Here is a 144179-nt window from a genome sequence, read left to right as displayed (position 1 = left end):
CCTATGAAAGGCTCAGCCTGTGCTCCCAGCCACACTGGCACTACTCCACTCGGGTATTGTGCTGAGGCCAGGCTAGTTCAGGTGCTCCCGAGCTGTTGTTCATGAATACAACCCAGGCAGCTGAATGCTTCCCTCTATATATGCATACAGCTGAACGCCTACAGCCAGCAGCAGAAATGGTGGTAAATGGGTAAAGTGAGCTTTGGGAACATTAGCTGGGTTGAAATGAGATTATAATTCCTTTAATTTCTTCAGAGGGGAGAAAGGAAACATTGGTGCCTTGCACAATCGCAGCTGTATGGCACATTCCTAATTTTGCTTGCTTTAATTACCCAGGCTTTTTCTCTTTAAATTAAAGGTGTTTCCTGGAAAAGGAAGAACTGCAGACACGAGATTTGTCTGCAGATTTCAGGATGATGTTTATGACAGTCATAGCCAACCTAGTGAAACAGGTCAGACATAAAGCTCTCAGCTTGTTTGGACAACCGTACCTTTGAGATAGTGTAGATTTGTGTGTAACTGATGGAGAATCCAGGTCCTCCAGAGACTCTGATCAGCCCATCTGGAACAGCATAACTCTACATTCTCACATGAGAAACTTTCCAGATACAAGTAATTTTTGCTCAACAGACATGTGGAAGCCCAGCCAGCAATGTGGATGGTTTTCTGTATGGAAGAAGAAAGAGCAAATTCTTTGCTTAGCTCCATGAAACACTCAAGGGAACCACATCACTCTGTCCGTTGAAGTCTGGAATACTGCCTGAAAAGCCCAAATTCACACATCAGTGAAAGTTATTTGAAACTGATTCTAAATTCATTAATTTAAATGAGAAAGACTGCATTAAAGAAAATCATTTTGGACCAAAACCGATTCCCTTTCTTTGGTTTGGGTTTTCATGGTTTAATCAAAACAATGTCCTATTGCAGTCAACGTCGGCCTCTTTGGGAGATGTTAAGACCCTTCACGAGATAGATACAGCACACGTTCCCTTAGCCAATAGTATAAGAGACTTGTTTCTTCACTAACACATGAAGACTTATCGTGTACAATATGTTACTGGTCAAGAGAAACTATCACAGTAATCTAGCAGTGCATCTATACACCATCCCACTTGGCATTCAGGGCTAATGGCCTCCAGCTTAGCTCAGCCCTGGGTCTTCAGTCCCTGCTTGGACTGCACTGGAGGAGAACCTGTCCCCAGCACTCTCACACTACTTGTAACTTACTTCTAGTTTCAAATTTAACAACTCTTGCAATGCTCTATGTGATAAATGTTTTTCCCCGGCCATTATAATACCTATGCTGTGTAAGGCCGGAAAGTGTTTTTATCTGAAAACCACTCAAAGCAAAACTATCCCCATCAGTTTTATCCACTCTGTGTTTTATAGAAAGACAGAATACAAAGCCTGTATTGCTTTGGCAATTCTTATTTCTCCCTTGCTAGCTTGAAGAAAATTGATTGTTGCCATTACACAGAACTTTGTGGGCAGGGCATGGTTATAATACCTTTGTTGTATGGAAGAGATAACCCATAACTGAATGTAATAATCTTATCATTAGTATTCACCCTTTGATCATGCACTATTGGCTTTTATGCTTGTTGATTCATGCCCCAAATAAGTAACAATAAAGAGGGCTTACTTCAACATGCTGCCTTTATGAAGGCTTTGCAGCCATAGTGGCTATTTGTTCATTGTTACCCAGGACTGGTGTCACTGGGAACATGTGGTAGATGTTTCAACCTTCTCCCCTGCTGTTGAAACCTGTTGCCTCCAAGAAATGCCAGCTGAAGCAGTTTCAGGTGCACTGTTTTGATTACTCATGAAGGGTATTTCTGACCATCCCCTATGAGTGGTGCTTGAAACAACCACAAAGGGGGTAAGATCTCCCTGGTGTGCTCAATCCTTGTGTTTTACTGCACTGCTCAAGTGAAAATGAATTAGAGATGTTACTGACGGTCCACTTGTGTTTTTCTAACTATTTCAATTGCTGTTAACCTGATCCTGTCGTTCCTTCACACAGGTAACAAAAGTTCCCCGGACAAAATGAAACAGGAAGGGCTCAGAGGTGTCTGATCACTAGCACAGACCCAGCCATGCCAGCATAAGCTCCTTCCCATAACAAGCTGGTGGAGATGGGAAAGCTTCAGAGCTTTCCAAGTTTGCTGAACAAGGCTGTCACTCAGCAGCCCCATCAGATTTCAGGTACGGACACCAGACCCACAGCTACAGGCTTGAGGAAGCGTGCAGTCACTTCTAACATGGTCTGCAGTCCTGAACATGACAAAGCTGTGTGTCCCATCGCCAGTCCCCCAAGCTCTGTCTCTGCCTTTTTTTATACTTTGAAGCTTTCAGCTATACTTCAAAGGCTTTGACCCCACAATCCTTGATCAAGGAAATCAAAAGGAATTTCACTAGATTAAATCAAAAGCAGATTTACAAGATTAAAGACTGTAGGATCAGGAATTCAGGTTGAAAAGGAGAAACTCTGAAGTGCTCGGCGTACAGTAAAGAAATATGGTTTTCCTTGTGTCTGGGATGGGGATTTCCAAGTAGGTGTGATGCAGGAAGGAACCCAGATCCCACTGAAATTCCTGGGAGCCTGACACCTAATTCCATTAGGGCACTTTAAAAAAACAGTCATGCTTATTAATTGTCTGTGATAAAATTTAAGTGATATATTTGCCCTTCTGTTTTACAAGGCAATAACCCAATTAATGTGTGGATAAACTAGGAGGCCAAAGGGAATTGGATTATGTCTGAGGAAAACAGAGGAGCAATTAGAGTATCGCTATTATAGGAGAGATTGAATTAACATAGTAATGAAAACATTCCTCCCTGTTTGGAGAATGGGGGCTAGGTCTCCAGTTTTGTGTCAGGGGATTGTAAGCAGCAAGAGCCCTTTGTGATACTCAGTTGACATCCCAGGCATTATTTCATTGCACATGAGGTGGCTGCACGAGGAGACTGAACAAGCAGGGATTAAAAGAGTAAAGGTTTCTGTACCTCTTTCTGTTCCAAAGCTCCACCTTCCAGCCAACCTCAGCCTCCCCCTCACATCCACACCCAGGGGCTGCTCTCCTGCTTCCAAACAGTACTTCAAATCTGAATCCAAGTGAATGTTTTAATTAACAGAGAACAACTTCTACCTGGAGCGATCTCATTAAACAGATGAATCCAACATTGGTCATGATTTGCCCTCAAAATTAAAATGCTGCCTCCAGGAAAACATAAGACTGTCTTACAAACCCACAGAAAACGATAACCATAAACCAAAATGCCTTAGAGTAACAGAACAGCCTGATTTTGCCTAGACTGCCAAGCCTATGGCAGGACTATAATACTAGTCCATGTAATTCTTAGTCCACGGGCCTATTTCACTTTACTAAGTATAAAAGTCACAAGTGGAAAAGTATACACAATGGTTACTGCTGGTTGATGGCTTCTCTTCCCCTGTTCTGCAAGTGCCAGGGTCTAGTTTATAGGTCACACAGTAATACTGGTGTGCACAATAGTGGAAAATGAATTATCACTTCGTGTAACAGACTGGCTCCTGAAATCATGATGATAATGCTTAATCATGCACTTTGCAGACTACGTTCCCCAGAGTCATAAGGATGCAAAACAGTCCTGGAAATACATTAGCAAGAGAAAGAACTTCTCCCCTTCATAGGGCTTTGTTAAAGCTGCATTTTATATTGTCCTTTCTGGGGATGTGAGTTTAGTCCTGGGAATATTTAACAAACTGACAAGATAACGAGTTTTGCTAATGAATAGGCTTTCAAATTTAAAGCTAGGGGTGGGTTTGTGTTAATTGAGAATTTTGATAAAGCCATTTACAATCGCCTGCTAAAAGTACTTGCTTGCACACCAACGTGGATTATTTTATTGCTCAACCGGAAAAGCAGTAGCAGAAAATTACTACTCCTAATCCACATGCTTGTGTTAGCAACACTATAGCAACCATACAGACTAGGTGAGATCACATGTAAGCAAGCTGGCAGTATGATGTTTTGGGGTGTTTTTTTAAGGTGAAGAACACATATTATAGTGACAAGAAGCCAAGTTTCAGGCCAGTGCACCCACATGCCCTACTTGGGCAATCCAGCTTCTCGGTGTCCACGCTCAGTTTAACAGGTTAGGCTGCACATCAAAGCCAATTTTATGGACTTGCCAAGGAGATTGAGAAGTATCAGCACCAATACAGGCACTTTAAAGGCTAAGGACAATTTGCAGGTGAACAGCTTGTTCGGGGGATACGACATTGGTTCTTATATCTAAAAGATATTTTATGTCAGAATGTAAGGCAGGAAGACTCTATGATGTTACACAAGTCAGGCTGAGTGATTTAAATGGCTTAATTCAGTCCTTAAAATATGCAACTATGATCTTCAGAGCCAGCAATACTGATTCATACAAGGCTATTGTTTAATTCTCTGGATTTCTGGAAATCTGCCTATCGAGGTGCATGTCAGCCAAGCAACCAGGGTTTTAGAGTTCAGTTAAGAGTTCAGGGTATCTTCATTTGAGAGTCTGGATTCAAGGTCATTACCAAACACCCCTTCTGACTACCTGGGTGTGACAGGGTCGTAGCAGTGGGCCACCCCAGCACAGTTTGGTGCATCCATAGGTGGTATATTCACACCAGCTGGGATGGGATAGGAGCTCAGTTCATTCAATCCCTGTGCTTCTGCATCCCCACGTCCTGTGCAAGACTTCAGTGGCATTAGCTCAGTCTTTGCTAGTAGAAACAAACCTTGAAATGCAAACAAGAGTAGAATTGAGGCAAATTTCTTGCTTAAAATCCAAGCTAAATCTGAATAATACTTAAAGTCCAAGGCAAATATTCCCACTAAGTCCCTTCCACAGAACATGATGCATTTGTAAACAGATTTTCCCCATCTCTATGCTGTTGTGAAATGAAACATGTGCTTCTCAGGGTCCCAGAGGCTTACAGCTGAATGAATGGCCAAATCTGGAGTCCACAAGTATTTTTACGTCCCTTTCAGTGTTAAACTCTTAAACCTGTGCTCCTCCTTTTGTGAGGGTGGTGAGGCACTGGAGTGGGTTGCCCAGGGAAGCTGTGAATGCTCCATCCCTGGCAGTGTGCAAGGCCAGGTTGGACAGAGCCTTGGCTGACACGGTTTAGTGTGAGGTGCCCCTGCCCATGGCACACAGGTTGGAACTGGATGATCTTAAGGTCCTTTCCAACTGAAACCAGTCTGGGATTCTATGTGGCATGGACTCACCCTCTACCCAAGCCAGTAAGCACCATGACAAAGATACTGCTTTTGCTTTAAAGGTAGATGGCATTGCCCTTATATAAAGCTGATTTGATCCCATAGGTTACAGCATTTGAGAACACTGCAGGGGGTGCATGTTATTAAAAAGCAGAAGGACAAGGAGAAGCCATTCCTGAAGATGCTTGACCACAGCTGAGCAATGGCTATTGAGCAATATATACACAAGTTAATTATTCAGGAAAGAGAAGCCTTTATTGATGCAAGATGTCCTTATCAAAATTGGATGAAATACCAGCTGCAAACTAGCTATGTGACCACTTTATCCAGGGTTTAGCCAATCCCAATTCCTATGAACGCATTCCTTATTCCTAAATATCCATCAAATTTTGGATCCAGTTGCTGCAGTGAGACCATTACCAGCGCAATTAGGCCGGACACGTGCAACAGCAGGTCTGGTGTCCCAAAGCAGACATAAAAGACCGATGCTTACAGAGGCAGCCAAACAAATTTTCTGGCTCATTTGATTTTAAAGCGTGTAACAGGAAGATCTGAAGAACATTTATTTTTCCTCAAATTGAAAAGCTTTTAATCTTCCTTGGAAAGGAAGTTTCTTCAGATTCTTTCCTTACTTCCTTCTTTGCCTCCCCTCAAACAGCAACCCCTCTGCAGTTCTAACAAGCTCTCAGTCTCTTAACACTTCATTGCATCCAAATATTTCTTAACAAGTGCCTAGAGACGAAACAGGAAGAAGGAAAATTATTTTCAATCCATTCTCTAGTCAAACTCTTACACTTGAACTGCACTTAGGCTGAAATTCATTAGCAAAGTACAGGTAAAGGACTTGGAGTGAGAGTCAAAGCAGCTCTCTGAGAGATGATTCCCTGCAGTCTGGTTCTTGAATGGCTAAGGAAAAAAAAATCCACATGAATATAAGCATTTGTCCTTTGAAAACACTTTTTTTAAAGCTATTCCTCTAAAATGGTGACATTTTTCTTTAAATGGTTCATATTAATAATTCACTAGCACTGCAGTGATTCCAGCATTTTATGTTTGAGCTAGAGCTTTGCTTTTATTTTCAGAGGTTTAAGTCAGGCAGCATATAACTGAGATTATGTCAGCATAAAAAGACAAAGATCATTCTGTGGTTAAGGCCTTACAAATATTTAGGAGCTGTAAGTTCAATTCAGCTTCTGCTCTGGAGTACATGTGGGACCCTGGGGAAGTCATTTAAACCATTTGCTCTCAAATGCGTATTTCCAGCATCCTTTCTTACACAATAAATACAGCTCAATAGTAAACCGAACTGTTTTCAGAATAAAAGATGAAATTTCCAGGATAATTTCTGACCAAGATCTGCATCCTTTTCATGGAGGTGAAACCCAACATTATTTGTTCAAATTGCATGGGATTTTAGAAAGGCCGGGGCTTCTAGGGAAGTAGGAAACAATGGCCATTCAGAAATGCATATGCTCAGTCTAAAGACAGGTCACTTCCATAAAGCCAATCAGATTTGACAACTAGAAAATTCCCATTCAAGAAGTTGCCCATGAGCCTTGCACACCAGCTCCAACTGTAAGTTCTTCATGACAGAGATGAACTCTAATCACCCAGTATAGATATATGTAGATATTAGCTATGGGGGATACCTGCTACTGATCGATACCTCCACATGCTAAGCAATAGCCTGTGCCTAATGGGGGATGACTTCTTTAACATACAATATTTGCGTTATGGATTTAGGAGGCAGCTTTTGACAACATCCGCTTCTGAAAGTCTCATTTACACTGTAAAAGCTGCTGCTTCCTGTAATAATTGGGGGGGAAGAAGGGAAACCACAGGTAAGCTGATCCGCTCCCCCAGGTGCCTGTGTACACAGCTCCTGCCAGATCAAAGCAGAGCCACTCATGGGGGCTGAGGGGAGAACTTGGCCCCTGGCACTTCACAGGGAAATACGCTGGAGCATGCCTTGCGTTAGTCAGGACCTGACATGTATCTTTGATGTGTGATAACAGTGAGGCAGGTAAAGCATAAGGGGAGATGTAACAAGTTATAGCATAGATGGGAAAGGCGGTTACAAGCCCAGGGTAAGATGGATTGAAACAACATTTGTGCTTTTCCGGGAGAGCCCAGACATGTGTCTTAGCCATGAAGTGATATAGGTGAAGGTAGAAAAGCACAAGATCGAGAAACCTGTGGGCAGTTAATAAACTTGGAAGTAAGATGAATGACCTGAGAACTGATACAGCTGCAGTTGGTGCAGGGGATCAGGAGGAGGTGGCTGAACTACAGGCAGAAAAGCCCATTTCATGTATACAGAGGAACAGCCCTAAGGGCAGCAGCTCCTCCCTGCCAAGATAGTAGGACCACATTCAGATGAGTGTAACTCATCACTGATCAGGCTTTGTAGACCTCAAGACACCAGATTGTTTTCAGTTCCACTGATGTTTGAAGACGCAAACTGGATGTGAGCAATTTGTTATGAATTTAGTGCATTTGCATCATATTAAGCTTTCTCTCTGATGACAGAGGTCTGGTAAACCACTTGGACCCTGGAGGTGGTTTCTTCTTGAAATGGTGACAGAAAACATACAGGCTGAGCCGAACCATTGTCAACATTGCCGATGATGTCTGAACTGCAGAGGTTTCAAGCGGTCCTGTGTAACCCATCTTTTCTCTCCTTAATTTCATTCATCTTTGTCCTGTTCAGGAATTAGGAAAGACAAGAAAATTCCTGCTACCAAAACTGTAAGATACCATTGGAATAACCTTTGATGAAGGGAACCTTTCTGCCTGGTTACACATATTTGAAATCTACCATACTGTGATACGTAACATTCACACTTATTTTCCTCTTACAGGCCCATAACACAAAGATTTCAGAAAGGAATAAAATCACTGAGTAAATGAAATCAGTTTTCTACTCTGCATTTATTGCTTTTTAAGGAAAACACATCCTCACTGGATATTCTAAAACAAGGTTAAAATAACCAGAGTACAATTGTCCAGGGGGGTCATGTTTGTGCATGCTGCATGTGTTTGAATGGCAAAAATAAGCTACGATGTAGAAACCATGATGTTGTTAGGCATCATAGCAAAACCAGCAGAAAGACTGGAAGATAGTCCTTTGAACCTCTTCTGTGTAAGGGAAAGAGGGCATTTAAAATGATGAAAAAAATAAACAATGAAAAACCAAAAGATGGGGAAAACCTGTTTATGCTGCTTGCAGAGATTCTTATTTCCTAAATGATTTTTTTCTGCTTCTTTTAAAGATGTGATTGATTTAATTGGTCAGAGAGAATATGCCAGCTGAATGCACTCGTGAACAGCTACAAATCATCAGCCTTCAGTGAGTGACCAAGTGTTGGTTTAACCTTCTTAATTCTACAAACACCACCAGCAGGTCCAATGAATTGGCCATCAGCATCACGCCTAGGAGAGGAGGGAGGAAGGCGGCTTGACAAAGTGTATGGTAAATAATAGTGCCAGATCATCTCAGCCTTAGATACTGAAAGCTCCCTGGTACAACTGGAACTGTAACTTAGAGCAGATGGCAGTTATTTTCCTTCATTTTTCCTTTTTTAAATGGTGACATTCTGACAAACTCCAATTTCAGGCGCAGGGTCCTTACACAGAATAGTCCGAGGAGACTATTTTGCATGAGTATAAAACTAATTATATCCTTGGCCCTGTCCAATTAGCTTGTAAAACTCAGCTTTTAAACCACAGAATGCATTTGTCTGGAAGGAAAAGGATTTTTTTGAACTAACAAGATGTCTATCATACAATTTTAACAAACTTCACACGAGATCATGCCAACACTTCTCTAAGCCATATGTGGATTTCTGTTGTCAGTTAAAAATCTTGAATACCCCCATGCAGAAACTACCGAATAAAGCTGTTTATACTATAGAAGTAAACAGAAACATTTTGGACGATTCTTTGCATTTCATCATTGTTACCAACCTAAGGCACTTTCAAACACATTAAAGTGTGTATTGTTCAAAAAACCCATCAAGTTTTATGAATAGAAACAGACATTGTGTTTAATATGACCTCTCAAGCCAGAACAGCTGTAGCTGACTACAGAGCTAGTGCTCTTCAAGCCAAGAGCCATCTTTCCGTGTTGCGATTATACAGTGCCTCACACCAGAAGTTTGTCCTGAAACCAGTAACTCCTCTGATGGAGGTTTACCCTTTAGGAACAACCTAGCATAGGATTGAACAGCCCCATTTTCCGTCAAAGCAAGCTCTTGCGCCATAGGAAGGCTGAGGATTCAAACTTGCTACCGCAGACAAATCCCCAAAGCAAGAAACTTGACGGTGTCAACTCCCTGATCTATCTCCATCATCAGAAAAACAGAAGAACATCACAGCTCGCTCGCACTGAGAGCTGAAAGCCCCGATCCAGCTGCTTTGGCTGCTGCATCCTTTAATATCTCTGGAATTCCCCAGGCACTGCTCTCGCTTTGCAGCAGGATGAGCCTGAGCAGCTTGTTTGTACTCATCCCAACACTCAGCACACAGCATCCTCAGCACGGATAGAGCCATCTCAGCTGTGATTAAAAGCCATCAAGAACAGCAAACTGAAGGAATACGATTTTCTTTCCACAGTTCATCATCTGTGCTTGTTCCCCTGGGACAGCTCAGCTAATGTACAGGCCAGAGTGCTGCTGCAGAAGGCACTGTTAGCTGCAGCAGTGGACCATTATGTCAGAATCCTGGCACAATTACTGACAACTGCCCCTACACTTACCAAACACGAGAGGTTTTACAGCTACACCACCTACAGGTGGGTTTTTAGAAGTAGCCACTGCTCTGCACCAGTGCTCACCTCAGATGTAGCAGCATAGTTCTGGAGCAGACAGCTCTGAGGTTAAGCAGAGCTGTTAAAGATGTCAGCCCGTGCTTTGTGAAACTAGAGTACTGGGATAGCATCCTGGTTGATACCTGGCTCTGTTCACTAGTGCTTTCCTCTTACCTGTTCTAACTATGCCCTGTGGTTTGTGGGGATGTGAATGGGCCTTTCCTGTGCTGGGTAGTAGTTATTGTCTGAGCTCTGGTCAAAGCTACAAAAAGGACCACTCCTAGTTACCTTCTTGGGCTTGGCCTGCTGTCATGAATGCAGATGCCTTCACCACAGAAGCACCTGAGGCCACTTGCAGGTCTCCCATTGATATTTCTTGACATTCTTGGTCACATAACCTTCTCTGCCTGCCACAGACCTCCAGGGCACAGCGCAGTGCTTTGCCAAGACTGCCCTCCCTCACTTCCCCACCATGTCTTCCCCTCCATCCTCAGAAACATGGCTACTATGAACTTCCAGCTTTGTGCTGACTGCATGCACCCTAACCATGTTTTAAATGCTAGCAGCACACCAAGGGGTCGACACTATACGACGGATGCTGCGGTAGAAAGTTGAGTCACTGTTTCAAATTCCTCTCCAACTATTAAAATCAGTCTGGATTTATCTTTTTTAGACTCTGTGCTGACAACAACCTCCTTCGTTTAAAAAAAGGAATAGAATTTTTCATCAAAACCCACCAAAATGCAAATCATCGAATCTTTGCTATTTTGGAGAATGATAGTTATGAGTTGACAAACAGTCTACTCACCATCTGAGAGCGCTTGTCACAACACACATAAATTAACCCTCCCCCATGCACAAAGTACGGTAATCTAAAAAAGAAGAAAAAATGGATTTTCTTTTCTTCTACAGCTCATGGAGAATTCTTGTCTTTGCAGAGCTGCTTGTGATGTATTTCTGCTCAATCATGCATGCACCTTTGAAACAGCATCACAAGTTCTTCCTGACAGAAAGGAATGTGTTCCCACTCCAAGGTTACCTTTGTTCCAAATATACAATAGAAAGTAGATGCTAATGAGAAAATAAATGCACAGCACAGCCTTTGGAAATGGCACTGCTGAAGCTGTCACCTTGCCTGGAGCAATACATTCCAAGCGAGCACAGACTGTATTTTTAAGATTTATCACCTCACAGACTAACAAGCATTGATTATGTTTTTCTTTGAGTAATTGCCAGTATCATTAATATGTTCAAAATTACACTTAAAAAGCAAACAGATTCTGAGCCCTTCTACAAATGGGAATATGTATGAAGAACAAAGACTAAAATTCTCTGCCAGAGGAGAATCCTAGTAAGTCCCCAACTTCAGTTAATGCGGACAAGCTCAGTAAGGAAATATGACTGGTACTGAGGTTAAAAGCAGTACAGATGAGGGAGAAGTCATTATGGGACAGCCACCAGCATCACCATCACCCTCACATGGAACTCAAGCCCCTTTCAGTGGTCCCAGCCAGCATCCACTGTCCAGAGCCTCACGAGGAGCCAGAGTTCAGAAGCTCTGCAAGTGCTTCAAAGCAGGAGACAGTTTGGCTTCCACTGTTCCTCTATTTCCCAGTTGAAGAGAGTTGTGTTTTCCTATGGCAACCTAATTTAGATTGAGTTAGCTTAACCAAAAATGATTTTTGGGGCACCCTTCTGCTTCATTTGGTACAGAAAAGTCAGAGTAAAATCTTCCTTCAGAACTGTACCTGCAAGTTAATATCAGTCCTTGACCATGAGCATTTAGCACTTAAATAGGCGCAGCCTTCCATTGAAAGAGAAGCCAAGGGCAGGGCATAGCAGTGGCTCCCAGTTGCTACCAGGAACACCACAGAAAACAGTGAGTAAGGAGAAGAAAGCACCTTATTTTCTTCACCGCAGTTTAGTCCTGTTTCCTGGTCTCTGCTATACTGAGGCATACCTGTAACCTGACAGCCGCGTGCTTAATTCTGGCCGTCAAAGAACTGATGCTTACATAGTATGGAAGATACTGGCTAAAATACTAGATCCAGAAGGCTCCTCACCTCTGGGAGAATGGAATTAACAGCATTCCCCATGGGAAGAGCTTGCCCTGCCTTCTTTAGGAGGTTCTGGAGGTGCCCTTGGGTTGGTGAAGCAAGCATACAAGTGGAGAGAGTCTGTGGAAGCCCAACTCCATAACTCTCCCTTCCACTCTAATCGGAGGGGCCATTTCATCTGTCTTCCTGCCCCTGCCCCTCTTCACCAGAGCTTTTCAGACCTGGATTAACATTTGTTGCATCTACCTATGCCGTATTTCTCACACCGCCACTGTATGTTTCAGCCAAGATGCTGAAATCCTATCTCAAAGAGGCAGCAAGAACAGAAAAGCTCTGAATAAGGAATGACATGTTTTCCCCTACACAACAGTATAGATAAGAAATGAGCAGCTCATTTATCGATTGTCACCACTGTAACAATGCTAAAACTCTTTCATTTCTGAATATCACCCTTAAACATGCCCTGAACAATTAACTAGTGTAAAAAGAGCAAAATAAGCAGAACCCAGTGCAGATAAAAGAAATATCTTTGTGGAAGAGGAGCCTTAAGGAATGTAGTGAGCATTACATATCTATCATACACATTCTAAATTTAAGATCCAGAGTAATTATTACAATGTGGAACTTTCAATCACTTCTCACCCTACAGAGCTTCCCCACAGATCTGAGTTTGAGTAATGTAGTAATGACAGCATTACCACTTGTAATAGAAAGGATCATTACAGTATCATTATCAAGGAATTACTCTTGCAATTAGTAATAATTCCCACATTCACAGTCAAGTAAGTAACACTTCCCCATTAATTTCATTTCCCCTGCAAGGCTAGAGTAAGCAACTATTCCTATCTTTGTGTCTTAATATACCTGTCTGCTTCTTTGTCTAAATGGTTCCTAATCCTCTGCTCTTGAAGAGCACTGTGTCTAGTCAGATAATTTCACAAGGATCAAACTACATGATCTGTCAGGTTACCAGGCAGGTAAAAAACGAATTCCTCATGTTTGACCTGGTTCTATAATGTACTCTAAATGGAAATCATGCCCTTCAGATGCATTTACAACAGGAGAAGAATGATAACTGAGGACAGTGTAAAACATAACCCTGTGTTCATCCAGTTGCTTGCAATAGCTCCCTGACTACTACTTGTAAGCAGTAGCTCACAGGAGTATTGCTGTTTAATTACTGGGAATACATTCCCATTCACACAGGTTGATCCAAGCTATCAAAAGAGCAGCACAAATTCAGAGTTCAGGCCCAGGCAGTGCATAGGAAGGGGTTATTTTCTGTTTGCTCTTGTGAGCACACATACTCCTCTTGGGAGGCTCAGGTAGTGAGATCTTCCATCCTATTTTATCAGCCCCTCCATCATGGCCTGCCCCTTCAAGGATTTCAAGGAAGAATTTGGACCTGCAGTTTTATTATATGCGCATTAAGTTTTTTGTATTGCAATGAACCATATATATTGAGGCTCTGGGGTATAGCCTTTATTAAGGCAAGAAACCTCCCTCTTACCAATACAAGAGCAAGGATGCAGTGCATGAGGGTTTTTCCAGGTACTTCCAGTGGTGCTACTGATAGAGGTTAACTAACAGAGCTATTCTAATGTTTTTTGGTTGTTTATCCTGGGCAAAAGTTTGGCAGCTCAACTTTTCCATGCATATTTGTCACGCACAATGACATTCCACATCCCGCCCTACTGAAGAAACTGCTGCAGAACTCAAAACATTGCACTGCTTGAGTACTGCAACTAACCAAAATGCCTGCAGCTAGTCACACTCGCACTGCAAGCACTGGGGATCGAGGAAGGCCACAGCACTCCCCTGTGCTCTTTTCCTCTTGGCTGACTATGAGGAACAGCTTTTCTCCGTGGCGGAACTGAGCACAGCACTCCATTGTAGACCCTGGCTCCATTATATAGGACCTAAGTGGGAGCCAAAATCTCACCTTGGGTATGGACACTGCATTTCTGAAATCCTTGTAAGCACACAAAGAGGACAAAACAACCGACCTGATGGAATCCATCTGCGGGTCCTGAAGGAGCTGGCAAATGAAGTTGCTAAGCCACTGGCCATTGTATTTGAAAAATCATGGCAGTCAGGCGAAGTTCCCGACTACTGGGAAAAGGGAAATATAACCCCCATTTTCAAGAAGGGGAAAATGGAAGACCCGGGGAATTACAGACCAGTCAGTCTCACCTCTGTGCCTGGTAAAATCTTGGAGCACATTCTCCTGGACAGCATGCTAAGGCACATGAAAAACAACAAGGTGCTTGGTGACAGCCAGCATGGCTTCACTAAGGGGAAATCCTGCCTGACCAATTTGGTGGCCTTCTATGATGGGGCTACAGAATTGATGGATAAGGGTAAAGCAGTTGATGTCATCTACCTGGACTTGTGCAAAGTGTTTGACACTGTCCCACACGACATCCTTCTCTCTAAATTGGAGAGATATCAATTTGATGGATGGACCACTCGGTGGATAAAGAGCTGGCTGGACGGCCGCACACAAAGAGTTGTGGTCGGTGTCTCAGTGTCTGGCTGGAGACCGGTAACGAGTGGTGTCCCTCAGGGATCGGTGTTGGGACCGGTCTTGTTTAACATCTTCATCGCTGACATGGACAGTGGGATTGAGTGCGCCCTCAGCAAGTTTGCCAATGACACCAAGCTGTGTGGTCCGGTTGATACACTGGAGGGAAGGGATGCCATCCAGAGGGACCTTGACACGCTTGTGAGGTGGGCTGATGCCAACCTTATGAAGTTCAACCGTGACAAGTGCAAGGTCCTACACCTGGGTCGGAGCAACCCCAGGCACAGCTACAGACTGGGCAAAGAAGAGATTCAGAGCGGCCCTGCAGAGAAGGACTTGGGAGTGCTGGTCGATGAGAAAATGAACATGAGCCGGCTGCAGTGTGCGCTCGCAGCCCAGAAACCAACCGTATCCTGGGCTGCATCAAAAGGAGCGTGACCAGCAGGGCGAAGGAGGTGATCCTGCCCCTCTACTCTGCTCTTGTGAGACCTCACCTGGAGCATTGTGTGCAGTTCTGGTGTCCTCAACATAAAAAGGACATGGAACTGTTGGAACAAGTCCAGAGGAGGCCACGAGGATGATCAGGGGCTGGAGCACCTCCCGTATGAAGACAGGCTGAGGAAGTTGGGGCTGTTCAGCCTGGAGAAGAGAAGGCTGCGTGGAGACCTCAGAGCAGCCTTCCAGTACCTGAAGGGGGCCTATAGGGATGCTGGGGAGGGACTCTTCATCAGGGACTGTAGTGACAGGACAAGGGGTAACGGGTTAAAACTTAAACAGGGGAAGTTTAGATTGGATCTAAGGAGGAAATTCTTTCCTGCTAGGGTGGTGAGGCACTGGAATGGGTTGCCCAGGGAGGTTGTGAGTGCTCCATCCCTGGCAGTGTTCAAGGCCAGGTTGGATGAAGCCTTGGGTGGGATGGTTCAGTGTGAGGTGTCCCTGCCCATGGCAGGGGGGTTAGAACTGGATGATCTTGAGGTCCTTTCCAACCCTAGCTATTCTATGATTCTGTGATTCTATGACCTTATGACACAGCGTACATTAGGTGGATGTGCCAATCTTATGTATAATTCTGTGATGTTTCCCTTCATCCGCCAGCAGCATCTCTTAGCAGAAGCCCTCCTCAGTGAGAGCTTACAGCTGCTTTATATGAAAGCTGATAAATACATTCATTGTTCTTACACAACTCCAAGGCATACAGTTTCTTAGTAAATCAGACATTCAATACACAGAGGAAGACACTGTAAAATAGTACAAGATACAGTAAGCAGTACTTGGATTACTATCAATAATTAAATAGAAACCATCAGATAGTAAATCTGCTGGTGTTCCTCATGCAGATTTTTCCCACTTCACTGATGTGACAGTCTCTTTATTTCAACTCATGTTCCCTTAGGACTTAAGAGAATCTCTCAAGCCATCTCAAGAATTATTCTATCACATGCTTCCACGTCATGTAATCCTTCAGATACTAATAAAATGCCAATTTATGGCTACTTCAGGTGCCTTGCTGCATAATACTTATTGTGAGCCTTTTCCAGATCCCTGCAGCTCTCATACCTTGAAATCTCCTCACACTCAGACTAAATTTAATCTCAACTAGATTGTAAGCATTCGACTCTAGTGCCAAACACAGAAGTACTATGGCTGTTATGGTCTAAGACTAGAAGAAAAGCAAAGTCTGCAGAGAGAAATAGTATCTTTCATTAACTCAGCCTATACAATAAGAAAACACTGGGCAAGCTTAACAGATGCAGAGGCCAGCTACAGAGCTCTTCTCCTTCCTGGAATCTACTCCTCTCTCATTTATAGCCAGCATCACATCCCCTCCTTAGTTTTCATTTCATGAAGCAGCACAAGCCAAGCTGTTTCTCCTAAGAGAGCCTCAACCTCCTGTTTTAGGATCAGAGATTCCTTGTTCTTTATAGCAGGACCATCATCCATAGCATCCCTCTCCCAGCCTGGGATGGCAGTCTGCCACTCTGCCCTTTCAAACATTGTCTGGGAGGCAGCCTAGGGCCCACCAGCAGAATTCTGCCTGGAGGAACAAGAATTTCAAGCATCCTCTGAAATGATTTTTTGTTTCATTTCGTTTTATTTGCACGCTCTTATCACAAAGGAAAACGATGACATATTTACATTAACAATTCTAATATCCGTAACAGATGCGTGTTGTCTGAGCCTGAGTAATGATTTCCATTGTTTGATACTTAAAACAACCCTGGGTGCTTTGCTTCTGCTCCCTAATAGCATTCATAATTAGAGATCCACTTCTTGCCTCTCTCGTTGTGAGAGACAATGCTTCCCAGCTATAGCACTGAAGGGAAATTGTGGTGAAGAGACTATCACAAAAATGATTAATGCCACAAGTAGAAATTGTGTCACCTTATCACTTGTATGTAGTTTGCTTCTTAGGATGGTCTCGTTCTTGGAGGGTTCTAACTCATTGTGCTTTGTAAAGCCCTGAGGTCAGATAAGTTTTTTGCTACAAGTGAATGGAAATAACTTGGCATTCCTCCAACCATAGTAAAATGAAAAACATCGAGACCTCTCAGAGCAATTTGTTCTAGCAGAGTGCTCAGGCTATGGGACTTGAGCACGATCCTGCAAATCAAAGCCCTTCAAACAAAGCCCTGTACTTATAGCAGATCTCCTCCTCCCAATGTTGTTGGGATTTCAGTGCTATACAAGGACCAACTTCTCTATTCTATTGGGATTTCAGTGCTATACAAGGACCAACTTCTCTATTCTATGAGATGCCCTTATTTTCTGCTCCTGTGCAGGGCAGTACTGTTCATGGTAACACTCTACCCAGAATCCTGGAGCACACGTAGAAGGAAGAAGATGGATGCTGTGCTTTGGATCAGGTTTCTCTCCTTAAAAACAGGGAAAGGAAGTCCACACCCGAGGGAGTGGGAAACAGTGGCCTCTATGGCCTTTGATTTCAACTCCAGAACTAGAAGCTGAACTTTACTGACCCTAAGCCCAAGCTAATAAATCCCATTACAAAGCAGCTACGTGGTTTGCGGTCATAAGAAACCATCACTGCTCTGTGATTGCTTTGTACAGCACCTAGCACTATGGGGGGTGAAGAGGGCAGGAAGGGCTTGAGTCTGTTGTCTTATTTGCGTTGCAAGTATTTTGTTTACAGAGGCAATCACTACGCTCAGCAGGCCGAGTGCTTCGTAAAGATCGTAAAAGGAATTTGCCATGAATTAAAAATGAACAATCCTTAAAAATCCCATTTTCCTATTCTGCCAGCAGCATGCAGCACAGCAAGGTAATGTTTCCAAACAAGCCTCATCAGTTCTGACACTACATAAAATGCAGAGCCTGACCTCTTCAGCATTTACATAGCTCACTGATCAATTAGGATGCAGCACCAAACAGCAGTGCTCAGGACACAAGTATTTCTCTACCTTGGCCTTCTTTGACCTCCCTACACAGTAATGAATTTCTTCCTGCTTGCCCTGCAGAATGGATCAACCTTAATTATCCCACAAAAGACCAGCATTGACCCAAATTTATTAGAAAATTGAGGGACTCTCATACTAAACTAAATGCCTGATGTCACATCAAAGTGAACTCATAGCACTGTTACATATCCCTGCAGCCAGGACTGCAGCACAAGTCAGCTCTCTCAGGCTGAAATGCACAGCAGCCTCCCAGGGAATCAACAGTCCAACACTGTCAGAAGTATTCCAGCTCTCCTCTGCCTGTTGTGGGGTCCCAGCATCCTCCAGAGTCAGATCCAAGCTATTGCTACAGATTGGAAAATACTGGGAACTGCCCTAATGGAACTCATAGACGGAATGCAGCAATGCAGATGTATAGCCCAACAGCTCTGAAATGCTGACACCTTTAGAGCAACAGTATGTATCAGCAATCCTTGCAGACCTGTGAACCATCAGATCTACCCTTCTAGCCAAAGCATCAGTTTGAGTCAAACTGCTTAAGATTCTAATTCATAATCTTCATTAGTGATTCTAATTCATAATTTTCATTAGTGATTCTAATTCATAATCTTCATTAGTGATTGTTTTACAGTGGAAGTAATAGAGCAGGAAAATGATGTACTCAGTGCACCAAGTAGCTAACTTAAAGCAGTTATTTAAATTAATGTACTGCTCAGCTCCAGCTCCATTGAAAGTCATTGTTTTATTTTTGTCAGCTTCTTTGCTGGTGTGTACCAGCGAGCGACACCAGTGCAGGGAGTGATCCCCACCTCCATCAGATAAGAACACTTAATGATATTATCTGCCTGCCTGGAGGAGCTGGCTCAAAATCTGACTCCCATGGGTCATTCCAGTCTGGAGAAATAATTAATGGTGGAGTCTGCTACCTTTGACACAATCCTGTGTGCTTTCAAATGATGTACAAAGCCTCGCTTCCCTTCACACACCAGGGCTGAAGCAGCAGGAGAGAACTCCAAGTCCCTTTTTAGCCAGCAAAAAGCTGCATTCAGCAGTTTCTCAAGACTGAGCTGCCGTTGCTTTTCCGTTGCTCCTTACAGAGATGATCTGATGCTGTTCTGCCAGGGCCACAGAACAGCCTCTTGTAAAGCCCCTACAACTCCTCTGACTGCTAACTTCAGCTTGTGGTTTTGGTGGCCGCTTTGACACATGAAGGGGGACATCAACCCCAGACTGGATCCCAGCTGCTTCTGCAGCTTCTCCGGGAGTTTCACTGCAGCCCTTTTAGCTAAAAGGCCAATACTTTGGCACACAGATTGAAGGCACCCAGCTGCTTGGCACCAATATACAGGCAACTCACAAGCACGACATGGCATGTTTTACTTCTTTGTGCTCAGTTTTGCTCTTCTCTTGAAATTAAATGCTTCAAGGTTGAAACCTCATCGCTAGCTTTATTTATATATATATATATTTTTATTGTCATTCTATATCGTCACCATCCAAGTTCCATTTTAGCCCACATGCTGAGGCAGCATCCCACTGTTTTACTACTTGTTCCTGAGCTATGGACTGCATCTCCAAAACATGCACACACAAAAGCCAGCCCTGCACAAGCCTGCGCTGCCTCTTGCGAGTTTGTTCGGGGTGTTCTATTCCCCACCACCCCACTCTGCTGTATTTTGCACATGGAAGACATTCGCATTCAGACAAGTCTTTAAAAGCCCTTTTGCATTTGTTACAGGAGCCATTATCAGAAAGGTGATGTAAATCCATGTGCTAAGGGTGAGAAATATTGATTTCCTTCTGAGGTGCGTTTGTAGTTTGGCTGAAAGACCTAATATTAAGAAACAACAAATCAAGCCATCTCACTGCTCAGGGGCAGTTTGGAGAGGGTTATGTGGGTGCAGGGGAAGAGCAACAAAACAGGCACTGCCTTACCCTGTGGCCAGGTTCACCCACATCATTCTCCTCAGCTCTGAGGATGTCTTCTGCCAATTCAAGACCCTTTCTAAGCATGGCAGCTCAGCCTGCTTGTGCAACAGAAGGATGCCCACCAACAAGATAGGAATACCTGAACTCCCTCATGGGCCAGTATTAGGACTGGTGGCAAAACCATCTCCTAGCCCTTTAGATGGGGTAGTCCTGCTTCTTGTACAACCCTGCTTTCTAAAGAGAATATGGGATTATGGGGATCTTTCCATAAGGGAAGAGTTTGCAGGGAACATCTCACTCTGTGCTAAGATGGATGTGCCATGGCCTTTCAGTGAGCCACAAAAGCAAAGGGCACCAGCTCCGAGACTGGCACAGGGGAAACACTTCAGCTGCTTGCAGGCCACGAGGGAGGCAGAAACGCTGCCAGGGGCTGAAATGTATTAGGTTGTACAGGCAGGGGCTTTATTCTGCTACTTCAGGAAATTAATTTCTATGGAGTTTTTCAGTTCCCCCTGCTGCTCCATGGGCCCCGAGATGGTCATTTGTCACTGCTGCTCAGAAGAAGGGTGATTTTCAGGAGGGCAATGAGGCATTTGACAAGCTTTCCAGTTAAATGTGGAAACATCACACACTGTCATATAATAGCACTGGAAGCAGTAATGCCTCTGGGATAAGTTGTACAGTTACATCTCTAGGTAGTGATGAAAGCTCCTTTTGTTAGGTTAAAGAAAAAGCTTGGGGAGGATATGCTCCAGAGCAGGGGAAAAACATGAATAAGCAGGAGATGATTGGACACTCGGTCGCACAGACATCATGCGAATAAATTGGTATGGAAATCAGAAACCCCTTAATAAAGTGAGTCAAATCTTACAGCCCTCCCTCAGCCCAAACTCCCTGCCATGGTTCAGCCTTAGGTCACTTGCTGGTAATAATATTACTTTGCCAGTTTGATGAGCCTCCTCCACACATACTGTGATTTACATGGGTGTATAGACAAACCCCATCAATGACATTTGCTACAAACTTTCCCAAAGCCTAGACTGAATTAGCTTTTTCCCCTGGGCAACCCAGGCCCCTGTGTTGAAATCCTACAGTGTTTCCTCGCAGAGCAGCTGAGTCCTGCCTGACATAACCTTCAGGTATTTGTTTAATGCAAGAAACAGGCTGCAGAGGAAACAGCACCCTTTAGACCTTGTTGAGTAAAGGGATCACAAAGACCTTAAGTATGCTTTATTACAGGAGCCATTAATTGAGTAGTGACCAGTCTCCTTGCCAGTTAAAAAGAGTAGGACTCAGCAGCATGGAAATGTGCCCTTCTCGTCCTGTCAACCTCCTAACCTTCTGGAGTCTGCTGCTTTCCCATTTTCCCAGCTAAACTCCTCCATCACAAACCATATTTAATTCATAGCCTGGATAGCATGCAGAGGTCAGTGGGAAGACACAAAGTGGTGTATGTTATAGTAGGGGTGAATGAGCTTAACACCTTGGCTCCAGTGGAGAGTGAAACCTAAAAGGAGGTGCAGCCTATCTCAGTCAACACTTCCTTATCACCACTTCTTGTCTTTCCAGATGCAGCTTGCTCTTCTGGCTCTTCACACAGAAAATACTGGTGCTCAGGCAGAGTGAGCCAGTTCTGTGGTTATGTGTGAGCAATTGCATTGTATGCAGGTGTCAACCAAAGGGCAGCAAAACGGGTTTAGCCAGCATGCTAAGGACTCTGGCAGAAGGTACAATGACACCAGTTTTGGCTTAGTTCTGAATTACGGTTGTCGTCATCACCGTTTACTAAGAAATGCATATGTTTTTACTCTATCTGGCCAACTCTTTCCAATTCTAAGTGGATAAAATATGGGGCTTATTTCCATGTTCCCCTGTGCAGTTCATGATCTCATTTTGAAAAGCTCACAAATTACAGCCATTTTCCTTTCACATTTACCTGTGCTTTCACATGCATTGCACTAATGAAAGGCTAAAGTCCAAGGCAAAGTTTGTGATGAGCAGTGAAGTGCCGACCTCAGACATTAGAATTGTTTTCTCCAAGAGCTAAAGAAATCACAAACTTCCCTATCTCCTAACCAAAGTACCAGCTGTGTATTCCTGCAGGCTGATTTTAGAGCATCCAAAGCAAATCTTGTTTGTGGAACAGATGAGAAGAGATGCAGGGAGAAACAATGAGTCTCTCATGCTGGATGCTAGACAATTCACTTACAGTTACAAGAGCCTTTGACACTGTTATTGGAGGTTTTGTAAGAGCCTGCACAGATGAACATAGAAAAAAGGGGGATTCAGAGTGTTCATAATAACGTGACCACTTTTTGCTGATATCTCTGCTTAATTTGGCCTGGTCCAGTTTGTTCCCCAAACATCCACTGACTCAAAGGTGGCTCTGCAGTACACTCATGTATTGTACATTCAGGGTTTCAGTTTTTATTCTGCATCCTTACAAGAAATAAGAACCTGAAACAATGAAAGGCAGGAATAGAATGTGTTGGACTTGATCCTATTCCCATTTATAGCAATTTAGTCTAGCTCCATTCATTTCAGCAACAGCTGGATAAGGTTCAGAAACACCAGTTCAAACTGGGACAATGCATAAGCGTGTACTAACTTCATGGAGTTGATACAGCAGAAGCATCAGGTACAGCAGAAGCATCAGGCTTCCAGCTGAACACCTCCATAAGTGTGGTTGAAAGGTGGATAGTATTATGGAACTCATGAGAAAGGAATCGGTCTCTCTGATCTCAGACATGTGTAGAAGTGGCACCTTTTTGCCCAGGGCTATGAGTTGTCTCAATTTTTAGCTGCCTGCACTCCATGTGAGATTTGTCACGTTTCCAGCTGTTTAGAGCATCACATCTCGCACCGAAATGGCCAGGAAACAAGACCATGTCTGTAATAATATAAAAGTCACTTACTCCTGAGCAAGTCATTTATCTCAGGCCAGAACACGAGGGTAATAAGTGGGATTAAAGATAGAGCAGTCAAGACAAAAGGTAAATCAATCACTACATTAGGATATTTGAAGAATCATTTGCATGTACTCAAACTATGATGCTTGCTATTAAGCAAAGCTGTAGCAGAGTCCCAAATTCATAAATATTCATAAAATAACCTTTTAGCAAAACTCAGTGACTATGATGGTGGCCAAGCTACTGAATTCAATCTAATTGAAAACCTGAGAAGTAATGAAATGATTGCATGTCTGTCTCTTCATTAAATCAGTGTGCAAATTTGCATAGATTAATTTGCATAAAATTAATAGCTCCACTCTTGGCTTATAGCCAAGAGAACTTATGATCAATCTATAGTTTTAATTCAATTCTGCACTCCTAAAACGCTGGGGGGGGGGGGGGGTTTGCTGGTTTAGAGACAGAAAAATCAGAGCTGAATAAGATTTCCACCACTTCTGTCATTTGTCCCATTTCTTATGTTATGATGACTAATTACAATAAAATGTGCACACAATTAAAAAAGGAAGAAAGAATCATGAAGTGTCAGCAATGGAGACTTGAGCTCTGGTTTACTTCTCAGGAAATAAAGGCACATGGAAAGGTTTAAATCCTCAACTACATTGAGTTCACAGTGTGGTGTGTGTCGGGCATTGAATAGATAACTTTCAGGTCTGTTTTATGGCCCGGAGCATCTCCCAGTAGCAATGGAGCCCTGTGTGTTTTAGCTTTGCCTGTCATACATCAGGTTCCCAACCCATCATGCTCAACCTTTCTAGAGGACGCAGCATTTGCTGTACCTATGCAACTGCTTGATCCCCACAGTGTTTAAAGTGTATTTAAACACTCTAATGTTCCATGTGCTGAGCTCTGTCGGAAAACAATGATCCCTTCAGCCTTCAATTATTTGAAGTTAATAATAGGCACAGACAGGGCACTCATTTACATTGTCAGCTTGCTTTTATTTTTAACCTACTTTTTTTTAAACAATCAGGCTTTAATTCAGGACATTTGATTAATCAAACTCAGACCATCTGCTGCAGTCCTGTCTCCTGCTGATCTGCATTGCCTGAAGTCAGTGACATGTTTCAGGGCTGCAGTCTCACACTGTCTCTTCCTCTGTCAGCTGTTTGACTGCAAATCTGCTCCTTTCACCCAGCGTGCAGCAACTGGGCTTTGTTTACTGTGATGGCCATTTACAAGAGCCGTGGTGCTAGACACTTTCTATCAGAACACAGGACATGTGCAAAAGCCAGTTCTACAACAAACTGTTGTATCAGCGTGAAAATACCTGTGAACCAAGGAAATCACTGCAACCCAAAACCTCTTCACTAAAAGGACTCTTCACAACTTGAGTAATTCTAGTGACGACGAGTGGTTTAAGCTTTCTCATAGTTTACGCTTTCTAGCAATAATGGCTATTCTGCCTTTGTGTGTTTTTTCCCTCTCGTGTTCACAGATATACTCAAACTCCGAGCTAAGAGCTAAGCAGAATGAACTTGCACAGCTTTGGGGTTTTAAAGGAATTTTAATGGAGTTAGACCAGTTTCAGTCTAGCAGAGTTTTTTCGCTTAGCAGAGCATGCGCTAGCACTGGATGTAGCATGAGCTGTTACTGCCTCATGCTTTTGTGTGTGTAAATACTGCACTAGTCCTCTAGATTTGGAAGGAGAGAGGGAATATGGCCCTTCATCAACTCTACCGCCCAGCAGATCCATAGCAGCTTTCACTCGTGGGGTTAAGGAGCATGGTTAGATGGCAATAAAGGACAGGATAAGGTTCAGTAACCATACAAGGCCTTGTTCTTGGTGATGTACAGACCACTTGCAGATGGATGGACATCATCTCTGTCAATGTCATGTTAGAGTCAATCTCAGAAGTAGGAACAGTACCTTGGGAGAATCAGCCCTCACTTAGTCATCAAAACCAGTGGGTAGATTATCAGAAAACATCAGTATATTAGATACCGAGATCATGGTTGTCTAGTTTCTAGTGGTAATTGCTGAATCAAAACACTAGTTTCCAAAAAGCTAGCCTGGTTTTCATTCTTGTCTTGCTGGTTACCTCTGAGAAACTTGCTGGGTTCCTGAGTTTCTGAAGATGGGACTCAGCACATGTAATTGTCAAGTCAGGAAACTCTCCAAGAGATTTATTTCTACATTACCAAAGGATCAGGGCTCTACTGTGCTGAACACAGCGTGGAAGAACAGAGCCATGCCCTGCCCTAAGAACACATAGGCTAAATAAACAAGTTGGGGGAGGAAAATAGAAGCCTAGAAAGGTGAAGGTTTCAAGGGGGTGGTAACATTCATGTCTTCCGAGACAGGGACTGGTGTCCCAAAACATGATACTCACTTGTTTCCTTATAAGCTGTTTTACTGGCACTATCTGCAGGAAAAAAACAGACCGAAACGTAGATCTCGCAGACTAAATGAGGAAAGCATGGAAAGGGCCTATCACCCTACCCAAGTTGTAAAGGAGCCAAAAATACCCCCAAATCAACCATAGTGATATTTGCCACAATACTCATCAGCAGAGAATATGGGTTCCTCTGTAGCATTTTGCCAGCCAGAAGACTAAAGAGACAAACAAAGTGCAGGATTTCCAAACAGGAAGTCAGTTTAAATGGGCAAGTACTTTTGGCTTTGAATCTGAAGACTCAAACAAAACCATCCAGATAAACTAACTTCTATCAATGGCCAGCTACTGCCATGGGTAAGGCACAGCTCTGCACATCCCTGGGTTTGAGCCAGTCCTTGCTGGTACCTGTAGAGTTCCATAAGGAACAGAACACACTTCTCTTTGCAGGAATGGGACGACAGCTATCCAAATGCCTTTGATAACAAGCATCCTTCAGCTACTGAGACTAATGCAATAAAGAGAATTGAATTTTGGCATAAAAAACCCAGAGGAATGACATGATGTATTGGCAAAATTTTAATTATATGATGCCAAAGAGGCAGCTTAAAAGAGTTAGGCCTTTATTAATCGGGTCACAGTGATGCTGCACTTCAAAACAGGCTTAACACCTGCTAATTTCATTTCAGCGCTGCTGAAGCTGAGTCAGCTCACAAAGCCTCTTCTCCATCAGGCACGTTCAGAGCACCAAAGATATTCCCTGCCTTCCTGAAAATGTTTTCCTCTTTAGTAAGGACACTAGGGAGGAAGGGGGGAGAAAGAATGACCCCCTCCCTCCTTTAAGCCTGTAAATACCCTGTGCAAATAGAGCTGTCTGAGGGGAAAGAGGATAAGAAACATCACAGTATTCAAGGAAATCCCTTAGATAAGGGCTATTATATTCATGGCACTGGTGGAAGTAAAGGAGTATTTTCCTTCCCCTTACAAATGGGGATTTGAGGCAGACTGAGCGAGTTTCCCAGAGTCAGAGAAGGTCAGGGAGAATCAGAATAGATCCAGTCCCTGGTTTCTGCTGCTGCAGCAGACCACAAACTCATCCTCTCATTGCCCTCTACCCCCTGTTAACCGGTTAACTCCTCCTTGTTTCTCCGTATACCTTTGCCCTGACCTTTACTTTGGGGAGGACAAAACTGATCTCTGGATTGCTGCAGTGAAAGCAGGCTACTGCTATCAAAGAGGCTTTACTAGAAACAGGGTAAAAGCTAGCATGTAAACTAAGCAGTGCTGAAACATCCCTACCAGTTGTTCCCCTACACAAAATTATCTCAGCAAGGCAACCTTTCCAGTGGGACTGGACAGCCCTGTGCAACAAAGTCAATTCCTTTCTCTCTTGCGAATAAATTGGTGAATGGGAATTGGAAGTTCCATTCATTAATCTCTGATTTTGCAGGAAATCCAAGCAGTTTGTTTTCCTACCCATTTTGCATGTATATACTTCTCAATCGCATGTCTCTTTCATGTTCTTAACACAGTATGTGCTACTGTACATGCGTTCCATACAACACTGTCAGTGCTCTTATCCTAGGACGCATTATGTGACTTGCAGAACAACTGTGGCCCAGATGCAGAACCAGCCTGGAGCTGCCTGGGCTCATTAGCAGAGGCACAGCATTGCTGGAACCTGACTCTATAGTTGGCTTCACAAGACCATCCTGGCTCTGAAAGCAGCTCAATAGCTCCTGCTCACTACTGAGAAGCCATTCTACATTAGCTCCGCTGCTTGCAGAGCTCCAGTTATCCATGTTCATGAAAAGTTTAGATGTCAGTACCTTGACAAAGGACTTGAGGCAGATTCTACATTAGAAAGACTGTGGCAGACCAAATTCTTTATTTTCTTATTACTTTCATTCTGTTTGGAGACAATTTCCATCTAATGATGAGAACACAGTCACATTTTCATAATATAAGCCATTTTGCATCCCAATGACAACATTTGCTATCAGTGGAAATTATAATGCTGAACCTGTGCAATAGCTCAATGGTTAATAACACAGCATACACCTCATTCTCCATGATAAAAAGGTGTACTAATAGCAAGAAGCACTACAAACCAACCATAATATACTGAAACAGGACTTATTTTTCCAGGATTGGCACTTACTGCAGGCTTATATGGTTCATTTCCATGGTACAAGAGACAACTATGAAATGACTGGAAATGTAATATGGAAGAACATAATTGGGTTTGCTGGGTATAAACAGGTGGTAATTTATGAAAAGTAACAGTAAGAAACAAAGCTTGGATTGTCTTCTCAGTGTCACCAAGGTAAAGCAGTGTGATTGTGAGAGCAAAGAACACACTAGATATTTACTGTCCAAAGGGCTGACTTAAAGCACGTGTGTCAAGAGATAATGTTTTGGGATCCTGCCACAATTCTTTGCCAGGCAGGTGGAATTTTAGCAGTCTCATGTCTAACTGAGGTCCAGAGTTTTCACAAAGTACCTGATTCTGATTAATTTCTTGTTTTTCTCCAGCCAGTACCTTTGGTGCCTATCAGACATTGCTTTGTTCTTCAGAAACAGATCTTTCTTCTGCCCTAAGTAGAGGAACTGACTGAACTTCTCCCATCAGCACCATTTCAAGCATCAAACCAAGAAAGAAACGTTTATGTTCTAGGCAAAGACCTCCACTTTTTCTTTCTGATGCCATCCCATTCAAATGAATTAAGTGACCGTTCTCCACCCCTGCATCAATCCCCAGTTTACACCTCTGTAAGGCACAGAGCCCAAGGCAGTCTGCCTGGCTGCCAAGCACCTGGAGTATGCGGAGGAGACACACTGGGAATAAAGTCATTTCTATGCAGTGAGACATTGAGTCCTTTGTCCTAGGGCTTGCAGATGCTCTTCTATCAGCCAGAGGCCCTAAACTAGGGAAGGGCACTTACAGCAAATATTCAGGGCATCTGGAAGACACCAGCTACTGCAGACCAAGCAACACTTCACTGCCAATTGCTCCCTACAAGAAACACTTCTGCAATCACAGCAAATCTGGGGAAAGGTTTACTTCTTCTCCCCAGTGTTTTCCCCACCCCAAAGTCCTGCTCTTACACCAGCATAAACCACCACAAATTACTATGAACTCTACCAAGAGAAAACTACCATAAAGAAAAGAAAAACCTCAATATCTTAGAAGTGCAGAGTACTGGGAAAGATGCCACAAGAAATCCCTCTCTTATTTCAGGTGTAAAGCAAGTCCTTCATAAATGTGTCTCACTGCAGTGAAAGACAGCTTACAGTGACAAGGGGATGCAGCAGACACAAAAGGCCAAGCACTTTCATACCTCAGGATCAAACATCTCTCATTCTCCATTCAACATTTATTTTGAGCACTCTCAGCTCAAGAGGTGTTGAACTCTTCCGAAACTCACTAGGTACCTGTCCACCAAGAGCTGCTAAGCACTGTTATAAGCTCACTCACTTCCAGAGCAATCACTATTTCATAAGCAGTGTATCAAAGTTCAAGAAGAATAATCATGGCAAAAAGCCAGTAGAAGCACAACAAAAAATTTCCAGTAACAAATGAATCATCTTGATCGTTAAATATACATATATACATCACCATAAAGCACTGAACTCCTTCATATGCCCAAAACAACCCACAAACACCAAGTTTTACAGAGAATGATATGCAATCATAACAAAAAATAAGCATACAGGTCTGATATTTTTAGCAATCCATAAAGAACAAGAGAGCCTCAGCCCACATTTACCTTTCCAAGGACACAGATTTGCTTCTCAGGGTGCTCACAGGAGCATAGGAGCAAACAATGGGAAAAGAACCCCACTTGATCTCATCCACTTCGAAATCCACACTGCCAGTGAAAACACTCGGCACCAAATTAGCCCCAAGACTGCTGCTTACCTGTGACTGAGAAACCACTCACTTTGCAGAAGAGCATCAAAAACCCACATAATGCAGTAATAAGATAGGAAAACCCCCTCAAACACACATTAAACTACAGCCCCTTAACTAATAGCTCACTAGAGCACAGCTATAAAGCATCTGGAGGGGGTGCATTGCAGGATGGAGGGGGCATTATACAGCTGGCAGTGATTCAGGGCTCTTCATCAGCTAAAAGGCTGCTCCCCATGTACCACCAGCAGCTGTGGAGGGAGATGGATCAACCCAGGTGAGGGGCTATTTACAACTGGAGCAGCTTACCAAATTAACAGCTCTAAGAGGCAAAACATAACCCCTCTTTAGATCCAGCAACGTGGAGAGGGGGTTTTGCTCCACAGGTGATGCTTCTGGGGTCTCTGTGTGTGTCTTGCTGTGCTATAGAGTAATTAGACAAGCTAAAACTGCGGCACAGCAGCTGACCTGATTTCCACCACCAGCTTGATCTTTGGTGCCTTATGAACAGCAGTGCGCCAGCCTGAGCTGCAGGACAGCACGGGCGAGGTGCAGAGATAAAGCACAAGCGCTATAGAAGCCGCATACATTCCTTTGGGAGATTTTCCTTTAGTCTCTCTAAGAAAAGATGAGATGTGAATGAGTCTCCCTTCAATGCTGTGGATCTGCCTGGGAGGAGAGGATCTCTGGAAGAAGAATGCTGATCTCTCTAGGGAAAGATTCCTATTTTCAAGTGACATTTAAAGACCACATGGCCCCTTTGTATTCTAGATACAATAGCTAAGCAATAATATTAATGCTTCGAATTTGCACTTCCCACCAGCCGTCTTAGCATGCTTGGCAAACATTTCAAGTGGGATTTTCCAGAGCATCTGTAGGAATTGGAAGTGTAAATCGCAGGATCTGTAATGCTTTAAAAGAAATTGCACTCTTAACATTAACTTCCTCCTTGTGGTGCTTCTGTGCCTTTGGTGTTATCAGGGCCAGCGTTCTCCACGGTGGTAAAAATGTGTGCCTAAAATTAGGAACCAGATTTAGGCACCTAAATCTATATCTAACTCAATAAAAGTGACTTGCTTGTTGAGGATTTTTTCATAGCATTGTTGTGTTCCAAGAGAAAATCCTTTTCTTTACAAGGTGATTTAAAGTCTGCACCTTTTCAAGCCTGAGGGTGAACTTTATCCGTCAGCCGTAAGAAGGAACATCCCTAAATAAATTTGCTTTTTTGTTTTTGGAGCTACTCAAGGACACTTCGTGCCTCCATCAGCCCCTTTGCACTGACCATGACAGCTCTAAAATTAAAAGCACAAGTGGGGAAGCAAAGCTTGGTGCAGAAACCTGGAGCAAACCCAGCTAGGACTGAGTGTGTGTACAGAGCAGCAGGATGCATTTTAAGAAGGTGGCTGTGCATCGAAAACTGAATCTATGGTTTAGACTAGACAGTAGGGAAACAAATCTTCATTATGAGGGTGCTGAGGCGCTGGCACAGGGTGCCCACAGAAGCTGTGGCTGCCCCATCCCTGGCAGTGCTCAAGTTGGACACAGGGGCTTGGAGCAACCTGCTCGAGTGGAAGGTGTCCCTGCCTGTGGCAGGGGTTGGAGCTGGATGAGCTTTGAGGTCCCTTCCAAACCAATCTGTGATTCTATGAAGAGGTGAGAGCCTGAGCCCCAGCTCTTGCAGGCTGCTGTGTTTGGGAAATGGCTACACGAGCACCACGTGATGCTGCAGCTTGCCCCAGGTTGTCTCCCTTACCCACTGGATCCTGAACACTGAATGACTGCTCAAGAGGAAACTGCTGGTACAGGGACATGAGATTTGGTGCTCAGGTCTCCCTCTTAGAAAGTGCTGTCAGTGCTACCACCTTGAGGGGTGTTCTCTTCTGTCTCTTCCCACTGTTACGATAGCTAAGGTCACTGTGGACATCTCTCAACCACCACTGTGGCAGCCAGGCACACCGCGATGCTAATTCATCACTGAATTCAGAGGCAGTGAGCTGCTGGCTTCCTGCAGTCCTCACTGTGATGACCACAGGTACAATCTTTGCTGGAGAAATGCTGATTCACCATGTATCAGAAGCAGCGGCTGCTCTGCTGGATGTGAGCTCTGCAGATCTCAGCTCATCAGAGCTGGGAGCTCTGGTGAGAGCCAGACCTTTGTCAGGCTAATTCATATATTTTGTCAGCATGCTGGAAGGGAGCCGTTGGATGTATTTTCAGCTCATGTCAAAACACCACACGTTATTCTGATCCCAGCACTTACGTTCTAAAACGCTTTAAATCTGCTTTCAGATTTGATATTTTTAAATAAGAACTGTTTACATATACAGCACCATGGTGACAGCAACATAGAAATACAGACCAGAGGAAAAAAACCCACCAGCGCATCAAACTCTGTGTAGAATACACCCACCATTAACATAGCTGAATTAATCAGAAGAGTCTGGATGTCTTGTGACTACCATTTCAGTCTATAACAGAAGACATGATGATATATTCCCATGACAAACACCTTACCCATTTTAAGTTCTCTGCCTGCTTCATCGACATCCACCATATAATTAACCCCAGAGAATGTGAATCAGTCTCTTCCTCCAGCACCAGCTCTCCAACATCATCCCCACGTGATGAGCACATCTCTGACCACTGGTGTTACAACCCAAACTAGAGCCCAAATGAGGGGATAATGCTTTCTCATGAGCTGCTGTTGAGACCATCAAGGCACCCCAACTTGCTGGCTGGTCCCACTTTGCTGGCTGTTCCCATTGCTCTTTACTGAGGTCTCGGCCCTCAGGCAGAAGTAGGCCCTGGTCCAGATAAACCATTCCATCAACCCTGGTCCTCTTTCTTGAAGGACTGTTGACCATGCTTTCACATGAGCGGAGCTCTCTGTACTCTAGTAACACAAACAACACAAGTACATCCATTTTATAGCATGAACATTTGCAAAACATAAATAAATATCCTCCATGTTTTCCCAGGCATCAAAGCAAAAATTTACTTTCAGGAGAGTTCTATTTTAAAAGACGAGAAACCCAGGAAAAAAGTAAAGCAGAAAAGCATTGCTCCACACAGACAATTTTTATTGAGCTCTGAAAGCAAATTGGCTGCTCTAGTACACTGCAATACTTTAATATTAAAGTCTGGTAAGAGGATCAAGAATGCAACATCCGTCTTTCTTCCACTGCCATTTATTACCTCCGGGGTTGCAGACTACAGTTCTACTACTTGGATCTTAGCTATTGAAGTCACAACCCCTGAGGGCTGTAAAAAGTTGCCGCTGTCAAATGTGAATCAGTCTTCTTCATAAAAATGACATGGTTCGACATGCAGGGATAATACTGTAAGGTAACTACCGTGGAGGTTTCATGCTTGGATATGTTCAAAAAGATGTTTCTCTTTATCCCTGACCACAAATACTTGTTGATGGTTTCTTGTCAGCTGTTTGAAAGCCTTAAAGAACTGCTATTTCTGCTGGGGTCTGCTCCTTGGCTGAACTTTTCATTAACCTTTGATCATTCTCTGGAGCATTTTTTACTGAGAACTGAAGAGTTTCAAGTGCTACAATGCATTTGTATGTGGAGGGGGAAGAAGAGGCGGTGGAGATTTTTATAGACATACATTGCGTCTTGTACAAATATAGACCCGAGTCTTATAGAACACAAATGAGTTCTTCTATTTTTAAGATTTTGCAGATTCAGATGTGGGAATAAAGAGGATTTATTGCCCCCAGTTAAATGAGCTCTCATACAGCCTGCTCAGGGAAAACAACAGAAATAGTTTAAAAGGATTTGACATCCCTGTACTGGGGGCAGTGTGGACATATCCTGTGCAGGCACCCTGGAGACAGCGCGGCTTCCCCTTGTGGTGCACAGTGGGGCTTGAATAGAGCCTGGTATGAGAAGGTGGAGGTTCTAGATGACTTCAAGCGCTGCTGCAGTCTATGGGGACATTGGTGATCCAGCAGTCTGCTGGTTAGTTTGAAAGGGCATGGAGATACCAAAGGGGGGTCCCCTGCCCTCTTTGGCTCCAAGATGGTTTCTCCTCTCTCACCATGGTGAGATGTTTTTCTTTCCCATGTCTTGCCTTGCTCTGCCTCCATGATCTCACCTCCAGCAAAAGCCTGTCCTGTCCATGCTGGGCTTGCAGATAGAGAAGCTCAGGAAACAGTAGATTTGGTGCTGCTGCTTTCCAGCCCTAGCTGAACTTTGCAGCTGCGACTGGTAATGCAGGTATAACTTCCCTAGGCTCTTGCTCTCTGCTGAGGTGCTGAGCACCAGCAAGGCTTTGTTCCTTCACAAAACCACGTTTGCAAACAGCTAAAGTTGCATACACACCTAAATAGCCACCAACATGTGGACTGGAAATGATGGGCGAGATGCACTTGCTGTGCCCCGTGGTTGGTAAGACCAACCACGAGCTTCCCAGCGACCCTGTCTGACAGCAGCAGCATAAAACAGTGTCACAGACCTGCAGCTCTTTGCCATTAACCCCGGAACACTGGATATGGGTTCATTTGTTGGGTGTAACAGCTCGTCAGAGCACTGTGGATGCAAATACCCGTTGTGATAAGTGTTACCTTTTGTTCTGCTCCTTTGTAAGTTCCACTTAAAGCATTCTCTCCAAAGCAAACACACCCCACTAGCATTTGTTCAGAGGTGGGTTTATGCATTTAATTCTTTTCCTGTGATATCCCAGTCTTCACCAAGCCCTCCACAAGTCGTTTTTAGCATCCCTCCTCCTTCCAACAGCCATCCTGTCTAACAGCTTGCACATGTTCACTGGTTTAAAGGGAATGGTAAATTTGCAAGCTGGCAGCTGCACCAAATTTTCAGGAATGCAGAGCAGCTGTGGTCCTGATTCTTCCCACTCCCTCCTGTTTTGCCAAGGCAGGTTAATTGCTTCTTCATGCAAGCTGTCACCCTGCTTCCAGAAATACTATGGCTTCAGTGGATGCTGGGAGCTGTAGTCTTTAGGGAGGTTTGTGTTTGCAAGGAGGATGCGAGGCTGCAGCTCAGCTTTGAAGGCTCCCCCGGATTTGTATTTTAGATGCTCGTGTTTTGTTTCACTCAATGGGTTTCTCTGCACCAAGGATATAAATCTGTATATGTAGCTATGAGTACAGGAGCGTAATGAATTTAAAATGCCTGAAAATAAACATGGCTCTTCTGTTCACAGCAGCTCTGCTGTTTCCAAAGAGGATTAAATAAATACCAGCATGTTACTTAATCATAGCAAAACGTGGAAGCTGAATTGATTTGGGGATTTAAGGATGTTAATTTTGTTTGGGGAAATGCCTAAAGAGCACTGTTAAAGACGAATAAATGGCTCTGGTTTCTAGCTGGCTGCTTGAGAAATGAATAAAGGTTTCAGGTCAGGTTTTTCTCTGCTTGCTGTCTTTGATTTGGGCAGAGTCAGTATTCAGCAGAAATGGCCATTAACTGCGTCTGAAGATGCGGTTACAAGGACACATTCCCCGTCTCTGTGCTGGGGGTTGATGCTCCCCTCTGCAATGCTGAGGCATTTGATTTTAGAGTGCTGGTTTTAATCTACATGGGTCAAATTCATGGGGCAGCCCCACACACAGGTACATGTGTGGGGCTGGGGGGATGGAAACTGTAGATATGGGAAGAAACAAGTCAGGAAAGTGGGAATGTCTTAGAGAGGCTTGGATGCTAGAGAAAATGCTTGAGTAACTGCACCCAAAGATTATTTTTGATGGGAAAAGGGATCTATTTTAATGATGTATTTGATATGAAAGGGCATGGTGCTTCAGTGCGTGGCTTGCAATAAGAGGAAAGCAGAAATGACAGCTGAGGCTTCGCAATGTTAGAAATAGGCTTTCAGACTCTAAGACAAGAAAAACCAACACCGAAGGACAAATTCATGGCTAGAATAATAGACGTGTGGGTTTGGGGGGACATGCTTGAAATAAGCTTCTCTTGACAGCTTCTATATTTGTCTCCTGCTGCCTACTTTTTATGCAGCATCCCCACCCCCACAAACTCCTCTGCTCAAGGTAGAGCTGGAGGTTTAACTAACTCCTCAAAGCACAGCTAAATTGTCTCGGGAATTATCATTGCAAGTGCACACACCGTGCTGCAGAGCAGGAGACAGCCACTGCGGTACAACTTGGGCTCGTTGCAGTAGGAAGAAGAGATTGTGGGGTGCTAAGGATGTCAAGAACTAAAATGCAAAGAGTTGTTCACAAGAGGTACAAAAGTTTTTTTGGTCATTGACAAAAAAAAAGCCAACTTGAACTGGGGGAAGGAATCACAGAAATGAGAAACCAGTTTCAGAATCTGAGCTGGCTCTATCAGAACACTGTTACCTATATTTATATATGGGAGGGAGAGGAAGACATATAATATATATGTGTATATTTGGAGTTGCTTGGTTACTCAGGCAGTCTGACAGCCAGGCACAACTTGGCATCTTGTGCCTTTGGGAGGTAGGTAGGACGTGGAAAACAGGACAAGCATTTAGTGGCCATGGAAGAGGAGAATTTCTTCCCTGACAGGCACTCTTCCACAGGTTCCCCCAAACATATGTCATGCTGCTCTGTGTCACCATGAACCCCAGAAATTAAATGCTGGTAGCCCTTAGTAGTACACTCAATCTCCTATTTTCTTTGGTTATGCTTCTCTCTTCGCTTTATCCCATCGCACCCTGGGGACATTGTTAGTGCTCAAAGCCACTTAACCTTCCCTGTTTTAGAAGTGACCTATCTGAGCTCTCTTTTCTTTACACCTTGGCCAGTCTTGCCCATTTAACTCTCCCCTTAAATACATTAGAAGAAATTGCACCAGCATGGATTTCTTTCATTAAGCTTTCAGTTTCTTCGCAGTGTATTTTCTCTCCAATGACTGTCCATCTACCTTTACTTGCTGAACCCTTAGGTTCAGGTAACTGACTTTCTAGACGCATCTCCTTCATGAACTAAATGATTTCTACAATTACGTAGCATACATTTCCAGATTTAAACATACCAACAAGTTCCTCGCGTGTTGTGGCCTTTTTAAGGAATGAAGAGTTTAATTCCGTATAACCACACAAAGCTTTGTCAAGAAACTGCCATTTCCTACAATTTCACAAAGTTGAAGGGGTAGAAAAACTACCAGGATGACTGCTGAATAAATGACTGTACAAATAAAACAACTCAAGCGTAAGACACACTCGACTTTCATCTTCCTCTGGAATGTGATAGACAGATTTCCATTTATATTTCTTCACTATCTGCACTCACTATAATATTTGCATACCTGTGTGCAAGATTTTCAGACTACCATATTGCTTCTCTTGCAAAGACTCACATTTATTTCAGATACTGTGAGACCTTTAGCTAATTCAGGATTAGGGACTAAGTATTTCAAGCTGCTTCTTTTGTCTAACATATGGATCAGAATACAAGAGAAAAACTCTAAAAATGCAAGGAATTCCACCATAGTTGGAATTACTGGAGGTTTGCTTTCCTTTCCGACACATCTCAGGAACACAAAGCCAGTGAACCCAATGCAAATGCACTGTTTCTAACAAAAGGCTCTACTGTAGCAGTGGCTATTTGCAGCCAGGAGAATACATTTGGCTGCTCTTTCTGCTACCCCCTCTGGTTTCCTATGACTCCAAGGAGTCTGTCCACATTGTGCTGTCAAAGCAGAGACAGTGTTTGTACACAGGCAGCCAAACTACTTAAGGTTCATTTTGGTCTTCCCACTCTCTAGGATTACCCATATGCTTGTGATGAGTTTTTATGTCAGACAAAAGTGAACATGATGCTGCAGCCTGTGGCAGGAAGGAGAAGCCCAGAAACTGCCTGAAACACCAGTGTCCTTTAAGGACAGCACACTAGCAGGGAGCTGGGCACGCTGTGGTATCTTCCCAAGCAAAGAACTGTATGTGCAAGAGAACACTTTGCTTTCATAGTATTTAATTTGGGGTTTAGCTCTTCCTGTGTATGCTGCTCCATTTTCATGTTAGAGGAGATGAGTTAGTGCAACAGGCTCTGCTTGCAGAGCTGAGAACAAGGAGATCTAAGTTGATGCTTCATTCCTGGGGGACACAACCAGCCCCTGGGGACACCTTACCCGTGTGGTGGAAAGTGTGACTGTGCCTGAGGACGGGTGGTGTCAGCTGTAATCTTTGTGGCAGAGCTTTGAGTGATGTCTTCCTTAAAACCAACCTAGGAAGTGAGTGTTTGAAGATGAAGCATAGGTACTTTCACAGGCTTGATGATGTGGGGCTATTTCTGTATACCTTTATGTTAGGAAACCCTGAAAATATCTTGTTCTTCTAAAACAACCCTCTTTCTTATATAACTCCTGCTCCAAAAATATTCTTGAGCCTTTCAAGAACAGCAACCTAACGGCAACCAAAGCTAATAGAAGGTAAGCACATCAGCTGAGCTTCTGCTGTGGTAGGTAATTTTATATATTGGCTCACTGAATAATAAAGTGAAATAAATTAGTTCCTATCAAATGTTTCCTGAATGCATTTCAGACGGAGCTTATTGTTATTTATTCTTCTGTTGGATTGCATTTGTAAAAGCTTACGCTGTTTTGAAAGTGTGTTATGTGACTGGAATAGACTAAATGGCGAAGCCATGAATTGGGAATGAAGCCAGCGAGTCATTAATTAAGGAGATGCACGGTTTGCAGTCAGAGTTGTGCATTGTGAAAAGCAACTAAAATCAGTTACTGAATTCTTCCAGTGGCAGAGGTGTCACTGTTTGTATGTCACCAGATTAGGGTTGCCCTAGGAGCATAGGATGGTCTAGGGCAGTAAACCCCTGTGGTGGATGTGCGCACAGCGTATAGGATCCAGAGCACCATTGCCACTGAGCAATACAGGGTACATGCAGGAATGCTGCCACAGGGAAATGCCGTGTCCAAGACTACCTGCAGGATTCGTTCTCCTGTTTGGTCTCAACTTCTCCCACCCCATGAGACTGCAGGATGCAGAGGAAAGCTACACTGCAAAGTATCAGCTTTCTGCTTCTGGCTTGACATGGCTTTATCTCCCTATAGGGCATACAGTACTCTTTGCATCCTATTTGCAGTGCCAAGTCTGCATTTCTAGCCACATCTAATGGCCCCCATTGCAGAAATAGCTGATATGGAGATGAGGAAGAAAATGACACAGCAGCTGTACTTTAAAACTAAAAGCATTTCAGATGCTCCAGGTCTTATTTCACGATGTTACTTTTCTGGCCTCTCTGAAAAAGACTTGTGTAATGCAGTCAAGAGAAAGGTGCCTAACTAGTACAGTTGGCTTTTTCTGTGTCATTACACTTGTAACCCTTTTGACTGCACTATCAAAGTGGGGCTTATACCATTTCAATGGCAATAGAATTATGTATTTAAATTATACTTCATATTTCATTACCATTTGAAATATGCACAGTTACTCAGCCAATTTGCATTTGAAAATGATGGAGCTGAAGATTCACCAGAGAACAACAGCTGCTCAAACAAATGAAAAGCATTTTCTTCTTTTATTTACCCTGGAACAGTAAGTGCCGATACAACATCTGGTCTTCTATGCGGTCTTTGCTTCTTACCCAGCTTCCAGCTGGAATGACTGAGAGTCACTGTGATCTATCGACCTTCCTTGAGGTCTCCAGTGATGCCACCCAAAACATAACAAAGAGTCCTAGCTGGATGCCTTTCATGCTAATCTCTGAATCAATATGTTTCCAAGATCATTATTGGGCTTTCATGCACTGCCAAAAGATTGTGTTCCAGTGGTTCTCTCAGTCCTTGTGTTGCATATCCTTTGGATCATTCTACATTATAAATCATTTTAGTTTCCATTCTATTTCATGTTCCCCTTGTGTAATAATCAGGAACGTGGGAAACCATTTCTTCGTATCTTCCCAAACAGAGACTGAAAAGCTCTAAGATAAAGAAAGATGGAAGATGAAGTTGGAGCTAAAGTCCTTTTGTGTCCTTGAAGTGAGGGCAGTGTGTTTGGAGGATGCTACCATGGCCTTACCATTCCTGTCAGGAAAAGTAAGGTTACTTTGACTGCCTGAAGGTTGCACAAAGGCACCTGGATGACAACTTCCTATAGCTGGGATATTTATTGCATGCTAAAAAAAACAACTCAATGGCATGCTGAGACTTCAACATCTTACAGCAAAGGAGTATGCTGCAAACCTTCATCTGCTCACAGAATGGACAAACCCTCCACCCACAGCTCTGAACCTGCACCCTGGAGGCACCGGCTCTTGGCAAAACACCCATGGGAGGTACAATCGCATCTCATGGGGTAGCATGGAAAACGAATGGTCTGTTATTGTGAGTGAGAACAAAGTAGGGAGAGCAGCAGGCACCTTTGTCTTCTAATTAGCACCGATGGCTAAAGCTCTTTAGAGAAGCGACTTTCCCACTGTGTGTTTGCACAGAGGGAGCTGATCCTATGAGGGCAGCTGAATGCTGTGGCATAAATAATGAACTACACAATAAGCACTACGAGACTGGTTCAGCTGAGGGAGAAAAATAAACACAACAAACAAAGGAATTCATCACGCTGGTTAGAAATCCCGTGTCAAGACCCAGCGAAGACTCTTACCAACTTCCTCAAAGAGTCCAGATTGCAGACATTATTCTGCAGGTATAAAAAATACTTTACACAAACTTTGCAGTGTCTAGCATCTACCCAAGGGGCAAAATAAGCACAGATTTCCTTTTCTAGCTGTATTCAGCGCCTCATACAAGCCTGACCTTTTGAAGAGTTGGCTTTGCGTATTCTTTCCCAGTGGCACCGAAGAGTTACTGCTTGATCTCTCCCCTAGCAAGAAAAAATTAACAAAATATTTATTTCAGCAATGCTTGTATATTAGCCAACCAGGGAACCTTGGATGTGCAGGGAAAATACTTGTGCAATAAGCCGCGATAAGGGCTGTGAATACTGCCAGTGCCGCAGAGCTCTGGGCTCAGAGCCACTCTCTCCTGGCTTCGTTTGGCTGTTGCTATTGGTGTAATCTGTAGTGAGGTGATCACAGGAGACACTGCTTACATTATTTAGCTTTGATTTGGGGTTGGACAGGGATTTGGTTTGCTTTCTTTATTCTTTATTTCTGCTATTTTTAAATGTAACGCATTATGACTGGATTTTGCAGGTAAATGGCTCTCACCACTCATGGCACATTATTAACAAAGAGTGATGAAAATGCTGTGTTGCTCCTACACTGGAGCTACATGACCAACCCCAAGCTGCAAACTACCTGCAGCATATGGTAAGGATTAGCCACAGCAGCACACAAGGTCACACACTGACATTTCGTGGAGCAGGCAGCAACCCAAGCAGGGTCTCCCAATTCCTGCATAGCTCTGAGCTGAGCAGAAGCCAATGTGCCTATTTCATGCAGACAGATAGAGAAGCCAGAACCAGGGAGGATATGAGAGATGTCAGCTCTTCAAGAGACTGATATCTGACAGGGGGAAGAAAAAGCTCTAAACCATCCAGCTGTAAAAGATCTGACATTATGATGCCTTGCTTTCAGAGAGCTGCAATACTGGCCATCTGTTAGCCTACATGTGGGTGCTTCCCTTTCCTGAACCGGGAATCTCAGCATGCTCAACCCATTCTTTGTGGATGGCATCCCTATCCCTGCTTCCCTCCAGTTCGATTTACTCAGTTTAGGCACTCACAAGAGAGATTGTGATGATAGATGCAATCATAGCAGTATGGATGTAGGGAAGCAAGAAATTCCACAAGGATGTTTCCAGGTGCAAAAGATGAAGTTCAGGCTCCAAAGATGTCCCTTTTGGTCAGGTTACTGAGCCAGCAAGCAGCCCTCGACACTGCTCCATGGAAAGGGCAAGCTTTATTTTCTCATATGCTCCCGGGTAAAAGGGGGGATTGAGCAAGGAAAAGATGCACAACTGAGTTGCCACAGTTTAATGACTTATTACACCTCATCTATTGGGTATTTAGAGGAGTTTAATGTCATTAGGGATGTACAGCATCCAGCTTTGTAAGACTCTGGAAACAGTGATGAATCTGCAGTATGAAGGGCACAAGGGGTACCCCACCTTCAGTGTTTTCTCTTTTTCTTATTTCCCCCTTTATCCAAACTAGAAGTTGCTCAGAACAGAAGTACCTGTTTGCCCTTTGTGGAAGGTCCTAACACATACCTTCACTGCCATACGACCTCCCCTGTGCACACATGCACCCAAAATGTCAAACTCACCTCCTGAGCTTGTCAGAAATAGTTATCATCATAGCCTGAGCTCTTGCAATTGCAAATGGTAATGTTGAACCATCCAAACAGGAGATGTCATCCTGTCACCATGAATGACGGATGATGATGACTCTTTCTAGATGCCTGTAATTAATGGTAGTTTTTAACTCTGATGTGAACACCCAGAAGCCCAGTAAATGCTGAAGTCCTTTGGAAGCTGTGGCTTTCTTTTCCTCTCCCCACTTCTTTACCCTGCAGGTCTTTAAGTAAATTAAAGAGATCATCAGTTGTTCCGCATAAAGCATCATGGAAGGGAAGACAAAATTCAAAGCCCCACATAAATACATGGATAAATATCAGAGCTAAGCCAGAAGTCAGGGACTGGGCACACACTGTCCTTCCCTGTCAGTGTTCAGACACGAACAATGCGGGGAATGGTGCCTCAGAGTCACGTTATCTTGACAATCAGGATTGACTGCTACCAATCTCTCTTTGCCCTATGCCTCCTAATATCCTCTGCCACTTCTGTATTATCACCTTCCTGCATCTATTTGTTAACATTTTTGCTCCCAACCCGTGGCAGTAGGTTTTCTTACGGCAATACAATTTAATCTGTGGTGGGTGCGTTATGTCAGCAGTGGGCTCAGGTACCTGAAGAGCGTGGTTAAAAATAATAACTCCCTGCTGCATATCCTGTATTGCTGTTTAACTACATGACACTGAACATCAATCAAAGAAGGATTAGACCCTCCTATTAATAGCTAAAACAGCAAAATGAACAAGATTAAGCTCTTCCAACAAAATTGCATATTTTTAGTCTATGGAAATTCAAGCCCAGTCTCAGCCGGAGAACAGGACAAAGCAAACCAGAGATTACCGAAAGCTCATGTTTAAACAGTTTCAGCCCAAATGTTTACTGATGACAAAAATAAATAATCATCTGGTTTGCAATGAAGAACTAGACCCTTTCATTGCAGAGGAAGCCAGGTTTGGAGAATCAAAAGAGAGAACAAACATGTCTCCTGCAGAATTCACTGTAAAGCCTTTAGGTTTATTTACACTCCCATTTGTCTTTAACCTACATTCTCCCAACAGAGGGGTTGTTTTGGGTAATAACCCTTTTCATATAGGCCAAGTCTACAAGAAACCACTTGCAATTCATTTAAAATATGGATTTTGGAAGCTACTGTAAATCCCTTTTGCTAAGATAAAAAAAGCCCAGAGAAGAAATAGCATGCTGTTTAATCTTTGGGCTCATCAAGTCCTGGAAGTTTATTTTGACAGTTAATTTGATGTATTTAACTGTGCTTCCAGTCTACTCTGCTCGAAAAGAGCCATCATTTCTGACTTAATGTTGTGTAGGAGCATCCCAGATAGCTGCAATGTCATTTGAAGAAATATTTACAAGCGGAAAGAGCATATATTAATGTTTCCTCGCTGTTCAAGCAAGGTCCTTCCAAAATCCTCAGTGCCTCCTATGTGCCTTTTACCTGGCTCATAAGAGCTCTTTCTCACTTGGGGCAAAGGCAGCCTGGGATTGCTGGTGGATGAGGAATGGGGAAAACTAAAGGTCATCACAGCTTGTAGTGTGGAAATGGCTTCGTTCCTGTATGTCCTCAAAGCCACAACAACTGATCTGCCCATGGGTTGGCTGTGGCCATCCACACATGGACATGCATGGCACAGGATGTGGGTGCTGGAAACCAAGATGAGCAGCATGTTGTTGCCCTAGGCTGATTCACAATGAACCCAGGGTACAGCCCACAGGAGGAGCAGCTTCTGCATTTCCATTTCACCCCTTGTTTAACTGCAATATTGCCATCAAGTGATGCAGCTCAGGGACTGAGTTCCCCGGCCCAGCACTGATGTAACCATCTTTATCCTCTCTGAAGCAGGTAGCAGCTGTGGCCACAGAAAGCATGATTCTGCAGGATTTCTGCTGAGGGTTTGCACATTTGGGTTTGGGGAGGAGAAAGGCAGCAACCTCCGGGCCCTGCAGCCCCAACTGCAGGAAGAACAGCTTTGAGCTTGGGTGTGAGGACGGGGTCAGAGTAGCAGGGCTGGGGACATGTCCTGGTCACCACCTGTGCAGCTGGCATCAGCACCCCCAAAACCTGCCCGCCTTCCTTCCTTCCCTGGGGTGGCTTTTCTAAGGTGATGCCCATTGCCCTGCAAGACACCATGACTCTCTCCTGAGGCTGAGGATGGCTCCCAGGCACTGAGCACTCCCTGCAGTAGCTCGCCGCAAGTCAGAAAACAAGGGAGGCTTTTGTGTTACAAATAACTAGAAGTAGGTCAGATTCCACAAATGCAAACAGACAGGGAGGAAAGCGCTTACAGTTCTTTACACTCATCTTTGGAAACAGCTTCGTAACAAGGACCAAAAGCCACTGAAGGACTGCACCAAGACATGGTTAACTGATCTGTGCCGGGGGCTCGCAGCCCAGCATCACTTGTGAGGGGCATGATCTCCTTGCACATACAGGCTGCTCCATTGCACTTGTGTGAAAGTCCAAAAATAAACTGCATCAGACTGCGGGAGCCAAGGTCAGACCCTTCGCTTGGTTTAACAGAGCTGCCTGCTCATATGCGATGCTCTGCGAAGCAGCCCATTGAACAGCCCTTAAACACAGGCATTTCTGGACATACGGAAACAAGCCAGGCACAATCTGTGGCTCATTAGCACAGTTAAAATCCAGTTGATGGCACCTTATTATCTCTCTGCCACTTTGGTCTTGAAGCCTAAGGAAAGAGGGGGACTGCCTTATTTTTAACATGGTTTGACATGGTTTCAGTTATACCTAGTACAGCTGCAGGGAAAGGACGGGCTACTACCAGCCTGGGCTGGCGACTGGAAGCCACCATGTCCCCCTGCTCCCCACCTTACTGCAGCCTCACTATTTGCTATTTATACCCATAAAATACCCATTTTATAGACAAACATCCCATAGCCTCCTAGTGCAGGCAGTGCTGCCCAGGTGGGCAGAGATGCGCAGGACAGGAGGGCAATATCAGCTACCTCCTGCAGCTCTGCTCTTTGTGAACCACCTTTTGGCTCATTTTCTCCCTTTACAGAGTAAAGGGGATGCAGAGAACAAGGGGGACTCAAAGAAGCAGCCAGCAGTAGAACCAGGACCATTCTCCTAAAGCCCAGCCAAATGCTCTATCCCTTGACTGAACTTTGGGGTATTTTTGGTGAACAACCCACGTTTTTGACTAGGTGTGTTCTTGTCTTTCCCCTTCCAGATACACAATTTCAAGGAAATCAGGCGACCATTTTCCTAGGCAAGGTTAAAAACTGTAGCACCATTTAGTTAAGCTGCTGTTTTAAATACCCTCTGGTGTTTCACCAGCCTGTTGAAGACCTAGGAGCTGACAAATACTTGTCTGCAACCTCTTTCTATATTCTGAGAGTACATTTTAATTACCACCCTCTATTCCATTTGCAGCCAGACAGTTTACAAGCTCTCTGCCATGGTCCAGATGAACAGCAGTACTTTCTCCCCTTCAGATGATGCCAGGCACCAGTCTGGGAAGAGGGCTGAACAAAGAAGGCTCCTGGAGAGGAATAATTGAGGGCACCAAACAATTTACGGGGCAGCATCCCACAGCTTGTCTGTTCACAACAGAATAAACCCATGAATGAGCCAGATCTCCCAATACAAGGAACTGGCTTGGTTGTATTGAGCTAGGATAATAAATAGGAGCTAAGTAACCATGTGTTAATCATGTCCCCAAGTTTCTTCTCTCTCAAAGCCTTGGGCCAAATGGTTTTGTTGCCAGACTTTGACCTCCTGTTCCCAAATCACAGCACAGCTGGAAGCACAATTGGCTGCAATTTGCGGAAGCAACCCACAAACATGGAAGATCCCAGGAGTGTACTTCACATGTGCGCATTATTCCTCCGAACTCCGGAGTGTCAAAGAGTTAAAAGCTGGCGGTCGGTACAGTGGTACATGAACAAGTACCACTAAGCATAGTTTTCCTCCGTATGAATATCCCCATTCCACAAGCCTGGTTGCAAGTCAATAACTGCAGTGAGAGAAGCTGAAGTTCATGAAGGCACCAAAGCAGCTGTCTCCAGAGCCAGACTGGGGATGATGCGTTAGTGAGGTCTGGGTCACTCTGCCTGGCAAAAACCCCAAAACAACCCGAGTTGTACCCCCAGGCACCTTCCAGCCTTTCAGGATCATGGAGTGAGCATCCAAGAGAGCATTGTGACTGCAAGAGCACCAGGAGTACCCAAGAGCCAGCGTGCTTGGGAATGAGCTCCTCTTGCTTCCCCCCTTTGTTCCTGACCTTACCCATCCGTGTGGCAGGCAGCTGGAAACTCCCTCAAGGAGACTTTGCAAGGGGTGTGACAGAGACAAACCCTTCACTGGGATTAAGGCAGGGATTTTCATGGGTGAATGCATGGCTGGAGGCAGGGCAGGGGTGGGTTTAACGCTCAGCACTTGCCCTCAGTTTGCACCTGCAAGAACAGGAAGGGCTGACACCAGCTCATCCCATAGCATGGAGGTTTAGTGCATTTTGGAGTCCACCTGAGCCATGGCACTCTGCAAAAGGGGTCAGATCCCAAGTCTTCCAATGGCAATATAATTGTGCTCATTTTTTACTAGTACAACTGAGATCAGAGTCAGCCCTTCCATTTACCAGTTGACTGAGGACTGGTTAACATGCCACAGCACTAAGAGTCAACCCGGAGACTTTCATTTGCCAGCTGATCCAGGCTGGTTTTGATTTTGCATCACCAGACTGGCAGCAGGGCTGTGAATCCAGCTACTGACACAATCTGCTCTAAACCGTCTCATCTTCCCTATTATCATCAGCTGAGTGACCCGAATCAGAACTTCAGTGCATTCTTGCCATAATGGCAGCATATACTATTAAAAAATAATTGCATTTTTTCCAGTTATCTTTATGACCACAATTGCCAAGTGCTTGTCTGCATTCTGGCTATTATAAAACTGCATCAACAAATGGGAGCTCATTTGCTGCAGTGATTTGCTTTGAGCCTGATCTAACCCCAGTAAACACCTTTCTGCTGTACTGAGATAATTTTGGGTCTGGCTTTGATGGTACCAAGCACATGGGGAGCAAAGCAGGGTTGTCTGGCTGAGTTAAAACCCTTCCTGATGAACATGCAGAGGCCAAAATCACACCTGGCAGTTCCACTAATGCTCAAAGGATAGTTCCAAAAAAGGATGGGACCTTTTCAGTTTAACCTTCACTGTGTGCATCCTTGGGAAATTCCAAATTGGTTAATCACAGAAGCACCAAGACAAGAATTCTCATGATAAATATTCACAAGACCACATGCAACCCAGCAAATCCTGTCTAAATGAAGGAAAATAAATTAGGAGAGAGTACTGGCTTGCTGATTAAAACTTAACCCACACTTCCCATGATAGGCTGACATTTGCCTGCTCTTCAGATACTGCAATCACAGACAGCCCCTCTGGCTGCCAGCGACATTAAAGGGTGAAGCTCCTGTGATTTTAGGAGGAACAGGTACGATGGGACCAGCAGTCTCTGGTGTTTAGCTCTGCACAGGGGAGAAGCCCTTTGCCATGCAGAGACAGTCCAACATCCCTTTGCCCCTTCCATTATCCCTCGGAAAAGCTCTGGTCTCACCTTCGCTGCTGGGGGATGTAGCTATAGGAGCACAAAGCACCTCAACTCATTACAAGCCAGAGGAGGGTCAAAATTCAAGTCATCTTGCCTTTAAGTTTCCTTCATGCATGCTGCTGAGCCTGCCCGCCCAAATCCAGGCAGGATTGCCCTGCCTGCACTGGGGCAAGGGAGAACCTGCAGGCATGGACCACAGAGGCAACAGCTCAGGATTGCTCTGCTGACAGCAGAGACCCGGAGCACAACACCATCCAGGGAGTGGACTTTGCTTCTGAAATTCATACCTGAGAAATCTCTTTAAGTATTAATGATTCCTGGGCTTTAAAAAGCTTATTTGCCTTGAAATCACCCCAAACCTTTGGTACACACCTAGACCTTTTTTCTATGTCAGTTAAAAGCCAACCTGTTGACAATCACTCACTCCAAAGTCACTTCAAAGAGAGCAAACAAGTAACACAGGAGGAAAAGGAGTATTCCTCACACTCCCTGCTAAACCCTGATCAGTTTTTCATTTAACCATTGTTCTCCATGCAGCACGCCGGTGTTCAGGTAGTAACATTAAAGGTTCCCTGTGCCCTCAGCTTTCCCTGATTAGAATTGACAACCCTCATTTTGAACCACAAACATAATTACCCAGTCCTCCTCACCAGCTTGATGGCTGAGGTTGTTCGTTGATAATTTATGAGCATTGGAGAAGATGAATAACAAAGCTGAGGCTCCGAGAAACCTCTCAGTTCCTGCCTTTGAAGTCACTAACACGGCAGCAGCAGATGAAGCTGCTCAGAGGCTGTGTGTATGGCCCCTTCCCAAGGCTATGCAGTGCCTCTTGCCTGTGACAGTGGCATCCACAGGACTCACAGCCCCACTCCAAGAGTTGGGAGAGATCAGCCTGAGCTGCTTTTCTGAAGGGTTTGCGTCAATATTAGGGCAGATCCTCCACCGAAGTTGCTTTAGGGCATGAAAACTGAGCAGGTTTTTGCTTGGGATACCTTGGGAGGTGAAGACATCACTTGTGTCCTACCTGTAACCCAAGCAGCCCTTTGCTTATAGGCTACAGTCCCTCCAGAAGCCCTGGCTGACAGGGCTCCAGCCAGGGAAAAACAGCCACAGCGATCAACATCACTCAATTACACTTCATTAAGTAGCAATGTGCTTCAAATTTCACCTGTGTCTGTCTGATTTCCTGTACTTGCCTCATCAAGGTCTGTGATGGGAGGTCAGGGAGAGATCCCACACCTGCAGACTCACTCAAAGTTGGCCAGCATCAGATTGGCTTTGTAAATAGGATAAAGCAAGCTTTGAGATCTCATATACACTAGCAGTGGTAGCTACTTCAAGTTTTCCCCTGCCAAGGGTCACAGATATACCCAGGCACAGGAAAGCACCCATTGCTTCTGGAGCTGCAGGTGCAATATAGTGCTAACAGGTCCAGTGTGTGCAAGGAGCATCAATCACATGCGGTGTAGGTGATTGACCGAATTACTATTTACATCAGATATGAGGGGAAGGGAAGCAGTGAAAAAAAACCCATGCATTTCAATGACTGCTGTCAGGTCTATCTAAAGAAAGCTTTTCCCAGCCTTGCTCTTAGGGAAAAGGGTAGAAACTCATTTGGGGGATTTGGAGCTCAAGTGGTACTGGTGCAGAGAGGCAAACCCTTTTTTCCAGGAAAAGCCTCTATCTTCCCTGTGTTTAAAGATGGTGAGAACATGGGGTTGTTTTGTCTATCAACTTTTGGAGAGCACAGCCTAGTGCAACTGCCAGGAATGCGGTGGCTGGGGGGGGAGGAAGAGAAAACTGGAGAAGAGACTGAAGTACAGAGAGAGGTTTATTAGAAATGCATGTATAAATGGATAGCCTGCTGAGAGCTAGGCAACATCACTGAGCAATGCAAAGTGCAGAGCAAAGCTATACTATTCCTTTAAGGTCAAAGCTTTCTATAAATGCACAGCAAAAGCAATTCAAGTGCAACTCTGTTCTTCGCTGGATTTCCCCCAGACCAAAGGCTGTTGTATATTCGCATCTTTAAAGAAGCTCAAACTCTCTCTTTGTAAAGGGCAAAATAATCCAACATGAATGATTTGGTTCCTTCTGCTGTTTATAGGAAATTTAATACATTTCAGTGAATATGTGTACCTGCTCATCACCCCTCTCAACTGCAAATAGCACAGATAGCCACCGCTATAAAAGGAACATTGCTTCTCCAGTGGTTATCCTCCCTGTTAAACTGCAGGAGTTAATAAATGAACCAGCTATTTGAGACTCCCCTCCCTAGAGCTGGCCCAAGACAATCCTAATGATTTCAGTTGGACTCAGCACAGACTGAAGTACCATCATTTTTCCATCCAAGCTCTGTCCACGCTCAAGGATGTGCTGGGTCCAACACCAATAAACTCGCTATTGCCGCTGAAACAGAGGAGGTTGCACCCAGCAGGGAAAATAATTGCATGATTATCATTATACTTTGCAATCCCCAGAAGAAAGCTGAGAGGCAGAGAAGAGAAGCTACAAAGTTCTCAGGAATCAAGCACAACGCTCCTCTCTGTTTAGACTAAAATCACGTTGCTCTGCTCTCCATTTGGGGCTGAATAAGATATAGTGGTTGGGATTCCCCCCCCCCCCCCGAATTTGCAGGTTTCATAATGAAAGGAATGTAAAGTGAAAGATTTGAAGAAGAAAAGTGAAAATATCTCATTTTAGAGGTGTTAAAATAATGTTTTGACTTTCAGAAGCATCTTTTCTACAAACAGCTTGGAGAGACCAAGAAAAAATCCTGAAATATTTGGATATTGGCAAATCTTCAAGGTAAATTTCCTCTTAAAACACAGCCTTATCTCTTCTTCCAGCCGATATGGGGATCTTGCTCTGACCTCAAGTTGTTCCCAACCTCTGTTTCTCTTCTGCTGCTTTTTCTGCTGTCATTTCATCAATAACTTACATGAAAAATGACAAACTGCCAGAGAGCAATTAATATCTATCCATTTCCTTCTGCATTAACAAAACACTCCATTTACAAACCGACTCTGCGTGCTAAAATCTAAACACATGCCGTGATAGCACCCATGCATCACCAACCCAATGCCTGCTCGGAGAGAGAGCAGGCATGGTGCCAGTCCCCAGCGGTCTAATCCTGAACCAGGACAGAAATCTCAGCCGCTGGAAAGGTAACAGTGAGATCAGGGGAGCTCAGCACCACGCCAAGCAAGGTCTGGATGAACCAGGGCTGAGTTTTCTCTGGAGGCTGGGAAGAGTGGAGGCGGTGCAAGCACCAGGGTATAGCTCAACACCTGACACATCTGTGCTATTGATCCTGTGCGGGAGAGACTGCTGAGATCTGTATCAGAGCTGCAGAAGAGTTTGCTTCTCAGTCAAAAACTGAACGCAGGTAGAAAGTCACTGCAGCAGCTTTGCTTTTCCCATCAGAGCAGGAGAGGTGCAAAGGGAATTGCAGAGGTTTAGAATGTGGACACAGAATGGCCCTGAGGGAGTTTTGGGAAAGAGGGGTTTTCATTCAATTAAAAAGGACACAAATCCTTGTGTGCACAACTGCTGGCACAAGCTTTGATCACAGGCTTGCCATCAACACAAAACCCAGCTTTTAAGAACCTCCCATTAAGAGCAACATGGACCAGGATTTCACCAGCGCACACAAACAAGTTGTACATCTCTGCTCCCACCACGTGTATGGGCAAGAGGGCTCCTTTCTGGGATTGTGCTGCTACTCAAACGTATATTAGCATATGTTAACAAAAAGTAGATAAACCCCTGAACTTAAAGCACACTGTGGGAAATAGACAACTGGGATGCAGACATCCCCACCAAGGCATTCCCTTGCTCAGGCTGTGGTCCAAGCAGTGATCTCCCCACTGCTCCTGCTGCTCTGGGCACTGAGCCACGCTCTGCCCACTCTGTCACTCCAGCACTCGGAACTTGAACTGATTATTCAGAGTTGTCACTGGCAGAGTTGTTGGAAAACTCCTTTATTTTTAATTCATCCCTTACAGCATCTTAACAGTGTGAAACCCAAGTGACTGCTGCCCCCAGACCTCAGGGGATTCGGCAAGGGGGGTCTCAAAGTGAGCAAGGCTGCTGCCACTGAGGCAGGAGTGAAACCTCAGCATCTGTTGTTCATAGATGAAAACAAGTGGGTTTGTGCTAATTAAATACATGTATTTTGTTGTGGATGCTGTCAGTGATTTTCAACTATATTCTCTCATCAGCTGTGGTTTGCTTTATGCTGGCGAGATGGAAGAAATGCACTTCCTTGTTTTGATCTAATATTTACGTTGCCCTTATTGTTTAAGCAGAGTACCTTAGAGTTACTTATTACTTCTGTCTTTCCAGCCTCACCATGAACTAGGAAATCCCTGTCCTCAGAGAAAGGCAGCAAACTAGAGCACTGAAACTTGGTGGTTTGAAGAGACAGTGGACTTTGGGCAGTGCTATGGGGGAAAACTGGGATCAAAACACATTAGTTTCCCCATACCACCTACAGTGCAAGTCCTTTGCAAAGTAGCTCCTGAATCAGTTTATAACCCAACAGTGAAATAAAGCAGCAGCAATTGTGCTGTTTCATCCACAGGGCCATGAACTTCATTTTCATAGCACAAGACAGGGGTGACTGGTGAGTCAGTGAAATGGGCGCAAACACCCCTCAGCCCTTCTCAGAGCTGCAGATGTGAAAGGTGTGGAGAATCTGGGACAGATCCATCTCCTGCTCTGCCCCTTCCCAGCTGGGACTTTTTGGTGCTCCTTCCTGGACAAACCTGTTTGAGCAACACATTTCCCCTGAGGACACATTGGGCAACCTCCTCCTGACTCATGGTCTGTAGGAGTGCTCCCAACAGCATCAATCACTGTGCGCAAGGAAACACTTGGGACCAGCAACACATCTGGAAACCTCGCTACCACAGGAGGTCTCCAGCCCTTCTCCTGAGCTGGGGAGGCCAGGACAGGTTCTCCAAACCATGGTCCATGTCATGGTGTTTGCACAGCAGCCACACCTGAGTGCTTTAACCCAGCCTGGTCTCATTTCTAACTGGCAATGATGAAACCATCCCTCTATCACTAACAGTTCTAGTTCTGTCCCTCCTGGGGAACCAAGCAACCCTGCTCAAACCTCAGACTTGGAAACCACCAGTTAACCAGACCTTGCTGCCAAAAGCAGGGCAACTCAACCCTCAGTTTGCATAGAGCCCCAAGTTCATTGAATTAGCATCACCCAAGGACACCAGCCTCAGCAGAAGCCTCCCACACTGCCCCATGCACCTCCAGACTCCATAAGGTTTGTGCTGGGGGAGGAAAGCCCCACAGCACGTTGGTGCTCGTGCTTCAAAGGACAAGTGCAGTAAGCCAACACGGGGGGGATTTGGGAGAGCAAAAAGCTGTTGCAAATACCTGGCATGAAGTTTGGGGCGGGGGGGAAGCAGCTCAAAAGCCACCCATCATAGACTCCATATCAACAGGCTCAGCCAATCTACCCAAGCCCACACATCCACACATCCACACATCCCAAGATGGGGATTTCAGAAGTTGGAAAAGAAAGAAGTTATTGAAACTCTAACCCCAAACAGCAGCACTCACATGGTGGTTTTCACTGACAGGGTAAGAGATCTCCATGCTCCTGCCCAGGGCAGGGGGAGGTCTAGTGTGTTCTTCCAGTGGGGAAGATGTCATGACCACCCCAGTGCTGTGTGGCAGCATGGACATTAGAGCAATTTGGAGCTGTCACTTTGATGCAGTTTTGCTTTGTGGTCATAGGCCTGTCTTTCAATAGATAAATAAAAGCAGAGACGGTTTCCCTTACCCAGTGGGATTTCTTGGGCTACAATTAGCACCAGGGAAGACTTTAAAATGCAGGAGTGGAGATTTATAGACGAGGCTGTCACAAAGGCAAAACAACTCAGCCCTTAAATTACCAGCATCTTTGGCTGTTCAGTGTCAATACAAAGCCACAGAAGACACCGTGCTGGCAGTGCAGTTGTCTGTGTCCTCATAACTAAAATGGGATAACACATGTAACACAAGTAAAATGAACATAGTGTAATCTTCACAGTTGTACTTTCCTTTAAGATCTACACAGGTTAGACTTCCCATATAATTAAATCTATAGATTGCCTTTGAATGCTTACCTTGCAATTCCCAGAGCTCTGATGAAAAGTATGCAGTTTGCAATGACAAGATTTATTGCATCTAGCACTCTACATTATAGCTGCTCTACTAACCACAATAAACAAGATATGAAAAGCAATCACACAGATAATGTCATGGAGAAACAAGCACCAGCTTCATCTTTAACCCTTTCACTTGCCTTCATGTGGAAAATACAGCACCACCCAGCCCTAGGGAATTAAGGATTGTGTTTGTACAGAGTAGACTCAGGGCTTTGGTTTCTTTTCCTCCATTTCTAAAGCACCAGTTTTGTTGGGAGAGCTGAGTTTATCTCTGTCACTATGAAAAGGCAGAGCCCACGGCTGGAGATAAAACCAGTAGAGCCAATCCAGCTGCTGTGGTTGGTGTTAGCAGGGGTGATGAGGCAGTACCACAACTGTCCCTGGGGGAATTAAGCTTTGCAATGCTTCAACCCACACTTAAAATCACCTAGCTTCTGGTTTTAAACCTCTTTCCCCAAGGCTGGAAGTAGGTCCCAAGCAGGGCTGGGGCACCCCATGGCTGCTCTGGACTCAGCCCTGCTGACCAGCAAGATACTGTCAGCTGAGGACACGGTGATTTCATTACCAGACGTTTTGCATCACAGAAGCCCGGGTTTGACCCTGGAGACTTAGAACCATTATTTATAAGGGCGGATTTCCACATGAAGGTCAAGTGGAGATGTATCAGCTTCATCAGTCACAGCTCAAATGGAAGAATCCTTCACTACCCACACGCCCGAGAATATTTTCTCAGTCCTCCCCCCCCATCTTCTCCAGATCCAGAAAGAAACCCCCCAGAGGCCAGAGCAGCAACCAAAGACAAGAGTAGCAATGATGAAAATCTATTTCTTGCCGTTCCCGTTCATGCAGTGTAAACAGTGAGTCCATATTCCTTGCACCTAAGCAAATAAATAAAGCCCTGCTAAATATTAGCACACAGGAGGACGAGGAAGCAAGCAGCTGCTTGTTTGCTGCCTTACACATGAAAATCATTGGCCATCTCAATGCAGACATGAGAAATGCTCCACAGGTGGGAATTCCCTGCTCTATTACAGCATTTTCTGCCCCCAAAGTCAGTTAACCATTTCTAAACAGGGTAGAAAGAGGTGCGTTATTACCCCTTTGTACAGGAACAACTGATTTCCTTTCTTTCCTGCCCAGTTTTCTCCAGCTTTAAGTCTGTGTCCAGCCAGCGGCAAGCACAGTCCTTGTCCATACAGAAGTACCCCAGAATAATAAGCTCCTTGTAAACGATACTGAAATTGGGCAACGGCAGAAAAAGGGGCAGCAAGGTCTTGGGTTTAAGAACAGACCAAATTGTTCCACCCTGGGTAGAAAATATACTGGAAATAAATGTAAAAATAGACCGGGGTCTGCAGTCCAAACAGAGGGTATATTTAGTAGTTGTCAATGGGAAAGAGCAGAACATTCCTGGAAAGCATTCAAAAAGCACCCATGGAAGATTAAAAGACTTCCAAGCAGAGAGTTCTAAGGCAGGTTGCTATGGATGCTGAGAAGGGTGTTAATCTCTGACCCTCGTAACAACATGTGGAGCCCCAAAAGATGTTTTGTCCAGGACTTTAGTTCTGGAAACCTCTGAGAAACAACCAACCTAACTATTTAGGTACACAGCACCCTGACATAGCACGGGTCCTTCAGCACTGATGGCAAATAACACTGGGAACAACCAGGAGAAGGGAGACAGCCCTTTCCTCAGGCTGTCACAGTCAGGGAAAACACTTCTGACAAACCTTATCCAGGCTGTTCTTGAGAGTTTCTTGAGATGGTCAGTCTCATCCACATCCTCGAAGCCATCAGCAGGAAAGTGGCCTTCTATGGCAAAGGTTTGCATGGATGGCCTGACCAGAGGTACTCTAAATACTTCAGAAAGCAGCTGATGTCTCAGAACAGCAGAGGCAAAATAAAGTGTTCTTCGTATAGCCCAAGGAATGAAGAATCAGCCACTGTAGGAAACAGCAATGAAGCCAACGTCTGTAGAAGTGCAGATGCCTATTTGACTGAAGTGCATCTATCCGGGACACGAAAGCAACAATCACTGTCACCAGGTACAGGGTTTTAGTCTATTTGTAATACAATAGAAAAATTTCACAGAGATTTGTGCCTTATTGATTTTGCCTAATGGAACAGGCTCATTTCCTAGGGACACTGTGTGCTTCAGTCTGTGCAACACATAAAGGGTGGCAGAGATCCTCCGCTCCTATTCTAGTAGACTGTCAGCATTTAATTAATCCAGGAGCTGCAGGGCAGATTCTGAGTGCAACCAAATAAAAGCTAAAGACAAAACATCCATTTATGCTCTGAATGCCCCAGTGCATTATCATTGTACTCCTAGGGCATTCAAACTGGAGGCTACAAGGCTGGACTGCTAGAAGCACTTGAATGCCTGTCAGATTTTCCCCCCTTTAAGGCCTTTTACCACATACTCTTCATCCTTTATAACATCAAATGCTTTCAGAAGATTCTCTTTGATGCCGATTTTCTGATTCCACTGACATAGATAAGTGGTTTCTTTTATATTCGGAAGTGTAATGAAAGCACACAGCATTTCATTACCTGTGTTCACACACAGCACAACAGAGCAGGCTCTTTGGGAGCATCCCATTGCACACCAATGGATCATTTCTGGTTGTCACCAGCTCCTCTATCATTGTTGAATACCATCACCAGACGTACACATGCATATCATCATCCTGAGTCCAAATACAGCCTGCATGGATGATGGGGGGCAGAAGAGCATGAACTTTTTATGGCTTTGCACATATTTCATAGAATGGTTTGGGTTGGAAAGGACCTTCAAGCACATCTCCCTTATGAGGAGAGGCTGAGGGAGCTGGGTCTCTTTAGCTTGCAAAAGAGGAGACTGAGGGGTGACCTCATCAATGTTTACAAATATGTAAAGGGTAGGTGTCAGGATGATGGAGCTAGGCTTTTTTCAGTGATATCCAGTGATAGGACAAGGGGCAATGGGTGTAAACTGGAGCATAGGAAGTTCCACGTTAACATCAGGAAGAACTTCTTTACTGTAAGAGTGACAGAGCACTGGAACAGGTTGCCCAGGGGGGTTGTGGAGTCTCCTACACTGGAGATATTCAAGGCCCGCCTGGACAAGTTCCTGTGTGATGTACTGTAGGTTACCCTGCTCTTGCAGGGGGGTTGGACTAGATGATCTTTTTAGGTCCCTTCCAACCCTTGGGATTCTGTGATTCTGTGATCCAGTTCCAACCCTGTGCCCTAGGCAAGGACACCTTCCAACTAGACTGGGTTGCTCCAAGCCCCATCTAAAATTAGAACACGAACCTTTTTAAAACATTACTTTTCCTTTGGTTTTGGTTACAGGTCTCCCTACCTGTCAGTGCTACATGCTGTCGATTGTTCTGCTGCTCCAGGCTCTCTCCTTTTCTTCCCACCCCTGCAAACAAGTCCCATCCACAGGGATGTCACTAGTAAACATGGCCTGTTTGGCTCGCTGCAGATGAACCAGCTAAACCCTAACTTCTTAATGAAAAGTTGTAACAGCTTATGAATACCAAAAAAGCAAAGCCAACACCTCCATACGCTGCCAGGAAACCATGCAGAAGATCAAGATAGCATTTCATAAACTGACCAGGAGTATGAGGTCCCTGGGAACTCCCTCTCAGATGCACAGAGCTCTTAGCAAGTAGCACTGGCCAGAAGAATTGGATGAGCAAAACCTTAACAGGGACACCGTGTTGCCCAGATCTCCCATTTCTCTCCCTGTCTGAGGACAGAGCATATGGAAAACCATACAAACCAAAAAGAGAGAAAAGCCCTATCACAATACAACTTTGTTTCCAGTCTCCAAGACTTGACAAGGAATATGTAATTTAGGGCATGTTCATGGCACACTCCCCATTTAGGTGACAACAAGCCTTTTCTGGCACAAGATACACACCAGAATTTGACACTAGTACTTGATTCACTGTGAAAAATGGGTGTTGATTGACTTGGCTTCTTCCAAACACATTGCTACCCAGAGATTAAAAGACCACATGGCGAGGATGCATGAAACTGCTGAATTTTATGGGAGCATCTCTCAGCTGCCAAGCAACAAAGAAAGAAAGTCACTGCCTTTGCTGTTTACAAACTTGCTTGCCCCTTTCTAGGCTTTTAGAACTGGGAAGTTGAAAGGGGTTCTGGGTTTTCAGCCTTCTTTAAAATGCGGTAGGAAAACCTAAACCTACACCACTGAAGGGAGGTCAAGAGAAGGTTGTTTTGCTATCTGCAAGCTGAATACTCCCTTGTTTGAGACTTGATCATCACCACATGTTCCCCAGCAGAGAGCCTTCATGCTTCCTTGGCATTGAAAGAAATGGGGCAGAATGAAGGACTCTCATACAAGAAAAGGCAGAAAAACAACACACAAACACAGTCATTAAGAGGCTTCTTCAGTTTAAGTCCAGGTTTTGTTTTCCTCTAGTTCCAGGAGGATCTTAATGGGACTTTAAGGGCCTTGCTTGGTCTAAAATGTAAGCCTAAATAGTGTTTTCTGTACAACAAGAGAAACTATGCTAAGGTAATCAAATGTCAATAAGAGTTCCTCCAGCAGGGTTCAAGGGCGGTTGCACAACTCCCTCAACAATTCCTTCAAGTTGTATGTTCATTGAATGCTTTTGTATAGACAAAGCACCCCATAGCTGTGCCTAAGACATCTTGGCCAAGAAGCAGCACAGATCTTTGGCATTGTGGGAGCATGAGCCGTAAACAACTGGGCCTTTGTCTCCCAGTCATTGGCTTAGAAGAGGCTGCTTGGCTTTATGCTCTGTATGAGGACAGCAAGAACCAGCATGTTTCAGAGAAGTGGGTGGACAACTGAGACACCTCTGTCAGAGCAGATACAATGCCCAACAGGGCTGCCACCATTCTAGTTACAATATCATGAAACAGCAAGAAGTTCCTGGTGTACCAATAAACCTGACACACTTAACGCTGTACAACTCCTGCTGCCCATCATCAACACTGGTGGAATAAATAACGGTTAAACCAAAGCATTAGATCCCTGATCTTTAGTTCTTACATTAAAAGTGGAGGCAGCAAGTGGGGAAATGCGTAGGAAGGTGCCCTACCCCTTAGCAAATTCTTTGCCATCCATCTGCCTTCCCTCATGTTAAATCCTGGAGACTCCACTGGCATGCAGATAACTGGATATTGGAGTGCAGCCAGTGCTGCACAAGTAAAGGCACATTCAGGCCCAAGATGTTTTCTGGCATCAGTATCAAGCTTCTTTTCTAGCAGCTAAAGATGCTTAAGGGCATTATAATAGCTGCCTGAGTATCAGAGACACTCCCATTACTATCTGATTTCTTCGTGCAATAACGCACGGTCAGATTCACACAAGGTTTGCAAAGGATAAGATCTGCTCTTTTCCGAGACAGCTGGGAATACCCCTGGAAAAATGTGAAAAACACAGCATGTGTTGGGACCAGTGCCTCTCCCTCATTATTCCATGTAAATACAAGCAATCTGACCCCTCCAAAGAGGCTTTGCATATCTCAGAAAATGACCATCTGCCAGGCAACAAGGGGCGCTCATTATTTAAATGAGGGCTTTATTCCCTGATGCCATTTTTGTTCACATCTTGTTATAACGGAGTCTCTCGAACACCCCATTCCCCTAGCACGATGAGCTGAGATCACAACTTTGCCCCACTTTCCCCAGCAGCTATCACCCATACAAAGACAACTAAGAGATGCCTTAATCTGTGGGCTAAGAGAGATCTGGACCTGCCACCCTGGGGAGTCATGCAAATCAGAAAATACACGCAAAGAGCCCCATAAGCTGGGATTGTGTCATAGTGACTTTTAAGCATCTTATTACGCAATCCGAGTTTCCTTCAGGGGTGTGGATACGAGCGCTGGGGCCACACAGAAGGCCATGCACAGGTTTGGGCTTGCAGGAGGTGTCCTTGCATGCTCTGTGGGCTCCTGCTCTTCAGCATTTCCAAATAACCTACACTGTGCTGGGGGAAAGGAGATGAGGCCACCCAAACACTGCAAGTCATCATCTGTGAACCACAGCAACACCTTATATGCAGCTGCAGAAACATAAAGGTAGAGGAGCCGAGGCTCCTCAGCTCCCCTGCACAGCTCTGCTGCTTTCACAAGTATTTGCTGGTGAAAAAGAGATCTGGGATAGTTTCTCTTGCTCGTCCTTGTTAATCAAGAGGCTTCCCCAGCCCCCATTCAGGTCAAAAGAATCATGTCAGCAACTCCTCAGCTTGGCACGATTTGCTGAACATCACTTGTCACAGGGCTACACAGCTCCGGGAAACGTGAGCGAGAAGCCATAGCAGGGATGAGGCCACGATGCTGGCAGACCTCTATGGCTCTGCCTCAGGCTCTCTGCAGGCAGCCCCCTCCCTGTTCCAGTCCTCAATTCCCAGCTAGACAGGAGGCAACATGGAAAAGCTCCATTTCTCATGGGCTGGGGGGAGGCAAGTGAATTAAAGGGTATAACACACCCAGAAACAGTGGTGTAAGTGTGGTTTGTCTTAGAAACACCCAATTCCTGCCTAGATGGTGGAACGGGCTGCTGTCTCCATCACACAACACCATGAGATTTAGCAGGTATGACTTCCTTATGGCTTGAAAGACAGCAAGGAGAAGCTCATGCCAGCCACGATTAAAAAGCACTGGGGCTTGGGTGTACAACTGCACATCACTGAGAGGCACTACATGAATTAAGAGCTCTGCTAGAGGCAAGCTGCATGGCCAGGCACTGGAAAGGATGGCAAAGTACTCATTCTCTGCTGGGAAGTGCCCTGGGCATGCAAGCTATTTATTAAATGATAAACCCCATCAAACTGCTTTGAATATTTTATGTGAGGGGAAATGCATCAATTTCTATTATTTTTAATGAGGCAAATTGCAAACCTCTTTGGAGGAACAGGAAGGGATCTATTTAGAGTTAAGTGTAGATTCTCCACAGGCAATCCCAGCCTGTGTTTATTATGGGTATCGCCACATTGCAAGATGCAAAAAATAAGAATCAACAAAGCACAGCCTGTGTCAAACTGCTTTATACTCTAAAAAAAATAAAGCCAGAAGGGAGGGGGAGCTTTAGGAATGCTGAAATGACATCAACTCTTCTCTTGATCAGAATCAAGACTGAACAAGTAGAAGTACGTGATCTTTCCAAGTGCTGAATGCCAAGTGACCCCATACCAGGAAATTCAGAGAGCTGCATTGTAGATTGAGCCTGACATTTATCAAGGAGAAGCAAAGAAACAAGTAGTGAACGCGCGGGGGTTGGCTGGAGCTGGTAATGGGTGACCATGAAGACAACTGGTCAAATGCTAGTGAAATCCCATTAAAAGTGACTAATCAAAGATCTGGAGGGGAATGGCCTGGTAACGCCTGCTGTTTGCCTCTATGGCACGGCTTTTGCATGCTGCTGAATGTTTTTGAAGCTCCTCATCCTGGTCATTTGTGTGTTCAGCGTCTGGCCACAAAAGCACCCTCTGCTTGAGCTTGTTCCTGCTGCTGCTGGCTATGTTCTGCAGGGAAACAGGCAAGCAAACAATCTCTGGTACAAATTTAGGAGAGCTGGGCACAAATAAATCACAGAGCTCATCTCTGGAGCACTTTTCAAAAGGAATTAGTTGAAAGTAAATCAAAGACAATCATCCAAGGACAGCAATGGAAAAACATCATAGAAACACCAGTTCAAGCAGTCACTTCAAGAGATGGGCAAGTATTGAGAGGGGAATATGGCTCTTTGTGCTTTCCCTCTGGAAGGCTTCCTCTTATCGGAAGATGCTTTGCCCCAGGGCTTGCCTCTAGGAACAGGCTGTGCAGGGTACCAAGAAGCCCCAGCTGCACACACAAACAAGGCATTAGCTGGTTCTTGATGGCCCAGACTGCCCACACAAGCAAAATTCACAGGATGAAGCCCTACTGAAAATCAGTTGCTTTCTATTGCACAAACAGGAACAGAACCCTAAAAACCAGAATCTTCCTTCACTGTTTTTCACTGACAGAGGCTCAGCTTAATTACTGTGCCTAGCTGGGCATCACACAGCAAAGCCAGGCACAACAGGTCCAGAGGAAAACAAAAGCAGCCAGCGAAGCTGGTGGAAAAACACCGAGTGAACTGGGACAAACTATTTAGCTGGAAAAAGGAGCAAAAGAAGAATACGATGAGCTTCAAATGCATAGAGGGCTTCCGTACCAAGCTGGACCTGATTTCCATGCTTGTGATGGATCAGTTGGGAAGAAATGAGCTTGAACCTGAGCAAAGAGGCTGCGGAGTAGCTGCTGGGGGAGGTGTTCCAGCAGCTAAGGAGACCAAAACACTGGATTAAATTAGAAGATGAGGTGTCCAGCCAGGACATGATTCACAGTGCACACACAGCCCCATGCCATGGTACCAGCATCACAGCCCAGCTCTGCAAATGGGGACAAGTAAGTTTTGACATCCCACAGCACAAGAGTCACATCCACCCATCTTATGGCCACCAGCTGCTGAGTACAGCTCCTATTTTCCTTTGGGACTTGGGGGGATTATCTGGATCAATCCATGTCTGTGTCCCTTGGGACATGTAACTTTCCCTTGCTTTAGCTCACATTTTAAGCAGCAGCCATCCCCTGGCCAGCGCAGCATCTTCACTACCAAATTGCCAGTTAAATGGAAATTCAAAGGAACACTTAAAGATTTCATCAGTGCCATTTGGACATGTGCCTTCAGGCTGTTTATCTTTAAATGAGATGTCACATGTAATTTAGTGGCTATATTAAGTATTGCTTCTCACTTTTGGCTTCGATGCTGTGGGCAGCCCTGTATCAGCACACACCTTCATTCTTCATTAGGAGAGATAAATGAAAATGGCACCATTTTTCTGAATTAAAGTCCCAATATCTGACACGTCCATACCATCTAATGGAACAAAGCACTACGGAGTCCTAGAGCAGGTGTTTAATTTGCATGATATTAGTGACAACCAAGATGAATGCTTTGCTAAATACTTACGCTGCAATAACAAGAAAAGCACAGGGGGGTTGCACTTTAAATGGCAAACAAGGACAAAATATTGTAAGTTCCTTTTGCTCATCAAGTGCTTCTGTTTTTAGAACTGAAGTTTTACATCTCTGGTATCTCACTTTAAATTGGCTTCTCTGGCTCTGAAAACACAGCCTGTGGAATAAGGTCTAAGGACCAAACCACATCTCAAGCCAGACACAATGGAACAAGCTGCAGGGACTGGTGAAGCTCAGACCAAAGGGGAGGCTCCAAGCTACCACCTACAAGAGTCCTGTCCCACTCTGAATGCTTCCCTATACAGCCACCAACCCAGGACACCCTGCTTACCCCTCCTACCTACACCACCATTCACACAAGGTGGACACTCACCCCACACACCATCCATTTACAAGCCTAGCACAAGAATGCAACCACTCGGTGAGTATTTGAACACATTGAGCTCTCCTGTAGCTTATCCCATTAAAGAACTTTCACTATAAAGAAATACTTCCTACCTGGTATCTCCTTTGGTCAGCTGAAGAGAACAACTGCAGCTCCACAGCCAGTTCTGTCCTTCAAAACCCCAAATGAAGGCAAACCTCTTTAATATAATCACACAACACAAACACAACCTGCCTCCAACCTCAACCACATTGCAAAGCTCTGGGCCTAGGGGTTGCCCCTCATTTATACCTTCCCACCCCAGGGACATTGTGTGGAGGACCAACCTCTGTAATGAGCTCATTCCCACCTTCTGGGTAGCTGAGGGCAAATTGGGTGGATCATTGGCCTTGAAGTGATTAACACAGCTGAAGGCACCACAGGGGAATAGGGAAGACCCAATCCCCAGCCGCTCCACTTCATAGAATCATAGAATAGTTAGGGTTGGAAAGGACCTCAAGATCATCCAGTTCCAATCCTCCTGCCATGGGCAGGGACACCTCACACTAAAAAGTGCCAGCCAAGGCTACATCCAACCTGGCCTTGAACACTGCCAGGGATGGAGCACTCACAACCTCCCTGGGCAACCCATTCCAGTGCCTCACCACCCTAACAGGAAAGAATTTCCTCCTTAGATCCAATCTAAACTTCCCCTGTTTCAGTTTTAACCCGTTACCCCTTGTCCTGTCACTACAGTCCCTGACGAAGAGTCCCTCCCCAGCATCCCTATAGGCCCCCTTCAGGTACTGGAAGGCTGCTCTGAGGTCTCCACGCAGCCTTCTCTTCTCCAGGCTGAACAGCCCCAACTTTCTCAGCCTGTCTTCATACGGGAGGTGCTCCAGTCCCCTGATCATCCTCGTGGCCTCCTCTGGACTTGTTCCAGCAGTTCCATGTCCTTTTTATGTTGAGGACACCAGAACTGCACACAATGCTCCAGGTGAGGTCTCACAAGAGCAGAGCAGAGGGGCAGGATCACCTCCTTCGCCCTGCTGGTCACGCTCCTTCTGATGCAGCCCAGGATACGGTTGGTTTCTGGGCTGTGAGCACACACTGCAGCCGGCCCATGTTCATTTTCTCATCGACCAGCACCCCCAAGTCCTTCTCTGCAGGACTAATGTGTCTTAGGAAAGGTTTGTCCCTAATTAGCAGCACCTTAACCCATCATTAACATTGGCTTTATGAAAAGCCAGCTCCATGTTCCTAGGGAGAAAACTGCTAATAAGCAGCTTCTTCAGCAGCTCCTCTGTGACAGCCGGTGCACTGCAGCCTCCGGCTGGCTGGGAACTGTTGCATTCGAGTAATTAAATAAAGTGAAAGCCTGTGTTGCCCTGCTCCTGCTGCATCGCGTATCATAGGGAAAATGGAGAAAAACCCCAACATTAATTAGTGCTGATTTAAATAAGTGTGCTTATGTTTTCAGATGGAAGCAACAAATGGCCAGCAACATGGAAGCCACTTCTCAGAAGCTGCGTTGGTGGGTGCCAATGAATGGGACTGGAGGCTCCACAGAAAGGATGAGAAATGGGGACTGCTCAGACTCTTAGCTCTAGTGAAAACAGATCAACAGGATCAAAACCTTTGGTGTCTCCAACCTATTTCTACCTTCAATGCTTTCAGCCATTGCCTTAATGTTTGGGAAGGTAAAAAATACATCAGCAAAAGTCCTCCTGGGCTGCAGCACTGGCCAGAGCCTCTTCACCATCTCTCACTGGGCCCCCAGCCACACACAGTACACAAATCCTGCCGCACCAGGACAGTTTCATGCACCCTCACACCCACCTTGTCCCCCAAAGCTGAATGTAAATCCCCCACTGCCAAATGTGGCCAATATGTCTGGAGCTAATTGCGTTCTTTCCCATTTGACATGGAGGAAGCCCTTTGGTGGGGAGGAGCAGGGGAAGGCTCCTGGCATCTCCATAGGGGTGGTGGGTGGCAATTTGTTATCTCCTGGATGCAGACAGGACAGACCCACTACCAGCAAGCAAATGGGCTGATCTCCATTGATGATGGAAAAGACCAAGCTCAAGGCACTGTAAGACACTTTGCTCCACTTGTGAGCCATAGAAATTAAAGACATTACCAGCATGATGAATTGGGCCATAATGTTAATTTACAGGCCCAGCTGTGTCTGGGTCGATGTCTGAGCTCTTGACATGAAACCTGGCAATGTTCAATACTTTGTGCACAGCAAGACTCTTGGTGCCTCTTGAACACAAGTTCAGATTTGTATGAGTAGCTTCCTCTTCCACTGGAAGAGTTGGATGAGATGGCATTTAAAAGCACCTTCCAACCCAAACCATTCTATGATCCTATGATCCATAGCAGCTTTTGAAAGTATTTGTAAATACCATGGCCATGGTCAACACTTGCATTTTTAACTTAACGTCAGACTTGTAACATCTGGACAATAACTTTGATATGTGGCTGCCTTGGGTCCTGATTTCAGCAGTGCAATAGAAATACAAGCTGCACATCTTTAAATACCTGATAAGAGCCTGATCCAGACACAATTTCTGTTGTCTAAACACTGGAGTTCCTTCCAGATAAAGTGTAGTTTCTCCTCGGAGCGTGAGCTGTGGAACTGATCGGTCCCAGCGCAGGGATGGAATCCACCAGTGGATTTCTCCCTGGAGCTCTGGTGTCTGGGTGCTGATGGCTGGAAGAGGCATTGGGGTTATCATCAGTCATCCACGCTATTTGAGTATCCTGGAGGAGCAAAAATAGCCTGGTAATTAATTCCACTGCTTTGGTTGTGGTTTTGCTTTTATTTTATTTATTAGCAATAATGGATTGAGAAAAAAGGAAGATAGCGCATGGGCTCTATCTAAACAGCTGCTTTGCCCACCACTGCACCCGTGCTGCAATCTGCAGGCCTGTCTGCACTCTCAGAGTAAACTCTTTAAAGATTTAATCAAACAAATTAATCCCTTAACTCCCTGCTCCCTCATAGCTGTCACTCAGGAGGCAGCTTATATTGTGATTTCCCAGAGCCTGGTTTCTGCCGAGTGCCATTTGAAAAGCAAGAGGCCTTACACAATGACCAGATAAAATATTTACTCTGAAAAATGCAGTTTATATCCTGACGGTTGCTGTATACAAAATTGAGATCCATTTAAATTCCACACCATGCCATGGAGCCCTGCTAAAGGCAGGGGCTGCTCGGAGCTATTAGAGGAAGTGACGGGATTGAGCAGGATGGGGCTCTCCTCCCAGCCCCTCCACTGTCTGCTCTGACCTTGGCCAAGTCATTTAAACACTCTGCGCTGTTTAGTCATCTGTAAAATTAGTATTTTACTATTTACCCACTATCAGGAGATACAAGTGAAGGTCACCCTTTGCAAAATGCTTGGAGACCTTCGCGGGGAACAGACTTTACTCATGCCTGCTGCCTTCCAAATGACACCTTGAGCTGGATCTGCAAACCCTGTGTCTTTAGCTCAGCCTGAAGACCCCGGTGCCATGGGGTGAGTGGCTTCTGGAGGAGGGCCAGCAGCAGAGATGTGTATTTTCCAGGTCTAGGAACAAAATACTCTTTCTTGGAAACGAAGCTGAATCACCTGTGCCGATGGTTCTGTGGTTTAAGTCATGATTTAACCTAACTTACACTGCAAATAACAAAACAAATAGCCCAGTGACTGCCGAAACTCCACAATGTTCATCTTTTAAGTGCAACTGAAACTGGAAAACCTTCCATGCTTCCACCAGCCACTTCCTCTGGAATCATGCTCTGTCCTACAGACAACACGAGCTCAGTTTGAATGCCAGATGGAAATGTCCTTGAGATGCGATGGACATGATGGCTGCTGAGCCTTGTCGTAGCTCTTACTTTCTACCCAAGTGTTCAGGATCTTCTCTGCAAAGAGCTGCTGATACCTGCTAATGGGCAGATTCAACTTCAGCTTTATAGAGGAGATTTAAACACAAATTTTGGTGCCTCAGGTTCTTTCAGCCTTTACATTAGAGCTGCACCAGAAAATGATGCTCAAAGAGATGAGCTGGAGGCAAGTGACTCGGGTCTAATGCTGCACCTAGTTCACATCTCTCACCCAGCCTTTCACTGGTGGGTCAAGCAAGGACTCATCCCAGTCAGACTTAGAGGCTGAAGCACTTGTGGCAAAAGGAAACAATTGGGATTAACCCAAATAGAAACAAACACACAATGGAGGTGAGCAGGCATATGATAAAGGAAGAAAAACCACCTTCACACGACAAAGATGGGGAATGCGCTGAGCCCAGCCTGCTGAGCATCCATTTATCTCCAGCATACATGCATAGCAAACAGGCTACTGGAGAAGCAAGTTAATAGAGCCACTGCTGTGTTCTCATTTATTGCCCTTTCTTCCATGCTTTAAAGGCAGTTGTTCCATGCTTAAATCCTGATGGTTACTGTTGAAAGAGGGTTACATGAATACATTTTCAACCCAGCATCTGCAGAACATGGGCAAGAATGAGAAGACTTTGTAAGTGCAGCTATCCTGAGAAACTGGTTACAGCCAAGGACAGTGGCACTACCAGATGCCCACACACACCTCTCCATCACTGGAGGAGCAACAGTAAGCACTGAAAAGCCTCATCCAACAAGCTGCATGTTTAAGACCTAACCGTACAAATAGGACAGCAGTGCTGGTACAAGCAGGAGTGAAACTACTGCCCAAAGCCTCAGACCTAAGTTCCGTGATGGGGTCTAATGTGATCTCCCTGCCCCATGGCATGAGGGAGAGCCTCAGCCCTCCTCCTCATGTCTTGCCATGGTGCTGTGCCTGAAGAACGGCTGCTGGATGGGTGCTGGGAGCACCACCAGGTCCCTGCATGGGCACCCACGGTCCCTCACTGCCAGGACCATGTCTGGCTCCATGGGGCTGTTTGCAGGAGCTGCTTTATCAGCAGCACTGAGCTTCCCACAGAAAATGCCATCATTAACCTGAGCTTGGCTTTGAACCAGGGCTTTAAGAGTTTATACAAGTAGTAGCTAAAAGGCATTTAATAGCACACTGCAGCCAATAAGCAATGAATTATTTAGAATATTTTACTAAGAATAATTGCTGTTTTTAAAGAGATTTTTTTATTCCCCCATCCTCCCTGGGGCCTCTAAATGCTCTCAAGCCAGTAATAGTGAGTAAGAAAAAAAAAACCCAAAATACAAAGCCACCTAGTAGCGGCTGCCTTGAATCAGCTAAACCATGATGGAGAGGAGAAAGAGTATCTTAAGTGTGGCTTCAGTGTATGGTTATTAACTAAAGTAAATACACAACCACAGACAATAATAGGTCAGTTTGGACGGGGCTTGCAGCAACCTGCTCTAGTGGAAGGTGTCCCTGCCTGTGGCAGGGTTTGGAACTGGATGAGCTTTAAGGGCCCTTCCAACCCAAACCAGGCTGGGATTCTATGATTCTATGATTGTGATAAATGACATTTGCAGATGAGTAGACTGGGAGCACCAAAACTGAATTCCAGCACAGGGGCATTTCCCAGTGGTCAGGGATGAGCAGCCAAAGGCCACAGCACCAACACTCCCATTCAATGGTGCCGTGAGGTGGGATGCTACAGCCCTGGGGGCAGCTGCGGTGGGCAGTACCTGGAGGTTTAATGCAAGTCACTCCATTTGGATAAAGGTGAAGGCTGATGTTCAGCCCACTCACCTAGTTCTGGCCCTGCTCAGGTCAGGGCTGAGGCTTCCAGCAGCATTCAGAGGATGCTCAGCCCTGCTCATGGGGAGGGTTACAAGAGAGGAGGGATGAGAGATTTAATGCCCAAAGATTTAAGAGACGGATTGCACTCAAGCAGGGTTATCCCCAGCTTCGCTCACTTGTCTTGGAAATTCACCTTTTCCCAAAGACCCAGGTGAGAAAACTCTTCCTTCAAAACACAGATGGGAAGGAGATGCTTCACTCAGGACACAGAGAAGTCCAGAAGAGAAGGGAAAGCAAACCCACCTCCAAAAACTCCTTACAAACCACCCAAGGGTTATCCAGCTGCCAGTCATTTCCCCTGGATTGCAAATGTTTCCTCTAATTAATAGTACTCTGCTCCTTGAGCATCTACTAATGACAAGCCCAGGGCAAAAGACTCGGAGCAGGGAGCTCTCTATTGATTCCTGCATTGATTTTTTATCTTTTCCCTCCTTGTTATTGTACATGCAAATGGCTGGTAACGACTCAACGTTAAGACCACTCTCTTTAAGTGACATTTAAGAAGAAGTGATTTAATCAGAGAGCCTAACACGCTGCTTTCCACCTCAGTTCTTCCGTGCTTGGCCGGGACAGGCCTGTGGAACCAGAGCAAGACAGGGCTCACGCATCATTTTACTTTACTAACTCCCAGATTCTGAACTGGGTGGGATGAACTGGGCACCCTGGGTCTGTCCCTCGCCCATGCAAAGCTGCCATGGATGGAGGGATGAGGGAAGCAGAAAGGACTGACCCCACAGGCAGGACCCGGAGCTGGAGGGCAATTTAAACCCTTGCAATGAGGCACACAGCCCCCAGCAGCTGATACAGGGAAAAGGAAATCATTTTCACAAGGCAGCGATTAGACAGGAGCTGCTTTCAGCCAAGTGCTTTCAAACCATTGTTGGGGCTTTTTATGGCCATAACTTTAAACCCTCTAAAGTTATCACTTGATTCATTTTTAACACACATTTTTCTAATGAGTTTGGGTAAGTGCATGGATTCATTCCTTCCACTGGGTTTATTGCTGTCAGCTTGCTCTGCCTCGATAAAATAACTTAAGTGATTAAATTATCTCCTTTCTTCCCTCTTTCTTCAGTATCTTTGCTTGGGATTGGTGAATTTTGTGCTGTATTCTCCATAATGCTAGCAAAGAAGTGCTACTTTTCCACAAGCCTCCTGCTGCCTTTTCCCCCTGTAACATACGAACAAAGCAGCCATGTACCAGCTCAACACAGAATCACACAGAACCGCAGAGTGTTTTGGGTTAAAGGGGCCTTAAAGCTCATCCAGTTCCAACCCCTGCCATGGGCAGGGACCCCTTCCACTGGAGCAGCTTGCTCCAAGCCCCTGTGTCCAACCTGGCCTTGAGCACTGCCAGGGATGGGGCAGCCACATACTACTACTATACTACTACTACTAGTAATAATAATATTAACACACTGCCCAAACGATTGTGTCAACAAAAATGACAAGAAGAAAACACCCAGAAGCACCAAATATATCTTGTTTGAATGTTGCTAAAAGAAAAAGAGCCCTATAAGAAATAACCAGTGTGGGTGGTGGTGGGGAGGCAGGACACCCGCGGGCACTGTGCTCCTCCATCCCACACAACTCTGGACAGTTCAGCTGGGAAGTCAAAGGCTATTGATTTTCCTGGGGAATTCCTGGCATTTTCTCCTCCTGCCTGGCCAGAAGACCTCATGAGAGCCTTATTTCCCATGGCGTTGTGCTATTTCTCTTCTGGAAACCTCCTCGGTGAAGACAGGTTGAGCCGAGTCTCCCCTATGGCATTGCCCACCGCTCAGCTGGCCGTAAGGCATGGCTCAAACCCCACGCTGATCCCTGGCTTTGCACTCCAGCAAGCAATGGAACTTGCCAAATAGAAAGAGATTGTGGAGTTTGGGGCAAAGTTTTGCAGTATTTTACAAACTGACTTTGCAGCTGGGACATGGTTTATTCTTGCCATGAAAAGAGCCTGGCTCAAGAGGTGATGGCTGCACTTGACTCAGAAATGGTCCTTCTCAAAACAAGCTGCTCCATTGCAGGGTACCCTGGTACAGTGGCTGAGCAGACAGGAGAGCAGGTTGTAGCTGAGGGGAATGATCAGAGCAGGGCCAGGCCATCCCATCTCCACCACCCTCAGGAAAAGCACAGGGAAGGGGACAGTGAAGCCATCCAGCCTCCAGATAGAGCCCATCCAAGCTCTGACAGCCCCAGCCCATCTCCAGCTCCTGCAGCAGGGCTGGGTGCTCAGCCAGAATGAAGCAACCATATCCCTGCCCCAGGAGAGCTTGCAAAAAGCAATGGGGTTTCTGAGCAAGGCTGTCAGGAGGTTAATGACATTAAATGAAGGTCATCATGGCATGCTTTATGTTGTGATTCACTGAAGAGGTGACCCATGGGACCAGATATGAGAGGAGGGAAAGAAATAATAAAAGAAGAGGAAAGAAGGAGCCCTTTAGAGTTTACCAGTCCCTGGAGGAAAGCTCACTTTTCCCAGCTCTCTTTAAGAGATGCAGAGCTGCAAATGCGGAGCATACATCACGTTTATCTGATGACTCTCTGTGATGTCTAGACTATTGCTGGAGCTGATAGGAAGCTGGCATCACCCAAGCTCTTTGAGCGTTTCTTGCTGGCTTCTTTTAACTGGTAATAAGATTCTTTCATATCCTGCACTGCTGGAAAGTCCCGTTTGCATGCAGACAGCTGCTGTGTTTACAGACACCATCCAGGATGCAGCTAAACACGACAGCTCGCTTGGAGCGGAGCAGCAGGCATTTGTTAAAATGATCATTTCCAGAGAGACCGAAAGAGCTCTCAATGTTTCTGCTATTTTAAAGTCAAAGCCTTGTCCTTATGCGAAGGCAAAAGTCCCGCATGGAAACATGCCTTGGGATGGGAGCCATCCTTAAGGCTGAGCGACAGCCTGAAAACCAGCGGCTCCCCGTAATGATAACCAGGAATACAAATGCTGAACTAATCAGACTGTTCCCTGTGAGTGGCTGAGGGTCACTTTGAAAGCACAAGTTTGCCTTCAGCCCTGAACAAACCGAGTATTTGAAACCTGTCCTCGAAGATCTGCAGAGCTAAAATAAAAATGAAGGAGGGAATTGCATCAGAACTGCCTCCAGTTGAGAGCAGAGTCCCTGAGAAAGGCAGCTTGGGAGGGTTTCTTCCAAGCAGTTTTTCCCCATTACAGCATGACAGGAGCTATTGTACGGAAGAAAATGAAGGATGAGCGAGTTAATTTGAACACAAGTTTCAAATGAAACCCCATCTTCCTCCTAGATGTTTGCCCTACACATAAAGCGAACAGGAAAACTATGATGTTTAAGACACAAAATAAAGATGAGGGGGGAGAAAATCTTCTTGGACGAAAGCTATCTGCATATATTTAATGAGGATGCTTTTGTGGAAGAGCAGTGCAGATATTGCCCATGCTGCAGCCCTGGTTCATCCCTCCCCATGCTCCCTCTGCCTTCTCCCAGCCCTTTCCATCATCCCACTACCCACTTTAACCCAGCGTTAATGTCCAAAGCAGGTTTTAATCTAAAACCAGGGTGGGATGGGAAGAGGAACAGGGAGCATCTCTGGGCTCACAAGCCCTTTCCTCAGGAGCCTTTCCCCATGGCACAGGGCCTGCACCACCACAACGGGAATGGGGCAGTCGGTCTGTGGCTGCACAGCATCCCACCTAAGATAAACTCATCCTAACGCACATTCCCGTGGATATAGCAAAGCGCACAGTGCCCTCTCCTGCCAGGAGCCTCTGCTTTTTAGCCATTCCCCCCACCAGCCTTTTTGCCCTCGTTTAAGAGATGAAAATTAATTTATGGCTTGTTTTTGTAAGATGTTGGTCACAAACTGACACCAAAATGAATAAATTGAGCGATTTTTCCTCTCCAGGCGTTTGGGCTCAGGCAGCGCTGCCCACAGCATCACAAACCCAGACCCAACCGTGACATCTAGTGGGTAAGTGGCTGAATGCTACTGTTCTTCGGAGAGAAAAGGTCTTTTTGCCTTCCCACTCATTCCTGGCAATAACAACCCCTTACATTTGACAGCATGTCCCGTCGGGAAGGACTCCAAAGCCCCCGGGCAGCTCTGTCCCCGGAGCCTTACAGCTGGGTAGTGGCTGCTTGCAGTGGTATGACCTGGCTCTGGCAGGGACGGGGGTGATACCGCAGTCAGCTGCAGCCCTTTGCTGGGTCACAGTAAGGAGGCTCCAGCTCTGTTTTCCAAGCAGTTTCCTCATCTTCTGTGCTGCAGTCCTGCTGCAGACCCTGTATTTATGCACAAAGCATTAGGTTGTGCAGACAGGGCAAAATACAACATTCCCGACAAGCCCCAAAGCTTTTTAAGCTCAGGTTCTTCAGGCATCAAGCCATATGTGCCTCTTCCTTCTCTGCTGGGATGTGGCAACGCCTTTGTATTAAGAACAAGCATCATAAAAAGGCAAACAAAGATCAAAACTTTAATTAGCTCTCAAAATCAGGTTATGGAAGTTTGCTTTTTATTATTGTGTTGCTGTTTCGCTGTGCAAAGAGATTGCTATCAAATAACACAGGACTGCTGCCAGCAGTTTAAATGAGTTCAGACTCCTGCAGTCAGTGAGCACCTGGAACCAGAGCCTGTCCCAGCCAAGACTGAGGTATCCTGGGCCTCTTTCTGCAGGTGCAGAGAGAACATTTTCCTTGTTTCCATTTATTCACCATACTTTGTGCAGTAAATGGGTCATTTGGAGTCAAAAACACCAAATGGGATTTGAAAATAGAAAAGTAAAGGAAACTGATTTTATTTTTAATTCAAGTGCAAGAGAAAAATAAGAGCTGAGACTACGAGATTCACCATTTAACATCATGGGAGTCCGGGCTGAAAAAAAACCAGCAAGGGGAAAACCTTTCAATTCATTAATAGCAAACCAAGATTGCAATAAATTCAAGTTTAGGTACACAACGCTGACTACGAGTAGTTTTGTTAATACAAAAACCACTTCATGCTTGTTTATTGGCTTCTGGCTTCCAACCATAGCTCGAGACAAATCGTTCTGTAAAAGGTCAGTCCATGAGAACTGTTTCTTTCATTACAACAAAGAGGGAGTGTGGAAATTCGGTCTGGAGAAAGGCGTGCAACCAAAAGCTCGTACAAATGTATGGGCCTAACCCAGCTCATTGTAACTATAAACTGCATCAAGTTTAGCAGGGACACTTCGGGGCGAGTGTGTCATCGTCAGCAAAGAGAATGAAGACATTTTCCCAAAGCACATCTGAAATGATTAAACCCCGGACCCATCCATGCTGGCATCGCAGGCACGACTCCGACCGCTTCCTGCTGAGCAGGGCAGCATCCTCTCAGTGGTGCTTCCCCACATCAGGACACTATCTCCAGCCCAACCGCACAAGGGCTCAGCAAGAGCAGGATGAGTGCTGGTTTTCAGGTGTTCCCCCACCCAACCATGTTGGTGTACCCCCGTAGTGCATTTTGGGCAGCACTTGGCTGCCTGCACACACTACACGGAGCTACTTCAACACACTGAGGTTGAGGCTGGCTTGAGGAGATGCCCTGCAAGCTGTGTGCAGATCACTCTGGTTTCTCCCTTGCTAGCAGCTGAGCCCGTCTCTACCACCAGGTTGAAGAGGTGCAAGCGCTGATAAAACCTGGCTTACAAAGCCAGAGTCCAATCACCATCAGGTTTTGTGTAATGGAAGTTACGAGCTTCTATCACAGCAGTACCCTCAAACACTCGTGTCCCTGGGGCGAATTGACATCCCCCTTGGAACTGCCGCATCTCCTCCATCCACAGCGCCACGGACACCCCACAAAGGGTGAGGCGAGGGTACTCAGTGTCTCCTCCCGAGGCGATGCAGGGGAGCAGGCAGCTGGCACAGGACCAGAACCGAGGGAGATTGAATCCCACAGCTCGCCTGGAGGAACTATTTCGAGCATGTTAAATTTTAACCACACATGGCAGCATCTCTGCGCTCGGGGGAGAGGTCATCGCAGAGGATCACAAGCTCCATCCCAAAACGGTCCAAAATAAGAAACCATTTCTCAAAACATCCCAGCTCCCTGCAAGCTGAGAGCCTGGAACAGAGCTCTTCCTATGCCTTGGGGGAAGAAAATACACAGCTCTTTTCATTGCTGACCTTTAAAATGTCAGGACAGTAATACAAGCTATCTACCCTGGGAAGCTGTAGGGAAGGTGAAAGGAGAATGTGGTGTATGAATAAATGTAAATACAGAAGGGAAGGGGAATCAACATTATACAGTGCTGTGCCTGATCAAGGGTATCATTAGGGGAGGAAGCACAGAGATGAGAGTCCAGCTGTCATACACTGTTGATGTTGCTTTAATGAACTTTGAGTTCCCAACCTGAAGCTTGGTGGCTACCCTAGGAAAGATGTTATGGGACTGTCCAAGAACTTTCAGGATGCAATTTCAGCTACATCAGCTGTTGTCAGTACTGGCCATGCCATAGAAAGCTACCTGAGCTGCACAAACCCTTCTGTACCTGGGTCTGCAGGACTCACTGAAGTGTCCTGCTTGAAGAAGCAGTTTTCTGTGGCAGGACCCTCTGCATCACCTTCCACTAGACCAGCTTACTCCAAGTCCCATCCAACCTGGCCTTGAACACTTGCTAGGGGTGGAGTATTCCCAGCTACCTCAGGCAGTCTGTTCCAGTGCCTCACCACCCTCACAGTAAACATTTCCTTCCTTATATCTAACCCAAATCTCCCATCTCCTCAATACATTTGCTTGGTGGCTATGACCAGAGGTCTCCAATTTTCCTACATCCCACTGACCTCCTCAATTTCACCCACATCGTGTTGATACAGCACTGTAACTGCCAAGGGGACCAAGAAGGTCAGGTCCTCCTATCTGCCTGCCCTCAAATGGGGACCCCTCAGCTGTCCCATTCCTTATCCCGACTTAGGGACAACAGAGCAGCTTCCTACCAGCCTCCCGCTGGGCAGCAATGCCTGGATGGATTCCTGCAATAGCAGCTGCAGGTCAGCACAGCTGCTGCCTCCCTCCTTTGGGGTGGGGAGAAAACAGATTAATCAATGAAACCAAATCTGATTCATCAGAAACTACAGCCATCTGTTAGCTTATTAATAGACACAGAACCCACATAAAGCACAGGCATTAATACTCCAGGAATATCTTTTTCTGGAGGAAAAATCTAGGTTAAGAGCAACTGCAGGGTTGGGGGTGGCGTTGGGGGTGTTTAAATCAGTTTATCACTTTACTTCTGCAAAACCAGATTTGTGGCTTTCTTCCCACCTCCCTCCAGCGCAGCATCTCACCCGCAGAAGGCTGAAGCCTTATGCACTGCTCAGACATAGTCCTCACCCCAGATTTTCTTTAGAAGCTCATTTTCACTCTTGTACCATGAGACTGAACAGGTGGGGGGCGGGGAGAGGAAACAATTTTCCAGCTTATTTTAAACCATCTCCATAATTTTTAAGATATGCATTTACACTGCGCGCATCGCTTGCTCTTCCTTACTTATAATCAAGCTATTTCTGCACCGCGCTTGATTCTCTTGTGAGAGCAGGCAGCCGAAATAAACACTCTGTATTTATCCACATCAAACAGTTTTTTTCCCAAGAGGAGCTGAAGTACCGCTGACGTGGCCTCTTTTTCCTTAACCTCCAGCTTCTTGTCCTTGAAGGATCGTGACCGGAGGAGCCGGCCTCCCTCGCCTGCAGCGCTGCGATTTGCCGTCCGGAGCAGACACAGAGGGTGCACAAGGGACACAATCAGCCATTTCACATTCATGTCATTTTTCTCACGCCTGACCAGCTCGATGTAGGGCAGCCAAACCAGCTGGAACACGTCTCGTTGTTGATGCTTGCGAAGGAGAACACAGGGAGCCCTGTCCTTGCAGCCAAAGTGGGTGCCGTGTTTCCCCTGCACAGCCCCGGGACAGGGCTGCAGGATTCACTGCCCCAGCCAGCAATGAAAGTAGTCAGGCTATCAAATGGGCCACCTACAGAGGTCAGGCAAACTACACTGAACAGCCCGGGTGCAGGAAAGCAATAGCAGTCCCCAGAGATGCGAACAACCCAGCCATGACCATAGAGGCAAGCGGGCAGCAGAGGGGAGCAGCAGCTCAAGACCTCAACCTGCTGTGTACAGAAAGCAAAGCTGGAGGCTGAAACAAGATCCGGGCTCCAGCAAAATGGATGATTTCCAAGTATTTGGAAAGCTTCAAGCAGCTGTGTGGAGGAAGAACACTCTCATAGCCCGCGACCAGGCTGAGCGAGACAGACACAAAAACAGGGTCTCCTCCAGAACAGAAAGGGCATTGAGGCTTTGACAGAGCCTGGAGGGCACGGGTGGCACTGGCCGGGCACGCTCTGCAGGCTCCCACTGCTAAACATGTTTGAGGGAAGTCCTCCTTCAAGGTACTTGACAAGCCTTGCCCACCCAGAAGACTCCCAAGGAACCTCCGCAGCTGTAAGCCATGTTTTGCAGGATCAGGAAAACACAGGACACGTCCCTGTGGACAACAGCGACAGTGACCTGCCAGCAAACCCAACCTCCCTACAGCAGCACCTGGCAAAGCTGAAGATGCTGATGTCCAGGCAGAAGGCTGAGTATGAATCCAAGATTGCAAGGTAAAGGATCTATAAAACTATGAGCCTTCAGGGGAGGCATCTCTTCCCGTTGTGTGCGGGGTCCTTAGCCACAAGCAGGGTGTGTGGATGCTGCTGCAGTCAAAGCCTCCATATAACACTGTGAATGTCACCGGAATCCAGCGTTACCGGATTAGGTTAGCAGTTACTCAGTTATTTTAATTCATTTTCATGTGAAGTGCTTGAGAAACTCCAGAGCATCTATGAGAGTTCTTTTCTGCAGGGCTGAGCAAAGCTCTTTGAAAAGCCTCTGGTCTGCTGCGTGTTCTTCCCTTTTGCCTTAATCCAATACTGAGCATTTCTCTAGGGAAGAACACGCAGGCTGCTCAGCAGCGTTAGCACTAAGTCATTATTCTTTACAAATTGCAAGCCATGAATTTAAATGGCTCTGAGGAAAGCGCTCATAAGTATTCTCCCAATTTCTAATCTTAGCAATCGAATAGAGATTTAGCCATTGCGTGTTATCGAAGCAAAAAGGGCAGCGATGTTTCCAAGCTCCACTTTACTAACAGCACCGCTTTTTTCATGTGCAATTAAAAGGAATGAACTTTGTAATATTGTTCATTAGCTACAAGTTACAAATACATCATGCGAATTGACATAAAACAAGATGCATCAACAAGCATCGTTAAAACAGATGGCAAGTGGGTACTGTTGAATTACACTTTGCCATGAATATTGTGTAAAGAAAAAAGATCCATTTAAGCTTTAATTTTTTGAAGTATTCCTCAATTTCTTCTTAGTAAAGGAACTCAAGGAACTTTTCCCAGGGTTTTAGTGTTTTTATTGTCTGTTTGCTGTATTCTGCTTATATTTTCCATTGCAGTTCAAGGGAGCTGCAATATAAGCAATATCCTAAGTGTTTCCTGAAATACGTTGCATTGCCTTTGCCTTTTGAATACCATAGTATTCCACTACAAAAACAACCAACTCCAAAACTGACTCCTTTGGCTATATGGTATTTATATATATTATAAATCAGGATAACTAAAAAAGGCAGCTTTTATTTTAATATGTAACACCATAAACTGGAAAAGAATCAGGGATGCCAACGTTTGTATTTATGGGAACGTATGTTAAAAAGGGCTGCTTTAAAAAAGCTTTATTAAGAAAGAGGAGGGGGGAAAAGACTGTAATTTACAGCGTTTGTCTTCCCAACAGCCTGGAGCAGCGGAACAGGGAGCTGCAGTCAGAGATTAAGGGTATGCATTCAAAACTGGGCCAGCAGCGCAAGTGGTACAGTCTTGTGGAGATGAAAATGCGAAATGCGGAAAGAGCAAAGGAAGATGCAGAGAAAAGAAATGAAATGCTCCAGAAAGAGATGGAAGAGTTTTTTGAAACCTTCGGGGAAATCAACAGATGGAAATGAACAGGGGTGTGCTCAGTTCGACGTGGAGCTGAGCTGTAGGAGAAAGGCCACCTCCTGAGCAGACTCCCCCGTTCCAAAGGCAATATGAGAAACCCAACAGCAAAAACTAGGCTGCCAATTATAAAGTGAGCAGTTGATGCAAACCCATTCAGATCCTGACTCCCTCTGCTCCACCCTGCTAATGCCAGGGATCCTTTCTCTTAGCAATGGAAAAATCTTTCAGACACTTTGCACTACCAGCTCCAAGCCAGCCCATGTCTTCTGCTGGGGAAGGATTTGTCATAGACGTTTTTCATCTAGCCTCAAGCCTTGTACTCATGCAGTCGATGCCCAAGTGACCGAGTGGTTTTAATCAAGGGATGTTGTGTCTGCTGGAGTGTGTTCTACCAGCCACCCCAAGGTCCCATAGGTAATACATGGGTTATAAGAATGCTGAGCTCATACCTGCATCCTTAAGTCAGCTGTTTCAGAGACAAATACAGAGGAACAATGGGACACCACAGCTGCATCTCCCCCTTGCACTTTGATGTGGTGCTGTGCCCAGGATGCAGAGCTGTTGTGCCATTCCTGTGCTCTCACTGAAGGGATGTTAATTTATGGATGAGAAGGGCTCTTACAAAGCCATTTGTTCCTCTGGATTATAATAAGCTTCCCTACAGGACTCCCATAGGAACACATTAGTCTTAAAACTGCCACTGGCAGGCTCCCTCCCTCCCATCCCTCAGAGGTGCCTTTCTCCACATGAGAAATGTGTTAACTATTTTGATACCAGCATTAATGACACATACACAGCTAAATATTAATATAATAACCACTGTTCTTTTATGTCACTGCAGAACTTTAACAAGAGCAATGGTACCTGTATACTTTAACCTGTCTTGTATTTAAAATTGGACTTTATATGAGAATAAAGTGTGGTTCGCTATTTGCTCTTCATTAAGATTAAATGCAAGAGCGGCCATCTACTTGGTAACTCGGTGAATCACTGAAACAGCTCATGATGAATAAGCAGAAACCACACAGATGTGTTTCTTCTTCCCCAGAGAAGAGCAAGCAGCTTGTTTTAAGATCAAATAGGAGTGAATCAAAAGGCCAGGCTTATCCCAGGAGGCTCCTGGAGGGAAGCAGCACTCCCTTATTCCATGCCCAGGGTAATGCTGCAGCTCCTTCACTCAGAAGGACATGCTGGCCAACCACTTCCGTGCATTGTGGGGTTTCCACACGTGCATCACTGGAGCATTAATGTGTTTGCCACCTTACCTTCACACCAAGTAATGGAGAACTGAGCAGTTTTTTAATCTGAATTCCAGGCACTTATATTCTTCCCATTTCTCCCCACCCCCCCTTTTTTAATTCATCTTGTGAGACCTCATTACTATGAAGAAAAATCTATCTTCATGAGTCCCACTTGCCTCAAAAATTGAGGTCTTGTTTAATCAGTTCCGTCCCTCCTTACCTTTCTTCACCTGTCCTGCCAACTCTAAGTACTATACATAATATACAGGAAATTTATATAGGAAATCCAAAGAAAAGGTATGGCTTAAGGCAAGGAATGTACTTGGATAATGCTTTGTAAAGTACTTCCCTGCACACACATCATCATCCTGCTTCTTTGCTCTTCTTTGTTCACTATTTAATGAATCAGATCTTCCTCTCCAGCTGAAGAAGCAACCTGAAAGCCATCCTATCACCAAATACAGGGGAGCTTTGCAATCTCCTAAGCATCCCTGCTCCATCCAGATCATCTGTTGCAAGGCCGTGTACAAAGAGGTAAAACTTCCATGCTCTCCACACAAGAACAACCTATGTTGCTGCAAAAATGGTGAGGCTTTTACAATGCCAAAGGCTGGCTGAGAGCCCTTGCCCTGTACCTAGACAGGCAGCTATATGAACCCTTCCTTTAATGGTACAAAAGCAATTTGATCAAAGCTTTGTAAAGGGCCTGGAAAACTCATTGCTGTCTCTGCAAGAGTATTCACCTCTTCCTCAAAGTAAGTACAATGGGGAGTATGTTTTTCAAGTTACACGTACCCCTGCCATGTTCAGTGAGAATGAAATGAAACAACATTGAGCACAAGGTGAAGAGAAAATTCTTCCAAAGTATGTGTGTGTGTGTATATATATATATATGTGTGTGTGTGTGTGTGTGTGTGTATACACACATATATAGCCAGTAGCTCACCTGAAACTTGCAACAAGCCTGACAATCTGATGCTGACACTATGGAAGCACAGGCATGGGAATACTGATCTGCCAGTATTACCAAGCAAGCTTCTGTCACTTAAAACCCCAAAATTTCAAACCACACCTGACAGTAAACCCAGCTGCTGTTCATATGTTCATGTCTCCAGATGTTTCAGGAGAAAGCAGCTTCAGCCACCTCTTAAAGCTATTCTTCATTCCCTTATCATACCAATACTTACCTTATGGTTAAATGGAAGCTAAAGCGGCAACTGAAACTTTATGGTTTAGGGCAACTAAGAGCACACCATTTTGGGTACAGAAAACATTCCATTTCAACACAGGAAGAATCAAGAAAAAGAGAACATAACTACAGTAAATAAGAGAGACTGCTCACGGTTTTTAAGTGTACATATTTATTTGTCATTTTACAGTGGCTTTAGTACGGTTTTACGATAAGGTTTTTGGAGGAAAAAAACAAAGCTTCAGCATGAGGCTTGAAGTAGAACTTCAGAACGAGTTATTGACAGTTTTCCTGAAGAAATTCTACTTTCCTTGAAGAAAATCAATCAAAAAAAAAAAAAAACCCAAGGAAGCACAACTGCTGTTGATAAAAAAAAACCAACAAAACAACTCAAAACATTTTCTAGTCATCCTGAAAACAAAATCCAGCATCAGACAAAATAGCCACTGCATTGAAAGGAACATGTTCCTATTGCACAAGCATCAAGAATGAGATATGACAATCAAAGCCTAATTTCATAGGCAAAAGAGGCCACATGTATCTATATAATTAGACTTCAAAGCACATCTTTCTTCTGAAACTATATACCATACTGTAACTAATATTAAGGCCATAAAATCAGAACACTGTAATAAGTGATAGGGCTTGATGCTACTTTTTGTGACATTTGGTAAACAGAAGGTGGGGAAAGGGAGGCCAAAACGAGCCATAGAAAGCATTCCAAAGGGAGTTAAAACTTGAAGGCATCTCAAAAGGAACTCTCAAAGAACTGAGTTTTGGAGGGGGGTTATTTTGAGTCATTAAATAAAACTGGATTTCATAACAAGTGACTCAAGGAGCCTATTCTACTCTTTAATAGCATGTGTTCTGGAGTACACTATAGAATATATTCTCTGCAATTAACATTTGGATTTGTATGAAAACAGGTAATTATTTCTATTTGTTATTCCCTCTTCAAAATAGATGAAAATTTATATAATCTTTATACATTATCTTAATGACCAGGTAAGGCTTCACTGCACTGAGTTAACTGCACGCAGGTACCTGTGAGTTGCTTTTAATTAGCTGTCTTGATTACACTAAGCTACTAAAACCACATGGGGAACCCAACACGTCATGTAACTTCAAGAAAGGGACAGTGATGCTTTGCTATCTTTTCTAACTGTGTTCATTTTAGTAGTGTACACAACACTTGAAAGCAATAGCTCCAAAGAAGCAGCAACTACCATGGACATTTAAACGTTTTACTTGAGGAAAATCTGGGAATCTGATGAAGCTGAAAATGCACATTGGTTCATTTTTATAAAGTTTGGCTTGCCACCACTTAAGAAAATATAGGTATCAAAAACGGACAAATACACTGCTAACCATCTGTTACATCTTCTTTTAAAAAATTAGCACCAATTTAAGCATCTGAATTCATAGAAAAACTATGTGACACGCTTGGTTTCTCAAAAAAGATCTTCCCCATTAGAAGACAACACATTAGCATATGCTCACGGGTATTAAATTCACTTTGTTATCAGTAACAAATAGGACTGCTCCAGGTAGCGAACATAAAATGTTGTTCTTACCCGATTACATTCTTCTCTGCTTTTGTTACCCTAAGAAACTAGAGAGTGCTGAGCTACAGAAACAAATACACAGGGATTTGCTTAAGTACACCCTAGAAAGCATCAGGGTTTTGGACTAGCATTTCAGAGCAGGGACAATGTCATCCTGTGGTATATTCATATAGCATCTACTGCAGTGGAGTCCCAATAAACAGATGTTCTGGCCTCACCACAGCAGATACAACTACCTTTATGATGTGTAGCTAAAGGTAATAAAAAGCTTTTTGTTGAAAAAAAAAGAATCCCAGTGCTCATAGCTATCTGAGCTCACTATAGGAACACACACTTTTGTAACTTTGTTGTTTCTTTATCTAATAAATGGTTAGGTAGTCACATTGCTATTCAAGTCACCTACGGGCGTTTGAGTACAAGACGTTTCTCAAATGATCTCTTACTATGTGTTAAATTTCAGCCCATTAAAAAGATTTCTCATTTCAATTCTCTGAAAACAGATTTATATTTAAAGGAACACACTGATCAAATCCATCAGAATAGCAAAGATGGCAACCAAAATTTAAACACATTAAACTTCCACATCATTCCTTTTTACATTATATACTGGCTGTATTTAGAAGAATCCTAAAGTGCTTCAAACCCAGCAATTAATAAAAGTTAATTTCTTCTGTGCAAAACTGCAAGCACCTTTCCAAAAAACAAACAGCAGCATCAAGGAATAAAAACCTTAAAAGAGTTACATGTATTTTCTCTATTTTGTTTTGAAGTCTTGGACCAAAATAATTTGCCATACTTTCAATAACAAATTGCAGAAGAGTGTATTTTATTAGTTTAATTTCATACTGGGCTTGTTATACACATACTGTTTGAAATAGCGGACCCAGGGAAATTTATAGCCACGAAGCAACATTGTGTGGGATTGAAATCCCACAACTAAACTTTTAGCTACAAAAATAGTAATTTTATAGAACACAAACAGAAACGATGGTTATCTCCCCACTTTCCTCCAACACTAATATGAGAAAAGATGGTTTACTTAAAACATTAGTTTAGCTCCAAGCATTCTTAGCATGCAGAGCGGGCAAAAAATAAAACTGATCTGAGAAGTTGTGTAATAAGCTTTTAGAACATCACCATCACTCATGTAATAGACAATCTAAAATATATGTAAAATAATGAGCCAGAATACACTTTTTCACTTTTTCTGTCATATTTCAACATCTTAAAAAAAAAAAAATAAAACCAAAAGACACTCTGGAAAAGCAAAGAAATCACTAGATTCATCTATAGGAACTCAAGTCCAAATTCTGCATCTGGGCGCTGGTATCCCTAGATCAAAACCAGTTTTGAGCAGGAATTCCACAATACACCTCCCAGGAAAGAATTTGGTTCCCAGTATATGGTATCACTAAGTTTAGCATCAAGCCCTGATAGAATCCATATGACATATGTAGAATATACAGACAAAGGCTGTTCAGCATTTACCCCCCACCATGCTTAAACTTCCACTTCAAGTGTCACAGTTCAAATGAAACACTCCACACAAACTGTATTGCTGCAAGACTGAACCCGTACTCCAAACCAGCATTATGTTCAGGAAAGATTTGTCTGCACTTTAACATCTCAACTTCCAGCACACGTGAAAATAGAGGACTGCACTTCTGCCAACAGAAGGGTCATTCACTCGGTTCTTGGAGACTTGGGATGTCAGCTGTATTTTGAATGTCTAAATGCTACTTAATTGATAAAATCAGGATTTAAAGCCAAATAGATCTAAAAAGGAAACCAACTTTCCTTTAGGAAAGGAAAATTGAACATATGGAATCACTTTTTTTTCCTTAATTAATTTTGAATAAACACATATGCTCTGTTAGGTCTTTAAAAAAGACAACAAAAACCTCCAGAGCCCTCTGGTTCCTTATAGCTTCTGAAACTTACCAACCAACTAGTTAATTTCTAGTTAAGGTTGAGTTTATTTTGACAAGGAAATGCAAACCCTTACGGAAGCATTACAAAACTTCCAAGGCTGTTTGCAAACAGTAGTTTCCAGTCATTAGACTAGTTTATTTTGTGTGATTCATGCAGACAAAGCCTTAATTTTAACATTCACTTCTCATCTTTTTCAATATAAAACTAAATTTGCCATATCACAGTATTTCCTCAAATCACACTTACAGGCTGCTTATCAGAGTTCAAAATACCAAGCTTTTCTTTCTAAAGATCATAGGGTTTTGAGGAAAAATGATATGAGCACAGATGAAATGAACTGTTTAAAACATACTCCATTTCTGCAATGCCATTCAGCTACTCAGTGTTCATATATCGTGTTTCTGGTAACTAATCTCATTGATAGCCATAGATCCTTCTTTCTTTCAGGTGAGCAGTTAAGATTACAGATTGTATCTATTTTGACCACCACTTATTTTTAGTCTGATTTCATCAACTGTTTATGTATACTGCAGTAGTGTTAACACTATACAAAGTCTCTCAAAGAAAAGTAACATTCATTTTTACAAAACTGAGCAGGTTTCTTTATATATATATGTATACACACACTCACATAGTCTTTATCTTTAAATACATATAAATATTTATAAATGACAAAGTGCAAAAAAATGGTCAATTGCATCACTTAACAAACATGATTTTAGTATTAGGAATAAAAGTGATTCTATTGCATGCCAAACTCTCAACTTCTAAACCCTTGTCAAGTTACATGTGCACTTTGTTCTCCATCAGTGAAGCTCTCATGGCATTGACGACCATTTCACAAACGTGGCACTGAACTTAATCTGCAGTCAGGAATACAACTAGATGCATATAATCTGCATGCAGTGAATTTATAGTCTATATGTGCACACTGAAATAGCATGGGAGCTTTAACATGTATCTATTCTGCATGCGTTTTTCTGAATATAACCTGCATATATGTCTTCTTGAGATCAGTGTTCATACAGGTATTAGCAATTTGATGTTGGTTTATACTGGAATCAAAATCCACAATATTCACAGACATTTCATGCATACTCTGAAGGCAGCAACATTTCTGTAAAACTTGGAAGCTTCAATGTATGCCATAGCAAGATGATGATAAAAAAGTAAGGTATGAGACTGCTTATGTACAAGAAGATTTACAAAGAAACTCAGTTAACCTCTGGGGTCTTCTTTTCCAAGAGCATATATACAAGCTAACAATATGCTCTAGGAGAAGTTCAGATACCAGTTCAAATCATGGAGATAGGGCAGTTGTGTTAAACATTAAATGACATTTGAATCACAGAATAATTTAGGTTGGAAGAGACCTGGAGGTCATCTGGTCCAATCCTCATAGTTTTGAGTAGGCCAAATCCAACAGGAAAAATTCAACTCTGAGTACCTAAAATCTTTGTTAAGCCTTCTAAAGCAATAACTGTTAAAATGAACATATCTTTTTCAACTGAAGTTGCATTGTGCTAAGAATGTGGAAAAATGAAATCCAAGGAAGTTACTTGCATAGTGAATCACTACTGTTCATTTTGAATAGGTCTTTAGTAATTTTAACTTACACAAATAACAAGGATTAAAAAGATGCCAAAGAACAGCAACCTGCACTGTTCTGCTATATGGTAAATAGCTATTTTTAAATGCAGGGTTTTTTTTTTCCAGTGACAAAAGTGCACTAAAAATATTTCACATATATTGTCAGTATCCAAAAATAAAGGTATCCATAGGTTTAAAACCAAACAACAAGGAGAAAAACCCAAGCCCTAAGATCCTGCAATTCATTTAAATAGAATTTTAAAAATCCAAGATTCCAGATGATAATTCTGAAGTTAATGTTAAGAACTTGGTTCATTTTGTTTTTTTGTTTTGTTTTGTTTTTTTAACCTTCTGGGACAGTAAAACCTTAATATTTTTGCTAGAGCAAGTTTAGCTATTAAAAAGTGGTACAATTTTAACATAAAAGTAATACTTGCATAAAGAGAAATTGATGCTTTTCAAATTATAAGGTCAGAAACAACGGAGGGTTTTCTTTTACAAGAGAAATATGTCAGTAATGCAGTGGCTGGCTGGGCCAGTATATTTTATAAGTTCTATTTATATATTCAAGTCAAGAGTATCTGGATCAACAGCTAAATATAGTGCCTTTAAGAAAGTGGTGTTTTACCTCATCTTGTACATCTCTATTACTCTTATAGCGATATAGTTTAGTCTCACATGCATGCACACACACACGATCCTTTAGCGAAGTTTCACACCTGTGCACTCCAAAGTGAATGTGCACAGATTCACAGGAGTGCAGTATAAAGCAATTTAAGCCCTACTCTACTACAAATACATTTTCTAATTCAACATATTATGCAGTGTAACAGGCAATGTTTGTATTATCTGGTTCTGAAAACTGTACTGATAAGCCTGTATCGAAGCAGCAAATATTCTCAATATCCTCTTCTCTGACACTGTATTTAGAAAATACATACTAAATAGGTTTTCATCTCCCAGTACAAATAGAGAGTTGTTCCTAAGGCCAGAATAGAGCTAAACTCTGTTAACTAAATACTTAATTTACAAGTGACTCAAAACTACAGCATTTTTCTTTCTCACTAGACAGAATGGACCCATTAAAAAAATGGAACACATTTACGCAGCTCTTTTTGAGGCTGCAAGTCTCTCCAACTCATCTGTCCTTTTATCAGAGTTCGCAGTGAATGAAGAGCATCACAGATAAAATTTCCTTTTCTGTTTGTTTTTGGTAAAGGACCAGTATCACAAGCTAGAAAATACAGAACATTTTAGCACTCTCTCCTCTTCTAAACAGGCACTGCTTCACAGATAAGTCACTCATCCTTCCTTAACGTTTAATTAAGCCACTGTATCTTCCACCCATATTTAAAGAACTGAAAAGTTAGACACACATGCTCACAGGTGAAATACAAAGTAATGGCCATATTCTTTACATTTCACACTTATCTCTTCTACAAGAAGATAGACAGAATTGGAAAGTGAAGCTAGAAAGGGCTCAATAAAATAAAAAGTGCTACATGGAAGAATATCTGCCCTTTAAACATAGAACTGACAGCACTCAATGTGTGAGATCACACTTACATACAAGGCTCCAGTTGTTAAATAAAGCAAACTGCCACATTCACACGTTAAAACAAACTTCATCGAGACTATACATTCAAAAAACCTCTAATGAGCAATACTGTACTAAAATGTAAACAACCATTGTGTCACAGAAGCCTGCTAGTTGGGACTGAAGATTCATGAACCCACTTAAGAGGAGTTATTGGCTAAAAGTCTATTATAACTGCTCACCTGAAATAGGCTGAAACAAACAAAAGCCTATAATAGTGTCTAGATTTAAAATCTTTTGTTCTTTAAACATTTATTTGCTTTCATTCTACAACATTAAGCAGGCAATTTCATAACAACTGAGTAAAAAAAACAGGCATTACTTTAGCAGAACATGCAGAACATGGAGTTTTTCTACTTGGTTCCATTAACTTACAAGCAATTCAGGCCCAATGGAAGCAAGAGATCTTTTCCAAAGTCAAGTCTGCAATCCTGGCTGATCATCGACATCCTTCGAGGGGTCCTGTCAAGGCATCGAGGCTGCTGTCTGTATCGGAGGCCAATGTTTGCTCTGTTGACATGGATGAAATGTCATTGATAGATGATGACTGGGAAGGACTGGTGTTGCTATTCACTGCTGCATCTGTGCTAAGTAAACCAAACATAATAAAATCTGAGGCAAGACAATATTGCAGACACAAATAACATCACTTTCTCCACAGAAATCCTTAGAAAAAGAAATAAAGTGTAGAAAAGCAAGCATTTAGTAGTCAAAACTAAAGGTGAGCTTTAAGAGAAGAGATTTTTATGCTTCTCCCTTTCTGGAGAGGAAGGTAAAGTTAAGTGGGGGGAGGCAATGTATAACATGAACAGCAGCAAACATCAAGGATTCAATCATGAGCATAAATACTTTGCATTATTAATTATTTTAAAGGAGTCCCAATTATGTTTAAGCCTGCATGAAAGGGATTTATTCATGCAGAGCCATAGAATAAGCATTCAGTGTAAAAGCTATCTATGCTGCAACAAGTGACGTAGCATGGTATTGATTATTTCATTTGATGAAATGAAAATGAAATCTGGGGAGAAGGCAGCTCAGGGTCTTGGACACACAGGACTCCTTAAAGTTTTCCTGTAACTTACTTTGTAACAATGGAAAACTACTGCACATGGAACTCCAAAGGATCTCAAAGAGACTTGAACAATGAAACTTTTGCCTACCTGGATTGTTAAGCAGGATATCTTCATTCACTAGTGCAACAGATCAGCACTGTGCATGACAGTTACAGGAGAACTACTGAAACAATGACTAACCTGAGGGCTGATCTTTTACCACACCATTCTTGCTCCTTTCTTCCCAATCCATTACTTCTTTGTATATTAATTCTTACATGAGAAGGGTGGGAAGAATGAGAGAAAAAAAATATTGTAAGGTCATGGAGGATTTGTACACAATTCCCATATGTAAAAAGGTCAATGAAATGGTTAAGGGTCAGTCTGGAAAGACAGCTGTGCAAGTATTTATTTTCACTTTTGTTTTTTTAAAGGCCTATAGCATAATCAGATAATTCTGTGGATTTTCTTTATGCATGACAGAAAGACATTAAGCATGTACCAAAATCAACATATTTTATAAACAGCTGTCCACTTAAAAATAGCTACCATCCCACCCCAAAACTTTAGGTGTATCTACGATGCACCGATATTAACTGGGGCAAAAAAGTCATATTTGGATTTTCAAAAGTCCATACAGACTTCCTTAATTTGGAGTAACATGATTTACAAATGGATTCAATCAGAGTTAAATAAACATTTTCATTTTCCACCTTGCATTAACCCAAAATAATCTGAAGTATACCTGTGCAGACATGCTTTAAAGAAAATATAAGCCAGAATCAATACTGAGATTTATAAAGTTATTTCACAAAATCAAGCAGCTTTCAAAGTAGTCAAAGATGTCTACTGCCTTTGGTCCTCTGATGGTAGCTGCTCAAAATTTAAACTGCTTCACCACTTAATGTATTTGACTACCACTATAAGGTGAATTGATTTCAATGCCACAACGCCGTGTGTTCTTTTGTTAAAGTCAACAGTTTAACCTATTTGATCAATAAATATGCACTGAGAGAAAAAAAGAAATCAAACAAAGCCACACACACCAAAAAAGCTCTTCTATTTAAGACTTCTAGAGCAAATGAATTTGTAAATACTGTCAAGAGACACGGCTTAAATAATGCACAGCGAGAAGAGGCGCATGTTGCTATCACAGGATTTTCTATCAAGGAAAAAAGTGTTGAGATTACAAACGGGAAGGATAAAAGATGAAAACTGCAGCATTTTATTGAGCACACGTACGGCAAGCCATGCATTAATAATACAAGTTCTTACAATAAATGTAATTTGACATTTCTCTTTTTACCTTTCCATTCTTCGATTGCATGTTCTCTTTCTTCCAATTGTGCATCATAAATTTGAGGTGGAGGCTACAAAGAGAAGAAAGTCTATAGAGTATCTACCACATGAGGTTAACACAACCTATCATAACTAAAACAGCTAAAAATGACAGCTTTCTTAGCGTTTTGTTACCTTCATCTCTGACAATCTAGACTCTATGCCTCACATTCATTTTGAGAGTCCAGAATTTGCTTTTACATCCTGCTGCCACTGAAAGGATGCTTAAAAGCACTACTAAAATTACACTCATTTTAAAGCTTTATGGGGCCTTACAGAAAGACCCCTTTTTGAAAAGCCTAGATTGCCATCACATAGGCAACTCCTTCTGTAAAGTAAAAGGAACTATCAACAATCACTTTCAAAATGAAATCAGCTGCACTTCAGCAGCTGTTCTTCAGGTGATTCTGCCCCTAATGTTGATTTGAAGGCTTTATGTGCGGCTTCTGCTAGCCAAAGAATGAGTTCAAAGCATGCATCTAACTAAAACTAAACTTCAAAGTTATTAAACTGGTATCTTAAAAGTTATTTTAAATGGAAACTTACAGCTTCTGCTTCAGCTGGATCATACCAGACAGTAATATAAGGATGACGTAAGGCTTCATCTACAGAAATTCTCTTGTCTGGATCTACTACAAGCATTTTTGATAATAAATCTCTAGCTTGGCTGGCTAGAAAGTAAAAATGAAAAGAACATACACATAAAAGAGCTGCAGAGTTTAGCATCTGACATAGGAAATGAATACTAGGAACATAAGACACGCAAGATTTCACTGAAAGCAGACCCACAAATCCAAACTTCCCTATACAGCTATGTATTTTTTGCTATTATCCAAAATAAACCCAGCAACTGAGACCAACTAAATTCAATTTTGAACAGTTCTGCTGTAACATGGGTCACAGTTTATTTAGCACTAATTACTGAACATAAACCACACTAAACATATTTTTTTTTAAGGTTATTAAAAATATCTTGGTACAGAAATAATCTGATCAGATTTCTGTATCAAATCAGTTTTTCTTTTAGAAGTGTTACTGCAGGATAACTGGCTACTCATTATTGCAGTGGCACTTTACTGATGTTTCTTTGTTGTTTGAATGACAATTGTACTAATAAAATAGGCTATAACAAGTTATTTTATGTATAAACAAATATTTGACCATCTAGAAAATATAAGGTGGGTTTTTTCTCATTGTATCAGTAATCATGTGAAGTCACAGGATAGCCAAAATAAGTTATATACACACATCAACTAGAAAAAGATAGTTACAAATAATTACAAATAATCTCCATAATAGAGAACATTTAAGCAACAGATGTTTTTCAATAGACTAGAATTAAGAGAATTAAACAGAATACTGGGAACAGGGAAATTCTTCTGTATTTAACAACTACTACTAAGATTCCAGGACACGTCATAAGGAACAGAAGGTATGGAGCTTCTTATATTGACACCTATTGCAATAAACATTTTATATTAGTTTTGGTTGTTTATGAGGCGTACTGCAGAGATTTTAAATTAACATCTTAAACAGAAAAAGATACAAAAAATCTTGCCTTACTTTTCAACTTATCACGATCAGATTCTGATGGAAATATCCAGTCTGGGAAGAGCTCTTCAAATTTAATACCAGGATATTTTGGCCTGTTTTCCACATAATTCCTCACTGTAGGCTGTAGTTTCTTCATAAAGTCTGCTGATGGTGTTCCTAATTGTTCAATAACTTTATTCCATTGATCAATATCTGCACCATATCTTTAGGAAAATCAGCTGAAGAATTTGAAGTCTGCACTATACAAAAATATCACTTACAGAAATCTGAAAAGTTAATGGAAACTCGAACAAAGGACACAAACATGAACTTCATTCTAGCATCAGCAGTATTCCAAGCTGCCATGCAAAAAGCTAGATTGACATAAAAAAAGAATAAGATTCAGATTTCATAATATTAAGGACAGGCCAGAAGTGCTGCACAATGCATTATGCCCAAGTATTTTTTCCTCATTATTATCTATTGGCTAGTATTGTCAGCAATACTTTGAGTCTAAAATCAGCTTTACTTGGCAATTGTATCCATAGCAAAACTGTAAGGACAGGAAAGAAGGGCTGCTTTGAATCCTCAAAGTACAACATGATACCATCAACAGTGAAGATTCTTGAAAGTATGGAAAAATACATAAAAAAGGCCCTAAAGCAAACAAATACGTCCCATTCAAAGTAAGGAATTTTGTGCTCGTCTCCTAAGGAAATCAGGCTTTGGGTAGCAGCAGTTTTGGGGCTTTGGTTGGATGCTTGGGGGTTTTGTTAATTTTCACCTTCAGAAAAGGTTCAAAGGTGCTCTGAACAGTGAATCCAGATTCCTGGAAGGTTTTGGCACATTCTTTTGTTTAAGCGTATCAATGGTGCTGATACTCAGAGACTATTCTCTTCTTAAATTCAGAATTTAAGTATTTTATGGAAGTTGCATTTACAAGCTGCAAGCTGAAATTGTGCCTCATGTTTCTTCTGGACTGCCCCTTCCTTCTGCTTTCAAGTGAGGGCATTTCTCCTAGACACAGTGACATCGGTTACAGAGATACCAGAGTCTGCTCTGAATAAGCCTCGCTGAGGTAACAAAGCTCATTTATCACACTCAGAAGACACTGTAGTTAATATTCCTGATACTTAAGTTTACTCAGATGTACATTTTTTCCTGATAAAAAGAATGTGCAATTCCAGCAGAGTCTAACCATTGACCTTGCAAAATGTCCTAGCTAAATTCATGATCAACCCATCCATTCTCATAGATAGATTTTGTAATGAAACAGTAAGTTTGCTGCACTTTGAATTAAGATGTATTATAAAAACACTTAGGTACTTCTATTTCAGTTAGTGTGCCAAGAATTCAGCTAGAAATATACATACACTCAATGCCTCATGTTAAGACTTTAGACTTCTGATATGAAGATTGAAAATTTGTTGTTGAATACATTCTAATGGAAAAACTGTATTCAAATCAAAATTAAGAAGTCAATACTGTTAACTCTCATGCTAAAACAAAGCACATACAAACGAAATTTTAACATACAACAGGAAATTTTGTTCCTAGCTGGAAAAATGGTTTCTGTGAGATCTCCACCAATCTAGATTCAAGAAGTTGCTTTTTCTTTGAGCAACACCACTCAAACTGAGCCCACTCTATTGTAGTCTCAGGGCACAGAAGGGAGGGATGGAAAACTTCATGACCTATCCCACTTCAGTAATAAAAACAGGGGAAAAAAATGTCTCAGTTGGATTGTTTAAAGTGCTCTACAGATACTGAAAGCTGAAATAAAATAAAAATAAACCCTCAGTGTAGGACTGAACTTGAAATAAGTTAAGCCTTTTATCAGAAACTCAAATGGGAGAAAACGGTAATTTCCATGTAAAGCAGGCAGCACATGCTGTGTGAATAACCTCGCAACCTGCAGACAAACTACCTTTCCTGTTCTAGCGACCTCGGGGTCAAAAGAACAGAATTTTAGCTCCTGCCAAGTATATCTGCCTACTTTCAGGGACTCTGGAAGAAAAGTTGAAAACAGTCCTTATTACAATCACAATAAAACATGATCGTCCCCAAGTAAGCATGAGTACCCCCTCATGCTTTTTGCATGAGTCAGGCAAATTGTTTCCTTCACCATCTGGTCAGGAAGAGCATTAAAACCACTGTGGTGCTGCTAGGTTTCCATTATTTCATCCTAGGTAACTACATTGCCTGGTTTTTCTACATTTGTTATTTCTAGTGCAACAGCCACTGCCAGTAACTGAGGTCCTCACACTACCAGTCAGGAGCAGCTCCAGTGCATCCATCATGCTGGCTATGCAGAGCACGTCACTCTACCCAGACAGAGCACTACTCTAAGTGTCTTGACAATCCTGTTGACCTCCATGGGAAGATACATGCTGAACTTGATTCATTGCTGTAAATCCCCAAATACTAAGTCAGTTTTCAGTTGAAGTATAACAAGCATACACACAAACAAAAAAAGCAACACTTCATGGCTGTTTACACCAGCATTGCCCATAAACCACACCACCAAAAAAAAACCCTGCAGCTGAAGGTAAAAGAAAATGACAATCTGACTGAAGCAGTCATCACTCAGGAGAAGTTTCAACAACAGTTATCAGTATTTCACATTAAAGAGAACTGAAAGTTTTACAAGAAGTAAAAACCCCTGTAAGCACAGCTATGCACTTTGGTAAGATACCAGGGGAGAAGACTCCTTGAAACACAGACTGGTGGAACTTCAGTGACCTCCAGAAAACCACAGATAATACTTGCTTAATCAACAAGTATGGACAAAATTTCCTTCATTTATTCATGAATAACTCAAAATAGCTCATGCTGACATGCAGGTGACAGACATAACATCCATGAAGAATTGTGTTAGGTTGGTCTGAAGGCTTCAAAAGGTAAAACAATAAGTATAGAAAGGAAGAAAGGTGGAAAACAAAAGACTTATTTAACAATTAATTGTTTGTACTACTAAATAATGCATGATCAGCTGCTGAAGATTAGTGTCATGAAATTTAGCATTGAAATTGAAAGTCCTCCTCTACAAGATACACTGATACCTGTGAACACATACTTGATATTTTTAGTGGTGGACTCAACTTCTTGCTGATGAGCAAAAATATAGTGTCTTCAAAACCCTGGACCACAAGGAGCTGTAGCTTCATATGACCTACAGGCATAACTGGCAATTGTGCTTTAAGTATATCATCTGGATTCTATTTATTTGCTCATCAATTCAGAACATCTCGTCCCACCACACTACTACTTTGTAAGACAGTATTTATAAAAGATGAAATTGGTTTTATTCCAAATTTTAGAATTGGAATTTGACAGTGAGTCAAAAGTTTGAAATGTTTCTAAGGAAAGATTTTGAAATATATCAAAACCTTCAAAGAACATTTACTTTAGTAAATGATCACTTCTGTTTACTTAAAACAGCGTATAGACTTGAGATTTCGAATCTCTAAGGCATGAAAACATAGATATGAGGGGTTTGTTTTTAATACAGTAAAATGTCCTACTATTACTATCATACAAGAAAGCAGGATTTTATGGAGATAGATCTGGGTCAAAAATATTGGAGGGAGAAATGGAGGAATAATCTTATACAAAAAGTAAGTCCAAAATAAGATTTTCATAGAATGCAAAAACTTTAAAAAGAAAAAAGGTTTTCTTTTTACATGAAATAAGAGTAACAAAAGATTTCTCATGCAGTGTAATTGCAATTAGGACACTCTTGCCCAGCAAGTGCTAATAAGCAAGAGAAAAATCTGACAAACTGAACTGTACAATAAAAGGAGTCTATTGTTCAAATAAATATCAAAATCCATGCACAGTAAAAAGGCACTTTGTAGTCTTTTTCTTGTAAAACTTATTATCTACAAAGAAGAAAATATACTTACTGCTATTTATTTTTTAAACCTAACAGTATCCTTTCTTAAATTATAAAAGCTGAAGCTCTTAATATGAATTCCATGGATTCAACCAGTTCAAAGTACATTAAATACAGTCTACTAAGAAAATAAAATGGAAAGCTCTACAATTTGGTTAATGACACTAATTTCAAATAGTACAGTAGATCTATTAAAACATATTCTTGAAAATATTGTTTATGCTTTTATACTTATACAGATTAAAAGAATTGTGTTTCTGTTGAAAGTGGAAGGGGATTCAAGGATGACTAGGGAAGGATACGATCAGTGCCTTGGAATATCACACAACCTTTCACCAATTCTCCCATGATGCACCCAACTGACCAGATATCAACTGAAAGTAAAAATGAAATGGTCAAATTATGAAGTATCATGAACAAAAGTGAGGAAAACAAACAAAAACATCTAGCATCTACAATAAAACACAACAATGTGGAAAACCAAACTGCTAACATGAATTTTCAATCATATCAACACCAACTGACTGTTGTTGAGTTTTGCTATTAGCATTCTGTGAAATACAATCAGTTTTTATTGAAACAACCATGAAGAAGGATACAATCTCTTCCTGGGAACAGGACTTTATGGAGGACCATTTCTGCCATAATGCACCCAACAGACCAGATATCCACTATCATATGTTAGGTGCAACAAGGACAAAAGATTAAAGAGGGTTTTTAAATACCACAGTTAGTTATTTGTAAGCTCACACTGTATTCCTATAGTCCTGCAGATTATTATTTGTCCTATCCAGAACAGCCTCTACTAAAGTTCTGATCCACATCTGCACTTGCTGCACAACAAGCTGCCTGGTCCATTAAACGTTTTTCATTTTCATTATCAGTAGCCCAGCAAGGTCCTGAGTCCCTAGTTTTACACAACCAAAGTGACATGTATAAAAAAAAGCATGGTATCCCCAAGCCCATGTGATAAAGCAAGAAGATGTACTAGCATAGAAGTCAACAAGACAACAGGACAACACATGAAAAAGATACATCAATAGAAGGGGAAAGGGAATAAAATACACACAGAGCAGAAAACTATTATATTCACCTGAATTATTACAGTGTAATTTTTGTTATTTCCACTACTATGATTAACATACTTTAACAACAGACATGGCAGGGGGAAATCAGCCCTCCCTCCTCCTTTCAAAGCTGTTAAGTTCTGAGACAGCTACACTTCAGACAAAGGATTTAAAGAGTTATTGCAGCAACTTACCATTCTCTTTATATCCCATTCCAAGGATAACCTCTGGTGCTCTGTAATACCGTGTTACTACATATGGAGTCATCATAAAGTTAGTACATGCTGTTCTTGCCAGTCCAAAATCAAGGATTTTGAGCGTACAATCTGATTTTACTACTATGTTGCTGGGTTTCAAATCCTAACAAGAAATTACTGCAGTTAGGGAAGGATCAACATGCACAATAATACACCACCACCACCCCCAGTCAACATGCACCAGTTCAATAACAACTGTCTATTCCTGTTCTGATATATCTGCTTATTTATACACAGACTAAAGACAAGTTAAATAGTGCACAGATCAGCACTCAGAAAAAAATCAGGGAAAACCAGAATCAAAGTTGTCTGCAGAGTCTATTTTATCCAGTTGTGCTCTGGTAGGATAGTTACATACATTTGCTTCCTTAAACACATACGTGGACCTATTTTACACATGAATAGTTGCATGGTAAAGGATACTAGGTTCCAAACACTGTCATTATTAGGGCATAGATCCTCAAGACATCATCATCCATAAGGCATTTATGTGCAGGAAAAGGAGTATCTCAACACACAAAGCATTAATAAATTGTATTTGTTGATAACAGATAAGCCACGTGCATTATAGTGATTAGCAAATTTCACAGAATTAGGATATAGTGCAAACACTAAGTAACTCATGAGTGAGGAAAAAAATAGATTACTTTAGGAGATGTGCTTAATGGGGACAGTCATTACTGTGCCCAAAGGAACACAGAGCTAGTGAAAACAAAGCATGTTCTCAGGCACAGAACTTCCTTTTCTTGAAGGAGATGGGGACATGCAAATAGTTCACATGGTTCTGCACATTTCAGGCAACAACTGTTCTGCAGAACACTACTGAACTGACTCCAGTCACAGAGTCTGAGTAATTTCTAGATGCAATTCCTACTATTCCATTGCTTCTGAACTATCCCAGCTCTGCTCCTTCCCCAGCCTGGTTTCTTTTCAAAACCAGACGTCTATTCAATAAAGAGTTTCCGCTGCAGAAAGGTCATTTTATTTTGATCCTAAACTAACCCAACCTAATGCTCACCACTTCAGCTTCTCCATTCAAATAACTTCACGCTTCACTGTGCAGTTCCTCTCATTGTCCATTTTGTTGTTCAACCAGTATCAGCTCTGTTGATCACTATGTTAGACCATATGAGCTCAAATTTCTCAGCAAATATTGTCTTCCTTTTAGCTTCAAATCACATTCACCATGTCAGGTGGAATTCAGCTGGAGTTCCAAGTCCCCCCCTGCTCCAGGCTCTTGCACACCTCACTCCATTATTTTAGGAACACCCGGTACCAAGACCACCTGGATACACATAAGCCAACTATATATAAACTTCCTTGCTCATACCACAGGATTTTCATGCTAGATTTTTTTCAGCAAAGATCTACAGGAAGTAGATTTGTTGAAATTTACACAGCTTCTCAATCATGTTTATGGATTGAACATAAAAGAAAAAAGCACATTAAACTATAACTGGATAGAGTTTTTAGACACCAGGCAAAAGACAGACATTTAAGACAAGTATGTCCAGGAAGCAGGGAAGAAACGGAAAGGAACAGAAAAGAAGCTGAACTGTTAAACAGACTAGTAATGAAATAAATAGATAAAAGCAGCAGCAGAAAATAGAAGGCAGCAGCCCAGGCACATGTCCAAGCTTTTGAGCATCTTCGAGGATAGAGATATTTAAGAGGTAAACATTACTTTTTAAGACTCATTCTTTTGTAGTTTGAAAGGTCCACAGATACTCATGTTTTATCTTTTAATCAGTTCAGCTAACCTGATTTAAGATCTATTTACAACAGTTTTTATCTTTGAACTAGAAAGATCTTCAGATTTAATAATATTCTTATGAATGAAAGAAATACACGCTTAGAAAACTGCAACCCCTTGCCTTCCCCCCGTTTCCTGAGAAAAATTATGTTCATAAAAAGTATTGTTAACGATCTAATACTACCTACTCTGTGGATGATACCAGCTGAATGGAGATGCTTGATACCACACAGCATTTGGTAAAGAAGATAAGACATTCTTTCATGATCCAATTCCATATGAATAACCTGGCACAAATTTGCATCCATCAGCTCCATGACCAAATATCTACAGCACAAGAAAGAAAGCATTAAGAAAACTCAGGTCTTACTTTTCATATCAGGTTTAAGCTTAGTGTTTAAGCTTAGATGTTTAATAAAAGTCATCTGCTTTGCTAACGTAAGTGTTAAAAAGCTTATGATTAGAAGAACCATGTATGACCAGTTTCAAAATCAAGTTATCTATTCAAATTAAGTAGTCTATTAAAAATCAAGTGTTCATTAGTCCATCTGAGATTAGAATTCCTCTAGTTTTATACACAGTAATACAGAAGAATAATTCTGAATTTATGCACCATGAAAAACTAAGACTGACTGAAGCTGATACAGAAATTGCAGATACTGCAATGTATCAAAAACTGATGCTTCCTTTCACTGTATTCTATTTTTTAAATAAGAAAAACACAACAAGAACTAAGAAGATATAATTAATTTTCAAGTTGAAATATCCTCTGCTTATCCACTTCAGATACACACACACTCCCGTTTATCCAAGTAGCCCATTCACAAACCACAACAGCGCATTCACTGGAATCTATGAATACTCCACCAATTAAACTGCCATGAATCCTTTCTAGACCAACTGACATTGCTTGCATCAATAAGAAGTATCTCCAGTTCTTAATTGAGGCCAAAAATACTGTTGTGCTGATGTGACTGGCATGGCAAAAAAATGGTATCAGGTTATGAAGACTGAGCTATTATCCTGCAGTGACCCATTTAGCTAAAGGACAATGCACGCAAATCAGATGCCTATGCAATCAGCAAAGTATGGCAGGCAGATGACTGAAAGGTGAATAACACTTTTATTTCCCACTTCCATGATATGCATGGAGTGAAATAACTTTCTTGATCTTTCATAAAAAAAATCTAGAAATAACAACTAATTAAAGGCTAAATTCAGCTTTCAGCTACCCTTTATTTTCCAAGTGTGAATTCTGTAGGATACTGGAAACAGAGCTCCGGGGCTTGGGGCAGCATTTGTCAGGAAAATTAAAACAAAAAAACTAGTACTTACACATCCTGAAATTCTTCTAGTGACTTCTGTGGTGTAAATACATTTAATAAACTTATTATCTATAAAATAAAAATTAGGAGAAAATTCCACATAAAAATTCACATAAAAATCCATTATCTCATTAGTTATTATACAAAATCAAATGCACGCTGTTACTATATACAATTTGAATATTACTTGGCTTCACTGAGCTGACATGTGCTGAAAACCTGCCAATTCAGAAATAGTTCAGAACTGCAGCATGTATGCCAAAGGAACTAAGGGCAAAACCAGTTTTTTCTTTTTAAAGTTACATGACACCTCTTATCTTGGTTCCCCAGCGACTGAAATATATCCAATTTTTTGCCCATAAATAATAACCCCTGGTTTTAAAAACACATGTGATGCAAAGAATTTCAACCAAGGCTGTCAAACAACACGTACACAGAGGTGCCCCACACCATCCCATTAAACTTGAATTATGATGTACTGTTTCCAGAAGAACTGCTAAAATTACTGTACTGCCATCCTTAATAACCAACTTGCTTTTATTCTGCTACTTCTGGACTTCAACAAAAGCTTGCTTTGAAATCAATCCCAAAAGGCTGATTGACTCCAGGAAGTTTGAGTCCTGAGGGTACAACTTCCAACGATCAGCGATGTTTCTAGTTCATGCTAGTATCAGAACACAGCTGTCACGTAAACCTTATATTCTTGTACTCAAACATTAAGGTATTGACATTAAGGCTTGTTATTTTAGAAGGTTCCAGACTTCAATATATGCATTGTCCACAGTATTTCACTTCTGTTTACCAATAAACTGTTAGGCAGCGCTGCACCCCTGCAGACCCCACCACTTAAATACTGTATTTAATGACAACCTCATCTAAGCTCAGAAGATTTCGCTACAGTGCAGTTACAAGAGCCAAAACCACAAACGAACGCACTGCCAGACAGACTTTGTTGCAGGACGGCTTAAAAAGGCAAATGTAATACAGCAAGGCCAGTACTATAAAGCTGAAACTAACAGTAAACCTATACCAACAATATAGCAAAAACCTCCTCATCCTGGCACTTCACATGCCAAACAGCTCTCCGAAGAGCTAAACCATCCATTGTGGAGAAGTGCACTACCAACAGCCAGACTTTCCAGTCTTTCTCTCACTATTTTTCCATTACTTTGGTTACAAATGCTGAGCTTTTCCTGACAATTGACAGTAACGGGGGAGAAACACAAAGCCAAACTTACATTTTTGTGATTGACGCATTTTAAAAGAACAAGCTCTCTGTAAGCCCTTTTTGCGTGGGTTTGATTCTGAAAAGGACGACTCAGCTTCTTTACAGCAACATTTATTCCAAGGACTGTATCAAACGCAGCACTAGAAGTTTTCAAAGACAAACAACGTAAGTTGAAGTCTGTTTGAGGGAGAGAAAAAGTGAGGAGTAAGGAAGGAAATCAAGATTTGTGACAAAGCCTATTCACTGCCTTCATGTAATTTTCATTTAGAAAACAAGCATCCTTTAAAATCTACACATCCTTTAATAGACACACATAGGTTAAACAGAAGGCACTAACACTCATCAGATGTCTTCCTGCCCTCCTTTCTGTCTTAAGACCAAATCTGCTGACTCAAAACTCACATTCAAAATCGCAAGATCTAAAAATACTTGAAGCTAATTAAAAAATCAAGCAGCATTTCAGTTGCCTCATCTGTATTGCTGAATATTTTTGACAGTGTTGCTGACTGACAACCACTTAATATGTGCAATAGAAATTTATCTTTGCTAAAGGAGAGTCACAACCACATCTCTTTGATCCGTTCTGCAGCATCAGTACTCTCCTGTATCTGGATAATAGTTATGGACAATTGCAGTGTGTAGCATAAAATTACGTTCATCAACTGGTTTTGGGAAAATCCATAGAATTGAGAAATATGAAAACCTGATTGCAGGGAGGAATACAAGAGTTTAAGAAAGTGAACACAACCATTAATTTTATCTCTACAGTTTAAGGTCAAGGTGTAATCTTGCTTTAATAGCTGTAAGAACCTAAATTATCTGCATACAAAGAACAAGACTGAAGGGGGAATATTCTTCATTAGTAACCTACAGACTCTTGGGCAAAATATATGTGAATTCACACTACAAACTGCTCAAGAGTTCCAATCTTTGTATAATTCCAGTTTTAAATAAGGATTCCCGCATTACTCTATTTCCATTTAATGTTACTTTCATAAGGTAGGAAAGAATTCTTATTCATATATATTTTCCAAGCATATTTAACCTCTTTATGAGATCCTTTCCTACTTCATCAAGATATGTACAATACCAGGCTTAAAAGAGCCATCAAATTACAGAACTCTTACAAACAGTACAGCTCCCCTGTGATAACAATACTCATGAAGTTTATCAGCACCAAGTCGTTATTTTCCCTACTGGGAAAAGCAACACCAGGGCTCACCCATGAGATGTTTTCTTGGAAGCATGTCCCAAATTTGAATCAATGTGCCACTTGCACTAAAAGCTTGCTAGCATTTATTTCAGCTTAGTTCTGTGAAATAACATATGTCATAATTCAATTATATGATCACTCTCTGATTTAAAACCTTTATGTCTGTGCAAAACAACACACAAAATGGGAGGAAGGCAACTGACCAGACAAATGGAGAAATTATTTGCCTCCCAAATATGAAAGCCCTGGTGTTTCAGTATTCACTTCCCCCAGAAGACATATGTAAATGACAAGTACTGCACATGTTAATGACTAACTACACCTGGGAACTGATATAAAAATCAACAACCAACAGGGTCTGCATGAATTAGCTGTTCAAGCCAATCACAGGTCTCACCAAAAAATAAAACCCACACACAAAACTCTAGAAATACCTTTCCTTGTATTTATGTTAAACACTGGATGATTAATGACAATTTTTCCAGCCAAATACAACAGGATAGTCATCGTACATGGAGTTTTCTACATTTTATATCCTAGTATTTTGTATTTTTCTTTTTAATATTATAATGAGTTCCAGGAGAAATTAGGGGTTTGCACCTTCTTCAACTTGGACATAGTTTTCAGATATTTCACATGAAGATGAGAGTTTATGCAGTGTTTCATTCTGCTATTCCATAAATCAAGTATTCTCAAAACAAGTCAATAAATCAAATCTTCCTCCCCCAAAAACAGTGACTCTGACGCTACCTGAGCTTCATTTTGAAGCAGACATCTAGTTTAAGTCATATAGTTTAGAAATGCACCACTTGTAATGAAAGGAGGAATGCTTACAGCCACCCTAAATTCCTGCATGTCATCTAAAACAAGCATAACTTCAAGAATATTTATACCTGGAAGATGTTAGCACTACACTAAATCTTACCCAAACACTAATAACCAAGATCTAGTATGCCTATCCCCTCACCATTCAACCTACTAAAGAATGAAATACAATGTTTTCATTTTGGTTATTTTTCACCTATTAGCAGGACAACAGAGATATCTAAGTAACTTAAAGACATGTTCTCACAAAAATGCATTCCTTTCCTACATATATAACTTATTGCACTTATGTGAAGGCCAAAAAGACACGGGCAGGTGCCGTATAAGGAGTTTGCTCACAAGACATGAGTCATCATACTTATTCTGCAAAATTTATAGATGAAGAGAAACCACAGACTGGATTGAATGCATGAACAGCCCACCATGTGTTGTGATCAAGTCTAACATTAGAAAAGTCCTGAGCATATATTAGAATGGTTTGAGTTAGAAAAGGACCTTAAAAATCATTTAGCTCCCTGCCATGGGCAGGTACATCCTTCACCAGAGCAGGTTGCTCCAAGCCCCATTCAGCCTGGCCTTGAACACTGTCAGGGATGGGGCAGCCACAGCTTCTCTGTGCAACCTGTGCCAGTGTCCCGCCACCCTCTTAGGGAAGAATTTCTTCCTAACATCTAACCTAAATCTCCCCTATCATTTTAAAGCCATTCCTCCTTGTCCTATCACTACTTGCCCTTATAAAAAGTCCCTCTCCAGCTTTCTTGTTGGCCCTTTAGGTACTGGGAGGCTGCTTGCTCAGTTAGTGCATCAATAAACATTTCTGTTGTTACCAAGTAAGCTTTGCCCAACAAAACATGGGCTGGCACTAAGTCGTGTAGAATGGATTGCTGCAGTCTAAAAAACATTTGAAAATGTTTACCTTTAGCTGGCCCAGAGGTGTGGTGCCATACAAGAGACTAAGGTTCAGGATCAGACTACTGACTCTCCCATCCTGGGCCAGTGGAGGCTGGACATATAGCTGAGGTGACACACCAAGGAAGAGCCGGCCAGCCCAACCCCTCACACAGCATCCCTTTCTGGTTAATCCATGGAGTGACAATGACACTGATTTGTCTCATCCTGCCAGTTAATGGCAAGGCACTGCATTGATGGCTCCTAGAAATGGATAGGAGTGATCGGGAATAAAAGGGGGGAAAGAAAGGGGGCCATGATGAAGAAACGAGTAAAACCCAGAATCTCTCATTGTCATACCTTACACTGCAATATCATAACTACAAGGGGAATGTGACAACTAGAAACAGAAATAAAGTGGTTAATGAGAAGGAAATTTGCTGACCATTTTATTATATGCAGCTAAGCAAACATTAATCTTACCCTAAAAACAAAACAAAAAAGGCTTACACATGAGCTACAGCAAGCAGGTGTTTTAGAATTTATTTAGTCCACAACCCTGTAGCAAGAGACAGAAATTATCAACAGTATTTAACATTCTGGCACATACATTCAATACTTCATTCAAATATAAAAACTGTAAAACAGAGATTGAATGTATTTATTACTCACCAAACAATGCCCTGTGCCCCTGATCCTATGGGCTTCAATTGCTGGTAACGTTTTAGTACAGTGAATGTTGAATCTGCAACTTGAACACTGTAAAACTGACTATCACATTTACTGTCACTCATGGTGTAGTGTCATGTAGTTTTCTCTCTCAAGGACCCAGTAAAGTTTTCAAGATCTTAAAGAAAAAGAAAGAAAACAAATGTTCAATCTCTCACTAATTTCAGGTAGACAAGATGGAAAATATATTATACATATTTTAATACATATGAATTTTTCAATAGCACACCATTAAATAAGCATCCTTTCAACTTTGTGTATTGCCACTGCTAATGAAAAATACTTGCAGACAGACAGAAAATAATTACAGCCTTCACGGCTTTAAGTAACTGCATGTTTCTATTCCAATTGCTAAAACAAAAAGCAGCTAAGTAAACAACTGCAAAAGCAAACAAAACCACCCAAATCCAATAACTCTCTACTCCTTGAAGGCTACTCCCTAACTTAGAATTACTGCTACGTTCTAGGACTGTAGTAATGTCTGTACTACAGGGAAAAAAAAAAAAAAAAAAAGAGGTGTTTCAAGCACTGATAACACAGATAAAAGCAACAGCAGAAACCCACCGAGTCTACAGACATAGATGAGACATGGTTATAATGAAAAACTTGATTACAACTGCAAAACAGGCTTGAAACAAAACAACTGCCCCCGAAATTCCCATGGCAGTTTCTCCAACATCCCTTTCAACTTAGTCCAGTAGGAAATTTCAAGCAGGGCTCTGCCTCCCTATCTTTGCCAGGCAACCCTTGCCGGATCCATACCTATTGCCACCCATCCTCCCTCCCATTTTAAACACACCATAACATACTATGCTGTCAGTTGGCATAGGTACAGTCCTATTAGAATTAGTTTTGTGCTACAGTTTGAGAGACTTCCACTCTATCATAGAGAATAAGTTATATTCATCTGTCAATGAATTAGAAGTAGGTAATTACACTGGAGAGCAAGGCAATGGACTAAACCTCTTTAGTTCTGAAGTGCCACAGTAATGAGTACAGACCTGTAGTATTTCTGGCCCTCCATCCCTCTGCAAACCTTACAAGAAATGTACCTCAGTAATTACTGAAGAGGTCTTTAACAAATGCTCCCATTTCTAATTTCACATTCACTATGACGAGCAATGTCATTACAGCCCAAAGTAAATCACACAGCCAAGTGTTCCTTGAAACAGGAAATGAAAGCAGATCGCCTTCCCCCGGAGCAGCTGTCCTAGCCACCAGCCTGCACAGTGCCTGGTTTAGCTAAGGAAAGAGCAGCTAGTCTCTCTCTTCACTGGCCTACAAAACATTGATGAGCCAATGCAAAAGAGAAAAGCCTCAAAAGCAACCCAGAAGCCCATCCTAGAAGGACACACAGCCACATGAATAGCTTCTGGTTGCTTCAAGAATTTGAATTTGGACCTCTCCCTTCCTAGGTGCACGAAGGACAGAGCAGCATCTTTTCCATGGCTTACACCAGCAGATGAACTCCCAACAAATCTGCAAGTAAAACAGGTGGAAGACCTACAAATCCTAATAAAGACTGGGTTTAAACTGAACTGGTCATGGTTAGCCTTAAGGGATTCTCAAGAAATGTCTGGAGTCCCTTTTACCTTCTAGGTTCTCAAAATCTAATCATTTTAAGAAGTAGATCGGCTTGGTCATTTGCAGCACCAATTTAGGAAGCAAGTTTACTTGCCATTTCCTCTTAGAAGCTTAAGAAAAACAAACAAAGAAACAAACAAACCAGGATCAGCTAGGAGGAAACATATGAAAATGAACAAAGGTATGGCTGGAAGATTAAGATCCTGTCTCTGAAAAGGACTTAGAGAACAAAACCAGAAAAGCAAAGAATTTGTGTAAGCTGGATATCAAGCTAAAGACCTGTTACACTAGAACTATGTTGTGCCTCTTCATGGGTTAATGAAACACTTTTCTATAACAGAGATAAATAAGTAGAGGAAAATGAAGTTATCCTGAACCAGAGAAACCCTTCGTTTAAAGAACGTTGTCTGCATAAAGCCATCTTTTAAAAATCATTTAGGTATCAGGATAAGCTCTTTAGACAAGACCAAGGGAGGGAATGAGGCATCACAACACAGGTTTTATGTATTCTGACATCCTCAGCAATTCTGTGTGTACATAACCATCCTGTCCATAAGCTGAGCCCTAATTTTCACTTGGGCTGCAAGCTGCTCATATGCATCAGGACATATTACATATGAAAGTACAGTTAGGTGCCTACAGATGGTCGCTGCTCATAGGACTTCAGACAGACAGCCTATCTTGGGGGCAAGATCCCTCAAGTAACAACAGATCTCCCATTGCTCAAAGGAAAACTATACCTAGCAATTGAGTTTCTTAATCCTGAGCTGTTACTCTCCTACCTGAAGTAACCCGATTCATCACTCCAGCTAATATACTCCACACTTCTCCTCTAGAGGAATTTTTGGAAGAAGGCATTCTTTCCATTTCTGAAATTTAAGTTTAATTTATGGCTTCTTAGCTGCAGCAAGCAGGACCAGCAGCAAATGTAAAAGTCGAGACGGTCAGCAAACACACTCCTACTCACTGATAACAACATATTACTGCATCCCAAAGTTTCAAGATGTTTTTCTATTTTAGAGCACGCACAAGATGCATATGAACTGAATGTTGTGGGGTGTTTTTAATACAACTTTAATATAACAAAGCTGACTGAGCACATCACATACAGGGAACTTACAGGTTTTCAACCTGTTGCTCATGAAAGATACCTAGAAAAATAACCACACACCAAACCTACCATCAGTAGGCTTATGAGGTGTTATATGGAACTCCACTAAGAAATGTTAAAAAGTTGAAAGCAACTGCACTATAACATACAACCTGTATTGAACAGTCACTTCCCTAAAAGGCATTTGTTAAAATGGCAACTTATCATTAATCAAATCCGTCCTCTGGATATCTTCAAGTCAAAAGCTTATAAACAAACAGGTTGTAGCAGTTGGGAACACATTCCCAGAGTTGTTTTGGTTACAGCAATGTTATTACTGACAATGAAGCATAAGAACATCAAGAAACTTAGCTTGACTTTTAAGCCTCAAGATAAACATTCTACTGCTGACAGAATGAATAGGCTACGAACATAAATATATATTTATGGAAAGATATGCAAATTCCATTACTATTTTCCTCCCACTCTCTTATTCACCCTTGCAAATGCACTTCAAATTCAGATGTGCCCTTTTAAGGGCTATTATCCGATAGTGTTGGGTTGTTTTATTTTTTTTTAATCTTTAATGCAATATATATCAACAGGTATAAACCCAACTACAAAGTGACAGCAAGTTACCTCCCATCTCTTCACTCACAACCCTTGAACAGCCTGTTAAAGAAGTGTAGCAAAGCAGTAGCTGAGTAACGCCAATCTGTTACGGCAGAGTTTAGAGGCACTGTGTATCTGGTCAGCTCTTTGAAAAGCCCCTTTTTTCCCGAAGCAACCCAAACTATTCCTGACCAAAGATTTTACCAACAACCTGCTCTAGCATCACCCAGCTGTTAAACACACACCGCAGACAAACTGCGCACGCAGCTCGGCACCCCTGCGAAGGTAAACCGGGGGGGGGAAAGGGAAAAAGTTTAAACGTGTATATGCTGTAACCAGGTTCGGTATTGTAGAATTATGTAACCGCCGTACAACCGGGCAAGAGCGCTGCTTACACCTCCTCTGAAACTTCTGCTGAGCGACCGCCTGTGCTCAGGAAAGCTCCGGGTCGCTCTCGCTGCGCCGAGAGGGGCGCGCACACCACAGGCCTGCCCCTTCCCTCCGCTCCGCAGTGCTCCCTTCTCTCCCTCGGTGCACAGGGGGGCACCGGCGGGGCGGCACCACGGCCCCCGGCTGCTCGGGGACGCGCTGCCCTCCCCAGCGGGCGCGGAGCAAGGGGAGATCCCGCCCCGGGTTGGACACGAAGCAGGAGGGGAGAAAGCGGAGAACAGGCGAGTCCCGGCGGGCGCGGAGCGGGCCGGGGGCGGCACTGCGGCACGGGGAAGGGCGGGGGGCTCGGCCAGGGCAGCCCCGCGGAAGGAAGAACCCGAGCCCCGGGCCCTGCGGCCTCGCCCCCTCACCTCCTTCCCCCTCGGCTGGGGCAGCAGCACGCACAGAACCGCAGCTCTGCCAGCGCCTCGGCGGGCGGGGCCCGCAGGAGGAGCGGGGGACTCCGGTCGCCCCGGGGCCGGCCCCCCGGCCAGGAGCTCGCCCCACTCCAGTCGCGGCCCCGCCGCCCGCAGGGTGCCCTCACCGCGGCCTCCCTCACCGTGTGCTCCCTCGGCTGGGCTCCGGCGGGACCGTGCGCGGCGCTCGCGGGCCGCAGCAGCCTCCTCCTCCTCCGGCGCTCGGAGCTGCCCCAGCCACAATGGCCTCCCGGCGCTCCACACAGGCCGCGCAGGCCTACGCCCCCTGACAGACAGCCCCTCAGACCAATCACAGCTCTCTGCCTGCGGAACTCAACCAATCAGGCTTCGGAGGTGGGACCTAAGAGCCGCTATATACGGGAGGGCCCTGAAGGACTGCAGTGGAGATGGGGACGTTTGGCCCAATCTGGGTGCAGCCCCCTTCCCCTGGCGTGATGTCATTATCAACGTCAAGCTATAGCTATGATGTCATCTTCCCAGTAGTGCCTCTTCACGAGTTGCTGTGGCTACAGCGCAATGACATCAAGCATTGTCAGCCTGTCACAGCACACCGTGATCACCAGCACCCCATGGCTTTGGGATGACAGCAATGCGCCCATCCCCGCTACACATGGTGATGCAGCTGCAAGCCCTGACCTGTTGCCTCTGCGATGATCACTGGGGCATGAACTTCCCCTGGGTCTTTCAGAGTGAATGGTTCAGAAAGGAAAGGATTTATTCCCCTTAGGGTAGCCCAGCTATTTTTGACCCCACTCAAAACTCATAAGCTTTCTATACATTACCATAGCATCTGCCTTGATGTTAGGAGCGCTTGTTTTTTAAAACAGGTGCTGACTAAAAATAAACTCCATGTATTTTTCACCTCTCCCATGACCAACAAGCTTTCTTTTCTGCGGCTTTGGTTCTCATAGAGGATTTTAGGAAAATAAATTGATTTATTAAAAAATTACGGTGTAATGTATCACACAGACTAGATAACATCAGTTACTAATTCTAGACAGCCAGTAAAAGAGGGCTCTGCATCACTTACCAAAACATGCTGGGTACCCAGTTACATATTCTTGGCATCTAGGTCAGATTATCACTATGCATTTCGTTATGATTTAGGTTCTTTCATGTGGTTATAAAAAGTACTAGAGCAGTTTCCAGTAAGAAGCTCCTGTTACAACAAGCTAGTATAACACTTTCAAGTTATTAACCTACATAAGCATTCAAACATTTCCAGTGAGAAGCAAGCCTGTAGAGGAATATCATAAATAAAGCTTCAGAAGTCAATGATTTAGTTCCTAAAATGCCAAATATTACGATTTCTGACTGGTCCAAAATAACAAATGAACAGAGATCTTTGTGTAACAGCCTTATTTCATTAAGGCTCATAGATGCTTCCTGTTGGTAGTTAGTTCACAACTAGCAAAGTGTGCGTTTGCAAATATATAAGTTAAATAAATAAGGCTTTAGTCCTAGCTTAAAGGTGTATTTAGCATTCTCTTATTTGCTGGTAGAGGGTAGTGAGTTTTCTTATATATATTCCAGTGTCTGTAGTTTAGATGATACTATATTAAATATATATTTATGGCATTTTTTTCTTGGCCAAAGAGGCAACTTTCTGACCATCAACAGCGTATGTAATTATATAAACACAGCTTCTATTTTTACTTGCAGAAAATTTCTTCCCCATTCATCTGCCTTAGCAAAAGGAAAAAGACAAAGGTTTAATCAGTAGATGGTGTCAACTACAGTAGGAGCTACAATCTGAGATTACACTATTGTTTCAACACACCTGGCAAAACACCGATGAACCAAACTGAGTTCTCCTGTACTCTTGTGTAAGCTACGAAAACCTAACACACTATTCTGCAATACAGCTGCTGGATAAGGAAAAGTGAGGTGTTCCTACATGGGAGACCTGTGTGACACAGGAAGAACAAGCTCAAGAAACAAAGAACTCTGATATCGGGATTTAGGCAAGACTAGGGGAGAACACTGTCACTTGTAACAGAGTACTACGGTGCTGTACTTCTGTTCAGACCCTAGATGAGGAGTCAAGTTCAAGAAAAAAAACAAAACAAAAGAAACACAAAAAAGAAGAATTTATATAATCTTTTAATTGCATTGTAATCTCATTGTACACTCTTCAAACAGAAACATCACTTGAAAGACATCCAGTTCCCTTATTTTGTTGTACTGTACATGTTATGCAAATAAGAGCTGGGGTGGCATACAAAACAAAATGTTGCTCTGGCTTTTCAAATACTTAGTTGAAAGAAGCAGAAATTTAAAACATTGTGGGGAATTGACAGCCACAGGAGAGCTTTGCAAATGACTGGTTGAATATGAAACACAGATGCAAAGGTGGGGGGGCAGCTGGGGAGGAAGAGGGACAAGTTTCCAGTTTGAGGCTGAAGTAAGAAAAAAAAAACCCCTAACAACTGTACACAAGTGTCAACATGCTCAGTATTTACATTCTGAGCATTACCAATGCTACAGATAAGCAAGTACTAAAAAAATAACTTAAAGAAAGCTATACAATTGTAGTTATAAATACTATATCTTTAAAACTAGTTAAGTAGTGTAGGCTAAAAAAAAAAATGTTCACAGTTACTCTGAAGAGAGCTGTATATATATATTGCACAGTAAAAAAGTTCATTCAGTATACCATGTGTAAACAATTTTTATCTTCTTTGGCAATTTCAGGACTTAGAGGAATAGCAAAAGCACTTGGATACAAGGCACATCAAAAGCTTTTAAAGCTGCAAGATAAATCCTTGTGACACTTCCCAGTTAGCACTGTCATTCTCTTTAGAAAAACGTGTACTTATCGATTCAGAACAACACATTTCTACAAGTATAACTCAGAGGTCTGGTGAGAAAAACCATCAGCTGTTCATGGCTGTTATTCTACAGTAACAGATTTGGCCAAGTTTCTTGGAAAGTCCACCTAGAATGGAGAAACAGACTTTCAGTATCTGACAGTAATACTGACATTCTGCATTTCACAGTTCATTTAGTGTGCTTTTTTAGACATCCTAATGAGTTCTGCTTTGTTCTAGACACATTAACATACACAAGAGACTGCAGATAATGACTCACTGTTGAATCCAGCTCTTGTTTCCAAAGCCCTCCTAACAAATACATATTTGTTTTGCACAGGGTACCTTCCCAACGCAGTCATCATTATCAAACTGACACACCTAGCCAGTGTCAAACTAAGCTGTACAAAGCACTGACCTATTTCATGTTGAAGTGCAATATCACAGTTTTATTTCTCTGAAAAACTCCTATCTGCACTCTTAACTAGAAGGATACCAATTAGAAAAAATATACAGCTGAAGAATTAGCACTGAAATGACACCCCTACTACCCCAGTTGCTATAAGCTCCACTATTACCATAGTTCCTTCTTAGGTATGCCGTATAACTGAGTCTCTCACTTTACACTGATAGAAGTTTAAAACTGCACTAACTGGAGTGCTAAACACAGAAAGCACTTACATCATATCCTCTGAGAACAGCCAGGTGGAATGAAAGCAACTGGAGAGGAATAACACTCAAAACTCCTTGAAGGCAGTCAACTGTATGAGGCAGCTCAATGGTTTTATAGGCAAATTTTGAGCTTTCTGTGTCTTCTTTAGAACACAGAATGATTGGACGACCCTGAAAATAAAATTTTGCAGTGTTAAGTGAAGAGGTGGCTTAGGACCGCTTTGAAGTATCCATTCACAGCGCGCTTGTAGTATATTTGAAGGCACTCAGGCAGTTAAAAGACAGCGCTGGTCTTGCATTAAGGAGTTTTTCATTCACTGGTTTGTGAGACCAGAATATTTTCAACCTATGGAGTTTTAACATTACTCCATGTACTCAAAAACAAACCAAAAACCTCAAACCACCCACATGTAATCACTTTTCACTAGTGTTGGTAACCTATAATGACTACCTACAATGCAGATACAGTGTTTTATTTATAACAATTTAAAAAAATCACCAATATGTCTTTTTTCTGAGGCACAGCCGGCAGCAATACATCATACACAACCTCCTTCTCGATACACTCTGTTAGTTAAACAGCTTACCTGTCGAGCAGTGACCTGTTGCAGAGCATTCTGGCACTTGGTGAAACAAGGATCCTTCATTATCACCATGATAACAGGCATTTGTTTATCTACGAGGGCCAATGGCCCATGTTTCAGCTCACCAGCCAGGATACCTTCAGAGTGCATATAGGTGATTTCTTTTATTTTCTAAAAAAAAAAAAAAAAAAGCAAATGTCATCGAGTTACCAGCAAATCAGATGAGAAATAAAAGCCACAAGAAGCAAAACAGGAAGGTGTACATCTGCCACTTAAATACAGACTCATGGTACTAAGTTGGTATTTTCAAAGGTCAGCTGGAGGAAGCAGAGCTTGCCCCTTGACTGCAGATAAAGAAATGGAGTAATCAACAGGAACTTTAAGAAACAAACACCCAGCAAAACCTTGGCTAATGCAGTCTACGTTTAACATTTCAAACTTCTGAAGGAGGTGGACGTGTGTCCATGCCACCAGAACATTCATAACAATTCATGTTTCCTGCATGACCATCTCATCAACATCAGCACACTGTGCTTCTATATATATTTAATAGATTCCTTTAACACTATTTATTACGTGAAAGAAACAAGAAAATTATTATTGTATCCAGCTTCACCTTATGCGTTCAATCCAACAGGACTACTCTTAGTTACAGACAGCAGGTTCTACTGCAGTACAATTTACAGCAGCACAATTAAGTTGAAATATTAGAAATAAACTATGTTGTAGAAACCACAAAAGCCCATTTTAAACAACACCTAACAATATATTGAGAAGTTCTTACCAGAGCTCCTTCCAGACAAGTGGCATAATTATACCCACGACCCATAACCAGCAGTGACCTTTGTTTGTACAGTTCAAGAGCTAAGTCGTGTATCTTCTCATCCAAGGACAAGACTTCTTTAATCATCTCTATTGGGACACACAAAAAGCACCTATTAAATTTTTTTTTAACTGGAAAAGATAGTTTGCTTGTAGTAGGATGCTCTAATGATCTGTCAGGATAAAATGCAGTTAATATAATTCAAACGTTCACTTTGCATCTTTGACTGCAGTTTAAGGATATTTTCCTCCAGCCTTATTTACAGTAACAAATTTAAAGCGGCTATTGGTTTAAGCAGTGCTCACACATCCCATTTGTATTTCTAAAGGAAGCTGCGAATATCCATTTTAAATCACCAGTTTAGGAGATCAAGTAATGTATCTCATACAAAACTACTTTACTGTAATTAGAAAACCCAACCCATGAAAATTGTGATCTTCCTGCCAACTTTCTTGGAAGGGCACTTGTAAAATTGGCCATTAGTGCAGAAAGTAATAGCCCATTTTTCTTGTATTGTCAGCTTTTCAGGAGGAGGGGGAGAGTGAAACTTCAATGAGAAAGAAGCAGCCCCAGTAGTATTTTATATTGCCCATTAAACAACATCCCCTATCCCTCCTAAACCCCAAAATATCAATATACCTGGCAACGATTTTAGTCCACTAATGATTTCCTGTCGCCTTTTCTGCAAGGAAATTCTGTCTTCAGACATCATTAAGCCAAACATTACAAGAGACACGAACTGGCTGGTATAAGCCTGCAGACAAAACAAAACATTTAGCAGTTAAGTCTGCAGAGAGTTAGTATGAGCTCAGTTTGAAGTGCTACAATTAAAATTTTAATTGGATTCCACAGGGCTGAAGTATGAAAGTCAAACCCTGAACAGCAATTACCTTTGTGCTTGCCACACCTATCTCAGGTCCTGCATTGATATGTACACCACAGTCAGTTTCTCTGGATATTGAGCTTCCAACTGTGTTTGTGATGCCAACTGTTAGAGCACGACGGTCCTTACAATACCTCAAGGCCATAAGTGTATCTGCAGTTTCTCCTGGAAGACATTTACATCTTGACTTCAGGTTGACAGAAGATAATACTAATTCCTGAAAAGCATGATTCTTGAAAAGCATTAAAATTCTATACAGTGTGTTCTAAGTAACTGCAGCCACAACGCAAAATGCAACTGAAAACAACCCTTCATCACTCACTAATTGTCTATGTATTTGAATCAAGCTGGAAAGAAACTTGAATTCAAGCCAAATCTGGCCCATTAGCCATCACCCTCCTTTGCAGCATGCAGAAAGTAATAAATTATTGGCTTTTTATTCTACAGTTTGCACTCAAGTGAAGGCAAACAGTAAATACAGCTTACCTGACTGACTTATAAAAAAGCACACATCATCTCTGAATACAGGTGTGTTTCTATCCAAGAAGTCACTAGCAAGTTCCACCATCACTGGTAACTCAGTTAATTCTTCCAGTACTTGTCGAGTCTGTATTCAAGCAGCACACAATATTTGTTAATACTGCCACCCATAAAAGCCTCGATATCTTAAAAGTCAGAGATAATCTGAATGGATTCTTGTTATAATAACTGGTAACTACAGCATACCAGAGCTTTAAAAAACAAGGTGAAAAAAAGTGAATTTCTAGCATGGTAGATAACAGCATCAGAGCATTAATAAATATTGTGGCACAAAGGAAAACTAAAAGGGTGAGATCCCTCAATTAAAGCCAAAGTTTGAGATACAGAAGAAAAAGCAGATGAAAAGCTGTTGTCTATAAGCCCAGCAACCATGAGTTAATATATGCATTTAGCTAAGGCTGAACATACAGCAACTGCAGCATGGTAACTGGTCCCACAGCCAATAATGATCAGTCTTCGGCATCTTCTGATTTCTTTGAGGTGATCCTTCAGCCCCCCCAGCAGAACTGTAAACAAATGAGCAAGAATATATCAATGGTGTATTTTATGTTCTAGCTAACATGTTCCAAATGTGCAGGCTTAGTGCAGCCTGAGTGGCTGCTCTCAGTTACCTGTGCTGCTCTCAAAATTCACCCTGCCTCTCATCGTGTTCACAACTGATTCTGGTTGCTCAAAAATTTCCTTTTGCATGAACGCACTGAAGTTCCCTGTTTAGAAAAACATTACATGGTTAAGCTTCTGTTTGTTGTTTGAAGTCTATTACAGTTAAAAAGAGTCAACTTTTAAGATAACCTGCAGTAGCAAGCTAATTTGGCTGTGTTAGCTTAAACACAAGCTTAGGAACAGGAGAGAAGAAGGAAGGGATTGGTAGTTCCTCTATTTGGTTGGTTTAATTTCTTAACTCTGACAAAGTAACTGAATTCCTTTTTAAGTAAACTTCTGTATTGCACTTCAGCTCTCCATTTACAGTGGAAAGTAACTATAACATGTTAATATTAGTTAACACTAAATATTGAGAACTTTTCCAAGGCTAAAAATGGGTAGGGTCCCACACCACCCATCTTCCCTTGGTCTTAAAGCTTGAAATTGTCAACTCCCAGTACAAAAAGCCTTAATATCAGGTCATTTTCCCAACAGATTAGCAGTTTTTTGCCTTATCTATTACACAGTCAATATTCGTCTTTGATGATACTTGCTTACAGATGTTCAACCCACCCTTCATGATTTGCTGCAATTCCATCTGCAAGGTTTGGATGGCCCGGGAAGGATCATCACTAGCTGAACGCTCGAGACGGTGAATTGAAAGCTTCCCATCAGTTACTGCTGCAATGTCATCATCTTCTAAGAAAATTACTCTGTTGGTATGTTCAATTATAGCACTACAGGAAAAAAACAGAAGCAAAACAAACTTGACATGTCAGTAAGAGCTCGTAGCAGGATTCAAAGCAATTAAATATGCCATACAGCACTTCCAGCTCCCCTTCCATCTTCCTTTCGGACATCACTACAGATAGAGCAATCTTAAAGGAAATGGCTCCATCTGCTGCTCCTCCTGCACTCTCACAGGAACCTGGAGCAGAAGGCTCGGGTACCACAGCATCTTGCATCAGCAAGTTCTTGCTGATCTGATCTTGCCAACCTGATGGACCCCTAAAAGGGCCGCAATCTTGTTTCTGAGATAAATGCATACCTGATGTCCAGACTCCTGCTGAACTATTTCATCCTCTGATAGACTAAAATACCAAAACCTAGACTAACCTATAGTTTGCCAAAATACTCAGGCGATGGTGTCTATTTGTACCTAACTTATCTTCATACACTGGATGTATTTTATACAGAGGTTAACAACTGGCAGATACTGCATATGTTTAACACTGATGTTAAGCCTTCACATTTTACATTCTTAGCCTGGGGGCTTTATGAAGTTGCCTGGATTAGAAGCTATTCTATCAGAAAACAATTGTACAGTGTAAGATTTCCAGAACTATCTTACTTCTAAAGAAAAACAGTATTTTGAGAAACACTTAAGCACTTGTACTACCTTGCATCCGAAGCAAAGAAGAATTCTACTGCCTTATCCCCAACAGCATGAAGGCAGGTAGAGCTGTCCAGTCTTTTCATTCGTGAATTGCACATGTTCTTCACATTCTCAATGTTGCCTATGAAGGAAATTAGACACTTTAAATGCAAAGCCAGATCTATTCAAGTTAAGAGATTACAGACTATACAGGTTCAAGGTATCAGAGTTACACAAGTATTTTGGGGGGATGGGATTTTTACATGAACTACACATTTAGCAGTATAAAAATATAATATCCTCAGCTAAAAAGCTATTTGGGATATCAGATGGTAGTTTTATAGTAGAAAGACCAGTTAACCTAATTTCTAACAGTAAAGTAACAACAATTTTCATTCTTAAAAATAACATAATCGGATTTCTCAACTTACATGTTCTATATAAAACAGGAATCTGGTCAGTGGAGAGCTTGTACTTGCTCCTAACCCCAATGAGCAAAGGACTCCCTCTCCTACAAAGGGAAAACACACAAGTTTAAAAGGAGAAAAGTGCATACAAAACAGTCAAAGGACATCTGTGAAGTTGAAAGACAATATCCCGTCTAGTTTCCTAAAGAGGAAGATTCTCCTCAACCCTCATCCTAATGCCATTATGTGGCAGGAATTATATAAACTTGGCTTGTTTCTGCACGATTTGCCAAATATTATGATATGAATAAGTACCATAATGCCTTGGTCTTTCCCCACGAACTACACCCAGGTAGAGGAAAACATATATGAACTAGTTGTTTTCCTTCCAGTAATCACAAAACAGCTTAGCGCAGGCCTCAGTTTGAATACCTTTATTTAAACAAAGCTCGCTCTGCTTCTTTAGTGAGCCAGCGCTAAACTGTTTCAAACTTTAACCTTTTAAATTCAGAAATGTCAACCATCACTACTGCACCTGAAACTACAGAATATTCAGATCATTTTGAAATTATAAGGCTCACATGCCACACCGAAGAGATTAAAATAAAATTAAAGAAACCCCACAGTAATAAAGGAGTAATTCACACACACACACAGAGCCTCAAGTTACAAGTTTAGCTTCTCTTAATCCCCTCACCCCTGAAAACCCAAACCTGAACCACGTATAGAATAGATCATTTCAGAAGATGTTCTCCAGTTAGAGTGATGGTACAGATGGCTTTTCCACAATTTTAATATAGACCCATTTTAGGGCACAGAAGCAATAGGCTTTTTGGGTTTTGTATAAAACAGTCTTTATCCCCGCTGCTAATTCACTTGCTACTTTAATATCTTGACATTTCCTGAAAGTTGTTTTCCAAGTCATAAATAAAAGCAGAACTTATACAGAAAAAAAACCCTCATGAATTCTACAACCGTTATAGAACACTATTTGTATAACCTGTTTGTATGATGTCACTTTAGCCAACCTGAACATGCTTATCTCAGTCTTCATGCAATGTGAAGTAAACTTGAATGATACTCTTCCCCCTTTTTTGATGTGGAAGTGTTGACACACTCTCAATACAACCGTAGCAACATAAGATACAGTGTGTCAATAAAGAAACTAAGTGTAACAGGTACAAGAACAGACTATGAGAATGAGTTTGTGGTATGTTCCAAGTGTGTCATTCTAATGATCTCCAACCCAATGTGTATTTGCATGAAGCAAGAAAACATCGTCTGGTTACTTTGCACTATTGTCTTTGCATCCTCCAAAAGTGAATAGCCACAGCTAATTTATTAAACAAAATTATGTTAAAGATTACAGAGAATCAAAACAAGCCTCTGGAAATTTGGTGACCTGCAGTCAGTACAGCTCAAATTAAGTTATATTTAATAGTCAGTTGAAGAGTTGCTCAGCAGAATTTTGCTGCATTTCAAAAGGGTTCCATTAGTGCAGTAGCATTCTAAGTTTTGGTTAATTAAGCACTTTAAACATCAGTATTTCAGTATCTTTAAGAGATGACACGGTTGTTTTTTACCACCTAAAAAGCTTAAATTACTTATAAAATTGACTTTTACTAACCTGGTAGCAACAGCTTCACCTGGGTAATGGATGCTCTTAAAAACCAATGCAAAAGCACCTTCCTGGAAACCATGCAAACAGAACAGAAACAAAAAACCTTGAACAACTTATCTCAATTAGTTGCATCTCATTAAACTGGGGCCCCTCTTCCTGAGGTGGCTGTGAAGGAAAGCTCTTTACTACTATCAGGAATCTCTTCCTGGAGGGCAGACTGCACCTTTAAAGGAATTGGTTATGCAGCAGAACAAGCTAAAACGCACGTACTACTGCAATAGCTGAAAGATCAGGCTATGAGCCCTCAGCCTCTCTTCAGAAATAAAACCAATACCTCCTAATGCAAAGGTTAAGAAAATCTCCAAGATGTCTAACAGACTTCATGTTGATTAACATTTACTTTCAGAAAGATTTATAATATGAATGTGCATGTAGCTGCATTTTATCATGCATTTTCAGCTAAGATTCTGGAGTTTCTACTTCTAGTTTAAGAAGCAAATTCTCATTAATGTATTTTAAAAATAAATAAGTAAGAAAACCTCCACCAAAAAACACCCAAACAAAATCAACAGTGCAAGAATTAAAAACCAGGAACACACAAACAACCACTCTATAGTATTACCACAGCTTGCAGGCTTTAAGAGTGTTCCAAAAGCAGGAGCAAACCCCTCAATGTGCAAATAGAAGAGAGATGGTAACATCTACTTCTCCCACAGGGACTCCAGTCAGACTACTCTGCTCTCATCCTGTGGTCAGGTGAAGTCACCCTTTCCCTCAAAAAGGTGGTTGCTATTCCCTCTTGCCCCATAGAGGTCTTTATTTCATGTGTATTCCAGCTCTGCTCTAGGAGAATCTTACAGAGCTGCTTTAGAGAGGAGAAAGGGGAGGTGAAAAGAGCATAAGAAACTGCAGGAAAGGGAGGGAGGGAAAACATCTGCCAGGAGACTGGGGGAGGAAACAAAGCAAGCTTTCTCCAAGTCTGTAATGCATCTATCAACGTTTTCAAGCATTCACAGACTAAGTAACAGTAGATTCCCACTTCACAGTTTGGAAACTTGCTACACAGTGAATCAGTACAACTTGTTAGATCTATTTCCAAATAGGAGAGCCAAGGCATTAGACAAACTTAAATCACAGCAGTGTTTTAACATGATCAGAATAGCCTTTAAGAACACACTGCCTTTTATGAGAGATTTCAACCCACAGAGGCTCCTATGACTTTTTTTTTAATGAAACTGCTTCATTAAGAAACTGTGATACTCTCTTGCTTAAAAAAACCAACCCCAACCAACCAATAAAACAAACAAAAGAAACCAAACCCCACCAAACAAAAGAACACCACTAATGCAATTTAAAGATTTACCATTGAAAAGCCTTTGAAGTTTCCAAAGTTTTAATCTCACTTCTTGGTCTATTAGGCATTGTTTAGAGGAAAAAAAAAACGTTATATGTAGCACCTTCTAACGACTCCTGCAGAGGATCTAGATGCGTCAGTGCACCTGGATATACTAAGGAATACTAAGGAACTCTACAAATAGCTTATACCATAGAACAGGAAAGGAACTTCCCACTTACCAACTGTTGAATAACTCTTTCTACCAAGGCTGAAAAACTGGTGTCCTCACTCTCTCTGTTGTCATACATGTATTTGATCAATTTAGGGATGGTTTCTGTATCTGTTTCAGATTCAAATTCATAACCTTTGCTCTCCTGAAATATCATATAAACGAGGAAAAAAAAATGTTTTCATCCTCAGGCAAGAAACACCGAAGAGCCTCTTGGCTGCCTTCCACAAGAAACTGCACAGTAAGACAGATTGCATGGAGCACTACACTGGAATGGTATATATCGCTATAGACAAAATACAAGGACTTATTTTGTCATAGCTACTTTCATAAATACTATGATAAAACATGTAGTAAGACTTGTTTAGCATCTGTCAAGCAACAGGAGACAGGAGAGAGACGACTCCACACACCCTCTCAAAGAATTTGAGTGCAAATTGTTACTTCAAGTACTTTGCATTTAGGATTACAATAACTTCACCAGCGCCTGAGTATTTTTGTTAGGTACACTCCTTCACACTACTATTTCATAGATGAAACCAAGAAACTTGATTTCAGATTCCAAGAAATTCGTGAAAAATCTGATGACGGTGGAGCAGTTGCAAAAACAAGTTGTCACAGACTCACCAGAAACTTTCTCAGATCCTTATAATTTGTGATGATTCCGTTGTGAATAACAACAAACTCTAAAATGAAATATATACATATTCATCAGTAATGAATAATTAAGATATTTAACTTAGAATACAAAATTTTAGGGGAAAAAAAGCAGCTCAGAAGTACACTAGAAACTACCGCCTACAGCTTTCAGACCTATAGTTTATCACAACATGGACAAAAGAAAGTGGAAGCTTACAAATTCTGGAGGTATACAAATGTTGTTCCAAATCATGAAGACAGTTTTAAACTACACCCAGTAAAATGGCACCAAGCCATCTCACATGAAAAATGATACATCTCCCTTTTCCAGCCCAGACAATATCGATGCGTTTGCATTTTCAGTCTTACCTTTTAAAACAAGAATGTTGTAGTTTGACTAACTTGCATTAGTTTTCAGAGAACAGATTTCATTAACCTTTTACAGTGTCACTTTAGCCTCAGAAGAGGCTATTTGATTGTGAAAGCATCTAACCTAGACAGAATGGCAACAGCTTAGCCCTAATATACAAAACAGACACCATAACACCAGTAAGAACAGAGAACATATGTACTATGTGGATTGAACCATTTCAAATTCATACAGTTCCAGAGTGCTGCAGAGATTACATACCATTCCTTTTATCGGATCTCTGAGGGTGACTGTTTATTGCACTTGGTACTCCATGGGTAGCCCAGCGAGTATGAGCAATTCCAAAATGTGTTTCAAAATCTGTTTTTGAATCCAGATCATCTTGTTCTATAAAAAAAGAAACACATCAGTTTACTGAATATTTGTATTCAGTATATAGAATATAGAGTCTCTCTCTCACACACACAACTAGTAAAACACTAAGAGAATTCCTACAGGCAAGTATCTAAGTTATCTTCTGCCTTGCTTTTAAACCATTTGCTTTCTTGACATTACACTTCAGATAGTTCAAGCTACTGTGATTAAAACTTTGTTTGCCAGGACTCAAGCATTTTTAGCTAATACTAACAGCTAGGCCAACAGACCACATTACTACAAATTATAATGTAAACTTAATAAAACACAACTTCAGCTTTTCACAGATGGAAGCACTGCATAAAGCAGATTGTGATGACAGCCAGCTGCTTAAATGATCGTAAATTCTGTCAGAGTCCATGTTTCAGTGTTTCACAGAAATGTCTGAGTAAAGCACCAAGGGAGCCCAGGTCTCGAACAAAGAAGCAAGCAAAAGAGGGGAGAGTAGACTGATAGTGTCACAGCACCATACTTAAAGATCAGCTTGCTTTTCAAGTGTAGATTTAGGGGGAGCAAGCAATTTATCTGCCATTGGATTACACAATGCAGTTATTTCTGGTACAAAACCATAACTGTAATTTCATGGTCTGACTTTCTGCTGAAATGCAGATGATATCTGACTGGGAGGCCAAAGTAAAGGGGTAATATTTAAGATACTTACTGTACAACTCTTCTTCCAAGGCCTTTACTTTTCCTCTTTTCTTAACTAGTTTGATGAACCTTTCTTTATCCTCATTATTATTTCCATCAATTGCCACTCCTACAGTATAGGACACAGTCACAAGAGTTAAAGCATGAAACACAGTGGATGAAGAAAAGGCTGAGAAAATACAGACAAGCACAAACTAGTGAAACAATAATTTTTAAATCATCCTTCAAATTGAAATAGTCAAAGTCTGTTGCTAGACCTGTGTATGTTCAAATCAAACTAGATGAAGTCTATACCCATTGCACAGATGAAAATACAAATGTGTCATCTCCAGTTTCGCTTGAGGACAGACTGATATATTTTGCCTGATGAAATTAGCCAATTGAAATATAAAGAGAAGTTTAATCTTCCTCATCCTTTCACTGGGACTCACACACACCAAAAAGGCTGAGGCACAGCCTACATGACCCAGTATGGAGGCCTGCTTTCTTGCATCCTGTTTCCTTTGTGTACTAAACCTCAACCTCCATCCTATTAGAGTGCTAAATACCCAGTTTAAAGTCAGGAGGAAAGCTGAAGAAGGAACTCCAAGAATTAAGGTAATTAGTTCTTATCTTTTAATCTGCAGGATAAAAAGGAAAGAAAAATCCAACATGAAGAAGTTGAAAGTACCAAAAAGTCATGCAAGAAGCCATAGGTTGCCAAAATTGATTTGTTGAGTCGGTTTACATACCTGCGGAGTCATATCCTCTGTATTCCAGCCTCTGTAATCCTTTTATCAGGGTTTCGAAAATTTCCTTCCGAGTCCGAGGCACTCTGTAGTTTAGATAAGCAAAAATTCCTGTTTAAAGAAAAGAGGGGAAGGGGGCAGAGGCGGAAAGAAGCAAAGATTTATTTTAGAGTTTGCATCCCTTCAGACTCAATTTAAGACCCTTTAAAACTAGTACCACAAAGAGGTCCTAGGGGAACCCAACCTCCAATTTAGTACAATTCTTCCCACTGGGTTTTTAAACGTAAGGATCTCAAATACAGTAAATGAATCAGGACCCTCATTTTCACTACACAACACATACATTTTCCCAGCCAGACATGTTACCCACCAAGAGTTAAACAGTTGAGAGAGCTTAAAAAATTTCTGCTTTCCATGAAAACCACCACCCCTGAAAATGGGAACATTGTGATCTATTTCATATCCAGACATTTAAAGAAGGAATATATTCACCAGTACTAACACAAGGAGACTTTTGTAATCAAAGTCATGGCCTTAAATACCCATGGGTAGGTACTAGGCACAACATCTATTTCTGAAAGGCTCCAGCTTAATCCTTTATACAACAGTCACTTCAGCGGGAAGAGAATAGAGAAGAAAACAGAAAGAAAGGGCAGAAGTCAAAAGGATAGGACAACAAAGGAAAGAAAGAGAAGATAGAAAAACAGGGTCACCCAAAAAACCAAGCATTCACCCTTTAAGCTGCCTCAACAAAACACTGCCTGCCAAACCAAACTCAACAGAGACATAAGATCCCTTTGCTTGCCCCGTGTTACTCAGGTCAACTCTTACACAGGCATCATAAAGAAAGATGTGAACTAGCTCCTTGCCTACTTGGCAAACAGAGCCTGGAAGAGTCTGAAAGTCTGATCCCTCATCTCTTGAATAGACCAGTCATCAACCAAGAAGTGGCTTTTTTAGTTTTGGGTAGGTTCCCCCACCCTGCCCCTGCACATTATTCTCCTCTTTTTTAAAGCAAAAGTACACAAAGATTTTTTTCATTAGGGGAAGTTTGGGCGATGTTGTTTTAGCTTTAGAAAAGGTGCAATCAAAAGGTCACCTGCAAAGGAAAGAACAGCCGTTCATTTTCTCTGCCTACTGCTCTTCTTGGAACTTTGTAGGATCGATCAGACCCTTTTATTAACTTTTGCAAACCTGTACCCCAATAAAACAGAAACATTTCATTCACCATTTCAAACATTTCCCCAAGCAACAAGTCAGGACTGGAGACTACAGTTAGCAAAAACCAGACTTTGGGAGCTCCAAAGATAAGCAGTTCAGACAATCAAGTGTTTTAAATAGAGAAAGCCTTTGTTTGAAATTTAACACCCTCTTCCCCTTCAATTAAGGCTTTTGAACTGTAAATGGCTGTAGTGAAGCAGCTGTTATAATGATACACCAATAAATCTCCTTTATAAATATGGTCGTGAATTCAGTTCCTCCACTGGTTTTAAGCCATTAATACTGTTGGTTTGACAGTGAGACTAAGGGACTATTACATCGGTCTCTGGATTTTTCTTGGAAGGATTAAAGGGTGCAAAATGCTTTTCTGCTACAGAAGTGAGATTTATGAGGAGCTCACCCTAATTATTTCTAGAGTGTCCAGCATTAATGGAGATAGTAAGACAATAGTTACATTTAAAGAGGTATTTGGGAATTTGAGCAGCTAAATACTGTTCTTCGGGGCTGCTTTGAAAAATAATGCCTCTGGTTATATACAGTCACTTCAGACTGAGAGCTTGTTGATCTTTTTTCCCCAGCAGATGTTTACCCTTCTCTGGCACTAACCATGAACCTCAATCAAGAGCAGCATTCTTCAATTTCTTCAATACAAATGTCTCAACATCATTCCAAAGCATTGCTACACACCTCATTTCAGATCCAGCTCTACTTTCTAGGCCAGATTTCACAATGTATTTAAGACACAGCAGCCTTGTATGTTCCATGTGGCAAATCTGACTACACTGAGCTCCGGGAAGACCTTTCCTTCGGGACAGTCCATACAATGGTACCAGTGTGCTGCAATTGTTATAAAGATCCTTGTTTCCAAGGAACTGTAGCTGTGCTTCCACATATGTGACTTAGAAGACACAGAAGTCACCAGAGGCCATTTACAATGAAAGCAATAGCTGCAGCCTGACCTCTCAAGAAATATATTACAAACTCTTCCAGTTAAAGGAAGTAAATCTTTATCTCAGCACCATTTCTCTAGTAATTTTCTGTTTCACGATTTACCCACTTGCATATTTTATCCCCTACTTAGTCATCATTTTGGCTAGAATTAAAGCACATTGCTCAATTCATGTAGAAACAACTGCTGATAAAGTCTTCTTCTAGCTTAATTCCCTCTGGAAGGAAACCAGTATGACTGAATCTTAGTTGAATCACTCTCATGATAAGAGTTTTGTGATGCTCACAAGTTACGTTGTAGTGGCCTCCCCAAGGTATTAGACGCCATTACCAGAGTCTGCATCTCTCCTCCCTAGCAAAACCCAAATACACTGTAAGTTAATATAATACTGAAGTGTATGTATCAAGAAAGCCAATATTTACTTGTCAGCACAACAGAAGCAGTGAAATACTTTCTTAAGTCATACATACAAGCATAGAATCCAGTGAAAGCATTTAAGAAGTGTTTCACCAGGGCATTGCTCTTGATCCAGATGCTAGATCTAGTTTATAACTTTCCATAACTACAGAGTTTTCACAGAGCATGAAGTAGGCCAACCACGTACAGCTTACCTTTAGAATCAGATACTCAGAGGTCGTTAAAACATTCCTAAAACCAGCTTTGATCATGCGCAGACACTAGAAGCAAGGCTCCCCCTTTATGTGCCTATCAAGACTTTAAGAGTCTTCTCTTTCCCTTTCAGGACTGCAAGCAGCATGTCAAGAAGAGGAAAAGTTCACTGAGTATTTTTTTGTGGGAGAAAACCACAAGAACTCTTGCAATTGCAAGACTTCACCAAAATCAAGAAGGGGGCAGCCTATACTTGAAGTTTGAACAAAATTAATTCTTTTTCTTCTTTTCTTTTAAATAAAAGGATGCCTCTATTGGGGTAGGCACATTGCTGATACCAGAAACTTGGCTTTGAGAAAGCCCCAGTCTCAACTTCATATCCTGGTGAAACTAGTTTTGATTTAAAATAGGTAGATCATTAATTTATGAGATCTTACCTGAGTTTAAAACCCTGCATACTTTTGTTACTCTATCTCTTTAACATATGAATGCGATAACATCTCAGCTTTGTTTCCTAAAGAGCATGCTTATGGCAATATTTAATGACCCCATATTTTCAAAGCAGAAAACAATGGGTTTAAAGCTTCATGTGTTACCTGAAGCCAGAGAAAACACAACAGGACATATTTTCAACACTTAAACCTGGAAAGATATGCAAAAATAAACCCAACAAAAGGAAGTAATTTAGAAACTGTTGGTTTCAACCTCAAGAACTCCTGCATTTCCTACAGCAGATCAGCATAGCAAAGAAGACATGGGACACCTTTCACTGTAACAAATGTAATGTAAAAGGTCTCCAAATGTTGCTAGGGAGAATACCAGCACCATTCTCACTGCACTTTATGAACTGCTGCACTCTCTGCCATTTCATACCAAGTCAGCTACTCCACCCCAACCTAGATGTTTTACCAAAGTCATTTAACACTGTTAATACCCTCATTTTCCGATCAATATACAGCCCAGGTATGAAAAGGTTTTGATATTACAACCACATATCTCATTGCCCAGTGCTTGCTACCAATACCTTCGGTTTGCTTAGGCGCTGAGCCAAGTCTCTCACCTGAAAGGGTTTTGTTTAGAAGACACATTTGTCCCATCTATAATGACCTGAGTCATGTAGGAGCTCAAACAGTATCACCTCGTGTTCCCAAGCAAGTGAAAGACACTTTCTAGGCTCCTTGCTCTTTCTGAGGTTACAATTAAAGAGGATGTGGAGGCAGGAAAAAGATATCCAGCTCAGAAAGCACATTTTTTAGGAGCCATAATTCAACTCACTTTCAGTCTGCACCTCACAAAAGAGGTTTTGTTCATAATGGCTGAGGAGTACAAGCACAAACTTTTCCACTTTCGACAAAAGAATCCTTCCAGACCCAAGAGGGGGCTTCAGTCAAAGGATAGGTGAAGTTTCACTAACATTTCCTCCATAACTAAAATACATTGCATTAGCAGCTTCTGAACCTGCACTTTGATTTTAATCCAATCCAAAGCATATCCAGGCAATTGTATACACGTTGCAGATATTATCTCCACCATCTCATCTTTATTAGATAAAGGAAGTTGAATAAACTCTCATCAGCTATGAATTAAGCTCCTTCGTAGCCTTTTGTTCGAAAACCACAAAATCTTTCTATCGCCGCAGTTGGGAAGTGAGTCACAACTAATCCCTGGATTAGGAATGCCAGCGCCAAGCGCATCCAGCAGCCCGTGCATCAGCCGAGGCGGTGATGCACTGAGGCACCTGGCCCAGGAGGGGCAATGGTTAACAGCGAGCCCTGATACCCCAGAGGATCCGGGAACGGGACGGCTGCCGTTCTCAAGACCTCGGGACAAGCCGCCGGGCACGGAGAACACGGAAAGAAAAGGCTGTGGGGAGCAGAAATGCAATCTCCTTTCCTCGGGAGAAGGGAGCGGACAGGGGAGCTTCACCTTTACCTGCCATCGCTGCAGGGCCAGGTCACTGGCCCTCCCCAACCCACACAATGGATGCAGCGCGGCCAGCCCCGAGCGACCCCGCTGTGGATTCCCGCAGCCCCGGGACCCGCTGTCACCCCGGGGCAGCCGGAACCCCTCGGCTCAGGGACAAAGCAGCTCTAGTCCCGCACCCCGGCACAAGAGGCGGACAGCCCCGGGCCCAGCCCGCTTTGCCAGCTCCTGTCAGCGACCCCCGCCGCTGCCCGTGTGGGCCCCCCCGCTCCGTCCCGCCCGGACGGCGAAGCCCCGCGGCGAGCGCAGGCCGCCCGCGGCCCCGTCCCTCACCGCACATGGTCGCACCACACGCTCCTTCCCGCTGACAGGAAACGCGGCTCCCACCCGACGGCCTCGGCCGGTGCCTGCCGCCTCCCCGGCTCTTATAGCGCGGCCGGGCCGGCCCCTGCCTCCCTGCTCATTGGCCGGGGAGCGGGCGCTGGGGCCGCTCCGCCCGGGGCCCCCAGCGAGTGCAGGGCGAGAGCAGAGCCCCAGCGAGGAGGCGGCCCAGGGGCGGGGGGCCCCGGCGGTTCGCGCCCGGCCCGGCCCAGCCCTTCCCCGGCGGCCGCGCCCGCCTGCCCGGCTTGACCCTCCCAGGGGCCGCGGCGAGGCCTCCCGGGCTGCCCGCACGGCGAAGGGAGCGAAGCAGCCCGTCCTGGCAGGGCAGCACGGCTGGGCCGGAGGCGGGGGGCGCGGGCAGCCCCTCTCCGGGCTTGGGTTTTCCAGCCACGAGCGTTTAGAGCCGTGGGTTCAACAGCCAACTTCGCCCGCACAGGCGGGACCCACAGAACCTGCGTTCAGCTGAGCCATGGCCAAAGGCGAGGCCACCAGCCTCTGCCTGAAAGAGAGCCCTGCTCCGCAGGCTGAGCTCCTGTCAGCCTCTGTGGTCTCTTCCATTTACTTGGCAAGAAACAAACTGCAGGTGGGCTCCAGGAATCTCTTCTTCCCGGGATGGGGACACTGTGATGGAGAGGAAGGCCACAGGACGTAGCCCAGACGTTACTGTCCACAGGGCACAGCGCAGGTTCAGTTCTGCAGGCCGGGCCCATGCAGCAGGCTCGGGCTGTATCTCCTACAGAAACTTGCGATTTCATCTCTTTGGGAACCTCCTCCAAGCAAAGGGAATGGTGACTTATAAAGCCAGCGCCACGCTTAGACTGCAGGCATGTACAGAAGTAGCTCAAGCTGCACCTTGAACAAGCATGATTTGTTAAAAATACATGAAGTACCATGATTATTCAGCCTGCTTATGGTTCCTTCTTCCCTATTAAAAAGTACCAAACTATTCCAGAGATGATCCTCGTTGTCTCATATGTAATTATTGAAATTCAAGCGCAAGGTGTTTCATTTAAGGTAGAATTTAAGGGCTCATTCTCACTTACATTCATCTTTGTAGGTTGCTTTTTACATGAAGTAGTGGTTCCTTCAAACATCACTTTTGATGGGGACGTTGAAAGAAGGGTAAAGATGGGAACATCAGCATTTCATCTACAAAAGAACTCTGATGTTATTTTTTTGGTCAACTTTTGTGCTACTTTAAGGAAGGAAATTATGCCTCAATTTTAAGGCAAAAAAAAAACCCTCGATTTAAATTATTGTTGAGTCATAAAATTAAAGAGAACAGTGTTACAAATTCTGCTTTAAATTAGTCTAAAAGAATGACTAAATTAAGTGTATCTTTTCTGCCTGAGTCAAACAGCTATGCACACCATGCTCTGTGAAAACCAGCTTTGTTTTCCTTCCCCCTGTTCCCCTCAATAAAGCCAAACAGGCCCATGATTTGTCACTGTTGCAGTCCCAGCTCTGTCACTGAGCTGCTGTGTGACATCGGGCAGGTCATTCTGACACTTCCATTCCAGTTTGTCTTGTCTGTTCAGGTTGCTTTGCTCCTCCTCTGAAGCAATCTCTGGTCTTGTTTCCCCCAGTGCAGCCCAAGCCAAGGGGGAGGTTCCTAATCTCAGCTGTGCATGTAAAGTAAAACTGCTACTTATATTAAATTATATGCAACAAAGAGACAGTTTTTTGCTCCCTGTGAAACATGCATTTTAACTTATGAGTGGTGTAGACAATAGGAAAGAAACACCTTTTTTGTCCTCTTTTAACATCACTGCAATACTAACTGCCAAAGATCACGAGTCAGAGCCCAAAATTCCACTCATGCAATACATTTCATGTTTCCATGTGACATTCCCAGGGAGAAAACAAAAATGAGACTCAACTGCAAGTATGAACTGCATTAATCGGTGGTTAACTTCAACTTATCAGGCAACACTCCCCAGACTCATCTGTCTGATGCCATTTGGCTTTTTCACTGTCTGGAAGTGTGTTAGAGCATACACTGATTGATTGTATTTACCGGTGGGTGGGTTTGGCTTGAAGGAGCAAGTTGTACAGATTTCAAGGAGACAATCAAACTGATCCCATCTCACCTTAAAACTTGTTGAAGTCTAGAAGCCGAAATACATGGAAGTATCATCTCCTGATCAAAAGTGATCAAAAAATACAAGTAGGAAATAGTAGGGTACAGTATGGAGACTACTGTACCACTGGTTTAGCATAAGTAACAAGGAAGTTGCCTAGGGCACCATCAGGAGGAGCAAGGAAAATCATTCAGGATGTGGTTAGGAAGAAGAGGGATTTATCCTCAGGCTCTCTCTGAGCCTAATGCAGATATGGGTTCTTACACCAATTATGATCTGCCCTGAAAAGCAGCCAGGAGCATTTTAAAGACAGGTATTTCAAACTGCAATTGCATGTTCAGGTACATATCTAAATAAAGAGATTCAGGTACATATCTAAACACCTCGTTCTGTTCCACACCAGACACCAAAGGGAACTGAATTTCCTCCTGAGGAGTTTCAGTAAATTCAGTTGTCACAGGGACCAAAACACTTATTAGTAAAGAGGGACAGGAAAGAAAAAAGTAGTAGTAAATGTGAACTGCAAAAAGGAAGAACTGTGATAAATATAAGGAACAATTCATAGGAACAGTTACTCAATAGAACAGGTTGGGAAGGCTGGTGTATGGCCTTGGTGACACCGCTGGAGGAAACCCTGTCCTGTGAGGCGTCTCTGAAGTGAGTGATCTGTGTATGGTGCAAAGGACGGTGGGTGACCAAATGGAAATCCCTTCCAACTCCAGCACTTCTATGATTATAGTTGTGTTATAAAACTCCTTTTAAATTACCTTTTTTGTTTGATTGATGGTTGAGTGGCTACTACATTTTCTGGGAACTGATAGCCCTTTGTTATCAGTTCTCAGAAACAAAGCAATAACAAACTGAAGAAAGGGAACAATAGGAAGAATTCCCCTGAAGTCATTTCCTTCAGACTGTGAAAGTTGAGAGCCCAAAAGCAGCTACTATATATTGCGCCATCATCCTCCTAACCAGACTCCCGAACTTCTGCAATTTTTATGTATTACTCCCAATAAAAATAATTAAAACAGTGAGAAAATCTGTGCACTCCCATGACCATCCCTTTAACAAAATGGGACAGTTATTCCCTACCAAGGCCCTCAAGAATATTTGGGCTGCCAGCTTGATCTGGATTTCTCTCTGACAGAACAAGGGGACTGGCTTTAACCTGCCAGAGGGGAGACTGAGATGAGCTCTTAGGCAGAAGCTCTTCCCTGTGAGGGTGCTGAGGCGCTGGCACAGGGTGCCCAGAGAAGCTGTGGCTGCCCCGTCCCTGGCAGTGCTCAAGGCCAGGTTGGACACAGGGGCTTGGAGCAAGCTGCTCCAGTGGAAGGGGTCCCTGCCTGCGGCAGGGGTTGGAACTGGGGGAGCTTTGAGGTCCCTTCCAAACCAAACCATTCTATGATTCAGTGATTATTCCCAGTCCAATAACAGTTACGTGACTGCTGTTAACCAGGAGTGATCCCAGTGAAGCTGAATTTCACCAATAGGAAAAACACAGATAAGGGGCTGACCTCGCTGGCATTTGAAGGAGGTGCATAGCGCCTGCTTGCTCTGGGACAGGACACAGCTACATAGGAAAGGCTGGCTGCCTTCTGTATCCATCTCAGCTCCACAGTAAGTTTTGCAGATAATCAGCAAGTGCCTCTGAAGTGGAGACAGCAACATCTTTCTTCTGCTGAGAAGTTCAAAGGAGAGGAAAACATGTTTGTTACAGTGATGGTTTTCTCCATGGAGGTGTCAACTAGCTGTTCACCTAGGATCTGTCTAGGACTAAGGAGCTGGCATTTTCAGCTTAAAAGTACATAACAGTAATGAACAGCTTTTCATTTGAGAACAGGGGAGAGTTAATCATCATTCACTGTCAGACAGCTGTCTTTGAAATGCTAAAAATGCGTCTTAGGAGGAGTTACGCATAAATGTGAATCAAGGTCATACCTATGATTGAGAATTAAGTAACCATGATTTAATTCAATGACAGCTTTTCAGCAGAATTGTCGTGACCAGCATGTGTAATGCAAAACCAGCCCAACCTATTTAACTAGATTTGAAATACTTGAAAAATACAAAGGTGCATTTAGTAAGAATTCATCTAGAACATTCTGGGTTTAAACAGCATTAAGTGGTTTCCTGAGCATTTGATGTAAATTCCTCGTAACAGGAGCTGCAAATAAGTTAATGGGAAGTGTCAGGGAGAAAAAGAAGTGTTTGGAAGCGCAGACCTTTCAAGCAAGCTAGCCTTTGGTGCTGGATTAATTTTCTCAGCCTGTTGTGTGGTCCTACAGGTCAAGAGTCAGAAATGCTGACGGAACAATCTGTATACCTGCCCTCCCCTGCCCCATTTCTGGGGATCAGGACCTTCCAGTCACTATTTTTCATACATACAGGATTCTCACAGATTACGAAGGGGTGGAGGGAGCAAAGCTTGCTACTTTTAGTAGGAGGGGGAAGCATGCCCATGTAAGAAGTCAAAAAGCTCAAATTCCAATTAAATTAGCTCAAACTCCAGATTAAAAAGAAACCCTCAAAACATTAAAAGATGTTTTTTCCAGTATACACCAAATTGTGACTTCACTGAAAGTGTTTGAACAAGCAGCTGATTGTAGAATCAAAGAGGTGCCACAGCTACTCCATATGGCTCATACAGCCACAGCACAGGACTGGCCACGGCATCACCTCTTTCTTCTCCACTAAAGGAAAGCCATACGCTCCTTCCCCAGTTCCCACCCTCCAAGCACAGTAATTCTGCACTTCCCAAGCTGCACTGTCCCACTTTGCACCACAGAGCAGGGTGAGGTGCAACTTCTGCACTGCTCTGGTTAATTTTGCTTCTAAACATATGAACGTGGTCTGCTATTTTGGTAGGAACAATTTCATTCCATTCTTCTCTTGATTTGTTTTCACAGCTTTAATACTTCAAGGATTTAAACTCGCCTTTGAAAGGAACACCTTTGAAGCTAGAAAATAGTTTTGCTGCTGGCTGCCTTCCGGTTTGCCCTTTAGACAGCTCTCTGGCAAGAAGCTTCTGATTTTACAAATCAAAACCTTCTGTTTTGCACAGCTCATACCTGTACTCTCCACACAGCAAGGGGATGCTAAGTACAGTCCAGTTCTCTCCACCATCTCACCCCACAGCATTGCTTCTGCTACCACTGCCCAGCAAGAAGCTGCCACAGCAGTAACTGGAAGAAGCTGGAGGGAAGGTCCTGGGGATATGAGCTGCTTCCATACAGCTCCAGTTATCAGGAGCTCTAGACTAAAAGAAAACAAACCCCAATTCTAAAAGCAGCCCGTATAACAAGATGCATCTGGCTTCACCTCACACGTTCAAATCTGCTGTCCCTATCGCTTCCTTCTACAAGCAAGATAAACATCAAAAGATTACACACTGGGAACTTAAACACTGCCCCTTTTCCCCCTGTTTGTAATTAAAATAAATAAATGGTGGGAGCCAGATTGAAGATACAGCAGTGATTTTTAGGACTGGTCTATTTAACATTGCAGCTGCAGCGCCACTATTTATTTATAAGAGGGGCTGAAAGTAAAGTACCTCATGCTTGAACACCACTAAACACCCACAGGTGACCAGAGGTTCCTGAGCTTTAATAAATACGTTAACAGTTATGATAGATATGTGATGCTGTCGGCTAGCAACTGATAAACGATTGAAGGAAACTCATCTCACAAGTGGGCTATTTTCAGTCCTGAAGTCACAGCTGTAGCACTGATAGTTTCTTGCTCTTGCCCACAGTTTCTATATTTTTCCCTTTTTGAGTTCTTGACACAAATCACAGCTACAGCTTAAGTTGTTTTTGTAACAGCTTATGTTCTTGTTCTTTTGGCAGCTTATTCAAAGGAAAATGGCATAAACTATGCTTAAATAGAAGCATTCATTTTCTTTCACTGTAAATTAATGACCCCTCTCTATCTTCATTTCTGGAGTTTGAGGGTTATTAAGTCTGCCATAATCTCGCATTGCTAGAAGTAAAGACATTGCACAATGGGATTTCAAGATGACATTTCTAGCACCAGACATATGCAAAACCAGTTCAGTTCTCAGGCAGTTCCTCTGTACTAGGAAATAGGAAGTACCTAAGAAGTAGTAATGCAGGGCATCAATTTGTTTACTACACACATAGCATTGCTATGGGACAGGAGGATAGAGCCTGCTGAGCAGAAGGTACATGTTGATGAATTAGCTGAAACAGGGCGCTGTACAACCTACAAGAAGGGTGCAGGATGTTAACCTGGAAACTAGGCAAATTTGCGCAGTGATATGGAAGCTCCCGCATTGCATCACCTCGAGTGCATGTCCCACACCAACCCCCTGCTGCTACCAACCCTCAGCCAGGCTCATGTCCAGCCATGAATTCATCCCCTGACAACTTCTGCAATCTACACAGTTACACAGCTGTTATGACCAAGCTATGAATTGCACTGGTTTATTGCCAGCAATAATTCCTTGTATTTTCCCTTATTTATATTAAAAAATAATAAATATACTTTTCCCTCCTATTAAGCATAGATTTGTGTTGCAGTAAAATAAATAATCCCCTTTGGCGTTCACCCACTCAGGTGGATTCTATCTACTCCTAATAGCACCAACTACTAAATGGATTTAGAACCTCATATATAGGGTATCCCATGAGATACATGAAGGGATGACACCCTCATGGGGATGTTCATGCTATTGCACTGTAAAGTCACCTTTGTCAACCAAAGTTGCCTGTGGTATTGTCACTGGGCTGTGATTCTTTTGGTGTGAATGTACCAGATGAGGTAAGCTGTAGGTTGACTGAGAGCAGGAAATTCAGTTTTGGAGCAAAACATTGTCCTCAGCTTACCCCAGCCGTTGTATGTAGGCAAGTGGGAGGCAAGATGATGGGTTTTTTTTCCCCTGGAAGACTTTTTTTCCCCAGGTACCGCCTTCGATTGTAGAAGTAGTGTTTCCACTTTTAATGGTGCTCCTTTGACTTGTGTGCTGAAAATGAGCACCCACTTCTGAAATGCTTCCTACTGCCTGTGCAATTTAAAGGGACAAAAATAATACTAAGTCACTATTACCTGGACAAAATCCAGGTAAGAATTTGGGGTTGTAGGGAGAGGAGTAGATATTTCTGGGGTTTGTATTTTAGTTATAATGAAGTTGGTTTACTCTTAAGAAATACTCTCCCCCAATTGTAACATTTCACTTTAAGTCGGACCCAAAACCTTTTATATATGCTGTACATTTTGACAGCAAAGGCAGGCAGTTTTCAATTCAGCTGACCAAAACTGGCCAGCAAACTAAACCAAAAGAGCTAAATCCCTTATTTGTACAGCTGTGTGCACCAGACCTTCCTCCACCCCCATAAAGGATCATGCCACAGGACATCAACTCTACGTCAAGGCAGTTACCATTGAGTCCTGCAGCAGGCAGACAGGATGATCACAAGTCTCTTCTGGCTTTACGAGCTATGAAGGTTCTGCTTGTGTTCTGGAGGGAAGTACTGCTGAAGTCTTCTAACCATAGTGATGTTTAAACTGATAATTGGACAGCTATACATGTGGTATTGCCATAGCCCAAGAGAGCATCTGAAAGCAAAACAGTTCAGGTTCAGAGCTTGACCTCAGATATGTTGTTCTAATAAACTGGATTACATTTTAAATTATCTCAAACACAGATGGGTGTTGAATGAAGAGCATGAAATGGACAGCAGGAATATGTGCATTTATAAACCCACCTGACACTAAGAACAGAAATTCCTTCTAAGCAGCCTAAAGAAATGCAGTTCTAGCTTGTATATGCTGAAAACATCGTAAGTTCATGAGAAATTCTCAAGTTAAGGAACCATTCTATTTTTCTATCACATATCTTCCGAGTTCATTTACATCAAGTAGCACTAAAAAAAGAAGGCAGAAGGAACAGCTTTACAGTCTGTCTTGCATCTGCCACTGGAGTCGAGACAATAATTTCCATGCTGCAAACCCATGGGAAGAGCATCATTTCACAAGCAAGCACCAGCACCCTTGGAACTAAGGAGCAACTGTGAAGTGTCATTTGGTTTTTCAACTGGGTCATGCTAAGGAAATCCCAGCTAAGGAACTCTGCCTTTTCCAAGTAATGGAGGATTATCATCTGCCATAATTAAACACTTTGGTTTACATGAAAGATTCCCATTGAGTTTTCTCTTAGTCACACCGTTTACTGGCCGACCGTGTCCTCACTGGGTCACAGGTATCACACAGACATAAACTGAAGTAACAAGCTGCAGCACCTTCTCTAATATGGATTAGAGATGAGTACTGCCAAGAGGTTAGCTAGTCCTTAGCTCCGCCTGGCAAGAGTCATTGTCCTTTCTGGATATGGGCAAGGCTTCCTTATGACATGACTTCTGCTTTGAGGCTGCCATGACACATTGAATCCACTCCCCCCGTGTCTGCATAGGAGGATAACACGCAACTCAGCTTGAAAATCCAAAGAATGAGAAGCAGAAACAGTTGTGGTTTCTTTAAACAACCAAGTCTCCCCATCCCAAAGAAGTTCACCTAACAAGCAAAGCAGTGTTGTTAGCCTGTATTTACATCAGGCTTAAAGGATTTCCCAAACTGTAGGTGTGTGTAAACCACCTTGGCATTCACGAGCAATACACCTTCCAGTAGCTGATGTCGAAATACCCTTTGTAGCAGATCCGCAGCATGTGCTGAAAGGTTTTAGCAGGAGGGATTTCACATGCATGTCTTCTCTCCACTTCCCCTTGCTGAAAAGGTGGCTGTCTCTAAAGCCTTGTTATTTGTTCCCATGTTGTTTGTGCTTGTCAGAAAGCACACTGTTGGCCCTGGACCAGAGCCCAGCCTCTGCCCGGACTCAGCACAGAGGAGTGTAACAAGGTAGGAAATACTTGTTTTCTGGGGGATACTGGGGAACAACATGGCAGGGAAGGGTGGCCTCTGGGGCAGGCTTGGGGCACAGGACCTCAAGGAAAACCCTCTAGAAATGAGTTGCAAGGACCTGGGACAATATCATTGTCTTCCCCTCCTCAAACAGGGGGAGCCTGGAGCAGGGAATCCAAATGGGGGGAATGGATGAAAAACCTACAAGGAGGAAGAAACAGAGATGAGACGCTGAGAAGGGAGAGCTCAAAGCAGAACCTGGCTAAGAGCTCTGAGCAGGGGCAGCAGGGCTGATGCCTGGCTCCCGCAGCCCGCAGGATTTCTATACTTGTACTCATGTGAAGAATTTTTCACTGCCCCCAAAATAATTCCACCTCCAGCTTCCTCCCGGCAGTCACATTATTGCGGTGCTGCAGCCCGCACTAAGTGCCTAGAAAATAAGCTCACCCAATAAAAAGTGCCAGCGCAAAACTCCTCCTTTCCAAGGCACAGCACCTCATTATCAAAGAGCTTTGCTCCCGTCTCGAGTCAGGATGTCACAGGTTAACATTTGCTGTGCAGTTTTTATTTCTAAGCAGGGTTCCTGTGTAGAAGAAAAAGATCCTTGTTGGAAAAACTCCACAGTTGGAACTCTTTAAATCCACATCACTTCTGCCATCTCCTCCCCTTTCCTTTACGAGGTCAGCGCAACTGCAGTCTTTAGTAGCAAGTATCGCGTTGGGGTTCTCCAAATAACCCTGAATTCCAGAGAAGCTCTTAAGAGCTCCTCTTCTCAGCAAAGTTTTGCCACCACAGAGAAAGCAAACCAGGAAACAGAAATTCACAAGTGCTTGATTTCTCTTTCCAGTCACTTTGGTGAAAGAGAGCAAAGAAACTTTTTCACACCCCTCGCTATGGATTTTCAGCTCTGTTTGCTTTGACTTCTTGTAGCTAAGCCAAGGAATTAGAAAATAAAAAAGTAGAAAAGAAAAAATAACCAACCCAAACCCAACAAACCAACCCATGTCTGAAAATTTCCACTAATGAATTCCAGACTTCTGGACTGCAAAACCATCTGCTTTCTCCCAAGTCCTGTTGTCAACAACTGAGCACAGCTGTATGAAGGGCAACAAAATATTGTACAGTTACTTGCGTTCTTACACTCCCCGCTTTGCAGGCTTATTGAAGTACAGCAGAGAACCCCACTAGGCTCAGTGCAAAGCTTCATCATTACTTTCACCTTTGCAAAAACCAGCAATATTACCCTGATCACATCAGGCAGACAGGTTACATAGGTGGCCCATGTTCATTGTTTTTGCAGAGTCTTATAATAAAAAGCCAAAGGATGGCACATCATATTACCAGGGCTTTCGTCTGGAGGCAGGAGTTGGGATGCTGGACATTAATGACGTTAAACAACTCAGAACTTCTCCTGTTGTGCCTGGGCAGCTCAGCAGCTCTCAAGGAGACCGTATGTGCGTAAACAAGAGGGTCCATTCAGCTTATGGTGTCTCTCAAACCCAATCATTGCATTAACATTGCAAACAACAGGACAAATTCTATCCAGCTCTGAGGCTATTGGTGACATCCATGTACAAGTCTGCTAACAGCTGTGCAGCGTAAGGGCAATAACCTTGGTTTGCTATTTGAATGTGCTACTGACACACCATGGAACATCCTCTGCAGGAACAGTAACCATCACCCCCATCACACCAATTTTATGCAAAGAACCAGATTAAAGCATCAACACTAAACCCTCTTCTCTTTTGAAATATAGGATCTTCAGGGATTTTGGGGTGATCAGGGCTGCCTTTCTGCACCTTACCTGCAGCCACCAGCACCAGCAGCAGAGGGTTCCTGGTCTCAGGCTGGGCATTGTTTCTAGGCAAGGGCATCATCACTAAGACTTGACAGTAAAGGCACCAGCCTGCACCAGTCTGCTGTCAGCAATACATGCCTCCCCACTGCAAATCACACCAGGCAGCCTGATGCTCTTCTTGAAGAGGGCAGGGTTTTTTTATCTTTTTCCTCTAGAAGGTGGTTTCTAAGCAAACTTCCTTCAGACACATACAGCTGAAGTGATTGCTTTTTACCTTCAGCCCTGTAAACACACCCTCATCAGCTGTGGGGGCAAGTATTACAAGGCAAATGAAGTCTTAGCCAAATTTGATTCTGCTGTCTTTGAGAGCTCTATCCCCAAGTGCAACTTCTTCCTTAAAAAGTCCTAGAGGCATTTACCGTGTTTAAAGAAACACACACTAATTAATCAATAGAATTACTATAGCAATCTCAATGAGAGAGCTGAACCTATGGAAGGTTTCCTGTGTTCCCTGAGCAAACCCCTTGAATACATTTAACTTCCAAGTTTCCTCACTTCCTTTCTTAAAGCCTTTCTTTTAACAAGGCAGAAGGGAGAGGCTTTGAGATAGACATTTAGAAACCCAACCCACAGATTTAACATAGAGCCTGTCAAATATTTCAACATGGAAGTACCCAACAACACATAAATAGCTCGTGCTTCAGTTGTTACAGCCTGCCTGAGTATATTTTTTCCAGATAGGCTGGGAAAAAGCACAACTCAGAACAGAGCTCATCTTTCCTCCCAGGGACAGAGCGCCTATACGTTTCAGTGATCAGGAATAAATACTACTTCAGTTATTTTACTGACTAACAAAATCCCAAACCCAGTCCTTCCTCACCCTACTCTGTTAATGGTACAAAGCTTATTGAAAGCTTTGAACCTGGTAGGTCCCCATCTGGCTGCTAATATTGAACCAACTTCGGCTTCCTCCTTACCATTTGAATTGATGGATCCAAATGTACCAAAAAAGAAAAAAAAAAGCACTTTTTCTCACAGCTATGCATAATCAATCAGATGCAAAAGGAGGAGAAGACTACAGCCCTTAAATACAGCCAAGAGTCACCCATGAGTAAGAAAAGTTCAGGCCCACAACGTAGTAATTTACCTGATCTACACCAGCTGAGAGCAGCTGAGTTAATTCACAGCTGGAGACTATAAGCTTTTAAAGGAAAAATCCCAAATGCACAGCTGCTTTGGGAACCTTAGTTCCATTTTCCATAGAGATGGCTTGCAGAGTTAGGATGGGATCTGAGCTTTCAGATGCATAAGTTACATTAGTGCATGCTGCATCCATCAGGCTCATCTGAAAACCACTCTTCTGTAACCTGGCTCAAAATTGAGCAGCTCTCATGGAAACATTCAAGACAAACAGTGGCATATGCTGTACACTGCTGCACCAGCTACCTGCGTTTGCCTCGCAGCTAGTGCAGCCTGGCCCCCAGGGTTATCCTGTCCATCATCCCTGCAGTTAAAATAGATGAGAGTAAAGCTGAAGCCTATTTCTTTCTTGTTCAGACTTGTGGTTTCATGGGGTTTATTGCTTCTTACCAGCTCCAAGCTAGGTGAACACTTAAGTGTAACAGCTGCCCTCAGGGAGTCCCTTCCCACGGATCATTTGCATCCAGTACCTGTCTGCCTGCTCACACTCCTATCTGTTTTCCTTAGATAGGCAATCAGCTGGTAGGAAAATTCCTAAGAAAGCAAGTCTTTATTGCCAGAAGTTCCAAAGCACAGAGGTATAATGGCTGGGGGCAGTAGGTACACTTCGTAGGCTAGGGCAAGGGCTGTCTTTTATAGTCTGTGATCTCAGACCTGTGCACATGGCTTTTAATGAGCAGAGATGTATATAGGACAGATTATTCACAGCACCTACAATTCAACATTCGTATTTTGTTTTAATAGGGCAAAGCATCTATAAAAGAGATAAATAAAGTGATAAATGAATAACAGAAGGTGACGAAATATTTCACTTTTCCATATAAGAGATCTCCCAGATGATCTAGACAGGTAGGACCTGCCCTTTACAAATGAAGCATCTGAAGACTCTTTTTACATTGCAATTCTTACTTACCGGTGTGTTACTTGACACTTGAGAAAATATATCCAAGAGGAGATTGAATGCTTTTGTTGCAGCCAACAGAAATAAAGGAGCAATGCTGGTACCCTTCTCTTTACCTGTTCTTACTGTCCTGTGATATGCATTTCTAGTGAAACAGTACCAAAACGAAATGAAAACCTTTCTTTGGTAAACTCTTGGCAACAGAAAGAACTAAGAGGTGTCCCCTGAGTAAACTACATCCAACTCTTGTTCCCCTTTAATAAAAGGACCACCTCTAATAAATAGCTTTTAGCAGCAACTCAGAGGAGGTTTCAGTAATGACTTGTAACGGATCTGAGCTCAGTTGGCTGGGCAGAAAATTAAAAGACATGTCCTCAAAATTAACAGGAAATACATCCTTTTCTGGCATGCAAAAATACAATTCCTTTCTACCAAATTTGGCTTAGATTTAACAAAACATGTTAAACAGATGGAGATCCTTTCAAAAACAAATTAGCCATCCTAAGCTAAGCAAGCTGTAAGGGTGCCAGTAGGACAATAAGATGCAAAATAAGCTATCCACCAGTATTAGTTACGTTTTCTCTTTTCTGTCATGTATTGTTTGCTGGTTGATTGTGTTTTATATGGACATAACAGAGTAATAACACTGTAAGTCAAAGTTCAGCCTATGAGCTCTGAAAATGTTAATTTCCACTACTTGTGGCACAATACTTGGGGCAAATGGATTCCATGGAATAAATTTCAAAGTGTTGGAATGCAGAATCAGTGAATATTCTTTTCCCCATGGGAGTTTTCTGCTGAAATATTGTTTGTACCTCTTTGAGGAGTCATAACTTTTCCAGAAATCAATGTTCAGCCATTCCAGTACTCAGCCAATTAATGGTCTTTCTTGTGCTAATAGCAACTGAGTGAATTCATGTTTTCTGTTTGATAAGATTTAGTTGTGTTCATTCAGCTCTAGCCTCATGTGTACGGAAATTGTTAGGTTCCTCTGCTTTCCATATTTTGATTCAGGAGAAGAAAGAAGCTGGTCTTTTGATCCTTGACTGCTCAGAATGAAACTAAATCCACAGAACGTTTTGCCAGATCTTTTGCGGTAAAGCAGATATCCTCACTGCTCGCAACAAGCCTTTCTGCTTCCTTCCACAAAGTGAGACATCAGAAGGATGCCGTCGGGAGAGGAAGCTGACAAAAGGAAGGTATCTTCAGTGGAAATTATTTTCCTCCTCAGACTGTATTTAGATATGCAAAAAAGTCCCAAAGAAAATGGCTTAGCACATGCAGTATTTCCCTAGCCTCCCAGCTGTTAGCAGCTGGATGCAGCGTTTCAGCCGTCAGTCTTGTAGGAAATAAAACAGCAATTTGCAATAACACAATAAGTATCTATGGATGTAAAGTAGGGGCCTAATTTTACAATACAACCCACCCCCCAACTTTCCTTTGAAGCACAACCCCAGTAGGCAATATACTAAAGCTCCCAGTTTGCAAACTGTTTAGAACAGGCTTCAAGCAGCTGATTTTCTGACCTTCAGAAAGTGCTGCGAAAGCAGAATGCACCTCTTAAGGGACATGAAATACCCATCAAGTCTGCTTTCTACATAAAAGTGTCTCCAAGGTGAACCCAAGAACTAAGCTTGTAGCATTTTTCTTTAGCTCCAAATCTCCAGTTAGACCAGGGGAAGATGATTCAGGGGGTTATATAGGCTTTAGCAGATCCTACTTCAAGCTCATGATCTATCTCTGATTTATTTTATTGAAATGTAGGTAAGTCACTTAAATCCATATCTCTAAAAATAGCTGGGTACCATTTTGCTTGCTTTCATAATGTCTTGTGCCTAGGCAACTTGGGAATTTAAATCCTGTGCATCTAAAAGCAGTTCAGCAGCACTACAGCCCTCGATAGCCATGCTTTCAAATTACACGTGGGAAGAGATCAGTTAATGAGGGAAGGATGTCCTTGGGGATTTGGGAAATCAACCTCACTGAAACATCAAAGGTACCCACAAATGACCTGGAATGAAAGACGTTCAGAAGATAAAGCAGATGTCCAATACATCTGTCTGACCTGGTGCTCATATCTGACACAACTCCCTGATCCCCACTCTGCATGAGCCACATGAGTTCAGATAACGAGGATCTGCCTGTACAAAATGTGTGGGGCTTTATTCTACTCTGCTAGGAGTTACTTCAGCTCTAAAGCAAGGCTGAATTACTCTGTTCTTCACAAAATCATCTAAATATTAGATTTATGTCCCTGAGCTCTTTTTGAAGTCTTTTGATGAAATCTAGTCTGGAAAACTCTTCACATGACTATGCCAATAACATCTCTAAACGTTCTCTCTGGTGAAAGTACTGACAGAAAGCATTTAATTCCTTCCTAACCACTCACTCTGCTGTCTGCCTCTCCCCTTGTGCGTAGAAACACAGTCAAGTGACGGGATCATGTGCATCTTGGTGACACATACAACTGAGCTAATGCAGGAAGAGGTTTTATTCAAGATGGAAATGACCCATTGAAGCTGTAGCGTCAGACCTTGCACTGTTGGGAATTACATCTCAATCTTCTGCAGTAAATATGAGCTCAGGAGTGGAGTCAGCTAAGCAAGAGGCAGGGAAATGATGACCTACAGGAAGTCCAAACCATCTTGTAGCTAACCAATTCACATTAAAATTGGCAGATTTGAACTTATGAGTAGGATCAAGCAGGTGGAAAGTGTGCAGCTACCAAAGACTTGTAAAAGAATCACAGAAATATGCGGTCTCCTATGTACATTTGTTGGAAAACGAGTGGTTGATGTGCTTCTGAATTGCTTGTAGATCCTCAAGGCAGAATCCAGCCGAGTACACAGAAAGGATTAACTGTCTGGTGACATCCTCCTGACTTCACT

The 144179-nt window shown here is 42.7% G+C and overlaps 3 protein-coding genes across 8 annotated transcripts; 1 reads left to right on the top strand and 2 right to left on the bottom strand.

Moving 5' to 3' along the window:
• Positions 1-76136: 76136 nt before the first annotated feature.
• Positions 76137-79195, top strand: LOC136019874 (rho GTPase-activating protein 24-like). Its single transcript, XM_065690468.1, has 2 exons — positions 76137-76883; positions 78063-79195. The coding sequence occupies exons 1-2, from the start codon at positions 76645-76647 to the stop codon at positions 78268-78270; spliced, it is 447 nt and encodes a 148-aa protein (XP_065546540.1). The 5' UTR covers positions 76137-76644; the 3' UTR covers positions 78271-79195.
• A 1649-nt stretch (positions 79196-80844) lies between these two features.
• Positions 80845-108887, bottom strand: MAPK9 (mitogen-activated protein kinase 9). 4 transcript variants are annotated; one of them, XM_065690269.1, is made up of 12 exons: positions 108757-108887; positions 104426-104600; positions 100838-100967; positions 99610-99668; positions 98463-98601; positions 96459-96624; positions 95500-95571; positions 91333-91515; positions 90316-90440; positions 89738-89801; positions 88633-88704; positions 80845-87889 (listed from the first exon to the last, which is right to left on the bottom strand). In XM_065690269.1, the coding sequence occupies exons 2-12, from the start codon at positions 104545-104547 to the stop codon at positions 87819-87821; spliced, it is 1203 nt and encodes a 400-aa protein (XP_065546341.1). In that variant the 5' UTR covers positions 104548-104600; positions 108757-108887; the 3' UTR covers positions 80845-87818. The 4 variants fall into 4 exon arrangements, with proteins under 4 accessions (XP_065546341.1, XP_065546339.1, XP_065546340.1 ...); XM_065690267.1 differs by having other exon boundaries at positions 80845-87961; positions 108757-108886; XM_065690268.1 differs by lacking the exon at positions 108757-108887 and adding an exon at positions 108569-108736 and having other exon boundaries at positions 80845-87961.
• A 1832-nt stretch (positions 108888-110719) lies between these two features.
• GFPT2 (glutamine-fructose-6-phosphate transaminase 2) lies at positions 110720-140246 on the bottom strand. Of its 3 annotated transcripts, XM_065690443.1 has the most exons (23): positions 140168-140246; positions 137840-137975; positions 135917-136093; positions 135364-135539; positions 132034-132197; positions 123362-123469; positions 122641-122739; positions 121827-121952; positions 121184-121242; positions 120567-120701; positions 118998-119059; positions 117395-117474; positions 116988-117105; positions 116162-116325; positions 115558-115653; positions 115355-115452; positions 114893-115013; positions 114414-114571; positions 114163-114277; positions 113485-113612; positions 112704-112871; positions 112126-112287; positions 110720-111572 (listed from the first exon to the last, which is right to left on the bottom strand). In XM_065690443.1, exons 3-23 carry the CDS (start codon positions 135917-135919, stop codon positions 111528-111530), a joined length of 2385 nt encoding a protein of 794 aa, XP_065546515.1. In that variant the 5' UTR covers positions 135920-136093; positions 137840-137975; positions 140168-140246; the 3' UTR covers positions 110720-111527. The 3 variants fall into 3 exon arrangements, with proteins under 3 accessions (XP_065546515.1, XP_065546516.1, XP_065546517.1); XM_065690444.1 differs by lacking the exons at positions 137840-137975; positions 140168-140246 and having other exon boundaries at positions 132034-132194; XM_065690445.1 differs by lacking the exons at positions 132034-132197; positions 135364-135539; positions 135917-136093; positions 137840-137975; positions 140168-140246 and adding an exon at positions 128394-128542.
• Between the last annotated feature and the right edge of the window lie 3933 nt (positions 140247-144179).

Source organism: Lathamus discolor, chromosome 10, assembly GCF_037157495.1.
Source record: "Lathamus discolor isolate bLatDis1 chromosome 10, bLatDis1.hap1, whole genome shotgun sequence".
In the NCBI taxonomy this organism is placed as follows: domain Eukaryota; kingdom Metazoa; phylum Chordata; class Aves; order Psittaciformes; family Psittacidae; genus Lathamus; species Lathamus discolor.
Note: the sequence above shows the minus strand (reverse complement) of the source record. Positions and strands in the feature narration are given on the sequence as shown.

What these genes read in the sequence shown, in the direction of transcription:
- LOC136019874 (XM_065690468.1), top strand. Translation starts at nt 76,645, where the DNA reads ATGTTTGAGGGAAGTCCTCCTTCAAGGTACTTGACAAGCCTTGCCCAC. An exon ending in TATGAATCCAAGATTGCAAG is followed by an intron (nt 76,884 to 78,062) that starts GTAAAGGATCTA and finishes TCTTCCCAACAG; the next exon opens with CCTGGAGCAGCGGAACAGGG.
- MAPK9 (XM_065690267.1), bottom strand. Translation starts at nt 104,547, where the DNA reads ATGAGTGACAGTAAATGTGATAGTCAGTTTTACAGTGTTCAAGTTGCA. An exon ending in GATATTCCAAGGCACTGATC is followed by an intron (nt 91,516 to 95,499) that starts GTATCCTTCCCT and finishes GATATGGTGCAG; the next exon opens with ATATTGATCAATGGAATAAA. An exon ending in ATCCAGCTGAAGCAGAAGCT is followed by an intron (nt 89,802 to 90,315) that starts GTAAGTTTCCAT and finishes TTCTCTTTGTAG; the next exon opens with CCTCCACCTCAAATTTATGA.
- GFPT2 (XM_065690443.1), bottom strand. An exon ending in CTTGTCTGGAAGGAGCTCTG is followed by an intron (nt 112,872 to 113,484) that starts GTAAGAACTTCT and finishes TTTTTTTTTTAG; the next exon opens with AAAATAAAAGAAATCACCTA. An exon ending in CTGTTCTCAGAGGATATGAT is followed by an intron (nt 111,573 to 112,125) that starts GTAAGTGCTTTC and finishes TCTCCATTCTAG; the next exon opens with GTGGACTTTCCAAGAAACTT.